The sequence below is a fragment of the Thamnophis elegans genome, chromosome 8 (genome assembly GCF_009769535.1).
Source record: "Thamnophis elegans isolate rThaEle1 chromosome 8, rThaEle1.pri, whole genome shotgun sequence".
NCBI lineage: Eukaryota > Metazoa > Chordata > Lepidosauria > Squamata > Colubridae > Thamnophis > Thamnophis elegans.
Window position 1 is genome coordinate 40,343,797 of NC_045548.1, and position 144,179 is coordinate 40,487,975.

Genomic DNA, 144,179 nt, shown 5'->3' on the forward strand with positions numbered 1-144,179 from the left:
TTATATTCTGAAAATATGGTATATGAAAGGACTGCAGCTCATTATGTTTTATATTCAAAATGTAACATTTAGTTCCTAACATTTCCAAATGCAGCTGAAGATTACAGCTTGGAACATGAGTGATCTCTGCCAGTCAGGGAGTTTGTTCGCACAAGATGCTCTCTGCATTAATTCATTTTTTAATATTTGAAAAGCACACCTCACTGCCACCTAGTGTCCTAGCCAATTACATTTTAACCTATGTAATTAATGGTCCAACCTATCATGCAAAGACTGTGAAAATAAACAACTGCAACAAAACCACTAAGTTTTTTCGCCCTGCATATTATTCTAATGACAATCTTGCATGGATTCTCTTCACCTGTACCTAGAAGCCAAAATGGATTTTAGATTATTGTATAAACCCACCCACTATGTTTATAAATCATGACACATTCTTCATCTGAATTCTAAAGCTTATTAAATAATTGTATTATTTAAACTGTGGCTTTGCATATTGTGGGAGTATAGCAAGCTCTTTCAGCCAAGACAGTACTATTGAATTAGAGCTTTGTACTGTGTGAAATGTATTAAAATTCAATGAGTCATATTCTTTATATACACCTATAGAATTTCAACCTTTTCTGGTGATCAGACATTAGAAAAATCTGATAATCTACACTAGCATACATTTACGTTTTAACACGCCTTAATATAACATCTACTGTGCAAATTACTTTGTACTGCCAGAACAATAGAAATTTACCAGATTTTTAGGAGTCTCTACTTGGCAAAAACACTCATTACTATTATGAGAATATGAGGTCAAATCCACTCATATTGCAAGGAAATATGCAATTTTCCCTATTAAATTACATGGTTATAAAAATATTTTGCATATGAATTTACATGCCAGTGTATTGCCTTTCTATAAATATACAATAGTGTATTGAATACAATATAGCTTATGCTGCAAATGAGCACTGAATGAGATCAACATTGTCAGCTGTTAACATCTAGAAAGGTTCCTGACAAAAGTTCAAATACAAAACAGCCAGTTAGTTAGAACAATCTGGTTTCCTCTTTTTAAAATTACAGTGGCTGCAATAATCCACTAGAGGGCATTAACAAAGGAATAAAAAAAATGAATCAATGCCCTAAAATCATTAGGCAAAAATATTTTTCATATTTAATGAGTAATGATTAACAAATATTACTGAAGCTACCAATCCTGTAAATTTTGACAATTTCAAATGTCCAATAGAATAAGCAAATTTTAGTTCAACCTCCATTGTTGCTTACTTCTAAGCTGTTTCTATAATCAGCTGCCATTAAGCTATTGCAAGCTTAAATTTAAAAAAATGCTTGTGCTTTACCCATTCATCATTGCCAAGGTTTTCCTAAATACTCAATCTACACAATTCTGTAACAGCGTAGGAGATATACCCATGACAAGTCCATTTCAGAATGTTGCTATTGAAATCAATTGTGATGTCCTTATAAATTGTATTCCTTTTTGAGAAATGTTTACCCACCAAAATGTGTATTTTTATTTGTAATGAACCTGCTTATGAAGATTTATGCAGTACTGACTTGTCTATTATTTGAAGGGAAACATCACTTTCTGTTCAAATACACTTTGCAAGGTATAATAAATGACTCTATTATTTAACTCCAAATCATTTGCAGCTAGTCTTCAACTTACAATTGAGTCCAAAATTTGCTGCTGAGCAAGAAAGTTAAGTGAGCTTTCCCCATTTTATGACCTTTTTGCTCCATTTTAGGACATTGCAATTGTGATACATGCCAGTTGCTAAATGCCCAAATTTTGATCATGTAATCATAGGGATGCTGCAACGGGTGAAAAAATCACAAGTCACTTTTTCAGTCTGTTGTAATTTTCAGCTGTTATTAGTTGCAAGTCAAAAAATGCCTGACTTAAAAGTGGAAAAAGTGACTTTATGACTTTTTCACACAACTGTTGCAACATCCATGATCAAGAGCCGAGGTGGCACAGTGGTTAAATGCAGCACTGCAGGTTACTTTAGCTGACTGCAGTTCGACTGTTCAAATCTCACCGGCTCAGGGTTGACTCAGCCTTCCATCCTTCCAAGGTGGGTAAAATGAGGACCTGGATTGTTGGGGGCAATATGCTGACTCTGTAAACCGCTTAGAGAGGGCTGAAAGCCCTATGAAGCGGTATATAAGTTTAACTGCTATTGCTATTGCTAAAGTACATACTGAACTTGTACTCTGGAGACTTCAGAAAAAATGCTCAAACAGCTGGACTCTCAGGATAGTTTAAAAATGAAAAATGGGTTTAGATTACAATGCACAACTGATCTAGTGCCCTTTTTAGAATTAAAACTGTCCATCATAGAAATTATTTCAGGACTGAAGAATTAAACACACAAGAATCAGATTATGGAGAGGAACTATTTTTTTTTATCCTTGTGTGTGTTATATTTAGTCTATTCAATTACACAAATCATTACAAATTTATAAACAAGAGAATTCTGTATTGAATCTTGATCACCACGTTCCTTTCTTAAAACTTGTAGACTTCTCAAAACTTCATGATAGTCACTACCACAACCAGCAATGATAAAAACTTAACAGCTTTTATTGATACATGTAACAATCAGTTAAGCATCGGCAATAGTAACTTCAACTTCCACCCCAGGCTCAATGCTGATAGAAGTTATCTGTTTGACAATCTCTGAAGGACTGTGTAAATCAATGAGGCGCTTATGTATGCGCATTTGGAAACGATCCCAAGTTTTGGAACCTTCACCACATGGTGTTTTTCTCGTAGTGATTCGCAGGGTCTAAAATGTAAGCAAAAAGATGTATTCAATAACCAAACTATTTCTAATACAATTTAATATTTGATATATAAGACAATAATAAACTTTCCACAAATTAGATACCTTAGTAGGCATGCGAACAGGCCCTTTCACTTTTAGATTTTTTTCTTTAGCACCTCTGATGAGATCTGCACAAACTGAAAAAAAAAAGCAAGAATTTTAACTAAACTTTACATACAGATGATTTTAGCATTGTTTGGGATGTTGGCTCAGAATAGCGTATAAATTTATCATAGTAATTCAATTAAGCCTTTGTCCTCATTGCCAACTATATAGTAATACTAATATAACCAATGTACATCATTTTATTTCTATATCAATAAAAATAGCCCAAGCACATTTATGCTGCTTTATATAGGATTCAATAATACAAAATATATGAATCAATAAAAAATATTCTGATACCCCTATGTCTTTGTAAGAACACACAAGCTTGGATAATACCATGTAAACTAATATAAAAATGTGTGTTCTGTTTTGTGACATACCCTTTTCAAGAGACTTCACATTGCGACTTGTCAAAGTAATTCTGATACGATGGATTGCTACTTCTTGTTCCACAGGGGCCTTTCCAGTATCTTTAAATGCCTATAACAAACCGCCAAAATGAAAATTAGCAACTCAGCTATTAGCAACAGCAAACTACTTCTGGATCCCACCCTCCCAAAAAATTGTGCAAGAAACTTCAATTCTTGGTTTGCTCACAATTAGGAACTGTAGAATATGCAGATCTTATTACCAAAGAAAGCTAGAAAAAGCTTTCAAAGAGAGTAATATTTTATCAGCTTTCCGTGATTGGTTGAGAAGTGGTAATGCTGCTTCACACAATAAGAGAATTGACATCTTAATAAATATTTTCCTGTGCTCTTTTGATGTCTGCATAAAACTTTTTCCAGATTATTCAGCAGTCTGTGCATTCCTTGGAGAACAGGTTGCCCTAATTCACTGAAGGATGTTCAGTTTGCTTCTAGTAAGAGGAAATCATAACTGTGGGACTGTTTTAATCAGGCACAATCAAAATTATGCAATTTTAACTAATTAAGCAATGTGAACTATCATTGGCTGCATAATGCACTTAATTACTTTTTAAACTATAATTTTAGCCAGAATTATGAAGTGGATTGAAATCCATCTATTAACTTATAACAAGATTCTATATTCTCAAATACAAAAATAACCTTTAAACTTTTAAATTAAGGAGCAATAATCTGACAGCATTATAATGAAGTGATACGATTTTCCTCAGGTTCTAATTATCAGTCTTCATACTAAAGAAAAATTAGTTTTTCCCAGTCTTTGAAAACTTCCTGGTTTTCGTGTTGCAAATGTAGAAATACAGCATTACTTATTATATCTGAACAGGAGAGAGACATAGGAAATACCTAGCTCGGTAGAATTCTAGTTTTAGTACCATGTCCAATTCGGGGTACATTTTAAGTCTTCTGAGAAATCGGAACACATCCAGGAAACTTGAAATAACATCCAATGAAAAGAGGTTGAGATCTAGGTCTCCTTCATACCCTGTCCTCCTTTCTCCGCTTAGTGATCCCCATACGATTAAGTATTTAGGTAGCCCATTCCCACGCATCTTTCTGGACTAGAGGTCTTCAAACTTGACAACTTTAAGACTTGTGGACTTCAACTCTATGTAAGGAAACTATGCTGGCTGGAGAATTCTGGGAATTGAAGTCCACAAGTCTTAAAGTTGCTAAGTTTGGGAACCCTGCACTGGACCATCTGCAGGGACCTTTCCGACCTGCGCGGGACTTCAAGCCCAGTGTCGAAAAAGTTGGACCACAAAAGACACGCATGGAAAGCGAACACAAGACTTCGCCCTTTCCCCTCTCCAACGAACAGGCTCGTCTTGTTCCAGTTTCTATTGAGTCAGGAAGCGCCTTTGAGCAGCCAGAGAAAAAGGCGCGCGCCGCCAGACAGCACAACGCAGGTGCTGGCGGGCAGGCAGGCGGCCTAAGAGTCTTCGCGCCGCTCGTACATCCTCCCCCCTCCCCAACCCTCGGCGCGGGCCTCCCCCCTTCCTCCTCTCACCATAGTTGCCGCGAAGCCTTCCTGACCGACTTAATCCCGGCCGAAGTGGGTACCAGAGGCCCGGGGAACAGCGGTGAGTCAGGAAACAAAAGAACGAGCCGCAGCACAGACAACCACCTAAAGGAAGCACTCGTTCAAGAGGCGGCCTTTATATAGTCTGAGGGAGAACCATTCCCCGCCTCTTGTCCTTTGTCCCGGAACTGATACTGTTACGCCCAGAAACGTAATGGGTAGTGGAAGATCTGCAGGCGTAGAGAGCGCGGGCGCTCCTATTGGTGCCAGGAAAGAGTGGAGTGGAGTGGAGTGGGTGGAGGGGAGTGTGTGTGTGTGGTCGGTCTCTCTGGGTGTGTGTGTGTGTGTGTGTGTGGGTGTGTGTGGGTGTGGTCTCTCTGGAGAAGGTGGCGTTCTCCCCTGTTACTTTTTAGAATTACTTTGGAGGAGAGTAAAATGACCCCTATTGCGTCCAAATAGGCTATGTTTAATATTAGCCGTTAGGAACATAAGGAATTTGTCTTTGGTGCACATGCTCTCAGTGCACATTAGGAGACTGAAATACATTCATCAAGAATAAAAAGATACAACACTTAGTGACAGTCAAGGTTATGACTGTCAAGCTATCAACTCGTATTAGGAAACAAAAACAATAATTGAAAGATACAAGCAACATGGTTATAGTCATAAGTTGGTAGTCATAAGTTGGAAGATATAGCTACTAGTAAGGAAAAGAGAAATAATAGTAGTAGTCTTAGTAAATTATTTGACAGTGTTGTGAGAATTAGTTGTTAAGCAGAGTGGTGGCATTCTGGAAAAAACTTCTTGTGTCTAGTTGTTCTGGTGTGCAGTGCCCTATAGCGTTGTTTTGCGGACAGAAATTGAAACAATTTTTTGTCCAGGATGTGAGGGGTCTGCCTGTGTAGATATTTTCACAGCCCTCTTTTTGACTTTTTGAGTATACAGGTCCTCAATGGAAGGCAGGTTGGTAGCAATTGTTTTTTTCTGCAGTTCTAATCTATTGAAGTCTGTGTTTGTCTTGTTTGTTTGCAGAGCCAAACCAGACAGTTATGGAGGTGCAGATGACAGACTCAGTAATTCCTCTGTAGAATTGAATCAGCAGCTCTTTGGGCAGTTTTAGCTTTCTGAGTTGATGCAGAAAGAACATTCTTCATTGTGCTTTTTTATGTTTTTGATGTTAGGTGTCCATTTTAAGTCTTGAGATATGATAGAATCTAGAAACTTGAAGGACTCTACTGTTGATACTGTGTTATCTAGTATTGTAAGTGGTGGTAGTAAAGCAGATTTTCTTCTGAATCCACCTTGATGAATATATTTTATTCTCCTTATGTACACTGAAAGCATATACACCAAAGACAAATTCCTTATGTGTCCAATCACACTTTGCCAATAAAGAATTCTATTCTATTCGAGTAATTGTGTCAAGTACCTCAGTGTTTCTCAATCTCAATCAAGTTTAAAGATGTGTGGACTTCAACCCACAAGACTTCAATCCTGGAAGTTGGAGTCCATTCATCTTAAACTTGACTGATGTTAAGAAACACCGATTAGACGTTACATAGACACACCAGAAATACACTTAGGCTAAGAAGGGTTTTTTAACTCTTAAAATCAAGCAGGTAAGGAATTTGGTATTTTGTTGGTTTATTATTACAAAGGAGCTGGGTAGACATCTCTCTAAATAACTGGTTATTTTTATTCTATGTAATTCAAATAATTGAATTCAGCCTTATTACACTTGGTTTAAATTACTACATTACTAAATTAGTAAAAGTCTCAGCAATCCTAGTTGGTGGGAGACATGCTGCCTGGAAATTTTGTGAAATATACTGGTAGTCCAAGCAGTTTCGAATGCATTGTATTGGAAAAGTTGCATTTAAATTTTAACAATGCTAAAATATCAGTATATTACTATTACTATTAAGTAATATTTATATTAAGTGTTTCAGATTCTTCAAGGACAGTTACAGTTACAAAATAATTTTAAACTTAATTAGAGTGATACCTTGGTACTCATCATTATTTAGTTCCAGGAGATGCGATGAGTACCAAAACTGGTAACTATCAATAATTTTTTTCCATAAGGAATAGTATAGTTTAGGTATAGTATAGGTTCTAGCTTGTGCATTAAATACCAAATAAACAATGAGTACTGGGACAAAAATTTTGCATAAAAAAAAAATGAGTATGAAATTTGTTGAGTACCACTTTATCTAAAAATTATTTCATAAGTTGAATCAGATCTGCAATTATTTTATATTTGATTTTTATTCACTTTACCAATTGAAAAACAGTATATTTTCATTAACTTTTATAAATCTATGGTGATGACATAATGGCTCCATAACAAAAACAAAATCTTACGATTCTTTTGGATATTAACAATTTCTCCTTAAATGTATAGTTAGCTTCAACTTTGTCAAAGGCTTCTCAATTTCAGTTGATGGAAAACTTTTGTTTTCATAATGTCATAGGTAATACTGAAGCAAAATTGATAACCAACAGTTCAACATTGTAAACTTAAATTTGTCGGAAATGGATTGCTCCAATAAGCCACTAGATGGCTAATGACAACAAAAAAGAGATATACAATCTCTGAACTAAATCACTATTTTTGCAAGCAATTTTGTCATATAATTTGGTGGCCTAGTGATGAAGATGCTTGCCTCCTACTTACAAGGTTGAGAGTAGGTAGCAGCAAATATTTCTTTCCTAGGGTTCAAAGAAAAAAAAATGTGAATTCCATGTTAACTATAATACAACCATGTGAACTATAAGAAATTGAACATTTGACTTTAAGCACAGCATGTGAAAAAGTACAATAGTGCTATCTCAGTGTAGAAGTGAAATGACACGACAGGGAGAAACAGAGTAGAATACTTGTTCAAGGAATAATATAAACAAAAAGTCTATAACCGAAAATAGAAACAGATTGCTTTTGCAAGACAACATTAAAAAAAAGGTTTGGTGTTTCAACAACCTTAGGCAACTAGCAAGAAATTAATATTATTTACCTAAATGAAAACATGTTGTAAAATATCATAGGAATATAGGAGAACATGATGTTTTCCTAGCCTGTACAATGACATTTTCCAAAAGGTGGCAATGGCAAATCAGTTCCACAGTGTTGCCAAGAAAATTTTATGGATGTGTCTGTGAAATCAACAAAAGTTGACCTAGGTTTAAAGACTTACCTTATAATACAGTGTATGCTTAGCAACTAAATTTACTGAAGTAACATGAAATATAGCTGAATGTCTTTTCTTTTCAGTTACTGAGCTGAGGTGGAAGAATTCTATTGTAGAGTTTACATAAGAGCAAAGATGCAGTGGAAATAATAGAAAATTAGTGAAATGATGAGAAACACTGAGTTGTGGATAAACTGTAATAAAATGGGGATTTAATTGCGAATTATGTCAACAAGAGCATAGTATGGTATTAAAATGTTCATGTAGTGTTCTATTAGAGAACATAGAAGCTTTTGGAGACATAACATCTAGTCATTCCATTTAGGTGTGGAAATAATTATAAAGAGAGTGTAAGGAAGATTATCTTGATAATCTATACAGAATACATTGCCTAAGTCAAAATAACACGTGGAAGCTGCTCAGGCAGCTGCTCTCTCATTGAAGAATGAAGATGAAGAGGAACAGCATAGTCAAACTTCCAATTTTTTTTAAATAGTCATTTTCTAACCTTCCTATGGAATTTCCTGGCCTGATCTACCTACCTGGATAACAATCAGATACAGCAATATTTTTCTTTGTGCTATTTATGTATTTATTTACAGATGCAAGTAGATGTCAGCTAAGGGATAATCACACTATAAGGTGGGAAAAAATCAGTTAAGGTGGAAGTCTTCTTTCAGTACTCAAAAACCTGTATTTTCATGTATTTATAGAACATCCTGCATAGCAAGTTATCCAATATTTTATTTTTCTAAAATTAATCATAGGACAATTTTACATATGGAAGGGGAGTAGTACTTTTTTCAGTAGATACTGAAGTGGAAAATTGTCAGCAAAAATTCAGGAGTGTCAGCTGTTCCCTGATTTTAAACCACTATTTAGTGATTAAACTGTAGCAGCTATTTAAAATCTCTTAAATACAGATTTCATAAAGCCATACTATTGTAAAGACTGTTCTTAATGTAACAACTGAAATTGTAACTATTCAATTCTATCAATTTTGTAAAAACACAATCTATAACATTAGATGTTGATGTACTATAGCAGTGATGGTGAACCTTTTCGTCACTTAGTGCCCAAATCAGAATGTGCATGCATGTGCGTGTGCCAGAATGTCGCAAACCCAAAGACCAACTGCCCAGCATGTGCATACCTGCTTTTTAGTCATTTTTCGGACTATTTTCAGGGTGTCTTTTTGGGCTGTTTTCAGGCCAAATATGGCCTGGAAAACAGCCTGAAAATGGCCCGAAAACAGCCTGAAAATGTCCCAAAAAACACCAGCGAAGACCAGCTAGCCAGTGCCCATGTGGACTGGAAACCAGCGGAACAGCTGGCGATAGAGCACGTGCCCACAGATAGGCTCTGCTTGCCACTGGCACCACAGCTTTGTATAGATATGCATCACAAACCAAACTCTCCTGTTTTATTTTTAACATTTTTACAAAATAATACAGACTCTCAGTATAAATTTATTTTTTTATTAAAAGTAGTTTCTACTAATTTCAGTGAATACTGAACAAGTATACATAGGATTAGATTAGAATTTGTTCTTTGAAATAAGCTACAATAAGTATGCTGCCTTTTAAGTATCTTTAGAATTGCAGATTTTCTTTTCAAATGAACAAAACCTTTTGTAACTTTTGTACGCTTGACAAATATTTTTTAGAAACTTTACAATTTATTTTGGCAGAAAGCATAGGAAGTAACTTCTTTTAAAAGATCAGTAAAATAATATACACTTGATTAATTAATGAGACCAATAATTTAACTATAATAACAAATGTTTGCATTTATTATATGGAAGATGGCATCGAAGGAAGAGAAATAACATAGGTGAACTAGGAATTTCTACAATAGCTTCCTTCTCAATTTACATGGTAGAAATGAATGAACACCTGAAGTTATTTTCTTATTGAAAAAAGTGTTTCAGAAAATATATACAAAAACTCTAGTTAAATATCTTTCTTATTTATGCTTTTCAATTAATACACTACCATGTTTAAAGTTACATATATATTCTTTACATAATTTGAATTGCAGTAATTCAAAAATAGTCAACATTTTATTGGTATTAATGTTTAATGGGCAGGGAGAATAGCACATCATAATTTGTCCAAAGGTTCACAGCACAAATTTTTGGATTCTTTGTTTTATTGTGGTGTTAAGAGATGAATGCATCTTTCAAAAATAAATAAATAATTGAGAAACTGAATACTGTGAATCCTAACAAGCAGAAAAAACTTGTCACTCTTTTAAATAACTTCATGTCTAGAATATATATATATATTTCTTGAAAGCATCAAAGTTAAGATCAATAACATACACTTTAGCTAGAACAAGTAGCAAAAAATAAGACAAAATCTGTTTACACTACTACAGGCAAGCAATGAAGATCGTGAAGGAGACATTCTGCACTAGGACGCTCGGCTACATCAGCTCTCCAACAGCTTTCAATTACTGTCTCAAGTTGTTGGCCAATAGCTGAACCTTTAAACACAGCTGCATTTAGAGAGGGGCGCAGATTACATGCTACCACAGAGTAAAGTATATACTGGCGTTCACCCAGATAAGGCTCTTGCTGGGTTACCATTTGCCACAGAGTAATAGCAAAAGAATAGATATCTGCCTTGGGTGTGATTTTCTCACCTTTAAGAAGTTCAGGAGCACGATGTGTGTATGTTCCCCCTTGATGACAAAGATATAGTCCTGAAGATTCACTATCTTCTAGCTTTTGGGAGCATCCAAAGTCTCCAATCTTACAAATATTATGGTCTGTTATGAATATGTTAGCAGGTTTTAAATCCAGATGCACAATTAACTGAGAATGGAGAAATATTAACCCTGCCACAATATCACAGGAGTAAATGACAGCCTGAGCTGTACTCAAAAACCCATGGTCACATTTAAGGCCATCGTTATTTCCTGTTAAATAATCAGTCCCATAGATAACATGATGTAGAGTGCAATTACCTGCATATTCCATAATTATGGTACCCAAACTATCCTGACTAGTAGGGGTACATGTGCTAGCAGCTACTATGTGTACCACATTGATATGGTCAAGACGTGCTACATTTAGTTCTGCCCAGAAGCTTTGCCGTGATGCCAAATGGTTCTTACTGCATCTCTTCACTTGTTTTACAGCCACTGTAGCTCCATGGTAAGTTGCCTTGTAAACAGAACCAAACCCACCAGAGCCCAGGAGATGCAGAAGACATAACTGATCCCAGTCAATTGAACACCAAGCTAAGTGGGGGGGTAGCCGACGAATCCTAGATGTGCTTCCCACCCCAAAGAACTTTTCTCCTTTGGCAGGACAGACCAAAGGGCTACTGCAGGGACGTGCATTCACAGATGGAGAGAATTCCAGATGGAGAAGACGATTAAGAGGAAGAGGGGATGGCATTATTATCTAAGGAAAAAATTAGGCAAAACTAGATTAACAAAGAGGGAAAATGTTTATAAAATAGAAAGTAAATGCAAATTCAATACTCTTCTGTTCTTTTGTACTATATACTTTTATAGTACAATATAGTATACCAAGTTACTATATTTTCCATAAAAGCTATTATCAGATATAAACGCCAATCAGTTTCAGATTATAGGTAAATTAAAGGTTTCCCTGCCTGGTTATGTCAGACTCCAGGGCGGACTTTGGTCATTTTTGTTTCTTCTTCAAGACAGCCAGTGTTGTCCAAAGAGATTTTCCATGGACATGTGACCAGCCAAAGGTATACGGAAGGTCTTCCCACCAAAGTGGTACCTATTAATCTACTTGCATTTGCATGCTTTTCAACCACTAGGTGGACAGGAGCTGAGGCAGGAATGGGAGCTCACTCCATTACATGGTGCTCGACATAATTCTCTGTCAGAATTTTCCTTATTTTAAACTGTATAGCAGGTAAACATCTGCAGGTATTTCATTCTTGTGAAAAAGAAATCAACTTTTTGCATTCTTGAGCAGCAGTTAAAAGCAAAAAGTCTCCTGGAAGTAATAATTTTATGGAGTTACATAACTAATTAACGAAGTATTAGCTGCAATTTTACAAAACAGATTGTTTATATACTATAATTCTGGGAATTTTAGGTATGTTTTTTAAACAAGTACTAAGGGTGAAATTAATAAAAGGAATTTTCACTTGTTACAATCACTTCATTAACAACTCCCTTTTATAAACCAAAGTGGTAACCGCTGGCACTAATAACAGTTTTCTTTCAGAGGTAAATTACTTCAGCGGGAATCTTGCTGAGATCAGAACAGCAGAGATCAAAGGGTTACTTCTTTCCTTGATTGGCCTTTCAATAGCTGCTGAATTGTAAATTACTGTACTGAGCCTCAGAGGGGCAATTTTAAGAATCAATAGTAGTCACTGACTGATATAATACATGTTTTACAAGTAAAATTGTAAAATCCAGGTAAGAACACATGAGGATGCATAAAAATATATGCTGTTAGGAGTCATAAAAAAGAGAAGCTCAAATTGGTTATAAAAACTCCCATAACTTGATAGTGTTTTTAACTGTTTAAAATAATATAGAACAAATTATTAAACTTTAAAATTTGAAATACTAGAATGTTTAAGACCTACTTATTTTAAGCTATTTTATCAAATTCTTTATTCAGGTGACAAATAGGTGCTAAATAGGTAGTTCTGTGATATAACAAAAAAAAATCCCATTAAAAAAAAAATCTTAGCTACATTTAATCCCTTAAGGGATTTTCATATTCAGTATGCTGTAGAATTCTGCTACTTGCCTTGTAGTGTTTGGATCCTTATCTCCAAGTAGATACTTATATAAGTTCAAATTTCAATAAGTATGCTATCTATTCAGCAACAATAATTTCTGATAGTCTATCTCTTCATGGGGACAATCTTTTGTTATAAAGGATCTTCTTATGTCAGCCCTCAAGGATTGTTGATGGGTGGCTATCAAAATAAACAAGAGTGAAAACTCTATGATACAATGGGAGAATACCAGTAGGTTATTTGAAAAACTTACTTCTGCAGTAAACTAAATAGCTATTACTTCAAAGAAATTATGTTTTGGTCTTCTTAACCTGGGCTGGATAGAGTCAAATACAGATAACTTGACTTCCTAACCCTAATTATATTCCATAGGGGGATTGGCCATGAAATGTTCAATGGTAGTTTGAATAGGTTATGTTTAACAGCATATCAAATTGAATCCTTTGTTCCAACAAGTCTGTAACCAATTTCCTTTCCTTAAAAGAGCTACTTAGTTAATATAGAATTATATTAATCCTTTTTTCTTTCCTTTGTACAATAGTTATACTTCATAGTAATAATAAAATAATTATACTTTCCTAGTTTCTGGTTGTAGATTAGTTTACTATTGATTCCAGTAGAGAATCTGTGGCTTTTATGTTATTTTGCATTCATTGAATTTAAACCAATGTTCTGTGTCTTGCAAAAACAAAGAAGAAAAAAATGCTATTAGTTTCATAGTGGAATCACTAGTGGTTATGTGATAGCATTTGTGATGCTATGTAACTTTTTCAATGTATAATTAAAAATAACAATAGAGGGAATAAAGGTTCTACAAAAACCAAACATGTTTAATTCTCCATCTCAGGAGAATTTCAATATCTTTTAAAAACAAACACACATTTTTCCTTGAAGAATTTCTCCCTCCCCTGTCTCCTTCCAATGCTTCAATAGGGCATAATGGATATGCACCGAACACTTTATTACCTGTTTCTATTTCTTCAGAATGTACATAATCTTCCATGTATAGAAAAAGGCAGAAGGTATGATGCTATTCCTAACTAAAGAATTCTTTCCTTTTGCTCAATTGTGCTCATGCAATTCACAGATTTCCAGGTGTTCATGATGATAAACATTTTGCAGTTATCTTAGGAAGCTGATGATGATATGATGTTCATGATGATAAACATTTTGCAGTTATCTTAGGAAGCTGATTTTGGATTGTAATTCTGCATTTTCCAGCTTTTATATATGTTCATTTTGGCTTGATCAGCTATTCTTTACATAGACCAATGTTGGGTAATTTATTTTCTACAAGCCAATGGAGAAGCATTGTCATCCATTAAAGTGAGAGGTGCTAGTTTCACTGAGAGAAACAAAACTTTTAACCATAACGCAGAACTTCCCTCCAAGCCCCATGTTCAGTTTTGGGCATACCTATTTCAAATCTGACACCTTCATTAGAGATTAATGCAGCAAGTATTGACTTTAAAAAATTAGTTTATAGAACCTCATTGGGAGGTTTAACAAATAGTCAACCTGTGTCACATACAAGATCTTGCCCTGTTCAAGAGTTTGACCTTAGACACTTTAATGCCTGCAGGAGTAAACTCTTCTGATACAGAAGAATCTTCTGATGTAGTTTATGTACATAAGAATGGGCTTTCCAGGATTGAGAGTTATGGACTATTGTCCTAAGGTATTTGATGACAGTGCTCCCTCTCATAACCACTCTAACATGAATTAAGGTTTAATTTATGAAGATCACAAAAATAGGTAATTAAATTTCAATGCTCTTCTGTACAAGCAGAGATCCAAACATTTGCAGGATCATTGACTAAACCTGAAGGTTTATTCCCAAGATTTTCAAAGGATCTATTGGGTCTTTGGAGTTGAGCCAATTAATGGGATACCATTAACACTAAAAGTCAACTAAGGATTTGGAGGTTGACTATGTTGCTAATGATTCTCAAAATGAGCAGACCAAAATGAGAAGGGAAAAAGCCCAGTTATGTCCATAACAGTTAGCTTTCTGACTTTATATTTGGGTGTAGAGATTGGGTGTATTGTAGGTAATGAACTGAATCTTTCTTAGGCAAAATAAATTTAGAAGCCATGTCTGCATTAGACATAGTTGATCTGTCTTTGGAGGATCATTGTTGTGTGTTTGAAAGTGCTCTACAACATATTTGGCTGATCCAGTCTCGGGTAAAGGGAATCTATCAATAGATATTTGAGTCATTTAAATGATATCAAATATTATCAAATATTCTTAAATCTTACCTTTGAATTTCCTGCAAAAATTCAGCCCTTGGAGCTTTAGCGCTTCTACTGTGGAATGTATGATTCAGATTTGCTTAACTTTAAGTCAGCTACTTCAAATTGGCTTCAAAAACAAGTCAAATCAATGTTTATTATAAAGGACTGTAAGCTTTTGCAGAATTGGTTCCTCTTTCTGATTATATTTGTCACCTGAAGCCTTGTTGTTTTTAATCATCAGTGGTCTGGTTGAAGAAATTACTCTGATAGATCATCAAAGCCAAGGAATTACCTATATAGAGAAGCTTACTTGGCCTTTGTAAACTCTGTTTGAACTAAAGAAATAATTTTTGTGCCATATATTTAGAGTTCTTATGCTGCCTTATACTTATACTTTAATAGCTACTCTTTTTCTAAAGCTTTTGAGGCTGCAATAGGTTATGATGCTGAAGTAGAAACTTAGAAATAGTAAATTCTAGTCCTCTTGTAGGAATGGAAGCTACAAGTAGTAGTGGATGTATATCATACATACAAATAGTAGTAATGAATAGCTACAAGTTGTTGTACTAAGTTTCTGAACTGGAGATAGAATTGGGTTGCAAGGTGTTTTCTGAATCTTATATTAACTAATCTGTCATTTAAATTTTATTGAACCTTTAGAATTAATATTACATTATGATGAAAAGCAATGATGACTTCAAACAACAGGGACGGCTTTTTAAAGAACTGCCATTTCCTATTATAATATGATTACAAATGTTAAGTAGAAAAGTACCAAATTAAATTCTACTCACATAAAGTGGCAAGTTGCTGAATTTAGAATTGGATAATGATCACAAATATCTGACCTGAAAATTTTACTTTAGAATTCTGGTACTGCCTTCCTGCTGTGATTTAAGGTTAACAAAATGTTTAATACAGTTTGTCTACACAAGAGGGCAATCTTATCTTTTATTTGGTATGAATGTAGCTAAAGAACAATTTTGAACAATACATTTAAAATAATTTCCTTAAATTGCTAGGATAGGAAAGAATCACATTAGATTTTTACCTTATAAATGGAAACAAAAATCCAATTATTACTTGTTTACCGACTTCACTCAACATTTCTATTTTCTCTATTATGTTCAATAGACTAAAGGCTGAGAATATAGGAGTTCATGCTGGGATAAGGAAATATTCCATATACTGAGATATGGATTGAAAGACTTAACTCAGTCATTCATACCATGGGAATGTTCTTGAAGTGTCCGGAAGCTTCAGCTGATGTCCAATTCAGCAGTAGGGGCCATTATATGTGACCCAAGCACATGTATGCATATCTTACCGTTCAGTTCCATAAGCTGCATTAGTTGCCAGTTTGATTCTGGATATAATTTAAGGCACTAGTTATAACCTTCAAAACCCTATATGGCAAGGAGTCAGGTTATTTGAAAGAAGTTCTCTCCCCAATTACATCTACTCATCCCATCAGGTCTGGCAGAAGAGGAATGTTCAAGGAGCCGTTTGATGAGACCCAGGAAGAGATGCTTTTCTGGCCTGGCACCCACCTTCTGGAACATCATCCCTATCCAAGGTAAGATTGGACCAAACCCTGTTGGACTTCTGAAAGTTCCTCAAATTTTGGGTTTTGCCATCAGCTTGGGGGGTGGGGGGTGGGTCCATAGAAGTGCAGAGTCCATTAATTGGCTGGTGTAAGTGTAGACTGCACTCTTTCCTGTTTTTTGTTTTTGTTTTAATGTTGAATTATGTTGGTAGTTTCTATTTTTAATCATGTAGGCTCCCAGAGCCATATCATTAAGATGGGTGGCTAAATAAATTCTAAATAAATGTTATTTGTGAGGGAATCACAAATCTTATATCTTCTTCAAATTTCCAATGCAAAGTGAAGAGGAAAAACCTAACCTATGAATCACCAACTATTTTATTGTTCCCATATCAAAAAAGGATTAGCAGGTTATTATCAATGAAGTGTACTCTTATGAAACAACCATTTTGCTAGATTCACTCACCTCATATTTCCTGTTTCCAATGTTGATATGAAATGGTGTCAATTAAAAAAACTGAGTGGATCTGAATAACTTGTGATAGACTCTATGAAGTATAAAGCTTTAGGAAAGAATTCCTATTTGCAATATAATTCAGTTACACTTTCAGAACACAAGTAGAGTACAATTCTCTGGATCTTGAGCTTCAATACTATTTTTCACCATTGACTTTACATAAGTGTTTCCTAACCTTGGCTGTGTGAACTCCCAGTATTCCATAACCAGCATGACCATTAAAAATTCTGGGAGACCTCCACATATCTGAAAATGGCCAATGTTGGGAAACATAGCTTTAGAGGATTTGGCTACTGGAAATTGTTCAACTCTTCAGCTTACTAGAATTGGTAATGTTGTGAGAAACCTGAATAAATTGAATCTTCCAATACTAGTCTAAACCTTGTATTTGCACAATGATTTATCCAGGTACTGTGTAACAGGGCATTTGTTTCACTATTGAAATTTAGAGGAAAATAGATTCACAGAGTAATTAACATAATACTTTCAAATTGCTAGCTTGACCACTAATATTAGAAATGGAAGCACTCATAGTACTATAAAATATCTATGACCATGGATTTCACATATTTCAATTTCACAGAAATATGAGCTTGCTCTTCAATCTAATCCTTTAAAAATATTGGGACCATTCTTTCTATAATAAGATTGTATTTGTTATCTATGTAATTTGCAAATATAAAGGTTAGTCTATTTTTATTTGAATTGATTTATACATAGATTGTACAAAGTTTGTTTCAGGTATATGTAGCATTTTGTGGGAAACAATTGATGGTTCCCTTCTCATATTCTTCTGTTTCCCATCTTTCAAAAGGAATACTTTTTAGTAGCCGACGTAGTGGCAATATTGTTTTAATTGGGATTTTTCACTGAAACATTTTCATTTAGGGCTGCACAGTTTAAGTAAGGGCTTTAGGCAGCACAAAGCAGCCAGTTTTCTTTCTGAACTCTCCTCCTCCTAAGCATGGATAAATCTTCCATTTTTTTATGGAGGAAACACTAAAAGTCGAAGTCTTTCAGAAACATGATACACATTTCATTAAGATTCTCAAGATACAAAAACAAATAATCCTGGACTGAGCTATTATAAATCTGGAACACCTCACAATGTTGTCCTCAACAGTAACTGCATATTCTTTTATAAGGTTTTATTAAATTTTGTGTTTTGGAATCATGGGAGAAAAGTGAAAGCATTTTGCGGTGGGCAAACAACAGCAGAGCCAGTTTGGTGTAGAGCAGTGGGTCTCAACCTTCCTAACACCGCGACCCTTTAATATAGTTCATGTTGTGGTGACCCCCAATCATAAAATTATTTTATGTTTTCTGTACTTTTTCGAAAATATGTGTTTTCCAATGGTCTTAGGTGACCCCTGTGAAAGGGTCGTTCGACCCCCAAAGAGGTCCTGACCCACAGGTTGAGAACCACTGGGGTAGAGGTTGAAACATCAAGCTAGGAACTCAGAGACTGTGAATTCCAGTTCCATCTTAGGTACAAGATGGTCATTTTCTCTCAGCCCTAGAAAGCAGCTGTGGCAAGCCATTTCTTAAAAACGTTGCTAACAAAACTGCAGCAACTAGTTGAGGCAATCTCTAGGAATTAAAAACTGATTCAAAGACACCCCCCCAAACCCCGCCCCCAAAACAAAATCCAGGATAATCTTTAAGGTGTTCTAAGATACAGTGTAATTAGTGGCAAACTATAAATTCCTCATTAGGAAAAACCTCTGGTGCCTTTTTTTCTCTCTCATGCAGAAATTTCTAATGTGGGGTATGCATTTTATCCAGCAGTTCTCCTTATTCTCAGGTCAAATGATGCAGTGATGCTATTTATCATTCTTCTTTCAAACAGTAAAACTGACAGTTATCCACAAATTTAAAAAGTAACTCAAAGACATTAGTAGTTACCGCAACAACAGATAAACAACATACAGCAGTTTAAATACAGGCATATTTTGTACATAACTAAAACCATTTGTAGTTTTATTGATATTTTGTGGAGTTCACATACTTTTTTGTACAGCAAACATAACACTGTAGGCTGCAAGAAGCTGCAGTACTATTGTTTAATAGCAGCAAGTTATATTTTTATCAGGGTATGTGGACAATAAATAGTCTGTTTCTTTGGATATGAATGTCTAAAATGAATTTTTGCTGCAGCTTCATAATGTGATAGCTATTTTACAGAGCTTATACACAAAAATATATATGCAATCTTTTGTCTATATTTTATACAAATACAACAGTAGTTTGTGAATACATTGTAAAGTACATATACATGATAAGCAACACAAGTTTCCATATCACAAGATAGTAATTTTAAATGAAATACACAAATTCAGTCTGGAATGCTTTTTTCTATCTTGACTCAAAATCTGTATCACTGAAACTTTTTAGCACACAAGTTCAAACATTTCTATCTAAAAATATAGTTTCAGCAATCCAAGCTTGTTTCAGATGTCATCCTTTTCATGTTAATTCCCAGTCTGTCAATATTTAAGAGCTTTTATAAACAAGTATGTTCTTCACTTCACACCATATTTAAAAGCCCCATTCTGTTTAGTTTGGGTGATAGGTTTATTTGGGCATATATGTCCCAAGTTTTTACCTTTTGCAAGTGTATATGAAAAAATTGTGGTATACAAAATTCATTAATGACAAATTAAGTCACAGTATAAAAATATACATCTATAAATCTAGTATAGGCCTTTCTCTATGAATAAAAATACATCAGTCTAAATGAGACAGGGAGATCTGTAGCACCATGAGAGGAGTTGTATCCCAAGTTATATTAGCAGCATGATCCACTATATTTGTAGGAGTGTTTCTGAGAAGATAAAACATTCATTCTGGTTCAATTGTACCACTGATGAGGATACTGAAGAATCTTTTGCATGCAGTTAACAATAGTTCTATGTTAATTAGGTTAAATACTTATTGAAAGTCAAGGACTTCCAACACGTGGGCACCTTTATAAAGGTGAAGGGTATGTTAATCAACATGACTTACTTTAAATGATCTCTAATTTCAAATGGGTGGTTAACTTACTGTATACTGGTATGATGTTGATAGGCAGCTGTCATTCATTTACATTTAATGTAAATGTAGAGATCTTTGTACTTAGAGGCACATTATTTTAACCTGATCAACCAGTGTATGAGACAAATAATTAAGAGCTTCATTCTTTTCTTTATATTAATAGGCATAAGATCAACGTATGTTGAATTTTAACAACAGCATTGCATGGCAGGATATCACACTTTGAAATTCTGTTTATTAATATTCTGAAGATTTCTCTTCTATGAACAATGCATAGAATACATTTCACTAAATTTAAAAGGTATTCCAAATAAAATGTACAGGGCGACCTGTTAGTCAAAACCCTATGCTTAATGTCATTCCCATTGAATTGTATGGGATTTCGTTAACAATTGTGGGCACATGACTGCAACCTCCAAGTTCTATGTATACACCTAAATATGGTTAACCACTCAATTATTGGACTGATATTAAATGGCAGTAAAAGACATGTTTAAACTTGTAAACCTAGGAGTCTACCATAAAACTCTTTAAAAAGACACTCTAGTTCTGTGCAATAGAGCAAATTGATAAAAAAGAATACTTTACGATGTACCTGTCAATAGTTACACTGTTTCCATATTGTACCCAAAGCATTTTACCAAAGGCCTGCATATGTCATCTAATGGCACTTGAAAAGTAATATTTTTTTAAAAAAGCAGAAAGCATAACCTGCAAGAAATTTTTATAAGATTTATATTTTTGTTTTGAAAGTGCTATATCTTGTATTATGTGTAATACAGAAATTGATCGAGGTTTAGTTTAAAACACACACACATGCACACACACAGCGTAAAATACATAAAGAGCTCACTAGGTAAAATCCTGAAAATATGTACTCTTAACATTCATTATTAGCTTAATAAAGCAATCAGGTCTGGCTCATGTTTTAGTCAGTATATGGTTTTTGGAAACCTCTACTGTCAAATGAATAAATCACTCTATTCCACAATTCACTACCAATAAAACATAAGCAAATTATATATATATATATATATATATATATATATATATATATATATATATATATATATATATATATATATATATATATATATATATATAATTATGTGTATATACACACACACACACATAATATTTTTAAATCCATAGCATACAAAGTGTGGTGCATGAGCAGCCAGTATACACACAACACTTCATTCTTAAGAGTTAACCTGGTGATTATAAAATAGGCTTTAAAATTGAAATTTTAAAATTGCCAAATGTCTCTGCTTAAATGGTAGTCATAAAGCACTAGTGTGTAAATAAAGCCCACACTGTCATTCTGCTTCCATATTTTCATACATCTTCAGTGACAGTCACACAAGGTGTAGCCATTTAGCAAAGTACTAACTGAATGAGGTTCAATATCTTGTCTGAAATTCTATTGCTAATTTGAAATGCACCTGTTCTCTAATTAATCCCATTTTAGAACCTGAAAGAGCTGCCATAACAATATGGACCTTTAACATGGATCAAGGATTACTGGAAAAACTAGTTCTTGTTTTTAAAAAAACAAGGTAACCAGCAACTAATACTGAAAACAGATAACATTGTTATAACATGATTTATACATACCAACCCTGTCAAAAATTATAAGTAATGTAGTGGTAAATATGAAAAACTGAAACTAAAATTGGTTTATTTCACTTCTTTAATGAGTGAAATTTTGTTTTAATTATCTGTCTAATGACAGTATTTTCTTAGGAACACAATTATGAGTAATGAAAAAAATCTGGGATAAAGACAATGAAGCTAAAGCCAATTCAGTTTTTAAGGGTTGAAAGTAATCCACTATCTACAAAAAAGGCACATAAGGACATTTCCATTTCTTGTAGAATATGAGTCCTTTGAAAAGACAAAGACTTTTCCTTTCTGAAATCCCCCAACCCCTGGGATTAAAATAATGGTGCTAAAAGCCTGAAAAGCAATATTGAACAAATCATTCCATTAAAGATACATTTTAGCAATCTGTTTCATAGAAACTAAAAGAAGCAATCATGCAGCAGAGCTAATGACTACTTTGAGAAAGTATTCTCACAGCATATTGGAGCAGCTTACAAAATTTGAAAAGGTGGTTTCCTTATTAATACATCCTTATTTTAATGCCTTTGGAACAAAACGCTTATAAAAAGTTACTATTCAGTAATAAAATTTAAATACATCAGTATAAAATAGTAAAATCATACCTGCATATTGTTCCTACGATAAAGTAGGAACTTATGATACAAATATTGGGAGCCAAAGCTCCTTAATGGGAGCAACTTTGTTTCTGTTAAATATATTTCCTTTAACTACTTAAAACTCATGTATTTAACCACACTAATGAATAGACATAATTATATGATTTAAAAGTCTAAAGGTATAAATGAATATGTTTCCAAATTACAGCAAAAGTACATTTTCCATTTTTATATCACAGTTTTTCTTTCTTTTGGTTATTGGGAATATAAGAATGTGTTTTGAAAAGAAATAGCAATTTGACACACAGCATGAATAGCTGTTTTGCTATTAGTTTTTCTAAATACCTTGAATATTAAGTAAAAGTGGCATAAGCAATATGCTTTTACTTCACTCCTCAGAGTCCTGTTTTAAATTCTTGGCATTGAAAAAAAATCACTAGCCAAATACCCAGGTGTGGTAAGGAAGATTACTATCAAAGGTCTTGCACAGGGGACATATATGTCATGAAATACAATTCAAAAGTGATTAGCTCCAATGTAATTATGGAAAAACGTATTTGTGGATTTACATTCATTTTCTAACTTCAAATTGAAATCAACATGTAAAACCTTTCGGTGGCTTTTGACTCATTTTTTAAATGAGAATAGCAAATGACAGCTATTTACAGAATGATGAAATAAAAATATTTATATTTCAAGGTAGGCTCTGAATTTTGTCTCTAGTTAGATTTGCCAATAAGGCATACTTTTTTTTTTTTTTGCCAAATCATACTTCTTTGTAATTGCACTTAAATGAAGCAATACATTTACACCCTTAATTGTGAAATTATTTAAGAAAAAATAATAGGTCCTTCAGACCTTCTTAGAAATCTATATGTAAAAAGCTTAACAATTTTTCATACTGGTAACAAATGTACTCATTTATAATTCATTGTTTCAATTGTTTTATAAATTTTTCATGAAACTGAATTTTTAATGTTTTTTTCTTTTTTAAAATTATCAGATTTTAAATTACTATAAAATTATCAAATCTCAATGAAGCTTTAAAATAAGAGATCCATAACATTCTGGAAATATCTTTTCCATAAGACTTTTTAAAAATTGTGGATCTATTGGCAGTGAGGATACAGATTGTTTTAACAACCAGAGTAAACAACTGTGAACAAACACATTCAAACTATTTTAAAAGTTAATTTGAATTTTATACTGGCTTAATGAGACTGGTACTGTACAAAAGTAGATTTACAAATGACATAGTAGGCACTAAAGTATTTAAAGTCATCTAAGGCTTTCTACAGATTTGTCACAAGGCCATTTTCGCATGTTATTGGAACGCTTGATGAAAACGTGGTAGAGTTGTGGTTGTGTTTAGACTGCTAGTGAAAGCTGCAGACAATGAGTGAAGAGACCCAAGATTAATACCAGGGTCTTGAAGGTCTTGTGCCTGTGGAGGAAGCTGAGTCATAGATGAGTGTGCCTCCTCTTGTGAGTAACTCATTCCAAGATTTCCCACAGAAACAGAAGGATTAAAAGGAGGTCCATTTACTGGTATAAAATTGAATAACTGAGAGAAGTCCAGTGATGGGGTATTTAGAGGTTCACTTATAGAAACAGAACTTTTGGAAAGAGAAACATCCCCAGATCCATCATCTAGTGGACCTACTTGAGGATCCAACCCTAACTTAGATGATGATCCTCGAGAATCTTGGGATGAAGAAGGCATACCACTTTGCAGTTCCATTAAGTAACTTTCCATTTCCCCTTTCAATGGCTGGTCTTTCTCAGTCATAGAAACTGTATATGAGGTAGAACTGAGTGGATATTTTAAAGAAAGTTGGTGAGAAGTGTGAATTGATTCCATATCTATTGGACAAGGCATTCCTAAAGGTAATGATGTGGCAACCATTTGGTGTGCAGATGTTGAACTCTGCATAGACTGAAGTTGTGTGTTGTATAGATTTAATTGTAGAGTGTTTGTAAATGGCTTTGATGTCAGTTCAGTGGAAGATAAAGACATCACTGGAAGCAGCTCATCCTTTATAGGCACAGAAACATTGCAAGTAAATGGGTCAAGAAGGTCCATTGGCTCTGTTTTGACCTTCAAAAGTTCTTGATTATGACTTTTCTTCATATGCCGTGTTAGATGATCCTTCCGGCCAAATCTCTGTGCACAATACTGACAGAGGAAGTCCTTTCTTCCAGTGTGTACTACCATGTGTCTTCGGACATCCTTTCGGGTGTAAAACCGTCGATCACAATGTTCACACTGGTGTTTTTTCTCCTTCACTCCACCTGATGATTTGCCTGCATGAGTTTTTAGGTGCTCCAGCAGTACGCCTGTGCTTTCAAATGTCTGCAAACATACTTTACAATTGAGATCACCACTTGTTGCAGCATGCAAAGCCAGGTGACGCTTAAATCCAAGCTTCGTATTGTAGTTCTTTCCACATTCTTCACACTTAAAGGCCTCTTTATTGGGATTATGTGTATGTAGGTGATTCTTTAGATGATCTTTTCGATGAAACATTTTCTCACAATAGTTACACTTGTGGGTTTTCTCAGGAGAATGAGTAGCCATATGCCTTTAAACACAGATATATTCTGTAAGTATTTATTTTCACCAGAAGCTACATATGCTCATTTTTAAGGTACCTAAATACTTAATATTTTTGAAAGAAATTTACATGAAATGTCACTACAGACAATACATATCATACTAAAATGTAGCAACACACATTATAAGCTAATTTATTCAACTGATACTTTAATTATTTTAAGTTACATTAACATTTTATTATGTAGTATTACTTATTATAGCCATACCCAAAGTGCTCAGTCTATTCACTTCTTTGTAACAACTTTATATAACTGAAAAGATTTAAACTTGTCTCTTCAAAAACAGACACACAATATTCAGATTTGTTTATAATATTAAGCACTGTAGTTTATAATTGTACAATTTGATGTCTAAATTAACATTTCCTCTGAGAAAAGTCAGCTGAGTGTACACAGATATATATTAAAATGGCCAACATATAATATAATCTGAAAAATAAATAGAGTTTAATACCTTAGTAATTTGTACTTAGAAACAAAGGCCTTGGTGCAGTCTTGTTGTGTGCACTTGTAGGGCCTCTCTCCTGTGTGAGAGTATGAGTGAACCTTTAATTTCTCAACACTGTTAAAGGCCTTGTCACACAGTTGGCAAGGAAAGTTTTTTCTTGGTTTGGATTCACCACGCTTACGTTTCCCTGAAGGGACTTTCTGGGTATCTCTTACTTCTGACAAATCACCAGGAATGACAGTGGCCATCGCAGCCTAAACCAGGCCTTCTTGTTGGACACTTGGGAACTGCCCAACTCCACTAAATGATTTAGCTTTAGATGGCTTCTCAAGTTTCATGTGGTCGTTAAAGAAAGCAAAAGGGGACTGGAAAAAAAAATAAGAAACAACTATTTGTAACTACACTTAATTTTGAAGTTTACTTGCTATGTGATGCTTTTGAATAAAGCATATATAAAATTAGGTTCAGCTGGTCTAATGTAATATATATAGGCGCTTTTTAGACTATTTATTACAGCTCAAAATTCACTGCTCAGGATGGACAGATCCACATGTACTCTGAAGTACCTCATACTGCTTTATAGGTTTTTGAACTAATTTATCTGTTTCATGAAAGTTTAGAATCAAACTTCAATTTGGCTAATATATACTTCCAAAGGATTGTTGTCTGAATCATAGCATTGTGAAAAATGAATGCTATAAGATACAGCAATAAGGAAGTAATACTACAGAATAGAAAGAAGGTCTGCATGTTTGAAGGGTCTCAAGTTTATATTATTAATTTTACTTTTTACATCTCTCTTCTTCATATAAAGTTGCAAGAGAATTAGAAGTCTTATATAAAAGCAACAATCTGTAAAAAATAGGAAAAAAACCCAAACTTTATATAAAAATAAAAGCATAACAGGCAATCCAAACCATTCTTATTATTTGCAAATCAGAAAATTTTTAACCAAGCTGTTTCTTTAACATCTTATCCTGAATAATTTTTTAAAAAAATATTATGAGAGTATTCACACATGCAGATCCTCCAGGTATATTCTGAAGTTATAAACTATTCAGTAAGTTTTTTTACATGCAATGTTTTAACTTATGAAAATGGCCTAATATTTATTAGCTAATTATTTAGATATCTTATATCCAAATTACCTAAACCTCAGTATTAGTACTATAGGTACTGTGCAATTGCTTTAATTTTAATCACCCTGATAGGTAAAATTAAAATGGGATCACAGATAGCAAGGCCACTGAAATAGATTGGAATAACTGACATACAGTTTCAAAAAAGACAAATATAAGCATAGAAGATGCCATATTAAGCTGAATAAAGCTTAGTTTGTTCACAGAATTTTGTACAGTCCTTCAAATTGGCAAATCTATTTTTAAAATGTCCAATATCTTAAAACAGGAGGTACAAACTGGTGGCCTGCAGGCAGGATGCGTCATGTGCAGGCCACACCCATCCCATCCCCGTAAATGGGAAAACATCACATTACAGCAAGGTGATGTGGTGAGTTTGACACCTGTGTCTTAAAACATATATTAAAAATGATAAAAAACTGTTTTACTTCCCTGAAAAAGGTAGTTTCTTGTAGAAAACACAAATTAACCTAACATTTTTCTTCCTGATTAACTTCAATTTTATTTTAGTTTTAAAAAATTGAATCTTCATTTTTCAGAGCTGATTTTTTTCTTTTCCTTTTCTCTCTCTTAAGGATGTATTTTATATATATTAAAATTGGTTATTTGCAGAATAAGCTAACTAATAAGTTACAATAGAAGAACCATTCTTCACTAAGATGTATTAAGAGCCAGAAAATAGATAGTAAAGATACTTCCTCTGGGTTAGATGGCTTAGTCAGGCAAGACGTTATCAGAGAAATCAAGAAACAAGTATGGCTGGTCCCTTCTTACCCCATGTTAGATTTGAAGCCTAAGAAACCTAGCAAAAAGGGTTGTGTAAATCCTGAGTTGGGGTTAAAGTGAAGTTAAAAACCAATCTCCCTGAGAGCAACCAACAGCAGTGTTTGCAGAGTGCATAAAGGTAGCTTTGAAAGAAGGACAGGTAGGGGTTGAAGGAGGCTGAGGGAGATTGCAAAGAAATCTGCTAAGAAAAAAACCTGATGAATTATCCTTATTAGGCCAGTAAAATTAAACTCTGCCCACCATGTGGATCAGCAAATTGTTTAGACAGACAAGAAAGTTGGTCCCTCAACTTGCAAATACTTAATCAGAGAAAAGGAAGGGAGCCAGGGAAAAGTAAGGAATTACATATATGCCCATAGTTTAAGCTGTAATGCTTACTAAGACTGTTGGGTAAGAGCAGTAAATCCAGCCTTGGACTTCTATTTACTTTCTTAGTTAGACATTTTATTTTGAATGTTACTTTGAATTTTGATTTGAATTGCTGATGTTCCAACAGTCAATTTTGTATTTTTAACCAGTGTTCCTGAATTTTGAGCAGCTGGTCAAAATAATTTCTCGATCTCTACATCTTTGAATAATCCAGTATTTGCTTTCTGTTAGTTGCTAGAAAGTTCCCCAACTTTTATGTCTATTTGGGTCTCTACTACAAACATAATATTGACTCCAATACTTCTGTAAACACAAATTTCAAGCAATGGAGTGTAATGGATTTTTTTCCGCTTTCTCTCTTTCCCTTCCCTTTTGACATCAAAATTTGTTCTGGAAATTTATGGAGCTTTCATTTGCATGGGCATGGTGCTACAGAGTTGAGATTACCATATTTTTCAGAGTATAAAACATACCCTTTTCCCTCAAAAAAGAGGCTGAAAATCTTGGTGTGTCTTATACACTGAATACAGCATTTTTTGTCTCCTGAAGCCCCACTTCCTTCACCAAAATTGCCGTGCAGAGCCTGTAGAAGGCTTTCAGAGAGCTCCTGGGGGCTGGGGAGGGCAGAAATGAGTGAAAAACAGGCCATTTTTTTGCTCAATTTTGCCCCCCCAGCCCCCAGAAGTACTCTATAAGCTTCCTAAAGGCTATGCATGCAATTTTTTTTTTTTACAAAAACCGGGCCCATTTTTGCAAAAAACAGGCCGTTTTTTGCTCGTTTTTTCAGGGGCCACCTCCCAGGAACGCTCTACAAGCCCCCTAAAAGCCTTTCATGCCTTTTCTGGGAGAAAAAAACCAGGCCCATTTTTCACAAAAAACCTCCCTTTTTGGGAGCTTTGCAGAGTGCGAACCCCCCCTTTTAATTTGCCTCTTCAAAACGTCTTATACTCCATTGCGTCTTATACTCCGAAAAATACGGTAAATATTTATGTCTCTTTTTGCCTCTCACTGATTTTGCAGTGGATAGAGTTTTGTTATACTCATGTATACCAATTCACAGGTTTAGATCCTACAATAAACTTGAGTTCAGTAAGTTCATCATTCTCACTTTTCTCCTTGCAAAGCAGGTTCCCTCTTGAACAAGTTAAGTGGACTGTTAAGGAAAATAAAATTATAACCCATCTCATATTGTTCAATAGGGTTTTCAAATATTCACAGAAATGTTTAGAGGAAAAGGTATGGCAGAAATAAAAGTGCAATGCTTTTTCATATAGTGACTTAATTAATTTACTATGTGATCCAAATGAAGTGTTTGCTAGCTGTTGCTACTGCTATGTAGCAAGTATATAATCAATGTAAAATATCTTCTTTTTGTATAATAGCCTTTGTTTAGTAATTGCAGTAATTCTTTTAAAATATACATGATTTTTAAAGGAAAAAGTGTTCTAAAGAATGCATATTTTAAAATCCAATGTTATAAAAATGAATTATTTTAGGTGTTCTCACAAACATCCAAATATTCAACACTTTAGCTAAATAGTTTAAGATATGAATAGCTAATTTTATTTGGTCTTAGGTAGGCAGATATTGACTTTTAAGTACATGAATATTTATTTATTTTATTTATTAATTAGACTTATATACAGCTTCATAGGGCTTTCAGCCCTCTCTAAGCGGTTTACAGATTTTTAGCAAATTGAGTCAGCAAATTGCCCCCACAGTCTTGGTCCTCATTTCACCCACCTCGGAAGGATGGAAGGCTGAGTCAACCTTGAGCCGGTGAGATTTGAACCGCTGAACTGCAGATAACAGTCAGCTGAAGTGGCCTGCAGTACTGCACCCTAACCACTGTGCCACCTCGGCTCCTAATACTCCTAATCTTTCAGATTTACTCTAATTGCAATTAAAGAGGTTATGGAAGTTTTATTTATCACTTTGCAAATATAACTGATGAATTCTTTATAAACGTGTTTTAATGCTATGACTCGTAAATCTGCAGCTATACAGTAATAATTATTTTTAACTCAAAAATGATGAGGAAGAAATGGCATTTAAGGAAGAAAAAATATCAGGTCCACAAGAGACTATTGATTGCTTAACAATTGGCCACCAGAAAAGTCTGAAATCATTCTAAAAACTGAAGTACAGGAGGATGGGGTTATTTATTGGTAAAAAAGTTTGATATACAATTTATATTTATCAAGCACAAATTTGTCATATCTTAAACAATTCAGTATTATAACTGATATGCTAAGGGAGGGAAGAACATTGAACATTTTCAACCATAAAAAGTAACTGATACCTGTCTTAAAGCAATAAAAGGCCTACATTCTAAGACAACTGAGTCTTAACCAAATTAATAATATTGGTATATATGTTGCTCTGTAAATTTCCATATTTAATTCAATTAGACTGAACTTTAGAATCTCATTTTTTAAATTATAATTCTACTCAAATTAGCAATACAATCATAATAAAAGTGATATTTTTAAAAAAGCTAGCCTTGTAACTATTCTTATTAACACTAATGCCTATTTAACTAATAAAGTATATAAAGATGTAGAACTAATAAGTAAAATTCTAGATTAACGAACACTAAAAAACCTGCCAGTAAGCGGAGAAAGAAAAACAATAAAATGCAAGAGATTTTACAGAATTGCATTATGGAGCAGGAAAGAATGGCTATCTTGTATTGCTCTCTATTTTCCCATTAGTTAATCTTCAAATTCTTAAAAATAAATGCATCTTAGATTGTGATGGCCAACAGAACCCTTGCCTCTCAGACTCTACATTCCCATTTTGTAAATTGGCTGCCCCCAACATATCTTTCCTGTCCATACTTAATATTGATCTTCAAGCCCATCTGAATTCAATTGAGTGTAATAAATTAAACTCTTCTTTCTTACTATCTCTCCTGTCCTTTATATTAGTTGGCTTCAACTAATGGTTCAGCAGAATTTTGTTGGAGAAAAAGGGACAGTGATTTTCACCAATCCATTCTTCCCACTATAGCATACCCTACAAAGGCTTAATAGGGAATTGACCCTATTGGTTTAAGTCTGCTTTCTTTTCCCCAGTGCACAGCATATACCAACAAATGTTCATTTTTTCAAGAATAACTACAAAAGTTCACAGGACACATATGTGTTACATACATTGCATCTAGGAACTACGAAGTATAGGTTCCATAATATTAATAATATGGTACATATAAGAGCCTCAGGTTCAGATGAAAAAGGAAGCATTTTACAGGTAGTCCTTAAGCTCCTGAAGCCTCCGGAGGGCATCCAGGGGGAGTGCTGTTTTCACCCTCCCCAGGCTTTTAGAAAGCCTCTGGAGCCTGGGGAGGGTGAAAAAACTGTGTCAAAAGCAGGGGGGGGCGCTTGCTAGTCGCTCAAGCACGTGCACTGGTTGCACACATGGCATTATTGGTGTGGCACGCCCATACACGATCCCCCTGCATACCCCCTGGTTTTGGCACGAGAGCCAAAAAAGGTTAGCCATCATTGGTCTGTGGGCTGGATGTGACTTACCATCTGAAATCATGCAGCCTGTGATCTCCAAAAGATATACATTTATTCAACCCATGAGAGAAAGGAAAATAGCGCTTGCTGCCTGCTGCTTTAAACTTAATTGATTATGAATGAATTAATTATGAATTAATTATGTGAATTCAAGTCATAATAAAATTCAGAATTATAGGTTCTTTTAAAAACAAAACAAAAGGATTTTGGTGGCCTGGATTGAAAGAGGTGTGCACATATGAATTATCTGAAGTGAAAACTGATCTTCCCTTAAAATTACATTATTGAATAATACCACAAAAAATGATTGGTTTTCAAAAGCAGTAGGGGGTGAGGTTTTTTTTGGTAGAGAGTGAGAAAATATATATGAGGAGCAGTGCAGAAAAAGATTATCAGGAAAGTTTTCATGTAAATGATGAACAATGTGCATAGTGTTTTGAAGCCCAGCTGCTTTTGATTCTGTTATCCCTAGGGTAAATTTCTAAATAATTTAAATACTAGCTTATTATTTGTAGTTGTCAAATATTGCTAATTCAATTGTGGATGTACAGGCTGAGCAATGCAGACAGTATTTAATATTGTTGCTCAAATATTACACTTCTCAAAGACCAGCTGAAAAAAAATTGAGCAATGTCTATTTTCAGCTTCAGTACACATTATTCACATTCGTTCTTTCACAACTGTAAAATGAATAATACAGTAGCAAATACTATTTAAAACTATATAACAAAACAATACTTTTATATATATATATTATACCATTTTAAAAGATGTTCATACTCAAAATAGTTTTATGGTAGCCTCTGTCAGTGCACACCTGGTGATGGGCAAACGAAGATAAAACTTCAGATTTTGGTCTTAACCAGTTCCACTGACATTTCTAGAAGTAAACCAGAATCTACTGCTTCCCATTTTTGTTGATCTGAAAAAAAAGAAACAAAAAGAAAGAGCTAGACATCATATGATCCAAGACAAATATTTAACACAATTTGTATTGAGTTTCTGTTATGGCAGCCTACACGATACCTTTATTTTATGAACATATAACTTGCCTTTCTATTTAAACAATTTTCAGGAAAATAGCTGAATAAACCAACCATGTAAACTGTTCACGCCAAAGCATCTTGAAGTTAGAAAAACATTATATAGCAACAGATATATGTATAATCACAACTCAGTGCATCAAATATTGCTATACAAAACATGACCCATTAATCTAAAAATCAAACTTGGAAATACAAACTTGGAAATAACTGATTAAAAAAAACCCAAGTTCCAGGATGGCATTGGACAAAACAAGAAAATATAGGACAGTGTTTTTAAAAATCCATTTTATGGCATATAGTAAGTATTAAAAGTGAAACAGATCCACGTTTCCGGGGCTGCGTTCATGATCATTAAATAGTCACTTTTCAGCTGACAGATATGGGATTATGTATACAAACTGCAGTTTTAGATGTATTTGTTCAGGAAAAGATATATGTACATCCATGATTAGAACAAAACGTTTTTCAGGAGTACAAAAAGTTTGATTGAAGAAACAAGTGCCTAGAAATGTAATACTGCATGAAAAAGCATACTCATTTTAAGCTCTGATATTCAGTAAAACTTTCACATGCTATACGCTGCATTTTACTTTGTATTATTCCTGCTTACAATTAAGTTCTATATCTCTGCATATGTTTTGGTCTGTCAGTCTCAATCTCTTTTCTCTGCAGGTTAAGTTAACAAACTACATCAAACCATACATAACAAATCAAGTAACATTACAACTACTATCTTTTCTCCACCACCCTCCCACATGACACATAAATTACTTTACTTAAAGAAGCCTGTGATAATGAGAGTCTCCTCTATGGTCTTCAATTTTCGATGCAACATCAAAGTTCTTCCCTAGGCTGCTTCTGGAAATTCTTGTTAAAGCATACTGTAGAAGCATGAAAAATGAACAAACATGATATATCACTCAAGCAATATATCGAAGCTTAAGGTACTGGTTTCAAAATAATGTTATGGTGACACACAAACTCATACATCCAATGTTATCATTTCCATGTATTAAAAAATATCTCCGTCTATTTCAAGTAAAACTTTCTATATATTCTGCATTTATTACTATTATTGGAATATGTAGAATTTGGTGCGCAGGAAAGGGAACGCTGGATGAAAACAAAATTATTCACTAAAACAATAGGACTTCATTTAAGTTCACAATGACAGATATAGTTGTCATAACTAAGGACAGATAAGGACAAATCTTCATATATTTCATACATCTATTTGATGTATTGGGATCAATAATTCTATGTCCATGTATGAATTCTAACAATTTTTATAATGTCTGTTCATTATATTTGATAGTATTAATGATGCAGCCATTGGTTTCCACAACTATGAAAACCTGACTGTCATCAAATTTAATTTCATGGTGTGCAGAACTTCTAAAATGTTAGTGTCATTCATTTATGGTAATTTTTAGCAAGCCAACCTGATTACTGGAATCACATAATATGCTAAGCAAAATGACCAAACATCCTATTATAGCTTAGCATTATGTGTGAATCCAGTCTTACATTATCACATCTCACTGTAAGAATATACTCCTGCTGCATGTGACAAGAACAATGATGTCTCTAGCTTGCTAATTATTTACGGGTATTGTCTGAATACAAAGTATTTCTGGTCTCCTGCAAACTTTAATATGTATTCATGACTTAGAGTTTAAAGTGTTTTATAGGTAACATAATCTAATGTTCAGATAATATGCTTAGTCATTTTGCAAACTAGTTTGCAAGAAGCATTACTTGGCTGTTTATGACATAGAAAGATAGTTGGCTAGACAACTATCTAGCTCCAAACACTTCTGGGCCATGGGTGGATGCAAGCTTCAGGTTGCCACTTCCAGACTGCAGTCTCTTTTACTCAATCCATCCAGCAAGTTGAAAAAAGACATTCTCATCTTTCCAATCATCCTGAATATCAATCTAAGTGCTGGGACTGCAGTGTAGAGAAAAAAAGAGCCTTTGCCTGGATTCACATAGCATGCTAAAATAGTTTGTCTGGTTTGCGCTGAAGATGAACAACCACTAACTTGCTCAGACACATTTTTATAAAAGTATCAATATTGTGATGTGTTTCTTATTTCTTTAAGCAATAGCAACAGTCCTTATAGGACACTTTCTTTTGCTATTATTCTGGAAAGTCATGGTGTTTGTAATATCTATCAATGTAGAAAGTGAAAATGGGATTGCTTTTGAAACCTGACAGTTTTTAAAGAAGCATTAATTTTCCTAAAGCAAACATTCTGCTAAAGCAATTTCTCTCAAAGCTATATTTTTAGTCGGCAACAAAACTAAAAATCTTCTGCAGCTAATTTAAACAAGTAAAAGGCATCCAACCATGCAGGTGGAGTTGTTCAGTGGCTTATTAAAAGACCTTTAATGACTATAATTCACTACAATAGACTTGGGGGGCAAAAAGTATGCAGTATTTCTGTACTGGATAAAAAATTGTTTTATTTATACATCTTTTTCAGCTATGGCAGATTCATTTTTGAGAAACATTCCAATATATTGCAGACACACAGAAGTAGCTTCTTCAACATAGAGTAAATTGTAATGCTTGAGTTCACATCTTCACTCTTGATACTAAACTAATACTTCTATTCTCTAATTTTGTGTTCACTGAACGTGTAAAATTGCATACCTAATAGCAACGTTTTTTAAAAGTTCCTGTTGATGCTATGGATTACAGCTGAGAAGGCAAGACCTAATGAAAACCCTACTGAAATTTTCTCCCACTTCAATATTAAGGCTTTTTTTTTAAAAAAAGTATCCTAATTATTCTTTCACCATACAGTAATATATGGTATACTTTTTATTTGTGGAGTTTTATTCCAGGTAACTCTTGGAGGCTTGTATTAAGATGGGATGGAAAGGGTTGCCTAAACTAGCAATTCCATTAACCACTGATAGGTAAAGTATGATTATGTTCCTCAAATTAATTCTTTGTTTTTATTTCTGTAGATTATGCACTTGTATATGGAAAAACAAATTGCTTCATATGGAAGCAGTCTTACCATATCAACGACTTCAAACTAAAATATCTCAGTGAGGCACACCCCCTTCTTTAACACTTATTTATGCAGGTGTTAAAAAATATAACTTCTCTTTCCTTTCATATTATCATTATTACATCAATGTTTATGAATTATTTAAGTAAAATTCTTCCAGGCAATGAAACAAGAGATTAAAATTATAATATTATCTCATGCTGTAAAATTCTTAAATAATATTTATTTGCAACAATCGTAGGATTCTTTGGACACCAACAATTTTTCAATCATATTGCAAATGTTTATTTTACTGTAATTCATCTTGAACTTCCATACTTGATAGTCAAGGAAAAGGTCCAGATCTTCAGGTTGAGAATTCTTTTGGAACTAGCATTGTCTGTGGAAGTGCTGGTTGTCCTGGACTTACAACTATTCGTTTAGTGATCATTCAAAGTTATAACAGCACTGAAAAAAGTGACTCATGACTGGTTTTCACCCTTACAACTGTTGCAACATTCCTATGATAATGTTATCAAAATAAAATAGTTTTTGAAAGAAATTACTAATTTATACTTTTATAAATGATATCAGTATATTTTTCCAGAAATACAATTATTCTGTTTTTTTGCATTAAAACTGATAAACATATCAGTTACAAAAGCTTTCAGGGAATGTCTTTCACATTTGATTTGACATTAATATTGCAAAAATGCAGAACTTTAAAATGGAATGTATATTTCAGTGTAGTACTGTATTAACTTTACCTAACACTATATTGCCTGTTCATTATTTTTGCAGTTTGCCACACTATCTTCTCAGTTGTTAAAAGGCAAAAAGACTGCAGAGTAAAGAAAAATGCCTTAGCATTTTAAAAAAAATAGCAAGGAAATTTTGGATTCAGTTCACTGGACTCATTTCTCAATTACATTTAATTCTTTAATTAAGACGCAAGATCAGAGTGCTCTTGTGTCTAGAAAACTACATACATATAGGACTGCTCACTGTCTTATGCAAAAACTAAAATCATATGAAATTGCACTTGTTTTTTGCATGTCAGACCTAAGCAATATATAATGTATATAGTTGAAAGATTGCTTTAATTTCTTGGATAGAGATGAGATTCCTAAAACTTTAATAAATTTTTTAACTTAATAGGTTTTGACCACTTTAGTAAATATGAAAACTATTTATTACACCCAATTTCCATTAATACTGTCTAGAATGTTACTTATCATATTAAGCAAGGGTAATGTTATTCAGAGTATCTGAAACAGTGATAATAACTAAATTCTTGTTATGTAATTTGCATTTTATTACTGGAAGATTTGTGGAATCTACCACAAATGCATTTACTCCCTTAGAAGCTGTCTGCCATCATACATATAACTAAGAAAAACAGTTATAAACAAATTGAACAAACTTTATGGTTTTGAGTATTTTCACATACTGCAATATTTAAGTAATTTTGTAGCCCTTTAAAAACTCAAATATTTTCTGGGCATAGGCTTTCATTAATTGTAGCCCAAAGCTTTTTTTTTTTTTTTTTTTGTCCATAACACATACATTTTACTAAATGTATTTTTAATATATGCAAAATTAACAAGCTTTATGGTTTTGAGTATTTTCACATACTGCAATATTTAAGTAATTTTGTAGCCCTTAGCTTTTTTTTTTGTCCATAACACATACATTTTACTAAATGTATTTTTTATATATGCAAAATTAACAAGATGTAGATCCAGTTTGTCAGATAGTTAAGTTTCAGAATTCAGTCCCCATTTCAATGTGGTTTATGGTTTGCTTCCAATTTCAACTTATTATTAAAAGCAACTTGTAGTATAATGAAATCATGGATACTGAAATATAAGTTTCTCTTCAAATGCACAGTTGTAACTTTATTACAATACCAAAGAAATGTCTATCATTTTTTAAAAACTAGAATTTGTATTAATATTCCCTGCAACTTTAGGATAATTAAGGGAATTCCCATGTTTGTACCATACTAAAACCATTGCAAACTAATTTCATTTATTATGAACTATTTTTTTAATATAAGAAAATACAAATTATTCCATTACAAATCTTTCTCAGAATCTTTATTTTAAGCATACATATAAACGGTGTTATGTACAGTATTTTAAACTTTGCTCAGTTTTGAGCAAAATCTAAAATACTGTGTTAATACACTTTATATACCTTACGCTGTAGGTTAGATTATTTCAACATGTTTTGTTTGATTATTAAAGAAAATAAATCATTTTATCTAAGAATCTGGAAAAACTAAAAAGAGAAAATCAATCATTTACAAGCCAAATTAACTAGTAAGAAGCAGGCATCAGCAAGCAAGCAAGCTAGCAAGCAAGCAAGCATATACAACAAGGATATATCCTTTAGTAAGAAAAATAATAATATTGCACTAGAACAGTGTTTGGAGAGACTTGTATGTAACTTCCACATTTGAAATGTCATTCATGACAAATAGTTTAACAATTGTTCCATACACTTAGGAGGGTGTAAGACAGGAAGGAAATGGACTTACAATATATGGTGTATGTATTTTAATCAGAATAAACAGTACATGAATAAGACTAGCAATATAATTTTAACATCTATGGGAAAAATTTGCAGTATTCCTAATCCAATTGTACATTTACTGGACCATTAATTCAATGTAATTTGAATTACATAATGGGACATTAGATTGAAACAGTATTTACCAAACATCCAATTCTATTTCTATGAAGCAAAATCAATTTTAATTTAATTTTAAATCATATATATATACCTGAACAAATGTTATTCTAGAATATAAATTGCAAAATTCCTTCCTTTGAAGTCTCAAACAAAAATATATAGTTTAAAATATAGCATCAATAAGAAAATACTGTATCTTAGCATGTTATACAAATAATTGTGAAAATGTTAAGAATTGATTTGTCAAATAATTAAATTTAGCTAAAAGTATTCCTATTATTTTAAAACAAAAGTATACAATATTTCTACGATTATTTTCATCTATGTATCTTTTTTTGAGCCAATTACAATTCCTCTCTTAGTCATCAATTGTTGTGCTGATATTTTTTAAAAATTGTTTTTACAACAGCATTCTGAATTCCATAGATAAATGTATATCCACTTAATGTAACATAAAAGATACCCTTTTCAATTTCTCAAAAAAGATGAAAAAAACACAGATTCCATTTATTAAAATGGAAAGTGATCCAGTTTATCCCATCATTACATGGATCATAATAATCATTATTAATTAATAAATTATTAATTTTAGCTGACAACTGCCTAAAAACTAATGTCTGCTAAAACTTTTAATCTGATTTCCAGGGATATTCTACATATACACACCACAAATGTGATTACAATAGTTTTTCCAAATATATTTTCTTTTCATTTTTTTTCATTTTCCCCCTTCAAACTATGCTTCCATTATCTTTCTTCATGTTCCTATTTCTTTTTCTCCCAAGTCTCTTGGCTCACTTAGGTCCAATAGAATAGCATATCCCTAACCTTTCAGAGAGATATGAAATGAAGTTGATTCTCATTTTATATACATCTTGCTCCACATTTTTGTTTTGAAAAATTACAACAGATGTCACACTTTAAATTATATCTCTTAACTGTTTGGGTATTTAGTGGTCTGGAGCAAAAATATACAAATACATGGTAAGAAGTTCATTTGGGAATAGATTAAGAAAGCTTTTTAATTTAATAAACCTTTTATTCCACTTATAGTACTAAGTTTTATAATTTCTACAAAATACGAAAAAACTGCCCAATTTCTACACATTCACGAACTCTGGGTATTTTTTGCAGTAATACACAGGATTAAGCAATTGTTAAAATAGATAAGAATTGTAATTTTTAACAAATATATGCATACTAGTTGTTTGAAGATAAAGGTCTTTCAAAAATTTATACCGTTAACTGAAAGTACTAACTTATATCATGGTTACCTTAGTACTGTAGTTTTGGTTATCTAATTGATGTGCAGACACAACAGACACACACAGATTATATGAATGCATTATACATATAATTGTACTATTCAATACCAACTAAAAGACACATAAAATTAAGACAAATTAGTTTTACTGTTTTTCAGAAAAACACTCTTCTGTTTCATCCTCAAAAATCTGCATTATTACAAAGAAAGAAGTACTTTATAACCGCTTTTTTTTCTTTAAATATAGACTTTTTTGTTTCTTGCATCATTTACGTAAAGCAGTAGCTGTCTGTAAATTTTTAAACATTCTATTTCAGACAAGTACAAATTATATTTGCATAGTTCATTTATTTTCATAGTTCTCTAAAACTTTTTAAATTGGTTAAAAGTGATCAGCATGTCATTCAGATATTTACTAGATCCTTCTGCTAAAATCTACTGGAATCTCTATCTTCTTTCAGAAGGATATTGTCATCACTTAAGACATTTTAGCATTTTAGTGTGACTCACTGAAGATTTGGATACTATAAACCTTTAACACATAATTATTCAGTATCCCTTTAAAGTTTAACATGTGTGAAAACCATTACAATTAAACTTATCAAATACAAATGATAATCTCTAAGTGTAAAGTACATAATTTAAAGCAGTTTTCGAAGACTTTTCTAAGTGTAAAACAAATTTACATAAATGACTGAGATAATGCATTAAACTGAGCAACTTACACCTCTATATCAAAAGAGTAAAATTACAGTGGAAAGATATTAGTAATAGGTTGAATATCATAATTTAATTATTCATGCAACAAGCATGAATATCTAACTAAAATTTAAAAGATTTTGTGGAACAAGGTTGAATTATAAAGTAGCATGGAGAATAAAATGCTCCGAAGAACTATGAAATTTCTAACATTATAGCATAATAGAAGGTGGGATTTTATATTAATTCAAGAATTTTATAATCAATATAACTTCTTAAAACATTGTTTTAACTTTTTAAAAAGAATTGTATATTTTCAGTAATAAAAGAACTATATTCTTGGAGATCTATCCAATTTTTAAAAGATTAAAAATTTTAAATGATGAAAAGAATCTAGAAATTCACCTGTTGTTAAAAAAATAAAATATATTCTAGGAGCACTTTTCTCAATATTTTACCTTTAAATATATTTAGGGATAAACAACAGTCTAATTTAATTTCATTAAACTTTTCTATAAATGGAGAACATTCATAAAACAGCAAGAAAATAAAATTCAGATTGTATTTTTCAGAACAATTCATTTTTTAACAATGAATTTATTATGATTTCAGTATACCGCATAAAACTATATCAAATACTAGTTCTGTAAATCTATTTTAGACCATTTCTATTATGAAAGGCAGATAAAATTTATTTGTTCTTCTGTGAAATACAATTTAATGTGAACTCTAGAGTAATCAAGATTCATGCTCAAAACTCAGCATTACGGTTAATGGCAATGTTGAAAATTTCTATTCATGGTCCACAAATGCCAGTGTATCATGTATTTAGGGTAAGAATGGAAGACTACATGTCTATTTCCTATTTATTCCTCTATATATACTTATGAATATAGTGACTTTACTTGGTGTTTCAAAATTGCTTATGTACTGCAAATCTCAGTCACTCGTGACATTCTTAAAACACATGGCATGCATCAGTTATTCGAAAGATTGTTTTTCTTAAAAGTTTTTTATTGTATTTGAAATATTACATTATATAGCAAACATAGGTGAATCTTCATTAGTTTAAAAATAATCTAATCCTTTCCCAAATGAACTAATATATTCTTTAAAAATAATTGCAATGATTTTTTTTAAAGAGATAACTTGAAAATTTGGTGTTTTTGTGCAAAGGTATTAAGCCACAGGATTTTTCAGTCAATACATTTATCCAAGGAAGTGACAAAACATGTATGATCACAAGGCTATAATCTTTCAGTTGCTCACGTAAAAGACACTAAAACAGAGACACAAAATAAACAGTGATAACTTTCATCTCAACATTCAGTTCACCTTTTGGGTAGAATACTTATCTGAATTCACTTTATAATTTACACTGTGTAAAAGCAAGTGTGTTAGATGTGTGTGCATGAGAGGTGTTACAATATTTTTTCAGGTATATTGCTATAAGCTTTTAAAACATGTATGGTGAATTCTATATCACAAAGACTAATATTAAAAGGCACTGGAACTTCAAATTATTAGGTGACTATTACCCACGGATTCTAAAAATGTCACCTGCTTTCATTTTATATTGTATTTCAATGAAAACAACGTAGACATCATAAGCATATGTAAGGATTTCATACAAATTAGGTCTCCTAAGTGATCTAGCCATATATTTTGACCAGGTTTGAATATCATAAAAAGACATACTTTACTTCATTTCAACCCCCATATTGTGTAATTATCAGCTCCCTCATGCCTTCAATTGAATTTATGTTAATATAAAGGAAACTTTGTTATTCTAAGAAATTATAATGCTATAACTTGCAGAAACTATTTCAGTTTCTACACATAACATTACAAAAACAATTTTCAAAGCACAATTTAATTTAAATTCAGCCACTGTACAATATAGCCTTATGGCATCACAGCATGTAAATACATAGATCCAATCAATATCCTTAGAAATCACACTGGAACTAGTCCAACTCTGTCAGCTTAAGGGGTCAGTCTCCTTCTGAGTTTAATATATGGATTTACATTTTAGCAAATACAGGACAACTGCGTTGCCTTAGCTAGAGTGACATAGGTAAGGATAGCTAAAAGAGGAGCTGTCTCTTTAAGATACCCTGCTCTGTCTCTGATCCCACGTGGAAATCAACATCAGCAGCACTTTCACATCAACTTTAATATGATGCAAAGAACACATCGTTTTTATCTGGAGAAAACTATAGATTGCATGCTTTGTAAAATACAAACCAAGTGAAGTAATTATGCTAGACTAAGCCACCGGTTCTCTGCCAGAACCTCATATGTATTTTCTGCCAGTTCATTCTAAGGAACGCTGCTGCTTTAACTCCGCATTGTACAAACAGAATGCACTTTACAAAGAGGAATCTCAAACACTTGAGATCCATAATCAGCCTAAACATATTCCATAGACAGGACAGGTTTACATTTTTTACACTGCATTATATCATAACTGGGAGAGAGACAGAAAGACAATCTCGAGGCAATTCATTTCGCGCCACCTCCCCTTTCTTCCATCTATGCTTCTACCACCACCACCCAGACAAAGAAAAGGAAGGCACAAAGTTTGGCAAATGTACCAGTTACCTTCTTTGCAATCAGCTCCACATTGCCCAAAAGCTGTGCAACTCGTGCATTCCCACCTCCCGCCACCATTCAAGGAAGAAAGGGGTTTTTCACGTTCTCGCAGTGTCGGGAATGAGCTGTAAAAGGGCTTTTGCCTTTCTAAAGCGACCATCAACAACAAAAATAGGCATCGATTTTAACTCCTTGCTCTCCGAGAGTATTAAAAACTCAACACGAAAGTGTGCTAGTTCAGTGTGATCTTTTCAGGGCCAATTCGGAAGCTCGGGCGACTTGGGGATTTTTTTAAGGAATTTTCAAGCTATTTTTAATTTTGTTATATGCCTCAGTTCTCCCTCCATTTTGGTTGTTTATGATACTGACAACAAGCTGTCCCTGCTCTCTCTCTCCGGATCTCTCCTGCTTTCAGTTAACGAACCCCGCCGCTCCCTATACTGCCCACCCTCAACCTTGCTCGCCTTCCTAAGCTTCTCTTCCAAACCCACAGTAGAAAAGGGAAAGAAAGCACCCGGATCCGCCGAAGTCAAAAAGGAGGCAAATTCGTTTCTTTATGCTGCGGGAGGGGGGAAGCGAAAAAAAAAAACTTTTGTCCAATGAAAGGAAGGAGAAGGGCGCTGGATGTCCCAAAGTGACTCCAGAGATACCCCAAAGCTTCATCTGCGGGCTCCCTGGGACTCCGTCCGGGAAGAGCAATCCCCTAGCAACGTTTTCTGCGCAAAGTGTGTCCGATTCGGCGACACCGCTGAATTTTCATTAATTTTCTCTCATTTTGGGGCACCGCGGACTCTAATGTCTTCCGCTCCTTCCTCGCTGCTGCTGCTGCTGCTGCTACCGCGGCTGTCACTAGATTCACCGCACAGACGCTGGAGCTCAGGGGAAGGAGGGGGTGGAGAAGACATACATACAGAGAGACGAAGTGTGTGTGCGAGGGGGGGGAGGACTTTTCTCCCAAGTTTCTGCAAACTCCCCACTTACTGAAACAAGCGCGCGCGGGCGGGGGGGGCACTTCTTCACCGTTGCAAGAAACCCGGACCGAGGCAAAGGGGAGGGGGGAAGAGAGAGAGAGCAAGCTGGGAAGTAGTCCCAACCAAGTCTGGAGAAAGCGAGGCTTACTTTTAGGGTGTCTTCCCGGCTGGATTCAGGGATCCCCAAGAAGCCCAGAAGGGCTAAAAAGAGAGATGGAGCCGCGCAAACCTTCCCCATCCCTGCTCCGGCTGCTGTTGCTTCGCTCTTCGCGTCCCTCCTCCTCCCCCTTCAGAATTTAAATAACCCTAATATTTGCCTGCTGAACCCCGGCTGCAGAACCCCCAACCCACAGCAGACTCACCCCGGGAGCCTCAGCATCCCTTCAGCGCCCGCTTCCCGCCTTTTACAGGGTTCTCCGATTTTTCTGTAATTTTTTCCCCATATTTCGGGCTGGACGCGGCGGGCCTGGAAATTGTTTGCTTTCCCCTCTTTCCAGCAGCCATTGTAGTGTATGCGCTGCGGTGCAGCTCAGCCTGCCGCACACGCCGCGCCCACACCGCCAGCCGCCCACACGCGCCGCGGGTTGGACACCTCCCCCTGTCACTCAGCTTCCTAGCCGCGCCCAGTCGGTGGCGCCTTTCGCGCTCACAGCTTGCCCCGTTGGTGGGAGTAAACGCCGCTCGGGATAGGCCGGGGAGGAACCGAGCAAAGATTGGCCAGTCTGCAGCGGCTTGCCGCTGCCTTTCAAAGAGCTTCGGCCGCCTCCATTGGCTCAAGGAGCTATCATTTTCCGCCGGGCTGCGGGACCAGAAATGGGTAGGCTGCGCCAGTTATAAGGTCGTTGCCCAAGCCGCTGACGTCTTTCGAATTCGAGACGAGCCTTCGGGCCGCGGGCTGAGTTTCCTCGTGGTAGCCGAGGTGAGTATCTGCTCCGGAGCGGCGTCGTGAGAGCGCGGTAGCTCGCCTGTGCTGTGTGGGCGCTTTTGCCCACGTAGGTAGTCCTCGCTAGAGCTACCTTTCTCGGGGCACCGCGGCGTCCGAGACAGACGCTGCCGACCGGCTCTGAAGAGTGAAGAATGTGGGGGAAAGAGCTTTGAAGAAAAAGGTGGCCGAAGCGGGCCTCGCCCTCTTTACTCCCGGTCCGTTTCAGGCGCTTGAAAGCTTTTGTCTCTTGTCGCGGTGATCCCGACTATCTTAGATTCGCTTTTCTTTCGTGTGTGGTCCACAAACAGGCCGGAGTGACTTTAGGGGGGTCATTATCGCCATTCACCAAGATGCTACAGATTCCAGTCGGCTAAATTATATGGGAGGCCCCGGGAGCAGTTCAGTCTACGGAGGCTCAATCTTCCGTCTACATTTTCTCCTGATTTGGGGTTCGGAATTAGCCTTTCTACACACGCTCTTTTTCCTTCTTCAGTCGGTTTCTGTTGAGAATGGCGGTGTGTACGGAAAGTTGGATTCCGAAGCTCAGAGACAGCTGTTTCCTTGTGTTTGTAGACTTCTCGAAAGCTTTTCATTGAAATGTATGCTACGGAAGGAACGTATTCATTTACTACATTTATGTTCCGCCCATTTTACTATCCAAGAAACTCTGGAGGCTTATAATAAAAGCAAAGATGTAAAAGATATTAGAAACTATTAATAATTAACACGGGTGAATGAAACTAGGAACCAGTTTCTTCCATAACTGCTATCATAGAAGAATACACAGGAATGTATACAACGATGGGAAGGGTTTTTTAAATACATCTTTACAACACAGTTGACCTTGTCAGATAGTGTTTGGTACCATTGACATGTACCTCAACTAATCTTGAAAACATTAAACAAGGTTGGATCTATAAGTATATATACCTAGATTAGTGACTAATAGAAAATTCCAGGGCTGTAAATCCTAGAATAAGACCACTTCAATATACTGTTGTCTAGAACAGTGTTTTTCAACCTTTTTTGTGCAAAGGCACACTTTTTTCATGAAAAAATCACGAGGCACACCACCATTAGAAAATGTTAAAATTTTTTAACTCTGTGCCTATATTGACTATATATAAAGTAATTTTCCCACGGCACACCTTACACTATGTCAGTGTGCCGCGGCACAGTGGTTGAAAAACACTGGTCTAGAAAATAACAGAAGTTTTGTTCACTCATTAGGGTTAAAGTAGACTCAATGAATCTGTATTGTATTCTTAAATAGTATTTGCCTTTGTCAAGTCTAACCAAAAGGTCAGTGCCGAAACATATATAGACCTGAAAGAAAAGTGTTTTGGGGACTTTATTTTCAGTGTTTGGACCACTTTGTTAGCTTACCAACTATTCACTTTTGCAACAGTTTTTGGAGGAATATGTTGCTATTTGCTATTACCATTTTTAAATCATTGGGAATATAGGCATTTCTCCTGTCTGCCCAGAAATTTAATAGAATGGGCATCCATTTCACAGAACTCAGTCTGTATATATTCCACCAAGGAGGAAACATTTAATAAAGGATTCATTTCTAATATAAGATGTAGGAATGGAATACAAAGTGCTTTAGCCTGAGTCTGACACAAAAAGAAAAACTATTTTGTGGTGGTAGAAACACTGTAAACGTAATATATCTTATATTTTAAAAAAAAGAAGTTACAGATATTTAGAGTTCACAAGGCTATCATTTAGTTGTTAGTATATTTAGTAGTTCTATTTTGTAACATTTAAAGAAAATACAGAGATTTAAAAACAAGCTGTAAGTATTTCAGCAATCTGTCAGTAAGCCATCTTGAATTTAGGATTAGCCTGCAAATTTAACATAAATTGTTAACTGAATAAGTAAAAGTCTAGTTTGTATAGCTATACTGTATACTGCTTTATCATAAAAAATTCTTTAAAAGCACAATTTGTTTTTTTAAAAAAACCATAACCAGTGTCCAAAATACATGAATGTCTCCTTATTTTGAAATGAAGATATGACCAATCAGCAGTTAAATGTTATAAGAATCATAAGGATTGAGGTAGTAGATCCCTAAAGTCAACTTCCAGATGGTTTTTTTTGGAGGGTGGACAATATTAAGTGGTTGCCAGTACTCTGTTACTTGGTTTGTTATGTTGAGTTGAATTATATTATGTTATCTGAGTTGTCAAGTTGTTATATATGTTGTCCCATTTCAAGAGTGCTGTATTGTCAGGCTCAAGCAAGCAGGTCCATATGTGAAAGTTCAAAACTACTGATTTATTTCTCAAGCCTATGCACTCTCAAACAAAAGGTTTGCACCTGGATAAAATTAGATAAGAGGCAACTGCATTCAAGGGGGTAGGACTTTGTCCTCTTGTGACTATGTAAAACTCTATAAACTGATACCCTGTGTAATTCCTCCCTTGACTCTGCTTATACCATGTATAGGAATCTGGTAATAGATGTTCAGATTAACAAATTTTATTGAAAATTATAATCTTTTGTGTATTTCTGAATTTGGCTGCTAACATGGCTCTCCTGCAACATGCATGTACAAAATTTTCAAAAAGTGTAATTTATAGCAATAGCAATAGCAGTAGACTTATATACCGCTTCATAGGCCTTTCAGGCCTCTCTAAGCGGTTTACAGAGAGTCAGCATATTGCCCCCAACAATCTGGGTCCTCATTTTACCCCTCGGAAGGATGGAAGGCTGAGTCAACCCTGAGCCGGTGAGATTTGAACCGCTGACCTGCTGATCTAGCAGTAGCCTGCAGTGCTGCATTTAACCACTGCGCCACCTTGGCTCTTAGTATTTAGTATTTAGATACTAAAGCTTGGCAAATTTCTTACTGCTTTGCATTTCAATGATCAATTATAATTTGCTGCATTTAGTTAAGCCAGTAATATATACAGCAGAAGAAAAGCCAGCCACAATTGATTTGATCTGGAAATTATCCTCATTGTGCTTTGCCTTTCCTTTAATTGTCACTGAAAAACCATTCTGTAAGAATAGTAGATAGAGTGACAGGAAACATCAGCTAAGAAAGTTTGCTCTTTTTAAAATTAATTCTCGGGGATTATAATAAGAAATCCAGAATTTTTTTGATAATATCTATTACAATAGATATTTTTATTTCATAGCTTTTAAGACTATTAGCTAAAGATCCCAATTAATGCTATGTAGAAACAATAGGCCTTGTATTGCGCCTTCCATGCCATGGTTATACAAATATATTCAAATGACCTGAACCCCCAAAAGACCTAGCTCCAACATCTTGCCACACTCTGATACCCATATTCTGTGGAAAATTGTAAATTCCTAACTTTAGGATGGGAAAAATATATATTTCTTCTTTATATTTCTTTCAGAAATATACCAGTGCAAATTTTCTGAATCAGATCTGTCTGTGAAATATGCTTGACTTCAGTCAACTTTGGCAGTTTCAAAGTTATATCATATTTGCTTTACAATATTTTTTTTAAAAAATGTCACCTATTGCCATTCTTTTCCAATTTTTAGGTAAAAAGGTATTTTCAGAACTTTGTGCTTTTTTTCCAAAGTAATGTTAAACCTCATAAAACCAGAATCTAAAATAATAATATTGAACATACTAATACATAATATGCTTAATGAACATGATGTTGATGTTAATTTTCATACTTATTTGCAAGCAAAAAAAATTCTTATTCAAAATTTTCTACAAAACCTTTACTTTCTTTCCTTAAAATATTATTTACAAATCCCTAGGGAAAAGTATTAAATTTTTGTCAGACAAAAGCTGTCCTGACACGTTGAAATTGTCTTTTTTTTAGCTGCTGCCTTAAAAGAAAAAAAACACACACAGAAAAAACAATACAATACTGACTTTATGTCCCCAAAAACGCCGATTGCAGGATCATGACATTAATCCATGTTTAGTGGTAAGTTGAGTTCTTATAAATGGACATTATGAGTTTTTAATTTATTTTTCTGAAGTAGCTTTACATAAGAATGTACAAAATACTGCAAACATAACAGTTGACTCTGGATAGTTTGTGTCCAAACAGAGACATATATTCTAGAAATCTTAGTTTATACGTAGAATGAAATTGGGCTGTGTTCTTTATTAAGATTGGTCTAGCTAAGCATGATTCAGAGAAGGGCTGAGAGTTTTTTTTAAAATAGTCTGAAGCAGAGATGGATTGCTGCTGGTTGAGCCAAACCGGTAGTGTCCCAGAGCAGCTGAGAGCGAACCTGTACAGTGGCTATTTGGGCCCTTATGGCAAAAGGCGAATTGCACCTGCGCGCACAGCATGCAGCGCCTGCACAAACCCTGGCAATCATCTGGTTGTCACAGGGGTGGTGGATTGCGCACTCATGCACAGCATGAGTCAGACACGCACACAAACAGAACACGTGTACACACGATCAGCGAACCACTAGTGAAGGTGAGTGCAGCCTACCACTGGTCTGAAGGGATTTTCTTGGCAACAGCTTGTGAAGACCTAATCAGGTGGCAGTTGAAGAGATGCCAGAATGGAAAGGATAAGTTGTACTGAGAAATCAAGGATAGCAGGAAAAGGAAGGTAAAAAGTTGGAAGATTGGAATGGTAGGCAGGTGGGATATAAACCACACTATATTATGCATTGGGATAGCAGACAGACCAGAACATTGATGGCTGATATTGAGGGGATCTTGTAACTACTAATAAGTTTTGGGTTTACTTCTGTTGAATTGCAAATCATAATGGTTTGGAAAACCTCTGAACTTTAGTAGTTTGAAGCAAAACATTTCTTATTGTTGACTTGCCCTCCTGAACAGCATTTTCTCAGAGATACTTACAGTGCACACACTCTTTGTATTCTAGATTTGGCTCTGTTCTGATGCCTATAGTACAAGTGCAAATACCTTAATAACTATTATTATACCTTAATAACTATTATTAATTCCTTAATAACATTAACTACTATTATTATAATCTAATAATAACTAATATCTGAATTCTATAATGTTTTGTTACTTGTAATGCAACCATAAAACAACTATAAAGGAGTGGACAGCAATAATTAATTAAATTAAAATTTAATATTTTTTTAAAAAATTGTGCTGATGTAAGGCTTTTTTGAAGTTTTCATTTGCTACTAAACTAGTTTTGAAGTCAGGATTTGTTTTGAAATGTTTAAGAAATATTTCTGAATTCAAAAATTTCTAACTTTTGAAAAAAATAAACATTTAATATAAGAAACATCCTGCTGAATACAGATATAATTCAAAATCTATGTTTGAATGCTTATCTACTCGTTATAATTTGTATTGTATTTTATTATAGATGTTCTTTGGTTTAAGTCTTATATTCATTGTTTTTTCTGTCACACATAGATTGTATATAGCAGTTCTACTACTATTGGCTATTTTACCTGGATTATGACTAATAAACTGATTTTATATAATATAATTCAAGATCCATTATTTTCCTTTGATTTAGTTTTTCAAGATACATTAGCACAAAGATTAACCCTTTGCAGAACAAGTAAAAAATATAATTATCCATACATACCTGTTGTGACTCAGCAGAAGTCTCCTGTGAGTCTTTTCGGGATGCAAGATTAACAATGCAGCTGGGGCTCATTAGTGGCATCTAGGATGGATGGTGCCACGCCCTGGTTGCAGGAGTCAACGTTCATTCATTGTTCATCATTCATTGGTCATGGTTTGTGAGAGACACTTGGAGAAGTGATTTGCTTTCTGTAACCCTGATTCAAGGAGACACTTGAGAAGTGAATTGTTTTGTAAGAGTTTTGTTTGTATTCTGTTATCCTCTGGTCAGAGACTTGATTTATGTTTATTTTTGGCTCGCAGGCAGTCTGAGCTGAGAACTGATAAAGTTCTTCCCTTTTACGTTTGTCTGCCTGTCATCTGTTAACGAGCGAAGGAGGGACTGAACACTACCTACCTATAAAGAACTTATTTCTTGATAATAGAATATTGATTACATCTAACAACCTTAAATATCATTCTATATCTTTTAAAGAATAGTTTTATTAAATTTTTTGAAGTTATGAATATAATGTTTTTATTGGCTATTGTAATCTATAATTTAACAACTTAAAATCTTTTAAAATATTTATACAAAACTTGAACTGTCTTGTATATATCCAAATAAAACATGGGTTCTTCAGTGCTATTATGGTTCTGTTTTTCAGCAACAAGTATTCTGGTGTTTCTTTCCTTTCTCTTCTAATAATCTCTATGACAGAAGCTTTGCTGATGCTTTTGCTTGGTTTGCAAAGAAGTACCATTCCTGAATTCACCTTGCCTTATTTTCTCTCTCTCTCACTCCTTCTATGAACTGAGAAGTAATTCAGTTGAAGATGTAGTTTCTTTCTATATTTTAATTGTGATTTGTTATAGGTGATATTGTATGATATTACAAAACCTTTGAGCAAGCTGTTAAAACTCTGTAGTCAGATAAGAAAACTATTTCCTTGCATATTTCTTGGATTCTAGTATATCTTTTAGTTATCAGTATATTTTAGTTTTAAAAAGCCTGCATCCTTATCAACTTTGGTTACATTTCTTGGTAATAATATTTTTTTGTTGGAAGAATTTTAAGATACCTATTATCTTAATAGTTACAAAACTAGATTTAACTTTTTACCCTAAACGTAGTTTTAAAGTCTTAGAGTAATACTTTGAGAAACAGATAGTAACACTATTTTTAAGTAGGATTTTATTCTAACATAATTATTTGTAAGATCACAGCCTTATTGTTAGTTGCCTTTCAATGAATGAAGATGGCAAATTGTGCCATCTTCGAAACTGAGGAAATCAACTATTAGATTTTTAATATTTTATTTCCTTCATATTCAGGAAAGCGATGCTTCCAGAAAGTGTTTGGAAGTGAATCAATCCGATAAGGATATGTGTGCAATTATTTTTTAAAGTACAAAAGTTGCCGAAAATTTTGGGTAAGTAGATTTGAAAGGCTTTTAAATAAACTTTTTCAGGGAAGCAACAGAAATAAAGCTTTAACCTGTCTCTTATCTATTTCTGTTTCTATTTTTTTTTAAAAAAGCTGGCAATATTAAAGGGTCAGATTATTTATTGCATTATTATATGAATTTATATTACATCTCTGAGCCCTTCATAGCCACAGAATCTAACAAAATATCAGTTCAGATTAAAATTTAAATAGTAAAAATTAAGATAAATTAAATACACATTCATTATACACAACAAATTAAAATAACCAAGTAAACAATTTCCAAGTATTCAGGAGAAAATGAATAGTTTTCACTGTCATACTAAATGTGACATCGTTTGGTTCTTTGAACCTCCGGGCAAACTAGTCTATAGACACAGGGTACTTTTAATAAGACTTATCTCCATGCTCAATTCTCATTGTCACTGGAATCTGAAGTATCTCATTCGGGGTTGAATATGCATCAGAACGGGCATATTCTGTTGGAAAAGGTGGCCTGGAAGATAAGAACTATAGAGTAAACCATCAATTAGAACAAATTGCCAACCAATGCACTGCCTGCAATATATCTGAGATGCTGCTGACCTGGCTTTCAAAAATCAGTAAGTGAATTACTACATTCCGTACCAATGAACATTTCCAGGAAGCTTTTAAAAGAAAGCTTATAGAATGTGCTGCAACAATTCAATCTAAATTGGTAAGTAGTGTGTGTAACTGTTGCTTGTGCTGGCTGATCCCAAAAGGGCTGCAGTTTCTCCATTAGATGAAACTGGACAGGGGCTCTCCTTACCCATCCTTTATTTACCAAGCAACCAGATTGATTTATTAATTTTTTGATTTGATTTGATTTAAACAGCCATCCATTCACAACAGTGAATCAGATTCATGTAAACATGAGAAAATCTGGAAGTTGCAGCTGCTTTATCATGTAAAAGGAGAAGAGTTGATGTAGGGGGATAGTTTTGAATGAACAGTATTTAATATTTTACTCATATTTAACTTTATATTATTTTATGCCACCCAGTCTCCAGATACAGTTAATGATACCGACCACATTTCAGCTTTGCCCATGTAATTGTAAATATGTAATATATGTAAATGCAATCAATTTCATTGTATAAATGTTGTACAATTACAGCTATACTATACTCTAATTAGATATTTATCTTAATACCTCACCTAATCAATGAATCACCTGCTTAGTGATTTCTTATAGAAGTTAAATCACATGGGGAAAATGCACAGCTTATGGTATCCTATAAAAAAGACTAGAGATTTGACTGCTTACCACTACCACCCATTTCTCATAGAGGATGGATCAGAACAAACACATTCTTTATATCCAGGTCTTAAAAGATAATGATGGGTAGGAGTATCCCAGTGCTTTAAAATATGCATACCTACTAAAAAACAACAACCAAAGGAAGTGAGAGAATCTCATTAATTTTAGTTCTGGTGAATTAATGCTTTGAGACCATTCTTGAATATGTCCATCACATGCTCTCAGAAGTCCAAATATGGCCACTTGTCCAGGGAGGTTGTCTTTCCTCACTTAATATTACGGGTGAAAGCATTCATTTATTCCCATGTGAAAAACTAGTTGTGCATACTGTGATGATATACCAATCTGTTCAATTAAAATCTACCAAACTATATCCCTTTTTATAAAAAAAAATGACTCTTCTGGTAGATTATTGACATTGAGCCTCTAGGCCTAACCACATTGTGGCTTCATTCTAGTAGTGTCCATGTATATAGATCAGTGTCTATGCATATAAAAGAGAGTCAAGCATGATGTTCTCTGTATAGTTCTATCATGTGCAAACTCTCCTGACTCACATTTCTATGAATGGCCACGTTCCATCTCCAAACTATTGAGTGATGACTGTATCTTAAACAGAGTGATTTATCTCATACTAATGTTGAAACAGTATTTCAAAAATAAGTACTCTAAATGACAGTGTTAACATTTATTTAATGGAGCAAGACTTTTCCAACTATAGCAAGTAGTTTGATTTGCTACTAAATATGTAAATTTAATTAAATATTTGTTGATGCAAAATGGATTTAATCATAGTGTGTTATTTGTTTTTATTTCTAGCATGGGATTATGATGCAGAGAAAACAAGATGGAATAAAACCAAATATGCCTGTAGAAGAAGAAGAAAGAGAATCCTAGCTTCGTTGGGAAGAGCACCATATTGACCATACAGTTTTATTAATATAGAATGTAATGCTTTTACGATAAAGTGTGCTTTATTATATTTTAAAAGGTAGTTTCTGGATAGCTTGCATTGCCACTCCTTGTACTGTATTTTTACAAAAAACAAAAGAACCATGAAACTTTAAATGTCTAACGAATGAAGTGCATTCTTACATGGGAAAAACTTGCAGAAATAAAAAAGGTTTTGATTTGATAAATTTGTGTTTTTTTTATATTTATTGTACTACATAATGTCATATACATGGATAAAGGATTTCAAAGGAATTACAGATAATATAAAACTAGTTTTTAAATAAAATAGTTGAAAATATATTCTCATAGATTTTATTTCTCAAGAAAAGGCAAAAGGTGACTCATTTTAGAGCAGTGTATCAGTTTAAGTAAACTTAATAGCCTGTTATCTTAAAATTGTTACTTTAATGATATTCTTCACTGTAATGCTGATGGTTATCAATCTATAGATATTTTACCTTTACCTCAAGTTTGCCAAATTCAGTGGTATTAACTACATTTTTATTAATATATTAAGTTTGGTATAACATCAGGAGTTTCCTAGAAAAGGTGCTGTGTAGTATTTTCAAAAAGTTCAGTAAGAACTGGGACACTTTCCCATGTCCAGCAGACAATCAGCTTGTAATTTATATATATAAATAAATTTACATATATAAATAATTTACATATATAAATTTACATATATAGATATATAAATAAATTTACATACATATATATATATATATAAATGTACATACATATATATATATAAATTTACATATATATACATATATATATAAATTTACATATATATATATATATATATATAATATATATATATATATCTAATATAAATTACATATATATATAAATTTACATATATATATATATATATAATATATATATATATATCTATAGTATTATATATTATATTATATATATATTACACATACATACATACATACATACATACATACATAACATATACATACATACATATATATATATATATTTAAAGTCACAACCCTGGTATGCCAAATATGGGAGGAAGGTCACACTTCCATTCTCTGTCTTCGGCTCGTCACAAGAGACCATCCAGACAGAACCCAATATTTTTTACTGTTGCCTTTTTGTTACATTTGTTATATATATATATTTCAGTATTGATGAAATCAAGAAAAATTAATTTATATGAAGCATATTAGGGTCAAGATATCACAGCATTCATAGTTTTATATCTGTTGCATGAGACCTTTAAAAATAGCTCACTAAATGTATTAATTTTGGCAATAATTTCTTCCTTCAAATGTTATTTATGAACCTCTGGCCTTTATTTTTTAATAAAATATTTTAATTACCGTTTAATTTTTAAAAAAAAAAAAAATGTTCAACTGAATAGTATTTACATGTATTTGATATACTTGTAAAGTTCTTGAGAAACATTTCAACTTGCTGGTTAAACTCCCTTGTTCATCTCTTGCTTATAGGATATTTTTGAACATTATGAGGAAAGTCTGCAAAGAACAGCCAGGTCAGCTGGGACGTACTTGTTAAAGGGTATGTTGTATAGAAGACTTAAATCAAACACTGTCAGAGTTACACAAAATTAAAATGAATAGATTTATACATATCCTTCTGTATAAACCTTTTTATCTGAACCATATTTAATTTTTTGAAAGGAAAGGGTGTTCCAGCAGATTTAATCTTGTGAATTATTTCAGCTGATGTTTTCATTCCTACTTTTATTTGTACTGCACTTGTGTTGAAACAAGAATTTTAAGTGTGATACATATGTCTTATGATTCTTTTTAAAAATGTTTTTTTGATGCTGAGTAGACACAGTTCTCCATTATTTCCTAGGCAGCTATACTGAAATTAGAATGTGAAAAATTACAGCAACATTTCAGACAATATTGAAACTTTTCCCATATTTAGTAAAATTATTAAATAAACAATTGTTTATTACTGTATCTTAATCCTGAACTCAACTAATGTGGGTCATGTGTTCAACACAAAAGTTTGGATTTTACATTTATGTTTTCTGCCCCTGTTTAACTGTTGAATCTTCAATTTTTCAAAATGGCATTATATAGAATTGGATTACAGAGAATTAAGGATGAAAAGTGACTAGAGGGCAGTGACAAGTTATCAACTATTCTTAGAATGTCTGCAAAATAAGTACTGATGTGAAATTGTTGGTTGGCTTGATCTTTTAAAATACTCCATTGCGGATTTTTCAGAATCCACAAATATTCATAAATAGTTTAATTGTTTTTTTACGATATCCTTCACTCCCAAGATAGTATTTTTTCAGGTCTGGTGGATGAAATGGGTCTATTAGTTTTATGAATATACTGGAGATATGAAGCGTTAAGATTACAGATAGAGAAGATATGAGATTTTCAAAACCTGAGGATGTCATTTACAAAAGATCAAGATTTGTTCTCTTACTATATTACAGACATACGCTATTGTGAAATGAATTTAAGATACAGAAAAACAAAAACTGACAATCTTGGAAAATAATGCATTTTAATCAATTAACTAAAGTAGCTGATATACATCTCTTCAGATATAGAAACAAACTAGATGGATTTATTTGAAATACTGTAATTTGAATTTCTGCATGAGTAGGGAGATTTATGACACAATTATTATATCAATGTATTATTAATATAAATATATTATTTGCCTGTTCATGATCTTAGAAAGAATTTGGATTGATTAAGTCTTTCAAGTACAAAAACATGGCTCGATTCTTTTTTCTAGAATAAATCGTTATTGGTAATTATATTTGTCTTCTAGATAATTAAGGTAATTTCAGATACTATTAGAAATATGACTGTTATATTGATGTATGTAATACATTGGGAAAAATAGTAAGGCGTGTACACAGCATTGTTGATGTTTAAATACTAAACTAAAAAGCATTTATAAAGTTTACTACAACTCAAGTTGCTTTGATGCCCGTTTAACAACTAGGTAATATTCCTAAATGCTAAATAAGATTGGCCTGGTTGTAATTGATGGAAGGTCTCTATGGAATACAAAGGCTGTAGAATTGAGATTGGTAGGAAAAAATAGAATAGATCCCCCCCCCCCCCCCAATTTCTATATTTTGTAAAGAAAACTGCATGAGTTTTCTGGAATTGACCTTAACAGAAAACACTGTTTTTTACTTGATGACTATCCTAGATGCAACAATTGTTTATAGAGAAAGACCTGAAAAGGTCTATTAATCTATTTGTGTACTATACATTAAAATATATTATTTATTTATCAAGCCATTAGTCATGAAGTTACACTTTTACAGTGTACAGTGAGGTAAATTATTCTAAAATTATTGAAAATTTGTAGGTGAGGATGTGGATGAAATTGTCTTTTTAATGTACATAATCCCAAGTCATTGTGAATTGGACAGCCTATATAAATTGTTTTAATAAAACAAAGTCTCAGTAGCTCCTATTTCCTGGCAAGTTTTAAGATTAAAACAATTTAGAAAATAAGAAATGTCATTAGACTTATGAATACACACACACACACACATTCTTTTCATTCTTCCATCTTTTCCTGGTTTCTGAAGCTGCAATTACTTCCTTTTATTGCCAATCACATGCTTCTAATTAAAGGAGTTTAGATTTTTGTTCTCTAGTAGTAGTAACATGCATTTAGTAAACTAGAGAAACTTAAAATTGTCAATAACTCCACTGCCTCCAGTGGGCCAGGTCACATTTACAGTGGTCATTTCAGAAAAAAAATATTGCAAAATATATTTTTTTCAAAACAATTGATTTATTGCTAATAATCTTATTTCTTTTACTAATGTGCTTCCCTGTAGCAAATCAACTATGTTACCTAGTGAAATTCCACATCTGAGAATAGACTTGAATCTATTATCACTTCATTCTAGAGCAGGGCTGTCAAACTCCTAGCCCATGGATTGGATGTGTTATGCTCTGGCCATGCCCATGTCTGGATTAGGAAAGGAGAAAAATGCCCCAATATGTCACATGGCGTAGTCACTCTTCACTGTGTGTGGGTCCTCGCTTGCACATGCGCAGTCTCTACTCTAAGTTGCCTGCTTAAGCTGCCTTCCCATGCGATGCATGTCTGTGTGCCCCAACTGAGTGGCCCTGATCTGGCTTCTCCTGCCTACAGGTAAGCCTGCGACTTGTGCTAATCCCCCCATTGTCCTCGGAGCTTGCCGCCCCTCCTCCCCAGCATCCCTGGGCTCGCCCTGGGGCCTCTGCCTGCTCACCTTGCTTGGGTTGGGGAATGCGCCATTCCCCGGCTCTGGCCTTTCCCCAGAGCCTCCACCAATAGCCTAGTGACACCAATTCCCTAGTGTTTTGGATTTAGCTTTGTTTAGGATGTTCAGTTTCCCAGTGAGAAGTCTTGTGTCTGTGTGTCCTACATAAACATTGTCTGTACAATGTTTACACTGTATATTGTAGATGACTCCTATTTTGTTGCCTCGGGCTGTTGTCTCTTTTGCTTTATTTAAGATGTTTGAAAGGTTTTAGTTACTTTGTGTGCTACTATGATGCCATGTTGTTGTAACAGTGTGTTAATTGTAAGATGTGAATTCCTGAAAGCTTGGAATTAAAACAGATCAGCCACCAATTGATACATAGAAATAAATCTATTTACACAATATGCAAAAGAGACAATAAAAACTTAAACAAAAGACCAGAACACATTCATTCTCAACAGCCAACACCGAAATAAGTAGGAGTTAAGACCCAGCAAATAATTAATAAACCTAACTGGTTTCTTGGCATAAATTGATCATGTGATGGTCATTTTTACTATGTATTTATATGAAATAACTTTACAGCTACGGCAGCGATGGTAAATTTGCAGCCCACGGGCCAGATGCATCACACTCTGGCCACCATCCAGACCCAGTTTAGCAAAGGAAAAAAGTCACAATGCGTCATGTGGCGACACGAGTTTGACACCCCTGAGCTAAGGTATCTAAAGTTACTGATTAAGTGAAAGAGATTATATATGCTCTGTATTAGGGCTATGTAGTGAATTGGAGGCCTAATCTCTGATAATTATTTGATCTTTTCCCAGATCAGAAGCCGAATTCAGAAAGAGATCTATTCTAGTGAAGTTTCAGGCCTATGAATCCTGCCCTAACCTTAACAAGGTTGCTACGTTAGAGTTGCATAGATTTATCAAATACTCAAGATAAAACTTTATCATGGACTAACTCAAGCTGCATAAAACAGTAAACAGGCTTCTGGAAATATACGGTAATTCACTGTTATATTTTATGGCAATTTAAACATTTGGGTATGGTGATGGTAGTGGGTTTCTCTCTCTCCCTGCATTTTTCATTAGACTCTGCCCCTATACTTCATAGATTTGAAGTCAATCAGTTGACCCAACTGACATCTATTACCTGATCTCTCATACATAATCTGGAATAGAATAAACAAAACTATGGTACCAACTTCATTTTTGGCTGGGATGCAATAAAATTAGAGGTATAAGACAAAGCATTTTATATTTCACAAGAACAGGTGCAATAATTTTCATGTGAAGCATTTGCATCAGGATGGATCCTATAATATAATTTTAATAATTATAAACAACATTTTAATGAAAGAAAGCACGTTAAGAAACTTTTGCAAGAGAAGTGAATCAAAACGTTCATAAACTGTTTCCAAGAAAAACAGTTTCACATCGAAATAGATGGTCCTTGAAGTGCAGAGTGTAATAAAAAAATGTTGATTGGAGACTGCTCATTACACAATTTAAAATTTGCTAATATTAAAATAGTGTTTTTAGTAATTGTATTTTAAAATAGCTAATTTAATTAGATAAAGGCCTGTGATTCTTACCAGAGTATATCCAAGCAGAGGTATAAATATTGTGAAAAATCTGAGCGATAATTGAACTCAAAAATTTTGCTAGTGCTGTAAGCCTCTTAATTTTGTATCTAAATGCCAAGTTAGCTGATACAATATTGTTATGGCTGGGTACTTTGAAGCTAACATTTTTCTACTGCAAGGTCTGGAAAGCCCATGAGATGTTCCCATTCAACTTCTAGGTGGGCAGTTGTAGTCAGTCTGGATTAGGATACAGAACATAACTATGAAATAATACCTGGGCATTTTGGGGGAGATAACAAGAACTTCTTCCTCTTCTCATCTAAAGTGAAAAACCACAATCTCCTGAGCCAAATGGGGGGTAATTAGACAACTAGGTCTTGAGCATCTTCACCTTATATCATTAGTTTACATTTTCCTTGTTTCGCTAACAGTCCACCAAAAGTAATTTGTTCCCTATAACTAAATAATTTTTATTAAAATAAAGCACCACTATTAAGTTATATTTAGGTAATTGTAAAAACATTTGTAGTTAAAATTATTCATATTCTTTTCCCATTATTAACTTGTTGCTAGTAAGCTATTCCAGATTTGTTGTTTTAAGTGTACCCTTTCAGCAACAAAATGAAATTGGAAGTTCTATATATTGGCTTTTCAATTTATAATTAGTCAAGGGAACCTGGAGGTTTTATTGATTTTGTCTGATATTTGTGATCATCCATCTTCTTTGTCCGACCTTGAATCTATTCATAACTTTTAAAATTCCAAAATAGTCATAAAGGATATCAAGTGCTTTTGCAGGAACAGTGCTAAAAGAAGAAAGAAGAACATAAGCCACCCTATACTGTATTAAACTTTGAGTTGCTCTCAGTTTTACGTTACGCTATGTTTATGCTACGTTTATGCCAATTTTACACATTGTTTAAGAAGCTAAACAGAATTAGGTGAGATGGACAGTATAGAAATTTAATAAATATTAAATGCAAAAGAAACAACATAAAATTAAATTTTATAACATAGCAAAAAAACTAAAATTGTAGACAGCAGATAATAAATAAAAGTCTCTCTTAGTCATATTAAAAAGATGACAGCAAATAAGAGAACCAATTTGATTCTCTTTGGAAGAGACGTATATAACTCGGGTAAGGGCATACACACATATCAACCTTAAATATCCTATAATCTTTGATCTGCTATTGATCAAATAGAAATGTCTTTATTTGCATTTACCAATTTTCTTCGAGATGTAGAAATGCAGAGTATATATAGTAAAACCATCTAACCACTTTTAGTACTGTTTTTATCCACTGGTATGTAATAATTGTTCTCTGATTCATGCCACCACTAGCTGTTTACACTTCTGCAAACTACTGCCTCTCTGGCTAACTATTCCATCTCTCATCTGGGGGGTAAAATTATACGCCCCTCAGAGAGGGTTCGCAATTTGGAAGTCCTCCTGGACCCACAGCTGACTTTAGATCACCATTTGTCGGCTGTGACCAGGGGGGGGTCTTTGCCCAGGTCCGCCTGGTGCACCAATTGCGACCCTATCTGGACCGGGAGGCACTTCAGATAGTCACTCACGCCCTCGTCACCTCAAGACTGGATTACTGTAACGCGCTCTACATGGGCTGCCCTTGAAAAGTGTTCGAAGACTTCAGCTAGTCCAGAATGCAGCTGCGCGAGCGATTGTGGGTGCACCTAGATACACCACGTTACACCTATCCTCCGCGAGCTGCACTGGCTGCCCATTGGTCTCCAAACACGCTTCAAGGTGCTAGTCGTTACTTATAAAGCCCTGCATGGCATCAGACCTGGGTGCCTGAGAGACTGCCTCCTGCCAACTACCTCCCAAAGACCGATTCGATCGCACATGCTTGGCCTCTCCGGGTCTCATCTGCCAGCCAATGTCAGCTGGCGAGCTCCCGGGGGAGAGCCTTCCTCTGTTGCTGCTCCGGCCCTCTGGAACGAGCTCCCCGTGGAGATTCGGACCCTTACTACCCTCCCGGCCTTCCGTAAAGCTACTAGGTCCTGGCTGTTCTGACAGGCTTGAAATATCCAGCCCCGCTTCAATTGTGAATGTTGTGTATTTTTAAATTTTTTGTATCGTCTTATTTATTTCCCCTTTCCCTGTTTTATTGTGAGCCGCCCGGAGTCCTTGGGGAGTGGGCGGCATACAAAACTAATCAAACAAACAAACAAACATTATGAGGCATCCCTGCTCACAATTTGAAGCAAATAAAACCTTTCTATTTCTTATTCTTCAATTAATGTGATTGTTCTTTTTGTCCCCAGCTTTTGCATATAGGAATACAATGGTAGTTGAATTGTGGGCTTTCTTTCCTTGGGTCCATTTTATCCAGAATTGTTAACTCTTCCAGGGCTGGATTTATAGTAAAATCCATTCAGGTTCTGTCTCAAACAAAAAACAGCCTTTCTGAGTACAAAACTAGAAAGACTAATCAATATGTTAACTCTGTAAATCCCTTCGCGAGGTCTGTAAGGCATTGTGAAGTGGTATATAAATCTAAGTGCTATTGCTAACAATATCTTGTCCTTTGCTGGGCTATCACCGAAGCAAAGGTTATTTTGCAGATTTTAAATTTCTGCAAGTAACTTCACCCCAAGGGTCAGCTCCTTCTGATGGAGAAAACTTACAGTATCAGGCTCTAGGCAATACCTGAAGATGACCACATTCAATTTTGCTCTAAGTGTGACTCCAGGAAAGCACTGAAGACAAGCTATATCTGTTCTGCATTGTGTATACTATTTATTTTATGCTGGCTGCAAGCAGTAAAATGTGCCTTCAACAATATCCTAACTACAAAGTGATATCCGAACTTGATATTCTCTCTAGAAATGGTTCTATTGTAAAGATGCTTGCCATACTTTTAATTTTTTGTACCCACCAGGTTTATTGCCCCCTATTTTTAAATTGAAATCAATTAAAATTTAATAGTAAACTGCAAAGAAAAATACCTATTTTTAACAACATATGCATTTCCAACTATGGCTCTGTGCCCTTAACTTTTTATATTATTGGTAAAGAAAAATGAATGGTTGCAAACTAGTGCTTAATCTTCCAACCAGAAGGGGAAAAGATAAAGGAAGTAGCATGGTGAATTCTGCAGCGAGACAGAAGGTAGAAGAGAGGAAGACAACATGTAAAACCAGGACAACCCTTTTGTAAAATAATTCCCAGTATGTTCTCAGAATTCCAAATATGCTCACTAATCATTGGTGGTCTCTGTTGTTACACATTCCAATATTCTTTCATATCCCCCTGGATATGATTCAATTTTCTTTTCTAAACCAACAACAAAAACAAAAAAGAACACTGATGGTGCCTGACTTTAGTGCATAGGTGCAGCTGGTCTGAGGTATGTGACATGTGACAAAGCTTCCGCTTGATCTTTTCAAAAGAAAGATTAGTGGGTATCACTTCAAGTTAAAGGAAATAAATCTTCCCAAGGACTGATGGCACACTCAAAGAATATACATCAGGAATTTGATGCTCTATCTGCTACACTGTTCTTTGCCATTTTTCTGTGAAGTACCATTCTGCTACATTTCTTCACTCAGCATGTTCTTTATTTGTGCTATTGGATGAAAATGTATGACACTAATTTCTCATTACTTTTTTTAAAAAATATTAACTATAGGGGAATCCATTTTTTTTGTATTTTTATATGAAACTGAATATCATCTTTAGAATCTGTTCTAAAAGAAAAATGTCATTTAAGTAGTTTAGCCTGGTGTCTTCTGACTAATTCAGTTTTTCAATTAAAAATAACAATTGAATTGGAATGCTTGCCATACTTTTAATCTTTTGTACCCACAAGGCTTATTGCCCTCTACTTTTTAAATTAAAATCAATTAAAATATTATAATAAACTGCAAAGCAAAATACCTATTTTTAACAATATATGCATTTCCAACTATGACTCTGTGCCTATAACATTTTATATTATTGGTAAAGAAAATGAATGGTTGCAAACTAGTGTTTAATCTTCCACCCAAAATGGGAAAATTAACCTGAGTAAGATTTGCCTATTTACATAGGGCTAAAACAGTGGTGGGTTCTGGATTCTGTTCCAACTGGTATGGTTGGATTGGGCCCGGCAGCGTCCACATGGATGTGCGCAGTGAGCGCATGCTTCTTAGTGCCTCTCTGACGCTCCAGCTGCTCCGCGGAGTGTGGTGCAGGCGCTGTATGCGCTGTGCGCAGAAGCACGGAACCTTAAAAGACAGGTAAGGAGCTTGGGTGGGCGGGCCCTCCAGAGCACCAGAACGGATCGGTATCCGGTGCTCTTGGCGGGCTCCGGTACACCCAGACCGGGGCATACCACCTGCAACCCACCACTGGCCTAAGAACTCTTTCAATAGAGCACACAATTTGGGTGTTACCACCTTGTTTTTGTTGGTGTTCAGTGGTCCTTTCTTGACACACATTTTCAATTAGTTCTAGCAGAATAATCTTACCTTTTATCATGTTAAACAACTGTAGCCTTCGTGGTATAAAGATATATCGTTCATTCGGAGTATCCCAGACACAATTCTTTCAACAGCATATTCTGGATCTATAATGGGCAGCAAGTTAGACCACCTGATGGAATAAAACACCACCACTTTGAATTACATTTTTTTGTCATATTTTGTCTGTAATAATAGCAGTTGAAGCTTAAAGCAATCATCAATTCACTTGGAACCAGCACCAACCAACCAATATTGTCTCCCATTCTTTCTCAGTAACCCCAACATCTTCTCTTGCTCATTCCCTTTTTCTTAGGTGTTATATGTAATACATATATTACATACTATTAAAATACTACAATAATTCAAATTACAATAATATAACTTATTACAATAAATAGTAATACACAAAAGTAAAACACAAACATAGATACACATACAGAGAGAGAGAGAGAGAGATTACATATTTGAATTAACAATGGATAAAATCTGCATTTAATTTTTCCTATTTTATCATCAATTTGTCATCTGTATTTTACTCAGTTCTTCATATGCCTTCTTTATAAAAGGCTTTTAAGCAAGATAATTTATATAAATAATCCCTCAGTTTAATTTTTTAACCTTTGTTAAAAATTGATTTTAGATCTGGTATTTTATCAATCCAGTAAATTCTTCCTTTAATATTTTAAGGCATTATCATTTGTGTACCTATGTATCTATCCATATTTCTCATTTGGCTTATACTGTTTTATCAGAATCTGAACTCTTTATTTTTTAGGACAACATTTCAACTTTTTATAGGTAGTTTTCTTAATTTTAATGGGGTAATTTGCAAATATTCCATTAATAAGCATTCAGAAACCAAAACCAGTTTTTACCAATAAAGGAAAATATTTATTGTTCAGGGTTGAAATAGCAAATATTATATACCACTTCAAAGTACTTTACAGCACTCTAAGCAATTTACAGAGTCAGTATTTACTCCAACAATCTGGGTCCTCATTTTATTGATCTCAGAAGAATGGAAGACTGAGTCAACCTTGAGCCAGTCAGGATTAAACTGGCAGTGGGCAGGGGTGGCCTGCAAATACTGCATTCTAACCACTATGCCACCACAGCTGAGAGGTCCTTGGTGTTCTCTGAGCTTGGTTGTTTTCTATAGACATTTCACTATTGAAATTAGGTAATATCGTTGCTAGAAAGGACTGGGGTTTGCTCTTAGTTTATATACCAGTATCTTGCCCTGTCAGTGTTGGTATGTGTGTCTGGAGCGGGGGGATGTTTTGGAGGTTTTTTAGTTGGGCTGTTTACTGTTAACTTGCCTGGCTGTTCCTTGATTAGGGTATTGTTTACTTCTTGAATTTATTGGCCAGATTTTCTGAAAGGTCTGGTAGGCTGAATAAAGCAGTGGAACTTGAAACAAAGGAAATCCTGATACCTTATGAACCTTGTCCTCCAATTCTGTCAATAAAGAGAAAGGATTTGATTTGTCCTTTGAGCCAGTCACCATATTGACTGCATGATTCAATTGAACATGCAATTTCTTTAACAAAGCATGTTCTCTTGTTGCCTTTCCTTTTGGGGAAAGTACAAGATAGCTGAAACAGAACCAGTACTGAATACCTCATATTACTAAAAGTATTGTGAGCAGGACCTCATGACCAGAAGGGTTTCTCCAAAAGAATACTTCCATGTATGTGACTTCAATATACAACAGCAGATGTGTGGACTTCAACTGTAGAAATATCAGAAATGAATTCTGATAGAGAAACTGTAGAAATTCATATACACAATTGTTAATAAAGTTACAAAATGTTGCAGAAGACCAAGTTCTGTTATATTTAAAATTGTCATCACTATTTTTATTCAAACCTGTCATTATTTTATGTAATCATTTAAGGCCACATATGAAATGTAAACAACTCACTTTGTTTCACAGCCTTCAAACATTCCAGTATTCACTAGATATGGACAGACAATTGTAGATTTAACACCATTCTTTTTCATTGCCAACATCTCTAAAGCTAGAGATTCAGCAAAACCCAGAACTGCAAATTTACTTGTACAGTAATCTGAAAAATGAGAAATAGAATAATATGTGCATGAAGAATAGTCTTCCTATAAAAATATTTTGGATATCACACATAAGCATAACTAACTGAATAAAAATCAATAGTAATTGGCATCTTTTGTTTGTACTTTCAGAGGTCTATTTTCTATGTTTACAACATTGCTGCTAAAGAGTCTGGGAATTTTGAGGGTAAAGAAGGCAGTCTTTCCCTACCATCCAGATGTGTGAAAATGCAACTTTCTTAATTAGTATGCATACGTGTTATACTTAATAGCAACAGTAATTATTTGTTATTGGCTCCTGTCCCACATTTATGATAAAATGTTCTGTACTTAAAATATTATGAAATGTGAAAGAAGGAATAATTAAATAAATGGACAACCATCATATTCACAGGATTTAATTCAATTACCAGACTATAATAAGACACCCCCCCCAAAGTGGGGTGGAAATGTTGTGTGTCTTATAGACCAAATGCAGCCCTGTTTTTGGCCTCCTGAAACCCACCCAACCTCACTTTTGGCAAAAACGGGATGTGTGAAGGGTTTGGGAGGCATGCAGAGTGCTCCTGGAGACCAGGGAGGGCAAAAACGGGCACGTGGGGGGTTCAGGCCAAAAAAACAGGACACGCAGAGGGTTTGGGAGGCCTGCAGTGTTCCTGGGGGCTAGGGAGGGCAAAAACTGGACCTGTTTTTGGCAAAAACAAGACACGCAGAGGGTTTGGAAGGCCTGACAGTGCTCCTGTAGGTCAGGGAGAGTAAAAACTGGATGCAGGGAGGCCAAAAACTATTTTTTCTTGTTTTCTTCTTTGAAATCTAGGTATGTCTTATACTCAGGTGCGTCCGAAAAATACAGTACATGAAATGCCTAATACTTCTATAAATCTGATTACCTTTCTTTCATATTTCTTCTTTTTTCCTACAGTCTTTTATTTCTTGTTCAAAGGAAACACTGACTTGTAACAAAAGTTGCTAACTCTTTGGCCTACCTCAACTGTCAAATTAAACTATTAAGATTAAAAGTTATTTTTAATCTGTTCTGCAGCACTTTTGCCATATACTAACCTGCCATTTTGTTGACACCATAAAAACCAGCTGCACTTGAAATAGTCACCACATGTCCATGATTAGAAGCTACCATGGCTGGAACAAATGCTTTGACAGTCTATGAAGAAGAGGTAAAAACAAATACATTTTAGCAAATGAATATATAAAAAATAAATATTTTTTTAAAATTGAAAATTTTACTTCAAAAATGACCTGATCGGGTAGATACAACAATATTTCAGAGCTTCTGAAAAGTCTTAGTCTTTTAATGCAGCTATCTTTCACTTTGGTCTCTTCTGGAATGTTAAAGCAATCTGGAAGTGACCAAGGATGGGTCTAAGTGGTGGTATCAATCTCTTTGAAAGAGGAAAGGGTACATTCTCTCCAGAGGTCACTACTAGATCCCTCTTTTTGGGATAATAATCATCCAGTCTCCAGACTTCTTTTTGTAGAAAATGTGGAAAAGATGATTGGATTTTAGCTACAAAGAGTATTAGAGAAAACAGATTATCTGGACTTGTTTCAGTTGGATTGAGATACAGTATGGAGAAAGGGTTGGTTGTGCTTGTTGATAATCTTTGTTGGGGACAGGATGTGGTATGGCACCTCCATCCTTGGGCACTTTGATCTCTCAATGGCTTTCAATACCACTGACCATGTTATCCTTGTATCCTTCTAGACTAGCTATGGTAGATGGAAGTGAGAGGAACTGACTTTTACTGGTTGACCTCCTTCCTCAGATGTCAGTATCAGTCAATGTTGGCAGAAAAAACCCCAATGTGTGCGCCTCATGACTATAACAAATTTAAATAATAATAACAGTATATGCAGGGCCATTTATTGAAGTAACATTTATGTAAATACTAAGTACTATATTATAAGGCAGTATGTTAGATTTTGCTTAGCCACACTCCTTATATAATACAATACAGCAGTGGTAGTCAACCTGGTCCCTACCGCCCACTAGTGGGCGTTCCAGCTTTCATGGTGGGCAGTAGGGGTTTGCTGTAACTCTGCTTTATAAATTTTATAAAGTAAAGTTACTTTCCTACTTTATAAATCACCATTACTGTGGAACTGGTGGGCGGTTAGAAAATTTTACTACTAACAGAGATACAAAAGTGGGCGGTAGATATAAAAAGGTTGACTACCCCTGCAATACAGAATATATTCAGGAGAAATAAATGTTTATTTCACTATGTAAATCAGGGGTAGTCAACTTTTTTATACCTACCGCCCACTTTTGTATGTCTTAGTAGTAAAATTTTCTAACCGCCCACCGGTTCCACAGTAATGGTGATTTTATGAAAACCTAATGAAAATGTTTTTAAATAATGCTATGAATTTTTTTTTTAAAGTCAATTAAATTTTAAAAAAGGAAAGTATTTCAGTATTGGACAAAACCCTTACCGCCCACCATGAAAGCTGGAACGCCCACTAGTGGGCGGTAGGGACCAGGTTGACTACCACTGATGTAAATAAATAATAATCATTTATGAAAGTCTACCATAGATTGAAAGTTTTATTTCTTTACAATTAACCCAATTTAACATTGTCATTGGCATAATAAACATAATTGTAAGCCATTTTTAAAATTTTGCACATTTTACATGTCACTAGGGCTGTTACATTTAGCAATGGTTTTAGTTTTCAGTTAGTTTTGTTATTTGTCCGTATTGTATTGTATTGTATTGTATTGTATTATACTGTGTTGTACTGTATATTACATACCATTTTATCTACAGTATTTGTTTAAAGTGATATAATTGCTGGTTCTATAAATAAATATGTTCATTTATTTTGCAAGAAATCTTCCCATCAGGACCAATGAAAAAAATATGCCTTTTGCATTATAATACCCTTGTAAAATCTGAAATCTTGATAAATGCTAATACATCTAATCTAGCCCAATTCCAGAAGTTCAACAGTACTTTGTTGTTCGACAAGTAGTCCAAACTTGGAGCCAACTGCCAGTGGAGGTAGTGGATCAATTCTAAGTAACTGGATTTAAATATGGTTGGTATAAACACATGTCTATCAACTTACAAAATAAAATAAAAATAATAAATTACAAATAAAACCTCTCAAAGGGCAGATTCGATGGACTACTGGCTTTTTTCTGCTATACCTTTCTATGTTATTACTGTGATATGTTGAAATTTAGTATTTCATATATACAGCTAACCACAGCTATGATTCTTTTTTTTACCGACCACTAGAGGGCATCAATAGCAAAAATGCAGACTTTAAAACTGCATAGAATTGCCAGGAATCAAGACTGAAGTCAAAGGTAGTAACAAAGAAAAACAACATTTTTGAAACGCTTTGCAGTGAAGACAGAAGAATTTTTATTGTTTCTTGAGAAATACAATGTTTAGAGAGGCATGACTTAAAGGGTTTTAAAAACTTCTAGGGTTGAACCTGTGATTGCCAAGAGCACTAGCTGATAGTGTGAATCTTCGTCAAAATCAATATCAATAACTACTTAAACAATTGGTAGCATTCCAGATTTTGGGTCTTTTCTCTTTCCAAAATTTGTTGGATACTGGCTTACATCTTATATCTGCCTGGCCAATAATCAAGACAGTTAGATAGTATCCTGCACATTTTATGTATGTTCAGCCAAACGTTCAATTTGTTCCACTACAGTAAAACTTGGTTCAGCTTTCTATCACTTTTACAATTATAGTATTCATTTCTTTTATAGCAGGACAAAATCCATAAATGAATATCAACATTAGAAGTGGGGAACTTTTTTCATTATTTTTAGCTTCTCAAGTTGAGTGACCATAGTTGAGTAGAGAAGGGTTAAGGGATGTGCTTTAGATAAAATTGTAGAGCTTTTTTTTTAAATAGAGAATCAAATTACTAAAAATATAATCTTTTGTTGATCAGGGACAGTGGGCTACAAGCCCTCTGCAGGTTGAAAATGATAAGGGATTTATTAATGGTAAGGAGCTCACTATATGGCTGCATCTTAGAGATCACCATACAGTCCTTTTGTGAAAGAACATGATCCTATTGTAGAATTACTGCTTTGAAATTATTGAATCGTCTTCTAAGAGAACCTTTGTGCAATTCTAATAGCTTCTTCAGTAGGATAGAAAAGTATTATGTGGTGGTAGAATTGATTGGGGGCTGAGGACAATGTTATGCATAGCTTTGAAATTGCTTATGAGAAACAGGGTTTATAGTTATGATTTTCTCTCTTGCCCTTATCATCTTTCTTGGATTCTGTTTTATTTGTTTGCTCTTTAGAAATTTGATCAGAAGCTAGTGAGAGAAGATATTCTACTGTGAAATCATTTCTCTTATTGGTCATCAGGTGATGAGAAAAGACAAAGGACTTTCCATGGGAGTTCTATCTGTAAAGCAATTTTTGCTAATTAAAAAAAAAAGAATTCAAGTTAACATTGGATATACTTTCACAATTAATCAAAAATTTGTTACCCAGAAGTGTGCCATTGTGTTCACTTGAATACTCTTCTCTAGAAGCATATCCGGGGTGTCCAAAAACATCCTTCCTGTTATGATGCCAGCATTATTAATCAGGATACTAACATCGCCAACTTCCTTTTTCACCTAGAACAGCCACAGAGCAGCCCAAGTTAAAACAATTGTAGTAAATTTACATTTACAATTCAAAAGAAAGCATAGCTACCAAAAATCTTCATATAGAGATTTTCATACGTTTGCATTAAACATGCCATCGGACATTATAGTACATGAAATGGAGGCTCATGCTTATTTCATCTGACACTTATAGTTACACTTCACTGTTCAGCAAAGTAGACTTCTTTAAAGTTTCACAGAAGAGAAAAAACACTGGGACAAGTTGCAAAATAAAACATTTTTTCTCTGATTTAAATTTCACCTTCATTCCCTTCTATTCAATTTGTCATTCAGCATTAAGGATCTGGTAAACTTAGGGGCTTCACTGCTGTTTGAAAAGACATCACTAAGAATTGAGATGCATGTGTTTTATGACAAAATGCTATCCCAGAAGTCTCCGTGAAAAAGACCGTTCTCTGAATAACTCAAAGACCACAGGTAGTATTAAAATGACATAATGGTGTCATATACACACAAGTAATTTGGAATGCCATGTACAGTCCTCAGATATGTTTGCATTTCAGCCAGCAGAATATTTCACTATTGTTCATGTTGGCTAGAACTACTGGGGATTCTGTTCAACGTCTTGAGGACTACATATTATTCACTTAACAACTGGGTTCACACATGCAAACCTATAATATGATTTTGAATTTACATGTTGTAATAAAAACAGAGTGCTTTATAAATCACAATCTATTGCCTAACATGCTGGGTCAATCCAGTTTTAGTTTAATGCAACATAGGATTCCAGTGATTTACAGATGCCATGTTAGCAGATGGAACAAATGTTTGATGGTTAAATAAAATATTACATGTTGTACAAAATCTATAACAATATATAATTACCTGGCCTGCCACTTGATAGACATCTTGCCTTTTGCTGCAATCACAAATGTAGTCATGTACTCTCACAGCCCCAATTTTACGGGCTAATCTAGCTGTTTCTTTGATTCCTTCCAGATTAATATCCCAAAGAACTAAAGTAGCTCCAAGTTGAGCAAATTTTAAAGCCATCAGCCTTCCCATTCCACTTCCAGCTCCAGTTATAAGCACTATTTCACCAGCAACATTTTTCTTCCGTGCATAGATAAACGATAAAAAAAAATCCATCAGATAATATATACACAGAAAAATAGTTTTCAGTGTTTCCAGGAAGAAATTCATTTTGGAGACCACGTTTAAGATTACCTGTTGAATAAATTGAAAGATCAGTTAAATCCATTGCCAAACATTTATGTCTTGTTTTCAACTCCTTTCAGCTGGGATTCTTTTCTTATTTCTTGAGATCCTCCAGAGGGGTAGATCAAAACTGATAGGGTTAATCGGTGAGAAAGAGGCATGTGTATATCATACCTGTGGGCAATGTGACTGATGAAGCTAAAGCAACAAAGTCCTCTAAATAATTTTTGACTGTTTAACATTTTCAAAATCTTTAATGCATAGAAAAAATAATGAGCAACATTTTTACATTCTGATAAATGTATTACAAACATTTCAAAATTCAACATGATTTCATAGAGAAACCTATATAGTTATTATATTTACCTTATATTGTGACACAAAATATCTCTGAAATTATAGAATATCACTGAACAGGAAAGTTATAAAATCATAATAGTTTACTCCCAAAAATGTCCACTCCTAAATACCATTCCCTTTTTATTTGCTTTCTTGGTTGCTTCTAATTCTACCCACTTGGTCAAATTACTGATTTCTCTTTTCTCCATTTGAATATATTTAATGATTAAGAAAGATCAGGAAAAAATAAGTAAATAATCATTATTTAGGCATAAGTTGTGGGTTTGTGTTGAATGCAATGGCTGTCAATTTAATTCCAGTTTCTTCCCTTGAAACGGAACTGAACTGAACAAAAGCGTCTGAGCTGAGAAATTAAGAAAGTAATGGAGGTATATAGAATTTCCCATTCCCAGGATACTTTTTGTTGCTGTGGAAAAGGAAGCCCTTAGGGAGTGAGGACATTACTTAAAGGATAAGAACAATGTTCACATAGGAGGGACTCAATTGTTAAATAACAAATCCATACCTTATCACACTGAAAATATTCCTTTTGGGGAAGGAGACTTTGGGTCATTAGTTATGAAGTAGTTATATTAATAGGGAAATGGAAGCTTATTTTGATTGTCTGGTGTCTTGATTGCCTAGTGCAGACCTGGGCATTTTATGGCCCACAGGCCACCTCTGGCCAGTTGGTTGTCTTGTCTGAACCATGGCAACAGCAGGAGGGGGTAATGATGTCAGAAGGGGGCAGTGATGGTGGAAGGTGGTGCTGTCAATGGCCCTCCAAAACAGGCTGTTTCTCAAGTGGCCCCTTGGGAAAATTAATTTGCATAGTGTGAAGGCATTGATCTATATAAACTGTTGGACAGTGCTAGCTAGGAAATAGAAATTGTGGTCCTTGGCATCATCAATGATAATAGCAAATGTAGTGACCTATCTAGGAAGCCAAATACTAGGTAGGAAGGTGAATTATTGAAGATTTGAAAGCCATAATAAGAGATTTCTTCCTTGAGCTTGATCATGGTGATACATGGACATATCCATATTTTCATCTTGGCAATAGAACAGAGGTGCTATACTGTTAATTTCACTCGCTTAAACTTCTCAATTCTATCTAAAACCTTGGAATATCTGTGTGGACAAGTATTAACCAAATCTTAGTTTTCACTCACATTATGTACAGAACACATATTTACCGTATTTTTTGGAGTATAAGATGCACCCTTTTCCCTCAAAAAAAAAAGGGGGTGAAAATCTGGGTTCGTCTTATATACTGAATACAGCATTTTCTGCCTCCCGAAACCCTGCCCCTTCACCAAAATGGCTGTGGATAGCCTTTAGGAGGCTTACAGAGTGCTTCTGAGGGCTGGGAGGGCAGAAATGAGTGAAAAGGGGGGCGTTTTTGCTCATTTTTCCCCATCTCCTGAGCACTATACAAGCCTCCTAAAGGCTAGTCATGCTCTTTTAAAAAAAAAAACGGGCCTGTTTTCACAAAAAACGAGTCATTTTTGGGAGGTCTGAAGAGTGCAAAAACTTTTTTTTAAAAATTGCCTTTTCAAAATATTGGTCTGTCTTATACTCCAAAAATACGGTAAGTGCAGTTGCTGATGATACCTTAGAATCTCTTTAGAATACATTTTTTTGAGGAAGATTCTGGGCTTTCAATCAGTATATCTACAGCTTTCTTCCTGGCAGAATTCAGTCTCATTGTCGTTAGAATATATCTGTATTATCTAAAATTCCGGCACATTATGAATAGCGTAGATAATGCCTTCCTCCCCCACCAATTGGATGGAATGATAGAGATGGGGTTTGGTTATGAAGTGCTACATTCTTATAAAAGCAATATACAACCTTAGCATGGGAGACGTTTGAACAGATGATTATTAACTTACCTAGCAGAACTAACTTATGATTATTATGGAGGTGAAAATGGGACTGTGACTTCTAGTTTTCATTTAAATAGATACTTTAATTGTTATTATTCAAGGAGAAATAAATTAGAACATTGTATCCATTTCCATTTTGTCTTAAAATATGCAGGCTTTAACTGAATGGAATTCTAGCAGTTTTCTCAGTTTATTTAATGAGAGGACTTTATAATATTTCTTTGGAAGAAAAGCTTTGCAGTGTTAATTTCAATGTATAGAAGATATCATTCCTTCTATATGGATTTATTTTAAAGCGGTCCTGGGACAAATCTCCCAAAGATTAAACAAAGATGCTTAAGTGATTATTTTCCAAAGGTTTCCTTTGGTAGGAAACTTCATAGGTAAATATATTAAATAATTAAATAATTTCAGAGATTACATTTGCAATTAATGTTTATCCTAGACGCATATATTGTGGCATTTGGCCAAATGCAAATAAAAGTACAAGATACAAGACAGTAAATTGTATTGTAGCACATGAAGAATGGGTTTATCTATCTTTGAATAGAGATTACAAAATCCATGTGAATTTGGGTGCAAAAGTGGCAGAAAATTTGTTATGCCCTCTTTGTAGACAGTTTATGTGTACATTATCCTGAAGTGCAGTAAATATATAAGTTGGTTGTACATATTCACCCCTTGACTGACTTTTTAAATGCCCTGTCATGTAACTACAGACATGTATTCTAGGAATTTTCAGAATTTTTGTCACCAACATAATTGAATTATTTACTGGCAACTGATAAATTACAGGAGCTCATCAACACTGACTCAATGACACAAAATAAATAATTAAACTATCCACAGCTTATACTAAGAAATAAAAAGGGTCACAATAATGCTATAATGGGGCACCCAAAGCTCTACCTTTTGTTCACAGACATTGCAAAGGCAAGCAGAACTTTGACTGCAATATCACTGCCATCACCTTGTTGCAGATACCATACCATTACCATACCTTGCTTTGAAGACAGACCTCCTTGTTACTTGCATATCAATTTTTTTTTACATACAATTCTTTATTAAGGGTTAAGAATAGCTTTATTATATCCTGGCTTAAATCCTATTGAATTTAGTAGGAATACTGAGCAAACTGAGTAAAAGGATTTCTTACTCTGCCCATGGTTTATTGTACTTCTATCCATCCTTCTAAAGATATTAAATTCTGTATATATTTCTGTTTGAAGTTTGCCTTTTTTATGCCTGTCAAATAATAAAACTGGCTAAGTTACAACAGAAAGAAGTTAGTTATGAACAATTTTTCACACTTATGATCAGTGGTGGGTTGCTACCAGCGTTACTACCAGTTTGCTGAGCATGCATGTGCGCAGTGGAATGAAAGTTACTGAGAAGAAAGGAAAACAGCGGAGGAGCGGCAATTCAAGCTGCCAGCCTGGATCAGCTGAGCTTCAGAAGTTGGAATAAAGGTAAGTATAACCCACTGTAAAAAAAAAAAAACCAGAGAACCAGTTCGCTCTCTGTTTGAAGCTAGCATTATTGGTTTGGGAGAACCGGTTCGAACTGGTAGGAACCCACCACTGCTTATGACCATTTTAGCATTCCCGTAGTCAACATTCAGAAGCTTGGCAACTGATTCATATTTATGACCTTGCAATGTCCTGGAGTCATGTGATCCCCCTTTTTTGACTTTCTGACAAGCAAAGTCAATGGGGAAGCCAGATTCGCTTAACAACCATATTACTAATTTAACAACTGCAGCGATTCATTTAACAAATGTGCTAAGAAAAGTCGTAAAATGGAGCAAAACTCACTTAACAAATTTCTCACTTAGCCTCAGAAATTTTGGGCCTAATTGTGGTTGTATGTTGAGGATTACCTGTACAGAATTGTAAAATCACCAGCCTCCGATTAACTACAGATTTTTTTTTATTACTATAGACAATCTATGTTAGTAGTCCTCAAATTAAAACTGAACCTGCCAATTATGGTTGTTAGTTTGTGACAGTCATAAAGTGTGTCATCATGTGACTGACTCAAATTCCTGACCTTTTTTGTAGTGGTCATTAAGTGAATGTCATGGTTATTAAGTGAACCATTTCTTTGCTATGGGGCATTCTCGCATATCAATTTAAGTTTAGAACCTCCTTTTGAGCTGAGAATTATGTTGAAAGACTTTCCTTGTTTTTAACATGTCTGTTTCCATCTTCAATGTTTTTACTGTAATACTGCTTATTGTTTCTTCTAACTGTGCTCTTAAATTCTTTGACAAACTGCTGGGAATTTTATCTTTGTTGGCTTGATTTCTCTTCTCTCGAGAATCTCCACAGTTTGTTCTAATATCCTATTTGTTTTCTTCCTTTTCTTCATTTTTGGCAAACTTCTTTTACATTCTTAATAATTTCTTTTGAGTTATTATTCATAATTCATATTTCTCTATCAACAAGGTGATTCTTGGTATTCTCCCTTGAAAATGATAGATATATGTTCAAGATCACATACAAATTGCCTGGCTTTCTTCTTTTTAGCTTAACTCGGAACAATTCATGTCAGCCCTCCCAGCTAAACCACATGGGAAACATGAGTAGTTGAACTAGTTCTACTTTATTTTAAGAATCTTGCAAGTCTAAAAGTATGCATTTACTACCACCACTTTTAATTGCTTGATATATTAGGGTGGCTCCTTCCTAAAGCTTCTTTCTCTGATCATTATGCCACTCGGAATGCCTGCCTCTTCAATCCATTTTATTTCTATATACTCGACCTGGTGATGTTCATATGTAGAGGTGTTGTCTTGATTGTTGAAGATAATTCAGCACTTTCATTAGTCTTATGCACCTTTAATTACAAGACGGGGGGAGGGAGAGTGAGAGAGAAAGAGAGAACTTTTCTAGACTGTCAACAGATAAACTACAGCTAATGTTTACTACATTTCAGCTCAATAGCCAGTTTTGTACTCAGATCACACAACACCTTCTTTTACCAGTTTCAGAACATTGTCTAATACTTCTAGATAAATCCAGTTTCTGAAATCACAACAGTACAGTATATAAAACTGCTCAAAACAGGAAATCTTGACTTTGGGATTTCCTGATTTGTTTGTTGTTATAAAAATGTCAGGAGTCCTATCCAGTTAGGTGTGACTCTACGTTCCTTAGCTGAGGGAATCAATGTTTTCCGAAGACAATTTCCGTGGTCATGTGGCCAGCATAGCTATACTCCAAAGGTGCACGGAACACGGTTACCTTTCCACTTAAGTGGCACTTATTAATCCACTCGCTTTTGCAGGCTTTCAAACGCTAGATGGGCATGAGCTGGGACAAGTAAAGGGAGCTCACCCCATCGATTGGCTCCATATGTAAAAGTGAATAGACAAGGCTATAATTTTACTTTGTATTTGACAACACTGAAAAAAATGGACCTGTAAGCTTTCTCCCCCACCATCCTACATTTCTATCTCTTTCTTTTCGTTTTCCATATCCCCACTACCTTTATTTGCATATGTATTATATATTATGATAGTCTTAATACAACAGTACAATATACTAAATATACAATATACACTGCATATGCATTGTATTTTTTTCAATATGTTGAATAGGTTTGGTTTGTTACCCATCTGATGTTATACTGTATAAAAAGGAAGGGCCTTATACACCCTTCAATTAAAATAAATCAACAGCCCAACATATGGATTAGGCAAAAAGTTTAACATTGCCTATGCTAATTTCGACAAGATATGGGCCTGACCTAGGGTGACCAGACGTCCCGCATTTGGCAGGACAAGGACGCATTTTCATCATTTTTCCCGCGTCCCGCCCGCTTCTCAAAAACCCCCGCTTTATTTTGGCGCTCGCTGGCTCCCCCGCCCATCATCAGCTGCCGCTAGCTCGTTCGTTCCGTTTCCCCATCTATTCTATCTACACTAAAAATCTAAGCCAGCCCAGCCTGCCGCTCACTGATTGGCCTGGACTCCAGCCAATCAGTGAGCTGGCTGGGATGGAAAACTTTAAGCACGCAGTTTTCCATCCCAGCCAGCTCACTGATTGGCTGGAGTCCGCTTAGCTTACCGCGCGAGTCTCCATTTCATTTCGTCTTTTGCTTGCTGCAGCTTAACTGGTGAGTAACGGTACCGGTGGGAATTGGGAGGCGCTGGGGGGAGGAGACGGCCCTCCTCTCCTTCTCCCCCTTTGCGGAGTTTCCCTGTGTCTCCCAGGTCGCGCCCGTCCCCTCTCAAAAGGATTCGGCTCGGCCACCGCTTCCTCCTCTTCTTCCCTGTCTGCGGTTCCGATTGCAGTTGCAAGGAGTGGGAAGGAGAGGAAGGAAGGAGGGAGGGGGGAAGGAAAAGAAGAAGGGAGGGGAGGAGAAGATGGAAGGAGAAAAGATGGAAGGAAGGAGAAATAATGGAAGGAGAAGGAGGAAGATGGAAAAAGAAAGGAAGAAAAAGAAGAAGGGAGGGAGAAAAGAGGGAAGGAGGTAGGAAGAAAAGGGGTCGCCCGAGCTTTGATGCTGGCGAAAGAAAAGTCCTTTCCTTTGCCTGAATCCCGCCCGAGCTCTGATGCGGGAATCAGTGGGATGCCTGCAGGGAGGAGAAGAGAGATTCCTCCCAGCACGCACCCCACTGACTAAAGCGCTTTCACGTGCAGGGAGGAATCTCCTGTCCTCCCAGCTCCCTTTCGCCTGCAGCAGAGATCGGGCGGGCCAGAGGAAGCACTTTAATCAGTGGATGCGTGAAGGGAGGAGGGGATATATTTGTCCCTGCACGCAGCCCACTGATTAAAATACTTGCTTTTGCTCGCCCGAGCTCTGATGCCGGCAAAAGAAAAGTCATTTCCTTCGCCTGAATCACGCCCGAGCTCTGATGCGGGAATCAGTGGGGTGCCTGCAGGGAGGAGAAGAGAGATTCCTCCCAGCACGCACCCCACTGACTAAAGCGCTTTCACGTGCAGGGAGGAATCTCCTGTCCTCCCAGCTCCCTTTCGCCCGCAGCAGAGATCGGGCGGGCCAGAGGAAGCACTTTAATCAGTGGATTCGTGCAGGGAGGAGGGGATATATTCGTCCCTGCACGTAGCCCACTGATTAAAATACTTGCTTTTGCTCGCCCGAGCTCTGATGCCGGCAAAAGAAAAGTCATTTCCTTCGCCTGAATCACGCCTGAGCTCTGATGCAGGAATCCGTGGGGTGCCTGCAGGGAGGAGAAGAGAGATTCCTCCCAGCACGCACCCCACTGACTAAAGCGCTTTCACGTGCAGGGAGGAATCTCCTGTCCTCCCAGCTCCCTTTCGCCCGCAGCAGAGATCGGGCGGGCCAGAGGAAGCACTTTAATCAGTGGATGCGTGAAGGGAGGAGGGGATATATTTGTCCCTGCACGCAGCCCACTGATTAAAATACTTGCTTTTGCTCGCCCGAGCTTTGATGCCGGCAAAAGAAAAGTCATTTCCTTCGCCTGAATCACGCCCGAGCTCTGATGCGGGAATCAGTGGGGTGCCTGCAGGGAGGAGAAGAGAGATTCCTCCCAGCACGCACCCCCACTGACTAAAGTGCTTTCACGTGCAGGGAGGAATCTCCTGTCCTCCCAGCTCCCTTTCGCCCGCAGCAGAGATCGGGCGGGCCAGAGGAAGCACTTTAATCAGTGGATTCGTGCAGGGAGGAGGGGATATATTCGTCCCTGCACGTAGCCCACTGATTAAAATACTTGCTTTTGCTCGCCCGAGCTCTGATGCCGGCAAAAGAAAAGTCATTTCCTTCGCCTGAATCACGCCTGAGCTCTGATGCGGGAATCCGTGGGGTGCCTGCAGGGAGGAGAAGAGAGATTCCTCCCAGCACGCACCCCACTGACTAAAGCGCTTTCACGTGCAGGGAGGAATCTCCTGTCCTCCCAGCTCCCTTTTGCCCGCAGCAGAGATCGGGCGGGCCAGAGGAAGTACTTTAATCAGTGGATGCGTGCAGGGAGGAGGGGATATATTCGTCCCTGCGCGCAGCCCACCGATTAAAATACTTGCTTTTGCTCGCCCGAGCTCTGATGCCGGCAAAAGAAAAGTCCTTTCCTTCACCTGAATCCTGCCCGAGCTCTGATGCAGGCACCGTGGGGTCCGTGTAGGGAGAAGAGAGATTCCTCCCAGCACGCACCCCACTTCCCCAAAGCAATTTTTCCATATTCCGGGAAAGGGAGGGTGTTTTGTTTGTAGCGAAGAATAAACTGACAGTTGGTCGGAGGGAAGGTGGGGGTGGGGGTGGAGGCTGAGTGTCCAAGGAAGCCAACCCAGACAGGCATCGCAGGGCGCAAAGGAATCCAGCAGACGGGAGACCGGGGGGGAGAGGGAGGAAGAGATCCCGTCCAGGATAGGCTCTCTGCCTTTCCCTCTTTTTACCCTGGACGGGATCTCTTCCTTCCCCCCTCCCCCAGTCTCCCGTCTGTCTGCTGGGTTCCTCTGCGCCCTGCAATGCCCGGTGCCTCATGAACATGGGTAGCGGCGATGTGACGTATTGAGGTTGGCATGTTTCCAGTGGTGCCTAGAGCGGAGCCAAAAGAGGTCCGTGACGGAGGCTCGGAGCCGAACGGGAAGAAAAGGCGCTGCAGGCCTGGGGAGTGGGGGAGCGGGAGGAGCGCTGGTGGTTTGTTTTTGGGGTGGGGGGGCGTAACGGGGAATGGGAAAGGGCGGCGTGTGGCGGACCGTGTAAGCTCCCTTTCCCAGCGCACGCCCCTCTCACCACCGTCCCCACCGACTGCCAGGCGTATCCGCCTCTGACCCTCCGTTTTGTTCCGAGAACAGGCTGCTCGGTGAGAGGAAAGGGAGCTCCCTGGGAAGCGAGAGCAGCGAAGAGGTGTTGCAGTCGCAGAATTCCCCGACACTCGCTTTTTTTTTAACCCAGCCTACCTCATAGGGTTGTTGTTACGGGGCTAGACTAGGAAAGGCAGCCTCTCTCCCAATTTCGAGAAAAAGTAAGGATGTCCATCTGGTAGAACAACCACCTGTGCAATTTGGTGGCGATCCGCGAGCGTTCAAGCCATGTAATGCGTGGGAAAGCATAGAATAAAGTTAGCATACTTGAAGTGAAATAGGCTTTGGTTATGTTTAGGTTGCATTAGCTAAAATATGCCAATACCGTCCTTGTTGGTAAGAATTGTTGTCATGTTAGAAGAATGACTAAGGCTGACAGCCTAATCTACTCTGTGTTAAATAAATAAAATGGATGGAAGGAAATGAAAGAATACAGAAAAGGTTGGTGAGGCATTTAGTGGCCTATGGATGAGAATGGTGGCTGTTTAGTAAGAAAATCTGTTTGGAATGTGCATATATATTCATATGTGGCCATAGCAAAATAATAAATAGAAATAAAAAAGCATGATTGATTTTTACTGTTTTTGATGAAAGTGAGAGGATTAGTGAAGGCTTGGTGCAGCAAGGATCCCATTATGTTACTATTTTATTTTTCTTTATGTACACTGAGAGCATATTCACCAAAGACAAATTCCTTGTGTGTCCAATCACACTTGGCTAATAAACTATTCTATTCTATTTTACTCTACTCTATTCATTTCTATTTCAATTCTAACAAGGAGTTTAGCTTCTCTCTCTTGAAAATGTAAGCTGGCATAAGGCATTATAATGCAAGCTAGCCTTAACTTTCAAACAGTTCATTTATTGACCAAAGTTACAATGGCATTGAAAAAAGTGACTGATGACCATTTTCACACTTAGCGACCATTTTCACACTTAGCGACTGTTGCAGCATCCTCATGGTCACGTGATCAAAATTTTGATGTTTGGCAACTGATATTTGTATTTATGATGGTTTCAGTGTCCTGGGGTCATGTTTGACAAAATATAAATTTTTTAATCAAGCCGCCCCCCCCCCCCCCGCGTCAATGGTGTGCCTCTTTACCAATCTGAAAATCTGGTCACCTTAGCCTGACCAAACTTGTGCAAAAATGAGAGGAAATTCCCTGTCGCTAAAAAGGAGCTGCTCTTGTATTCAGGCCACGTAACTCTGAACTTTGGATTAAAGGAAGCAGTTGACATAAACCCGCAGATAGCAGCAGTTTCTATTCTTCCACCACCCTGTGTGTGTGCGCGTACACACGAAGTGAAATCTATTCTACAGCGTCCCTCGGGTCCCAGCCCTGAGCATGAAACAACCACAATCCTCAGCGCCCCAGAGCCATGCCGTAGCAGCTTTCCACCTAGTTATCGGCCCCGCGCACCGACTTACTCAGCTATTTTACTCCTCCGGTCCGAGACCTCTCTGAAGAGGAAAAGATTACGCCCGTACTGCGAACAAGAAGGCCGCCACGAAATAGCCCCGTCAGCGCAGATGGCTCTAGATGGCGGTCCAGAAGAAGACCCGCCCATCCACCCCAAAGGCGGTCCTACCACCTGCGCTCCGTTCGGAGGACTGCTTAGTCTAATTGTATTCTAATCTGCAGTTCCAGGAGCGAGTTCACCTTCCCCACTGTTCAGCCAATACTGTGGAAAGGAGAAGTTGACGGACAGGGGTCGGTTTCTCCAGGGGAAGCAGGAAATTCTCCACCGCTCAGCACAGTTATCCCGCTGCCGAGAGGGCGGGAGGACGGACTAGAAAACTGAGCGCCCTTTGGCACCGCGGTGGGTGGCGTTAACCCACTTAAGCATCCCTTAAAGAGGGAGGGAAATGCTTGGCACCACTTGTGCCTCTCGTTCCGCCTGGCACAGCTGAAAGCTAGCAATATCCCTGCTGCAATTGGATCCCTGCCAACTCTGGGCGCAGTAGTTATTAGTTCTTTCCGCCCTTAAGCGATCCAGATTTTAATAATCTTCACCTGAAACTGTGATAGACCGGCATATTCTGTTTTGATTAGCTGATTGTGCTTGAGGCAGTTTACTCGGGGCCGCCGCCTTTTGGCACTTTTTCATTGTTGATCGTGAGGTTCGGTGAAGGAAGGACGTTCGTCTCGGGAAACAGAAAAGACACACTAAGCAGTGAGAATCAGGAGTGTGGCCAGGGAAAGACAGCTCGTGAAACTAATCCCCACTATCCCACCTCCAAAATTTGAAAGCATGGGGTTTTAAAAATTTGCCTCATAACAGCGATACAACTTAGCAGTTTATGATCATTTGGAATTCAATTAGCTTAATTAAACTCTTCCCAAACTTTAATTATTAAACTGAATTATGTGCCATGTGATGAAGTTAGTGAAAATGTGGAATGAATTTCAAAAAAAGCCAAGTATTGAAAGTCATGAAGGTGTGTGTGTGTGTGTGTGTGTGTGTGTGTGTGTGTGTGTTAGCAAAGATGATTGATTTTAGGTGGTGCAACTCAACAGTTAAGCTAAATTATACCAAAAGATTGGAGAAGGTGGAGCTGTCAAATTGTGAAGCTTCAATTTCTTTTCAGCAAGCTTGACATTATTGAATTAGATTATATAAATAGAATAATACTATTTACATAATCTAATCACTTGTGCAATTTCTTCTTAGAGTTTATGAAATAGAAGTATTGTTTTCTCCGAGCACCAGAAAGCTACTTATTGCTGTATGCTGTGTAATATTTGTTTTAGCACACCTTGCAGATTTTTTTCCTAATGCACTCAATATAAAGCAATAAGCTTCATAACTAATTAGTAAATGTATATGTTAAGCTGCTGTAAAAAGCTGCATGATTTTTAGTTAAAGCAGGGTAACATCTTTGAATATGAGTATACAGGTTAAACTACTCTCTTGGGAAGGACAGTCTTTGGGGAAGTTAAAAGGAGAAATCATTATTAAAATGTGGATGACAAGTCACACATATGCTAGACAAATTTCCATTCAGTACTTTTTCCATATTACATAATTGTACCTCTTAAGAAAAATGTAATCAATAATCCTGAGCATCTGCCTACTATCCAAAGATCCAATCAAGTAATTAATATGGTGTAAAGGCTGAGAACTAGCAATTTTCAAGCCATAAATAATCATCATGAAAACATGAAACAAATATTTCAAACTCTGATGGCCAAAAAATAAACCTAAAAGTTGTTTATTTGAAATGGCAAGAGGAAAGGATTTAAGACTCAAAATGTGAAGCTGACATTGATACACAAACACATACTCAAGACTTGACTTCTTTAGTAGCTAGCTTTCTATGTATATAGCAATAATATATGTATACAGCAATAATACATACATTGTGATATACCCATGTAGCCATTAGATAGTTATGGAACATGGAGTAGTATTTCTAGAGAGTTAAGACATATTGCTCTAAGAATTCATATAAATTCTTATACCTAATGCTATTCACTTGATATAATATAAAGGTTAGAACATTGGTTATAATGTTAATAATAATATATGTTATAAATGTTATAAATATAATGTAATATAATAATATAAAGTTATAATCTTGTCCAATGCTATCCAATTTACAAGGTTCAACTATTGTACTATTCCCAACTGATGGCCATTCATCCTGTATAAATACTCAGAGAAAGAGAGTCCATCAATTTCTGACACATTAATTTACATTATTGAAAAGCTCTTATCTTTTATGGGTTTTTTCCTGAAGGATAATTGAAATATTTCTCTAAACCCACTGTTTCTTGTCTTGATTTTTGAATAGTTCTGAACTATTCTGCCCTGCTCCTACATAAGAAAGAGCCTTTGAGATATTTGAAGACAACTATTATGCATTTCTGCAATCTTTCCCCTAATAATTCAGTGACTTGAGCTGTTCATCTTCATCCTAGCATTTCCCATGTGCAGGATCTGCTTTTTGGATTAACAAATGTCATTTCATGTGATCAATGCAGCAACCAGAATCAAACTGTTGATCCATTAGTTATGATAAAAATTTACTGACAAGCTTGTTGTTCAAACCTGACACTGGTTGGCCTATATTCAGCTGGGCATTACTCTTGTGAGAGGATAATTGAAATATTTCTCTAAACTCACTGTTTCCAGAGAAAATTATCCAGCACAACCAACAAGGACAAATAAGACTCCCCACCACTCATGTCTCAAATTGTTTATCATATGATTTTCCTCTCAGAATCTTTGTCCAGTTTGCTTTCCCCTAGACATATTCTACTTTGTCAATGTCCTTCTTAAAAGCAGGGCAGGGCATAATATTTCAGTTGCAGTTTGATCAATGTAGAATTCAGAAGAATAATGTATTATCTCGACCTTGATGTTGTAAATTTGTTTATGTAGCTTAGGACTGTTTTTGCTTTTTAAAAAAATCTTCAACATCCTGTTCACACATGTTCAGTTGTGATCCACTAAACCCTTTACACAGTAGTCAGAATTTCTGTATGTTGAAATTCATCTTAATGAGTTTTGCCTAATGTTCAAATATGTCATGATCCTTCTGTGCCTTAAGACTTTTCTCTAAGGCATTTGCTATGCCTTACTATTTTTATGTCACCTAAAAATTTGATAATATTTTTAAAATCTTTTTCTAAGCTATTTATAAGTATGTTGAATAACTGTTAGGGTTGGGAAAAAAGCCCCACACTATTTATTTATATCCTGCCTTTATTATTTTTCTAAATAACTCAAGGCAGTGAACACATACTTCTATTTTCCCAATAGCAACAATCCTGTGAGATGAGTTGGTGAGAGAGAGTGACTAGCTCAAAGTTACTTGACTTTGGCTTTCATGCCTAAGGTGGGACTAGAACTCACAGTCTCCTGCTTCTAGTCTGGTGCATTAACTATAGACCAAACTGAATCTTATTTCTACTATATCTTCTGATGTATACTCATTGATGTAATTGTTCACCCAGCTCTGTATTCATCTAATGGGAGCATCAACTACTATTCCATAAGATACTAACCTTCTCCCTAACTTTGTGTTATAATATCAAATCACAATTTCCAAACCCACATTCAAATCAAAAAAGGAAATGTAATTGCATAACTTTTATAGATGAAAAGATAACAGTGAAAGGTAAAGGTGAAGGAGCAAGTCACCCATTTACTCCAAATTTCTCAGAAGAGAGAGGAAAAAAATGGTTAAAATGAGCAGAAAACTTCAGCCACCCTTCAATGACCCAAAAGGAATGAGGGAAAGAAAAGGGGGGGGGGGGGAATGCACAGAGCCATTCACAGGTATCTCTGGGGGCATTTCATACACACGTTCACTATAAAAATGAGCAGACACACACACTCCCCACCTTTCCTGCTTCCCTCCAAAGAATGACCCAGAGGGGAAAAAAAGGGGGGGGGGTTCACGCAGGCAATCACAGGTCTTTGGATCTCTTCAGTTATCACTTTCTGGGGCATTGGGGACATATACATTCATACTGCAATCATGCTTGCTCATGATTGCTCATGCCAACCAATCATAACTATTTCAGGAAGCTTTTTCACAAGTCACCAAGCTTCATTTTATTTATTAGAGGATCTCACCCTCCCTTCAGGTTTGGAAATGATGACACACAAGCATACACACACATACCATTAAACAACCTTGCAACTTACTGTTTCTTTATATGAAAGGAATTAAAGTACATTCATACCAACTTTTACCATCGACATACATTTGCACTGCAATCAGACTGCTTGTGTAAATTAATTTCACATACAAAAATATCCCATTTCATTCTTTTTTCATACAAAGCAATTATTACAATTATTTCAGGGAGCTGTACAATGAGCTCCATTTTCTATTATTAAGGGATCTCAACTTCCCTCCAGGCCTGAAAATGATTACTGCTGATCCACATAGTATTCCAGCATACCTATGCATGCCTACACTTATGTTACAACATATTTTGAAAGTAATAGATTAGACTTTTAGCATACGTTTCTGGCGTACGTTTTCATTGATAGCCATTGGGAATCATGTAATCTTTCACTTAATTATTAGAGAAGCCATGGCAGTACAGGGATTATAATGCTGTATTGCAGCCTAATTCTGCCAACTGCCAACAGTTCGATTCTGACACCCTCAAGGTTGACTCAACCTTCCATCTTTCTGCGGCTGGTAGAATGAGGACCCAGATTGTTGAGGGCAATATGCTACAAAGCACTGTGAAGTGGTAGTGCTATTGCTATTAAACTGCCATCTTGCTTTTCTTTACCACTTACATGTTGCTTTTGTCAGAAGAAAATAAAATGAACTACCTATTGCTGTCCTGCATTATCTTTGAAAACATTTTGTTCTAACTGCACTTCAGACTGCCTTATTTGTACATGTAACCATACACTCTGAAAGGAAAGAAAAGTTGAAATCTGACTGTTTCATTCTCCTCTCCATCTATATCAGGGACACTGAACATTTTATTCTTGACAAAACATTTCATGTAAGGAAACATAGTCGCTCTCAAACTACAAATCCTGGAATCAATCACACAAGAATATTCTGCAACAAATTGATCATGGTTTCAGAAATATTTCACAATACAGACCCTTGTAGCTATGATATATTTTTCCTGTATATATTTTCAAACATAACTTGAACAATTCAGTTATTATTCTTTTTCTGTCCTGTTAGTAGAATTATTGATTAGCAGGTTCCTTTTTACTCTCCATGCTTAGGATCTAATAGCAATTCAGCTACTGGTGGAAGAATGTGATGCCCTGAAGTCAAATTTAAAAAAAAGGTTATATATCATTTTCAAGATCAAATATTTTCCAGTAGTTTGACTGGCAGGTGCTTAAATATGTAGCCAGCTATGGGAAGGGCAAAAAAAGTTACAACTCCAAGCTAGTACATAGATTTCAAAAGAAAGAAGAATTAGCGTCTTGTGTAAAACCAGGGTGGAATAGAAAGCATCCTCACTTATTGCATCACAGCATGGCACAGTTTGACAGCCACGGATAGAAAGAACATTGCAGAGGGCAGTGAGCACAGCACAGAACATTGTGGGCTGTCTCCTGATACCACTAAATGAGATTGCTAGGGCTCGTGGCCTTAGAAGAGTAAGGAAAATACTCAGGGACAACTCACACCCTGGACAGCACTTCTTTACCCTCCTACCATCGGGAAGGAGATATAGAAACATAGCCAGCCCCACAAACAGGCTGAATAACAGTTTCTATCTGTGGGCTGTCAAGACTCCTGAACGCGAAATAACATCATAACGAAGTATGATGGACTTGCAGGGCAGGCACATGTTCACACTGATGCAATAGGACAGGGTATTTGTTAATATGATTTATTGGGTTAGGGATTTTCTGTCTTCACTGTGAGTTGTATTGTGTTGGATGCGTGTGCATGAGAGAGCTCAACCAATCTCCTTGTACATATGTTGTACACTGACGAATAATTCAATTCAGTATTAAATATGTCAGAGAAGATAGATGTTGGGTGGGTTGGGCTTGGAGTAGATTCTGCTAGAGTGAAAGGGGACTGGATGGGTTGTGGAGTAGAGGAAGTAGCTGCTAAATAACAGAATAACAATTAAAAGAGATATTGGAGATCTTTTGCATGAACAAGGAAATATGGCAGTATTATTAAAGATGTTACTGAATACATATGTTTCCAGATTTTGTCATGCTACCCATTTTAGATTTTTTTAACCTACGTTGTCTATTTCAGCATGCTCAAATGGAAATATATGTATCATAAAGAAGATAGAAAAAGTAATGAAGAAATATATGAAAAAGCTACATTTTAAAGCCCTCTGATAATATTCCACAAATTAAATAAGGGCACTGAATTGTGAAAATAATAATAATCAGGAAGTATTTAGAGTTCCACTAAAAGTGGTGGCTTGTATTCAAGATTATATACAAGATTGCCTTTAAAATAAATATCTTTAATACATTGCACTACATAGAACAAATATTGCAAGAAATTAATTCTATATGACAAAAGCTAGAGCCCAAATTCTACCACTGCCTTCACCTTTTATAATTTCTAATTCTTTGGTGCTCTCTCAGCTTGATTGTTTTCTTGAAGATGTTTCATTGCCAAACTAGATAACATCATCAATGCTAGAAGGGAATGGGCTTTTCTGTCTTTATATATACTGGTAGCTTGATCTGTCAGTGGAGGTTCATGGTGGTTCCTTGATTAGGCTGTTGTATTATTTTACTGTGATTTGTTACTTAATTTGGGAGATGTTTTCTATTATCTGATGTATACAGAATGTAATAATGGGCTTTACTATTCATTTAATATCAATGAAAAAAAGTAATATGGAAGTTAACTTAAATGCCAACTACAATTTTTAAATAATTTGCATTTATGTATTCATAATATAATCTATTAACTTCATTTTATATTTTATTAAGACACAAAGCTTGAAATAACTGAATGGAGTTAATTTTAGGAACTGGAACTGCTTTGTATTCTTATACGTAGGCTGATAACATTGATTTGATGCCTGTTCTTCCAGTCCAAATGTGGTAGTGCGGTCAGGTGAGTTGCCATTAATTCCACATTCTGTCAGACACCTCTGCCAAGTCACTTACATAATTCATGTTGTAAAATTGCACCTTATACTTTTGCAACTGCTTATATTTTGGAAGATTTAACACCTTAAGATATTGTGGAAAAACTTAAGCAGCTTTTCCCATTCCACTTTTTTCTGTTGTCAATTTCATTTTTTTTTTTAGTACTATTGTGTCTACATGAGAAATAACATCAAATCCATAAATGGTTTAAGGAAAAGATTGGGCTTAAGGATAAGACAATCTAAATTAAGCACCCACATAATTTTAATTAAACTGCATCAGTTATGCATGTGAAGCAAAATATGCATTTATTTCCTGTGAAGTACCGTATATACTCGAGTATAGGCCGACCCGAATATAAGCCGAGGCACCTAATTTTACCACAAAAAACTGGAAAAGTTATTGACTCGAGTATAAGCCTAGGGTGGGAAACGCAGCAGCTACCGGTAAATTTCAAAAATAAAAATAGATACCAATAATGTTTTTGAATATTTATTTCAAAGAAAAACAGTAAACTAGCGGTGTATTCAATGAAATACTTCACTCACCTCATGATGCTGATGTCCCGCTGTGATGATGATGTCCCGTGCAGCCGCGGGAGCGATGTCCCGCCTCCTATGACACACGGCACAGTGATTCCTATCATTGGATCACTGTACCAGAGGAGGTGGGACATCGCTATGTGGCTGCTTGCCATAACAAGGAGGAGGTGGGACATCGTTGCAGAGCGGCAGGAGGGGGAGGAAGGGGAATCGTAAGACAGCCCTGCATTACATTAGAACGTGAGGAGGGGGGATGGTGCGGTGCGCGCTGCGCGGCAAACTGACACAGAGGGAGGGGAAACTCACAGGGGCACTGGGCCATTCACGAGTGTCACCCAGCGGCATGGCCCCGCCCCTTTTTCTCCTCCATTTCGGGCAAATTTTTCACTGACTCGAGTATAAGCCGAGGCGGCTTTTTTCAGCCGAAAAAGTGGGCTGAAAAACTAGGCTTATACTCGAGTATATACAGTAATAGGATGAAGAGGGAGATGCTGACATGTGGAGCCAAGTTTCATATGTATTTCTTTTTCCAGGCAGTATAAAAAGACTCAAGAAAAAGAATTGGCCGAGGAGACTAGACTGTCCTAGGTTGAGGAACTGAGGCAGATCCAGGAGGGACATAAGCCAACTTCCATTGATAAAGTATTTTTATTATAAAAGGAAGGTACATTTTTTTTTTTTGCTTTTAATCAAACAAAGTTGGGATTTCTTAGTACAGTAATTCTATATTCAATTCATAAAAATCCTTATGTCCTATATCAGTGATGGCTAACCTTTTTGTCATCTTGTGTCGAAAGCTTGTGTGCGCAACAGCCTGCACCCGCGGCCATAATGCAATGTGTGCAGAACCCCCCCCCCCGGTCTCATTTTGGGCCTAGTAGGCATCCCTGTAGCCTCCTGGGACAAAAATGGGAGATGGGGTGGGGTGCTGCATATTGCATTATTGATGCACCCCCCGCGCATGCATGGCAGAGACCTGAAAATCAGCTGGCTGGCAGGACGTGTGTGCCCATACGTGGTGGAGCTGAGCTGGGGCAACGGCTCATGTGCCCACAGAGAGGGCTCTGTATGCCACAGTCCTATGTAGAGTTCTACACTGTTCACGTTCATAATTTGTATAGTCCTTATACAAAATAGCCCCTACTATAGTTTTTATATGCTATTTATAGTTGCTGTCAAGCCAGCCTCCCCCAGCAACCAAGAAAGAAACCACTTAACTCCATTTCGCAGAATTAAGAGTACTTTTACTGGTTATGAAAAGATAGCAGCTAAGCAAAGCAAGATCTAAGGCAAAAGAAATCATGACCCAAGTCCCTTCCCCTGGTAACCCCATCCCACAGTCCAATCTGCAAATCCCTTAGGTATCATGTGAGTTCCATCTTCAAAGAGCATCATCAGGTTGGTATGCAGGACGGTTGGTCTTGGCCACCCCAATCACTATCTCCAGCATGCGCAGTAGATGGTGAGAACAAAACTCCCTTTTTACAATCTCTCCTGTACTTAAAACTTCCTTTCCCAAATACCAGCCCCTCCCCCTCCCCATTTCAATAGCAGCCGAAAGCAAATAGCGAAACAGAGGCTGACAGTTACTGACTTTATTTTTTATACATATTGCCAATTACTTACTTTTCTAATTCTAGCTTATAAAATTTTGCTACATTAACTGTATTTTGTCTCTCTTGTCTTTTTTGGAATGGGTCTTTATTATAGCCCCCTGCTGGCAGTTACTAAGGGATTAACTGGTTTTGGCTATTCTCCCAACTGTAGAATAGAGAGAAACTAATTATTTCCCCACAACTGAACTTCTGTTTTCTCTAACTCTGCGCTGCCACTGGGGTCTACATAAGGTTTTGCTGGTGCTGCTAATCCAAGTGTTCCACCCTAGTGTTTGGTCTAATGGTTAAGGTATCAGGCCACAAAGCAAGAGGCTGGAGTTCAGGTCCAGACCTGATTATGAAAACCAGCTGGGTGACCTTGGGTCAGTCCTTCTCTCTCAACCCATGTCATCTCACAGGGTTGTTGTTGTGGGGAAAATAGGAGAGGACGGTATGTTGGGTATGTTTGCCAACTTGAGTAATTTGTAAAAACAATAGAGGGGATATAAATAAATAACAGATAACCTGTGGGGTTGCTGCTGCCTATGCTTCACTCACCCATGACCTCACTTGTCCCGGCTCTGCTAGCATGACTCTTGGCTTCTCCTTCACTACTGAAAAATCTTTGGCTTCTTCAGTTAGGGTGCTATATATTGTTTACTTAGTGCCATAGAACTGTGTGCCAAGTCCCCTTCTCGTTCCTTGCAGAAGACATTCTCATCTCCGAAACAGATGCTGGGAGACTATGATGAGGAAAACTTTTGCTGCTTCCTCCCGCTTACTTAGTATGGGTTTTGCTCGGTCTTGTAGATTTATAGTCTAACATGTACATGTCCCTGATTACTTACAAAACTAAATTGTCCAGGCTGCTTTTCTTGTTAAACATTCTTGTTCTTTAAAAAAATATCATTGATCCATGTGTAAGAAGGGGATTCTAAGTACTATGCAGAGTAAATGACTGAGTGATAATTGAAGCATCCAGAACAGGAATGGCAGCATTAGAGAAGAGTAGTAATAGTGTACAAGAAACCAGTATGGCAGCATTTAACAGTATTAGGCAGTGAGTGGTGGTGCAGTAACAATACAAATGTCAATGGATTACTACACATTTAGAAATAGCATGCATTCAGTGGCATGAAACAAAATGGAGGGCACAAAGTTTTCAATGTGTGAAGGAATTGACCAAGGTATTAGCAAGCCTGGTCAGTAGGATTTTTTTCAAGATCAAGTCACAAACCTCTACTCTCAAGCAACCTCTACTCTCTATTTGCAGTCTACGCTGACAATAGAAATCAACAGAAGAGTGCCAAGAATAGAGAATGTAACTATAGGTTAAAATATATAATAAATTATAGAATAAAATAAAAGATAATCCAAAGGATTGATCATAGACTTTTCACGATGGGTAAATTGATACAAATTAGGATATGCAGAAATAAATAGAAAATAATAATTTACCACAGTAAAGAAATCAGACTTCAGACTACTTACATACCCCAAATCAAATTAGCACACATCATTACTTTTTATAATAAAATCAACTTTCGTTGCAAGGGATAGATAATCTGTATATAAACTAGTCTGTGCTACTGCTGAATCTACACTTCACGTGAAGAACTGGTTCCTTTCCTTTCTCAGCTGACTTCTTTAAAGTAAGGATGGGAGTGTTTTTAGTGCCTTGACCATTGTCTCACAAGAATTATGTGTAGAAGCAAAGAACAAATGGGATACCTAGTGTAATGTTAATCCTAGACAACTCACAGCATCATTTTTATGCTTGATACAGACAGCATGTACCATTTAAAACCTTCATTTGTATCTTCTCAATACAGAATGATGAAGATTTTTTCTCCAAAGTTTAGATGAAGTGGGCCAAAAGTCCTTTTGATATAGTGCATGATATATAAAATTGTTTAGCTCTCTCCCAATATGTTCAACAAAGTACACTTTATTAAATGTCTTTCTGTAAAGATAATAAGCTGTAGAAAATGTGGCAGGCCTGAAGTCCCAAAGGTGGCTTTCAGGTCTGACATAAGCATTTTCTTAAATATGCCATACCTAGGTTAGAAGAGAAGAATGCTGCAATTTTGCATTTCAGGATATATAATTCTTCTATTCCTAGTTGCAATGCAACCAGGGGTGGGATTCAGCCAGTTTGGACCGGTTCCGACGAAATGGATGCTAATTTTGCATCTGGTTGCAACAAGGACTGGCTGGCTCTGCCCTCCATCCCTACCCTCCACAGAGTCTCCACATGGCCCATTCATCATGCCGTGTAGGTACAGGGCCCGCGTAGAGGGTCTGGGAGGGCAAAAAGGGCCTTCCTGAAGTTCTGGAAGTCTGGAAACAGGACTGTTTCTGGTTTCTGGAGGGCCTCTGGAGCCCAGGGAAGGCTGTTTTTGCTCTCCCACAGGCTTGGAGAAGCCTCTGGAGGGTAAAAAATGAACATTCCAGAAGTCCGGAAACGGTCCTGTTCATAAATTTAGTGACCACAAAAATTGCTTCAGGATATTTTATGCAGTTAAAATGAATAATTTATTATATATACAGTTAAACAATTACATTCTTTAAAGAAATGGATATGGTAATTAAAATACAGTAGATTTAGCATGAAGGTACAACTAGACAAATTAGACTAAAACAGAAATTATTTTTAACTTAAAAGAGCACAAAACCTGAAATAAAACACAATAAGTTGCATTATTTACCAGGACAGTAAAAAACTGTACAGTACAAGCAACACATTACAATAAATTATGGTCAATGAGGCAGTCTTTGATTTGGGATCAAAAGAACAAAATAAGGAAAGCTAAAATCTCATAAATCCACCATATCTCTTTTCCATCTCTGGAGCCTCTTTGGAATAATTTTCTCCATCATCATCTGAAGGAAGAAGCGTATCAGCAAGCCGCTTGAGAAATCCACCATATCTTTTCTGGTAGTCCAACCACCATTCTGGCCTTCCCACTCGTCTCATAAATCCACCATATCTCTTTTGTAACTCTTTGGCATCACCTTCCAGCTCAGGACTGCGCTTTATGCTTCTCATGAAACCACCATATCTCTTGAGGATCTCACTATCACTATCACTCAAGTCCTGATAGCGTCCTACTTCAGCATTTTCCTCTGTTGCAAGAAGCTCCTTCAGAAGATCAGACGAATTAGCTAAACCATCATCATCTGAATCTTTCTTCATAAACCCTCCGTATCTTTTAGCAAGAATTTCTCCAACATTGGGTTCCTCCTCTGGTTCTACATGATAGAGCTCATCCATCTTTTTCATAAAGCCACCATACCTTTTCATGAAGCCACCATATTTTTTGGCTAGCAAATGGCTTTCATCTTCTTTTGGGCTGTCCATTGGGATGCTGCTGCTTTCTTGGGGAATGCCCAGTTTAGTAATCTGAAGAAGTTCCTTGCAGGTTTCCCAGGCTTTGGCAGAAGGCAATTTTCCTTCACATTCTAGTGTACATGCCTGAAAAATAGTTTGATTTATAAAGTTATTTAGAGGTAGAAATAACATTTGAAATATTGTCTTATGTTTCAGAATTTTAAATTCTGAATATGGCCAATTATGCTATCTTTCTGAACTGATGATCTAAGTAATTTGATCAAAGTTGATCAACTTCTAAGCATAGGAATAAAAAAGATGGAATTAAAAAGATGTACTCAAAATAGTAATCTGGCAATAGTGATAAAGATTTTGCATGATTTGAGAAATACAGGATTGCTGTGTTTATGGATAGAAGAAAGTACTCTTGAAAAAATAATGTCTCAGAAGTTCTATACATGACTATCAATCCTTATACACCAATACCTTCATGACTTACTACAAACATATCTTCAGAACAATGTACATGTGAAGAGATTTTGCTGCCTTAGCACATATCCATATAGTGTGAAAGCGAATATAGTCAGATTGCCCCTGTCTTTCCAATTGCTGAAAAATAAAAATTCTGCAAAAAATATTTGGGGATAACTAAGTGTAGAAGAAAAGTAGATGAAACCAAGAGCAGTGGCAGAAAAGTGACTGAAACCATGATCAGATTATATAAGTACGATGCAAATAAATATATATCTATTGTACACAACTGTTTTCAAAGGAGATTATTATAATAATAATTATATAAAGGAGATTATTATAATAATTTTTTGAAATAAGTATTTTGCATGTTGTATCAATAAAACCGCTACAAAATCACTTCATAAAAAATAACTTAGATTAGCTAAATTGTTAAGAATAATGCAGAATAATTTTATTAGAATTAATCTCCAAAGCCTTCCTAAGTAAACCTTTACTAAGTTTACTAACAACTTTAAAGTGTAAATAATGAATATATGGTCTTTCTTCTTTATGTTCATGGAGACCCTAGGAGATTTTCCACTTAAGGGAGGAAATAACAGAGTATTTTTCATCAAATGCATATTGCATTTCATTTTCCCAGCCTTTGAAAAAATATACAGAACTTCAGGATAGAAAAGAATAATGACCATTATTTCCTGCCCCTTTTCTATAGCATGAAAAGGACTACACTAAATTATGCTTAGATCCCTTGAAATCAACAAGGCATGTCAGTTTTTATTAATTAAAATTACACTGTTTTAATGAGTCTATGACTAAACACAAATCTGTCTAAACAGTGTTATGATTTGAGCAGTTGATGCCAATAAGACATATTCATTTTTAAACGAAGGGTTATGCTTAAAATGATCTAGTTGGATCAGTAAACTGATTCCAGAATTATTTCACTGCATAGTTTGTAGAAACACTAAGATTCAGACCAGAGGTGGTATTCAGCCAGTTCTGAGTAGTTCAGAGAACCAGCAAATATGCTGGCTCTGCCCCTGCTGCCTCCCAGCGGATCTTCTTTTGTTCCCCTGAATAGGAGAATGGAACTGGAAAGCAGGTTAATAGGGAAGGGGAAGGAATGAGGATTTTGCAGTAACCTTCCCCTGCCATGCCCACAAAGACCATTGGTATGATCTCTGGATTTAGTTTTTAGGATTATATGCATGTTGACACATATTTAGTAGATAGTTGCATGTTCAATTATTGATTGTTCTGATGGCACCCAAAGTAAAGCTCTCATGCAAGGTTTTGCGGCTATCCAAACAGATTACTGGTGTTGCCTAAGCTAACTACCTTTGTTTTGTATTGCACAATTAGGTTAAAGAGAAGTATGCCAGCAATGTTGCATAAGTAGTTTAGTATTTACATAATTCTTATTTGAGCAACAGTCTGTAAATCTCTCATCATGTATTGTATTTGAATACTTTGAATCACATATAAACTATAAATCCCCTGTTTGTCCTTCATTTAAGAGATTGAAAACAATTTTGAATAAAGACAACATATACAAATACACATAGCTATGGTCTCTCCATTTAAATAATTATATATGTCCATGAAGTTTAAGGACATAAACTGATAAAAGCAAAGCAAAACGAAAAGCATGTATTAGTTGGCAGTTCAGCTAGCTTTAAAACTAGTAAGGTTTTCTCCAGATATTCTATATTGTCCTTGGGATTGGGTCTTACCAAAAATTTCTTATTGTGTGTTATTCTCAGAAACAGGGATGTTATCAATTTTGGTATATGGAATCCTGTATAATTAAAAATTCTACTCAAATGCTGCTTTCAAGGAAATTGGTTTAAGAAACCTCAGAATTATTTCAGACTTATAAATAGATAGATAGATAGGTAGATAGGGAGGCAGGCAACATAAAGACAGACAGACTAATATGCATACATGCATACAAATAAAATACTTTAAAACAATTTTGCTGGCTTGATTCAATGAATAGTTGTTGAGTTATATGAAAGATGATTTCAAGCACAGGTTGAAGAAAGAAATGCATTTTATAATTTATATTCTATTAGTTACTATCCTAAATAAAGATTAAATTGTATAAAAATTGTACAAATAATATTAAACATTTTGGACCTCCATTCATTTGGAGTAACCAAGTGGAACAAAGATAAATACATATACTGAACCAACTCCTAATTTCTTCACTTTCAGTGATCGAGCACCCACAATTTCTGGAGGCAAGTTATTCCACTAATTAATTGTTCTCACTGTCAGGAAATTTCTCCTTAGTTCTAACTTGGATCTTTATTTAAGGATCTTCCACATATTACTTCTTGTCCTTCTCTCAGGTTCTTTGGAGAATAGGTTGACTCCTGTTCTCCGTGAGAGCCCTTAGGTACTGGAAAACTGCTATCATATCACCAGTAGTCCTTCTCTTCTTTGACTAGACATACCGAGTTCTCAAGTGTTCATCATATGGATCAGACTCCAGACCCCTTTATTGCTCTTCTCTGTACTTTTATAGGGTCTCTTTTTTGTATTGTAGGGACTATGATAACTTTTTTCCCCAAAAATTGGTCTATTCTTGGTCATGTCATTAAGATCTGCAAAATGTAATACTAAAATGATGGTCATTTAGACTAATCATTTACATTCATAGCTTTCAGAAAGCAATTTTTGGTTTTATTAGGTCTCTGACATTCATTGTCTTCTTCCGTATGTCAATCTAACTAAAATAATTTAGTTTTTCAAAAGTAGAATAATTGTTTTGAATTCATCACGACTGGAAGCAAATAAGTCACATTCTTGCAAGATGAAATATATAATTTCCTTCCTAGACTGACTTTTTCTCCAATTTCTGATTACTAAAAGGATGTTAGGAACTTCAGAAACTAGAATAAAGGAGTAATTCATGCTATTGAAGTTGGTCATTAGCTTTCTTTATAATAAATGCTTCTTGTTCAAACGGAGCTATTGTTTTATTTAATCATTTGTTTCTTTTGCTTTTGTTTTTCATGCTTGGAATTGCACTAGGTTGATTTACCAGTTATGACTGCAGTTATGACTTCTACCATTTTACTTCTTACAGCTCAGTTTTGATGAATTTATATTCATAAGGGATCTTTCGAGAACCCATAGGGAATCATGACTTTCCTCTGAAGCAAGAAAATCATGCATACTTGGATATGAATATTTGGCTATAAATTATACTCAGTATACTTCAATAAAATCGTGATGCAATTATCATCAGCATAAATCTGTATGTGAACATTATTATACAGAAACATTTGAAAATTTCTTGGTTTTTGAAGTCTAACAGAACAGAACATTTAGCTCTTGCTTCTTCTTTTTTTTTTTGCTCCCGCTAGTGTTAAATCTCATATCCAAAACATTTTTAACTTTTACAGGCGGATTCAATTAGTATATCATATTGTGATTATCAACCATTGATTGATAACCCTAACTTAATAGATTTGATGGGGAAAAAAGAATGAAACAGCAGAATTAAGTGAATGTAATAGATTAGCGTTAAAGAACAGCCAAAAACATTTTAGAAAGCTAAAAGGAACAAGAGCCAAATATATAATTATTGAATTTATGCAATCTTCAGTATATGATTTTACTTTATGACAAATCTTTCATTCTTTATGGGAATAATACCTATTTTTTTGGTTTTTTACTTCTGCTATTCTAAACTAAGAAGGAAAACCAAACAAGATAGTTATGGAAAGGACTTGTTATTCAGGATGTGATTAAACAAAAGGAAAAATAAATGGCTAGCTTGCTCAAATTTAAACAAGATATTTATGAACTAAGAAATCAAATGATTAATTTCAGTTTATTTTGCTTTCTCATCTGATGTAAACTTATGCTCAGAAGTATGTCCATCTTTACTGATTGGGAAGTCTATGTAGACCTATTCACCAGATTCTATTCAATTATGCTGGAGTATAACTCCCATTTTTAACCAATACAACCATTTCTGAAGTTCTTCAAAACTTTATTGTAACGAAGCCTTTGGTGGCCATAGTTCTATCTTGTACTATCTTTCTCTATCTTCAGAGGGCTGTTATTCATTTTTCACATTGAAGGTCTGATAAAGGAAGATACGCTTAATCATTTGGCTCTGCTGTTTACTTTTCTTTTGCCTCCATTTTCTTTATTGTACTTGTACTTGTACTTGACGCCTCTTCACCCATCGTGGGTATAGGCGACTTCCATGGAAATTTGACGCCACTGTTTTCGGTCCTGGGCTAGGGTTGTCAGGTGGTGCAGCCAGTCGCTATTTGACATTTTCTTTATAATAATTAATAACTGATTTTATGGTTAATATTATATTTTAAATGAATATATTTATTGGAATAATAATGAAACTAATGATGCTAATTATTTAACAGATATGATTGAATCCAAGCCCAAACTCTTTCTCTTGCTTTTCATGTGCATGCTGAAGAATGAGTATAAAACTTGAAAAACAATACTTTTTTTCTCAAAAATATATTTTGGAAAAAGGTCTGGGAGCTTATTAAAATGTAGTGTCAGATGCTGCTTTGCTTTTGTGTCGAAAGGGCATTGGCAGCTAAGAATATAGGCAGACACATGTTTTTCTCTATGACAATCTTATTAGTTTCAATTGTCTTACTTAATTATTAACCAAGGAGATTATATAAAAGAATGCACATTCTCTTATGGACCTGATAAGATTTTGAAAACAAATTCACAGAAGAAGAAATAGAAAGACAGAGGAAGGAGGGGAAAGAAAAGACCTATATTAATATATTGTGTTTTTGAAATTTATATTGTTTTGGATCAGATTAGACCCCAAAAGGTAAAATGCAAATCAGGTCATGACCGATTTTTAGGCTTGACAGACGAAAACAAATAAATATAGGAGTATCTTTTTTAAAAAATTGCTTCAAAGAAGAGAAGAACATTATTTGAACAATAAAAGCTCAATTTCCTCTGCATATCAGTGTAGCTACGTACTTATAAAAAAGTAAGAAAGCAGACACTAATTGGATAAAACCTGTCCTATGGCACATATACATACAATCAAGAATACCCAGATAAAAACTGGATCTCCAAAAGTAGAAAAAGTATTCTATACTTCCCCAAATTTAAATAGAAATTTCAGTCTTTCGTGGATCATATTATTCTCACTTAAGAGTTCATGTGAGACATAATTGATCCAGCTTGATAAAATGAGATGATTGACAGTGTCTTCATCAAACTGACTAAAAGGAGGGGCTACAGAAACCAATAATGGCAATAATTATGGCATCATTATAGTAATATAAGATTAGGGAGACAATAATAAACCATATCTTAGGCATTGTTGTTTGTACTAATTCTAAAACTCATAGCTTCCATTAAGTCTGCAACATCATGAACTGAACTATGGGAAAGGCATTCCATCCCTTTTGTCCTATTTGCTATTACATCCATTCTTTAGAGGTTACAGCAAGAGCAAGCATTTTCCAATACAGTGCTTTAAAGAGGACTTAGTGAACTCAGTGATCTGGCTGTGATGAAGTATAGGAATATAGCCAATGAATTTAATGCATATTCAGTATTAGTCAATGAAGTATATATACCTTGAATATTTAATGTATAATAATATTAAGACTGAGATACACTTTGTGTTGTGTTTTAAGGCAATGGGCCAGAACTGGGAGACCATGTGTTCCAGTTTTAGGTAGGTGCCCAGATGGGTCAGTCCTGCCAGTCACTCTCCCTGACCCTGAGGAAGAAAACAGTGGCAAACTACTTAGGAAAAAAAAAGAAACACGGGCAATAAAAATGCAGGGACTTGTTCAGGCTAATGCCAAAAGTCAACATTAACTTGAAAATAAAAAATTAAAATAAAATAATAACATAAAACAAAAAAGCACATCAATTTTCAAGCAATAATTTACTAATGAATGAAGTTATAACATTTAAACACATTGGGGAGAAAAATCAAATAAATAATGCTTTATGTTCTATTGTAATTTTGTTGATGAAGAACATCTTGGCGTAATACTTCTATCTGTAGTTGACATATATTAGATTCAATGCACTGTGTGAAAATATACATGGACAACAAACCATAAAGTAAATTCTTTTAGTGATAATTCAAATCCATCGTTGACTGGCTAATCTAAGTTAGTGATCTATTTAATTTTGAGTTTGTAATCTACTTGTGCAACTCTGAAGTATCAAGCTAAGCTGGGAGAAAGAATCTCAAGATAACAGTGAGTAAATTCTGCTTACCAAGGGGTTGATATCAGCATGATATGCCAATTGATGGGCACAGGATGCACAATCTTTTGTACATTCTGCCTGAATGGTAAGGATAAGGTATGCATTAAGAGCCAAAAGCAAGAAATAACACCTCAGAAGCAATGTCATGGTCTGCAAAAAGAAGAAGAATTAAACTCAGTCACAGTATTTTCTTTTTTTATACCAGCAATAGATTGCATTAAGAAATACATATGGAAAAAGAATCTAAGGTGTTTTTAGTTGAATTACGCCAGCAATAATGTCTACCATGAATGAAGGTGAATATACATGTACCAGGATAATGTTGCAGGATCCAATTTGGGTCAGTCACTGGGACCAGACATTTAGACTTCCAAGCTTTTGGATACGTGCTGGAGCCCATCCTCCGGGAAAGAGCCGAGGTAGCGCAGTGGTTAAATGCAGCACTGTAGGCTACTTCAGCTGACTGCAGTTCTACAGTTCGGCTGTTCAAATCTCACCGACTCAGGGTTGACTCAGCCTTCCATCCTTCCGAGGTGGGTAAAATGAGGACCCGGATTGTTGTTGGGGGCAATATGCTGACTCTGTAAACCGCTTAGAGAGGGCTGAAAGCCCTATGAAGCGGTATATAAGTCTAACTGCTATTGCTATTGCTAACTTCTCTCTCACAGAGTGTGTGCTTTGGACTATTCTGTGTGCTGTACTTATAAGGTGGCTGTCAACACCTAAAACCCCAATCAGTATCTAAAAAGACACACACAATAGCGGCTATATAACCACACATAGAATAGTCCAAAGGACACACTATGAGAGAGAAGTTCCCGGAGGATGGGCTTCAACACCAAAGCTCAGAAGACCTCTGATCCTGCTGGCCAACCTAGGCTGGATCCAATGAAAACATACAATTAGAATCCATTCTTTGAAATCGAATGTATTTTTTTCCCTTTATCAGATCCCAAATAGCAACAGTCCTTTTTATAAATGTTGACTTTTATCCAAAGTTTCAGTATAACTTTGGAAAAAAAGAGGGGGAAAATATCTTAGTAACAAACTAAGTAAACCATAAAATACTTAACATTCTTTCACGGGATTATTTAACCTTGAACAATGAACAGTTCCAGATGCTGTAATAGAACCAGCGACGAACGAATTTCATCCCGTTCGCCGCGTAATCTGATTCCTTTTGCATCTCCGCCGGCAATGAGCCACGGGAGATGCGCGAGTGAAATCCAGGCTAAGAAAAAACTGGTTAAGGCTAGAGCTGGAGCTCAACTGTCCCCTCCTTCCCCCCCACGTCCAGACTTACATTTCTCCTCTGCTCCGCAATATACGGTGCGCTTCTTAAAGTGAGCGGCGAAGTCTCTCGATCAGAACCTCTCGGCGAAGATCCCACGGAAGAACTTCGCGGGGGCTTTTCTCCAAGATGCTAACTAACGAAGATGCAGAACAAAGAAGGGAAAGAAAGAAATGAATAACGGAAGAGGAGAGAGGAAAGGAGTGGCAGATGGGGGAAGAACGGTCCGCTGCAATAATACAAATCAATCTTACCAAAGAGAAGCGACGGCGGCGCTGGTGGGTTGACTTCCTTTGCTTCCAAGAAAGGTTCTCTCTTCTGGGCTTCGGAACTCTTCAGGAAAATCAGGAGCAAAGAAGTGGGGAAGGCGACTTTATAATAAGTCAAAAAGGGAGACGCGGGCAGCATTCTCCCAATCGCCTACTGCCCTCCGTGTGACGCAAGAGCTACGACAGCCAGTAGGAGTGAAGCATCTGGTATGGGGGGGGGAGAGTGGGGAGAGACGCATCAGCGTGCCTAGGGCCAAAGCAAGACTCACGATTCTGTTGTTCCCTTGAGTGAGTGGGTGGATGTGGTAGTCATCCCCCACCTTTTCAGGATGATATTTCACTCCAGGATAGCTTTTCCCCACCATCCCAAGTGGGGCCTTCCATGTTGACCTTTGGGTCCAATCAACTTTGGCTACAGGGGTTTTTCAAAAGTTCTCCTTTTCTGCTGGAGGGTTCTGATCCAGACCCCCATCTCAGGGAAAGCTGGAGTGGGGTTTAGTTCTTTCTGACAGAAGCTTGTCAGAAAGAAACTTGCGGCATCCAGAAATTTGCCAGAAATATTTTGTCTTGATTTGGGTCCTAAATTGCATTGTGAGTAGAATCTGCAGAGTTTCAGTTCTTCCCTAGCTGGAGGAAGCATTAGGAGAGCACTAGGTAGGGAAAACCTAGTCTATATCATTTATTCCTAATCTTTCTCCTCACTTGTTTTTCAGAGGCTCTAGGAGATGTTACTTAGGATTTTGTTGTTTGTGTTGTCCAAAGTTTAAAGGTCTGTTGCTCATAATGAAATCCAATTTTAAGTACACACTATGGGCTTGGCTGCCTGAATGTACTTTGATTGCTATGTAGAGATCCATCAGGAAAACAATTTACTGCACACATGTGGTAGTAAACAATTAACACTATGTTAGGAAGTGCAGCTTTAGGTAACACGCAACTGTTACATAATTTTTTTGAAAAAATGGTATCCACGCAGTAAATCCCCATAAGAAAATTCGGGTCTTTTCCCGTGTAAGATTCTTGCATTCTTAAAAATCTTACACGAGAAAAGACCCGGATAAAACAAGACCAGCATACCTACACAATATGTGTGTGTATGTGTCTGTGTGTGTGTGTGTGTCAACATTAGACAGACACACACATGTGTGTGTCTGTATTTGTGTGTGTGTGTGTCTGTCTAATGTCTTAGAAACAAAACTTTTTAACATACAATTTTTGTGATGTTAGATGATTTTTAATCATTTTGATTTTTAATGCACTTCTAGATATCTTCAAAACAATTATCTTTTAAAAAATGATAAACATTTCCTGTATATAAAGTATTGGCTGACTCTATTTACTACTTTACTCTGGAATAAACTTTATGCCATTTTTAAAAGATACATAAACAAGAAAAAATATACAAGTTCGGATAGCTGCTTTTTACATTTTTGATTAACTTTTAGGTGAAATTCTAACTATTTCTAACTAGGACACTATTCTGTACATCATGGGAAGCATCCCTGAGAAGAGAAGCAATTAATTCAGTTATGTCTGAAAGAGCACTGATTAATCAGTTAAATGACTCTTTATGTCAAGGGTAGATACTAGAAGAAAGGCTTGAAGGCAAGAAACTGTCTTAATTAACTATATTGAAATATATCTTTCTTTATTTTAATACCTTGGTACAACTTCCATAAATCCCATTAGTGGATTATAAGGAAATAGGTTTCAATTGGTTGTCCTATTATTGGTGAAATGAATGAATGGCCATGTGCTTATTTTGTACATGAACTCCAAATAGAAACTCACAAAGTATTAGAACATAAAGTTCCCTGAGCCTGATTGCTGATGATGACATGGACATTTACATCTTATTTTACTGATATTCATATATCATCCAGATTTTTTTTTAGTTTTTTTAAAAAAATCTAGTGTAGCCTGACTATTTAACTGGTTCTACTTACGTTCCTCTCAGCTGAATATGAGATATTTAGTAATTCATATCCTCTTATTTTGTTGTCCTTATATTCATGCATTTTTTCCAGATCCCAGAAGACCATTTTTTGTGTTATTTCTGTTCATACTATGTATAAAAAGCATCCCCACGAAATCACTGCTTCTGATTGCTTCATACATTACTAGAATTCATAAAAATAGAATGGATAGCTGTTAAAACAATTCTAAACTCAGAGAAAAACTGAAATGAAGATTAGATATACAGATGTTGTGAAAAGATACAGAAAATATACTTGGGGGAAAAAAGTTGAAGAAGCATAGCAAAGAAAGAAAAGAAGATGGTTCACTGGATATTGTTTCAACTGAGAAACAATATCCATTGTATTCATCTATTTGGCAACACGGTGGCCAAAAAGAGGAAGAAGATGTTCAAAATACTGCTGGGGACCCGGACTGGACTACTCAGTCTTCATGTCTGCAAGATCGTTTTGCTTTATATTTTTTTAAATAGAATCCTGAGATTTGAGGAGTCCAAGATTCTTAAAGTAATTCTTTAAGTAATCCTAGCAACACATAGTTGTTCCAGATGAAAATCCACTTCTGGCTGCCCTAAACCTTTTTATTTCATTCATATTAGGGAAGAGATGTTGCCATTATTGTTTGCAAATTACAAATGATACAGAAAACAGTCTAATTTTGATGTAATAATTTAACAAGAAATAGGAAAATGTGAGACAAGGGGAAAATAGAATTCATTGTGGGAGTGATTTGGAGACATCACGTGAGTGTATCAACATTATGTTTCTGTAATTCCACAAATAATTGCCACAAGACATTGTCTATTTTAAATTTTTGCAACACTTTCCTTATCTGTATCCTCCTGTGATCACTCTTTCATCTTTTATTTACAGAGTAAGAACCCAGGTGAAAGCAAAAGAAAGGAGCTATCTTGCGCATTCTTTGGACTTCATCATCACATTTACTCCTCCCTGCATCTTTTTCAGCCAGTTTTTTACACTAGAGGGCACTCATTGCCTTGTAGCAGATTTTCAATCACAGACTTTTTTAACAGCAAAGAAAGTTCATTCAATACTGATGTTGACTGAAAATCATATGTTAAAGCACAACAAGCACAGCATGTTTGGCCATTGTAATAGTGATGTGAGGGTATGGCTGTGTGACTGTGTAGTCACATACTCTATAGAGTGAAGCTTTAAGTCAATTGTAAACCTAGAGGGAAGAAAACAAGTGAGTAAGGTTTATGTTTGTATGTACTATACAGAAATGTTGGAACAGATTGACTGATGGTCTCAAAGTAATCAGAGAGATGCCAGGGCTGGAAGTATTTGATTTAGTGTGCTGTCTGAATATGCGGTAAGGTGGGTGAATGAAAGCTAGGTAAATCCTTAAATCTACATCAGTATTTATAGGAAAACAAAACAGCGTTCTATGGTGAATTACGCAACTGACTCATATAAGCTTCTGTTAGATAGTCTGATAATAGTCATAGGATTTTGTCCCTTTTATCTTCCAATGATTGCAGATTTGCCTTCATTGACTTTACAAATTGCCAGCATTTTTGCTTAGAAGTTTGTCCAGAGTTTGGTACATACATTCACAAAATACTGTAAGTCATAATCACCAGTATTTAATACATTTAGCATGGATTACATTCAACCTTTCATTTGTATAGTGCATAATGTCTTTTTTTAAAAAACAGACACCATAACTTCTACAATTTAACCTAAAATAAATTATCCAAGAAAAAAGATGTCACAGGCATGTCTGGGAGGAAAATCTGATTATCAGTCCAGAACATAACTATGTCATAGGTTTTGGTTTTTCAGTTAATTTTTTACAGACAAGAAATTCATTTTGTTTCATTTCCATTGTTGTATAGGTCAATTATTCAGATATATTTTTTTGCATTTTGCAAAGCAATGAAAAATGAGAAAACAAAAATGCAAAGTGTCTCTAGCAAATAGACAATGAGCTTTCTTTTGTTACTTAGCTTATAGTAATAAGTAATAGTTTTGTAAGCACCTTGTATCTGGAAGATGCTTAGAATATAACTTGAGCACACAGCAAATATGAAGGTTTCTGTAGAATTCAAATGCTTATCCTTTTGTGTATTTTTCCATCAACAAGGAAGTAAATGTTTAGAAATGTTTTATTAGACATTGGTATTGGCAGTTCAGTTTTGATAACTTGAGAGTTTAAAGTAATGAAAATATCTTCAGTTTTCCTATAACTGTAGGGATGATTTTCTAAACTCACTGAAGTAATCATTTGTTAAATATTTTGAACAGTGAACAGTACACCTGTGAGAGAGAGACTGATTAGCTTTTATAATATAATACATATTTTCCTGAACCTTCAGGAAATTATTGACTAGTTTTTGTGAAATTGCTGTGAATGAGACAGAATCTCCTCAACTCCTGTAAAATTCTAACAATTGCAACTGTTTAAATAGTAAACATAATTAAATATTGAAAAAGGAAAAAAGTGCAAAACTACAACACTTGAAGTAGAATTCTATGGTCATAAGAATTCTCTCATTTTCTTTTTCTTGAAATGATTTTCTTCTAGTATATTGAGAACTAAACAAAGTTGACTATAACATTATTTTCTTTATTACACTTATAATCATGGTAATTAATAGGGTCATCTAATGCTAACAGCTAGTAAAACTCATTGCTCTAAAAGGTGACTACCTACGTAAATTAACAGATGAATCATTTGCAGCTCAGCATCTGAAAACAATCTAGACAGAGCCATGTACCAAGCGTAGCAGCATTGCAGAACTGCTATGCTTTTGGCTTCTTCTGGGGTGTTTTATGACTTCCCAGTTCAGTCTAGAGCCTGATGAGCTCTCATATTTTGTAATTAAATAAATTGAGTTGAATTGAGCTACTTAAATTGAGGTACTTGCTGACTATTGGATAAGTATCACATGCCGTCATTTGCATTATGCTTTCCCATACCTTAACCTAACCATGAATTCTGCAAATGCTATGATTTCCTAAGGTTGTATAAGATACTGACCCATAGATTAATAGCTCTGGCTAGATTTGCTTGAAACAAAGGAATAATAGCTGGATAGTTTTCCACATAAACAAACTTATAAACAAGACTTATTTTTGTGGTTTAAGTGGGTTCTAATCAAACAGTGAACTGTAATCTACAGAAAAGAACCTGGAATTTGTTTCCCAGCCAAATGGTCCTTTACAAAAGCCAGAATAGTTAAAAAGGGTAAGCTAGCATTAATCTTATCTAAAATGGAAATGGAACAATCATAATGGTTAAAAGATAATGTTTCCTTTTAGAGTGGAAAATTTAATCTGAAATTCACTCAAATTATGTAATGCTCATTGATACTTAAAAGAAAAAAATGAAATAATTGTATATTTTATAGTTCAGCTAATTTAAATGTCACAGTCAAGTATATTTCCTAGACACAAATAGTTCTTATTTTAGTTATAATACTAACTAAATCTTGAGATAATGTATATAAATATTAATTATTTCAAGCCTAAGTTCAGATGGTGGGGAAAGAACAGTATGTAAGCACATTAAAAGCCATACTTTTCAAAAGAAAAAGGATCAAAAGTAATCCTTAAAATAAATTACTTTGACTAATGCAGGAACTGTGGGATTATGAAAAAGTTAAGACAGTTATGGCTGTGGACAGACCACAATTTAAAACCCTGTTGAAAAGCATAAGCAATTATATTACAGAGTCAACTGGGATTTTAATCAGCTTACAACTGATGGATCACACATATTGTGATGCATGGCTACACTACATAATAGTATCTTGTTTCAAACTAGATAGAATGCAATGGTGCCGGTTAGTACACAGTTTACATATAACCCATTCTATTGTTATCAGTCAGATTTAGGGACATATTTACATTTATTCCAATTCCTTAAATATTAATTATTAGATGAAAGATTTACTTAATGAAATTTTTAAAGCTATAGTACCATTGAGTAGAATGTTGAAACAACTTAAAGACCAGCTGGAATCTGATTTGTCAAGTTCAAATCACCAGGACCAGATGGATTACACCCCAAGGTTCTGAAGGAATTGGCAGAGGAGATCTCAGAACCACTGAACTATATCTTTCAGAGATCCTGGAGCACCGGGGAACTGCCAGAGGACTGGAAAAGAGCTGATCTGGTTCCCGTTTTAAAAAAAGGGGAAAAAACAGATCCAGGAAACTATAGACCTATCAGCCTGACTTCAATATCAGGAAAGATTCTGGAAAAGATAATCAAGCAACGAATTAGTGAACACCTAGAAGTAAACCAAGTAATAGCCAAAAGCCAACATGGATTTGTCAAAAACAGATCATGCCAGACTAATCTTACTGCATTCTTTGACAAAGTGACAAAATTAGTGGACCAGAGGAATGCCGTTGATATAGTTTACTTGGACTTCAGTAAGGCATTTGATAAGGTAGACCATAACCTACTAGATAAAGTAGAAGAATGTGGGTTAGACAGCATCATCACCAGATGGATTCGTAACTGGCTGACCAGCCACACTCAACGTGTAGTCCTCAATGGAACTGCATCTACATGGAGGGAAGTATGCAGTGGAGTACCCCAAGGCTCTGTTTTAGCCCCAATACTTTTCAACATCTTCATCAATGATTTGGATGAGGGAATAAATGGGGAACTCATCAAATTTGCAGATGACACCAAGTTGGCAGGAATAGCCAACACTCCAGAAGATAGGCCTAAGATACAGAAGGATCTTGACAAACTTGAACATTGGGCACTATCTAATAAAATGAAATTCAAGAATAAGGTTCTACATTTAGGCAAGAAAAACAAAATGCACTGGTACAGTATAGGTGGTACCTTGTTCAACATTAGTAACTGTGAGAGGGATCTTGGAGTCCTAGTGGACAACCGTTTAAATATGAGCCAGCAGTGTGCAGCAGCTGCCCAAAAAGCCAACAAAAGTTCTAGGCTATATAAACAGAGGGATAGAATCAAGATCATGTGAAGTGTTCATGCCACTTTATAATATCTTGGTAAGGCCATGCTTGGAATACTGCATTCAGTTTTGGTCGCCATGATGAAGAAAAGATGTGGAGACTCTAGAAAGAGTTCAGAGAAGAGCAACAAAGATGATTAGGGGACTGGCGACTAAAAAATATGAAGAACGATTGCAGGAACTGGGTATGTCTAGTTCAGTGATGGGCAACCTTTTTGGCGTGGTGTGTCAAAAATAGGCAAAAAATTGAGCATAACTCACATTGTGTGTCACTTCGACAAAAACATAATTTTGCGCAATTTATAGTTTAAACTACAAAAATGTATAATTGCAATATATAATTGTATTTAATAAACCAAAAACAAATTATTTAACATACCTGCTTAGTAACTTCTTTGTTCATCAGTCGATTTCGTATGTTGCCCTTGATATTATTGAACTTGTTTGGGGTGCCGTGAACCAGGGCTGTGGAGTCGGCTGCTTCCAGCTCCACGTCCTCATCAACATGCCGGTCCAGCCCGCCCCTGCTATGAATATTCCTAGTGACGCGAGGGCGAAGAATATGAATATTAAGTGTGGTGCGGTCGTAACCGACAGTCCCAGGAGTAGACTCTCTGTGCCGGCCTGACTGGAGAGAGGTGCGCACTGTTCCCGCACTCCTCTCCTGCGGGTCCTCCCTCGCCGCGCTGATGACGTGTGTGCGCACGGCACGCACACCTTACCAGCAGCCCCTGCGCTCAGAAAGGGGCGGCGGCGATACAGTAAGTGAGTGTGGGCAGGGGAGATCACACGTCCCACCCCCCGTTCCTCCAGCACAGATTCTTTCATCCTCGGCGGCCGTGCAGGAGCCGAGGATGAATCGCATGAAATCCTGTGCGTGTCACCCCAAATGGCTACGTGTGTCAGCACTGACACGCGTGTCATAGGTTCGCCATCACTGGTCTAGTTTAATGAAAAGAAAGATTAGGGGAGACATGATTCCAATATCTCAGGGGTTGCCACAAAGAAGAGGGAGTCAAACTATTCTCCAAGGCACCTGAGTGTAGAACAAGAAGCAATGGGTGGAAACTAATCAAGAAGCAACTTAGAACTGAGGAGAAATTTCATGACAGAACAATTAATCAGTGGAACAGCTTGCCTCCAGACATTGTGAATGCCCCAACACTGGAAGTCTTTAAGAAGCTGTTGGATAGTCATTTGTCTGGAACGGTATAGGATTTCCTGCCTAGGCAGGGGGTTGACTAGAAGATCTCCAAGGTCCCTTCCAACTCTGCTATTGTATTGTATTGTATGGTATGGTATGGTATGGTATGGTATGGTATGGTATGGTATGGTATGGTATTGTATTGTCTGCTATTTTCCTGTATCAAAACTCCTATATCAAAGAAATACAAATGCAATTCCAAAGGGAACAAATTATAATCACGTAAATGAATTCTCAGTGATAAACAATTTGAAATTTGGAGTTTTAATAGTATAGAGAGAGACCTTTTCATAATCAACATTCATACAAAACAAATAAGTCCTAAAATGTGCTTAACTGATTTGAGAAATGCAATGCTGAAGAATTATTGTTATAGATGAATATTGCAAATCATAAATTGATAAGTGATTCCAATTGCTTTCATCAGTAATGTGATTTGCTGTCTCTTGTGCAGAGTGAATAATTAGCATTTCTCTGCTTCAGGCCTCATGAAGTGGTTTGTTTCAATTTTATTTTTTATATTATCATCCAAAGTATTTCTCTTTCTTATTTTCTTCAAAAGAGAAATCTTAATATTATCTGCTTTTTCTAAGAGTTGAACTACAGTTAAAGAATTGAAGATTGGAAGGATTTTAAATTATCATCTTCCTTATGAAGGCTGATGAGCCACAGCAGGAATGTTCAAATATCAGATATACCCCATTCTCTTTAATAATTAAGAGAGTAGATTAATGAATAAATGTAAGAGGAATAAAAAGAATTACAGTTTGATTTTCAGATATTTTTACACAATGCTATGTGGCTTTATGTCATATAGTTCTGTTGCACATTTTATGGCTGTAATCATAAAATCTTGATATCAAGAAGAAAATCACATATCCATACAAATCCCGAAACAGGGGTGTCAAACTCATGGCAACACATTGTCATGTGATGTATTGCAACTTTTTTCCCCTTTGCTAAACTGGGGGTGGATGGGTGGGTGTAGCTGGTGTGTGATGCATCTGGGCTGCGAGTTTGACACTCCTGTCCTAGAGCCTTGCAAAGTAGCAACAGTAATAGCACTTAGACTTATATACTGCTTTGTTGAGCTTTACAGCCCGTTCTCAGCAGTTTACAAAGGCAGCAAATTGCCCCCAACAATCTGGATTCTCATTTTGCCGACCTTAGAGGGATAGAAGGCTGAATCAATTTTGAATCAGTGAGAATTGAACTGCTGGCTGTGAACAGGATTAGGTTGCAATACTGCATTCTAATCACTGCACCACCACAGCTGTTGTAGGTATATGTTTCTTTGTTGGATTACTTTTTTGTTATTGTTTAGGGTGACACCACATTGTGCCGAGGTGGCGCAGTGGTTAGGGTGCAGTACTGCAGCCACTTCAGCTGACTGCTAGTTCTGCAGTTCGGCGGTTCAAATCTCAACGGCTCAGGGTTGACTCAGCCTTCCATCCTTCCGAGGTGGGTAAAATGAGGACCCAGATTGTGGGGGCAATATGCCGATTCTGTAAACGGCTTAGAGAGGGCTGAAAGCCCTATGAAGCGGTATATAAGTCTAACTGCTATTGCTATTGCTATTGCTGCAATCGTTAAAGGAGAAACAAACAGCAATTTACTTTTAGAAGCACTTGGGAGCATTTTGCTTTGTGAAACTGCTTCAGAGAAATTCATCACCTCTTCAAAACTTTGCGCTCTCTTAAGAATGCCAATCTTGTCAGAACTAGAGCCAGAGTCTGGCACTTTGGGTACCTATGCAGTAAGGGGTCATTTTCAATGCTTCTGCCCTTGCTACCTTTATTTATTTATTTATTTATTTATTTATTTATTTATTTATGTATGTATGTATGTATGTATGTATGTATTTATTTATTTATTTATTTATTTATTTATGTTAAATTATAAGGTGCCAATCTCACTATCCAAAACCATTTGGGCATCTTACAATGCAATAAAAATATAAGCATTAAAAAAAATTAGAAATATAAAATCACTTTTAAATTCGAAAAATTAAATATAGGCTAAAGAAACCAAGGGCTTGTATGGCGTGAGCCTGGTGCCTTGTCTGTCAATGCACCACCCACCTCCAGCTTAGTATATCTCCCTTGCGACCTCAACTTTCTGCCTTGATGATGTTCTCTGTTTGCCACATTTTTATTATTATTTTATTATTTATTTTTTATTACACAGACAACAATGGGAAAGGGAGAAGATGGAAAAAAAAGGGGGGGAGGGGAAACCCATCTTCACATACAATATGTTGTTTGATCACAGGTGCATCCCTACTAAGTTTATACATCCCGTATCTCTCTGTTGTATATTTAATAAACACCACAATAAGCTAGGGTTTAAAAAACAAAACAAAAAACAAAACAAAATAAAACAAGAAAAAAAGGGTGGGGGGAGGAGGGGGAGGCCAAAAAGGACAAAAAAAAGTCCAAAAAGGAAAAAAAAAACCCATCATCACATGCAGCATGTCGTTTGGTTACGGTTGTTTTAACATCTACATCTTCAAATAATATTTACCATCTCAGATATTTCCTCTAATGTAACTAAAGGCCTCATTTTCATTCTACAATATATATTCAGTTAACATTAGCATTATTATTCCCCAGAAAGTATACTTCTATTCATTGTTAACCTTGCATTTCATACCTTCAAACAGAGATCTTATTCCTTCATTGTTCAACAAGGCATCGCTGCCTATATATACCAGTTTTCATTTGTTCCCCTATTAGAATTGCCTTATCAGCAGCGAAATATCATTATAGTAAGTTCTTAACCTTATACATTATATCACCAGACCTTATATTAGTACTTCCTTATATCATTGTTGAATTATTTCACAGCATAATTATATCATCATTTACTTTTTCCAACTAAGGCATAAGTGTATCATTTTTCATTTCCAAAATTTTGTTTTTTTTCCCTTAGCCATTGATAAAACAAGTCCCATATCTTATAAAATTGTTCATCCTCTTGCTCTCTAATTTCAAATGTCAATTTACTCATTTCGGCACAGTCCATTATTTTTCGAATAACTTCTTCCTCTTTTGGTATTGTTTCATTTTTCCAGTTTTTTGCAAATACAATTCTGGCTGCTGTTAACACATATACAATCAAATATTTTAAGTCTTTGTTGTAGGTTTCTGGTAAAATTCCCAATAAAAAGACCTCTAGTTTAAAGTCTATTTGTTTGTGTATCATTTTCTCCAACCACATGTGGATTTTAGTCCAGTATCTTTTGGCTTCAGTGCAAGTCCACCACATGTGGTAGTATGAGCCAGGTATCTGGTGACATTTCCAACACTTTTCTGATTTATTCTTGAACATTCTTGCGATTCTGGTCGGGGGTAGATGCCACCTGTAAAACATCTTATACAAGTTTTCTCTATATGCAGTAGACATTGTCATTTTTTTAATTTTGAGACCACAATTTCTGCCAATTCTCTAAATCAATCCCATACTTAAAATTTTTTCCCCAAGCAATCATAGTTTCTTTAACTTGTTCTTCATGCAATTTAAACTCCAATAAATATCCATATAGTTTATTAATTACTTTTTCATCAGTACCTGTTAGAATTTTGTCTAGCTCAGTCATTTTTTTATAGAGACCTTTAGTTTTTCTATCTTCATTATATCTAGATTGTATCTGTACATATGAATACCAGTTCATTTCCATCCCTTCTTGCTTCAACTCTTGACTAGATTTGAGCTCACCCTCTGTATTCAATAATTCTGTATATCTAACTGTTTGTTCCTTTTTATGTATTATCGGATACGAAAATGCTTCAATTGTTGATGTCCAGACTGGAATTTTTAAATAATGTAATTTTTTAATCTTTTCCCAATTTAACAACAACGCCTCCCTTATATAATGTCTTCTAAAATAACCATGTGGTTTAGTTCCCTTATACCATAAGAAAGCATGCCATCCCAACAGCAAATCGTGACCTTCTACGTTCAATAATCTAGAGTTTTTTAATGATATCCACTCCTTAATCCACATCAGGTTTGCTGCCTGATAGTATAGCTCCCAATCGGGTAACCCAAAACCTCCTCTTGATCTAACATCTTGTAGTAATTTAAGTTTTATTCTAGCTTTTTTCCCTTGCCAAATAAATTTCAAAACTATTTTATTTAAATCTAGAAAAAAATCCTTACCCAGTCTGATTGGGATTGTCTGAAACAGATATAGAATTCTAGGTAAAATGTTCATTTTAATTGTAGAAATTCTTCCCATCATTGATAAATGCAAGTTTTCCCATTTCTCCAAATCGATTGCTATTTGTCGTTTTAATCTGGTATAATTATCCTCTTTAAGAGTGCTACATCTAGGTGATAAATGTATCCCCAAATATTTAATCTTCCTTGTGTTTTGAATCTGCAACATTTCTGACAACTGTTCCTTTTGTGTAGCTGGGATATTCTTTGTCATGATCTTTGTTTTATCTTTGTTTATTTTCAAGCCTGCTACTTCTCCATATTCCTCTATTCTTTCTAACAATTTGAGTGCGGTTTCTAATGAATCTTCAAGAATAAAAACTAAGTCGTCTGCGAACGCTTGCAATTTATACTCTTCTCTCTTAATTTTCATTCCTCTTATTTCTTCTTCTTCTCTGATCTTTCTATTTAAGACCTCTAGTGTTAGGACAAAGAGTAGCGGTGATAGTGGGCAGCCTTGTCTTGTACCTCTCTTTATTTCAATCGGTTCTGTTAGTTCTCCATTTACCATTATCTTTGCTGCTTGTTTCTGGTATATCGTTCGTATAGTTTGAGTGAATTTCTTGCCAAAGTTCATCTGCTCCAGTTGCAAAAACATAAACTGCCAATTCACATTATCAAAGGCCTTCTGCGCATCGAGGAACATCAGTGCCAGTTGTTTTTCTGGGTGGGCCTCATAGTATTCCAAGGTATTCAAAATTATTCTCATATTGTCTTTGATTTGTCTTTTAGGTAAAAAGCCATTTTGATCTGAATGGATGAAGCCATTTAAATATTTTTTAAGTCTCTCAGCTAGTATAGATGCAAATAGCTTGTAGTCTGAATTTAATAAAGAAATTGGTCTATAATTCTTGATTTGTGTTAAATCAGTCTCTTCCTTGGGTAGTAATGTGATATACGCTTCTGACCATGACTTCGGTATTTGGTTCTCAGTCATCACTTCATTCATAACTTGTAGGAGTGGGAGGGTCAATATTTCTTCAAATGTTCTGTAGAATTCCACGGGTAGGCCATCTGGTCCTGGGGCTTTCCCATTATTTTGTTTTTTAAGTGCCTCTGTTAGCTCCATCATTGTTATTTTACTTTCTAACATTGTTCTAGTTTCATCTGGTACCTGGGGGAGATTGGCATCTTGTAGATACTTTTTGACTCGTCCCTCCTCCACCTTCTCTTGTTCATAGAGTTTAACATAGTAGTCGTGTATAATATTTTTTTTTCGGTATTTCCATACTGAATTTCTCCTTGTTTATCTCTTAGTTGAAGTATTTTCTTTGTTTCTCTCTCTTTTTTCATCTTATATGCCAACCACCTGCCTGGTTTGTTCGCATTTTCAAAATAATTCTGTTTGGCACCTCTAATTTTTTGTGCCAGTTCTTCCTTTTCTAATAGGTCCATTTTGTGTTTAATTATGTCCATTTTTATTTTAACATCTTTTTTTTGTGGTGCTCTCTGTAGATCTCTTTCAAGTATTTTATAGTCATTGTCTAGAGCTTTATGCATTTGTCTTTTCTTTGAGTTTCTCTTCCTTGTGTAATCTATTGTCAAACCTCTGATAACAGCCTTCATTGTATCCCAGAGATTCTGCAACGACGTATCTTCTTTCCTATTTTCTTTAAGGAAAAGGACTAGCTCTTTTTCCATTTTTTGTACAAACTCTTTTTCTTTCAATATAGTGTTATTTAGTGTCCATCTAGATCTTGCCCTTTGGCCTTTCCATTTAGTTAAAATTGGATTGTGGTCCACCCAGGTACTTGCTTCAATCTCAATTTCTTTTATGTTGGAGCTCAACTCCGCTGAGGCCCATATCATATCTATTCTAGAGAATGAAGAATGTCTATTTGAGTAGAAGGTATATTGTTCTTTTTTAGCATTTCTTTCTCTCCATATATCTTTTAGATTTAGTTCATCTGTCATCCTAAAAAAAGATTTCGGCAGAAGCTTCCTATTTAATTTTTTTGTTTTATGTGTTTTATAGTCCATATTTTGATTCACAATGCCATTAAAGTCTCCCATCATACAAATATCAGCATAGTCTAGTTCCAAAACTTTTTGTGTAGTTTTTTGTAAAATTCATCTTGTTTTTCATTGGGGGCGTAGATTCCAATTAGGAGTGTCTTTTTGGTATCCATAATTTCCACCATCAAAATTCTTCCCTCTTCCTCTGCGTAGACTACTTTTGTTGGGATGTTGCCTTTAATATAAAAGACCACTCCTCTTTTCTTGCAATTTGCCAATGATGAAAACATTTTCCCAAGCTTTGGTTGAGTTAGTAAATGTTCATATTTCTTTTGAATATGTACTTCTTGCAGACAGATTATGTCAAGTTGTAATTTCTCTAATTTATGGAATACTTTCTTCCTTTTAGTTGCCGAATTAAGTCCATTAATGTTAATTGTAATCATTTTTCTTTCTTCCATGTTTATACTTTATATACAGGATTTATCGCTCTAGTAGATCTAGGTTCTCGTTTTTCTTTGTGGCTCCCATTCCCTGTCTCCCCTTCTTTCTCACTTCCACCTACTGCTCCTTCTATTTTTTCGGTCGCGGTTGCAGGTGGTTCCAGTATTTGTATCACTGCATCGTCTTTCCCAGCTTTCTCCGCCGTTTCTCTAAAGTATTCTTCGTAGAAAGCTTCTGCCTTCTCAGTTGTATCTATCCTGTGTCTTTGTCCTTGCCAAGTACATAGTAAACCTTCCGGTATGAGCCATCTGTAGTTAACACCTTTTTTTATCAATACTTTAGTCAGAAATTGATATTCTCTTCTCCTCTCTCTCACCTCTCTTGGAATTTGTTTGAGTACTACAATCTCCTTACCTTTATATTCTAATTTTCTATCTCTCAATTTCTGTAAGATTTGTGATTTAATTGTTTTCTTAGTAAATCTTACATGCACTTCCCTTGGAAGAGCATTTCTCATTGCATATCTTGTGTATACTCTAAAAGTCTCATCAATTGTTTCTTTTATTTGGTCCTGGAACATCCCCAGAACATCTATCAAAATATTTGAAATTATCTGAACTAAGTCCTCTCCTTTTTCTTCTTCTATGTTTTGAAATCTTAAGAAAAATTCAGACCTGTCCATCTCCCATCTTAATATTCCACTGCTCTCTCTTTCTACATCACTTAGTCTGATCTCTAGCTTTTCAGTTTTCTTCTCTCCTTCTTGAATCTTATTTTCAATTTTTTGAATCCTATTTTCGTATTTCAGCATCCAGTTGTGTATACTTTCTACTTTTCCTTCCATATTATCAACTTTTTGCACTATGCTTTGGTTTTGTTGTTCCATTGCCTCCATTTTTCAAGCAGGCAACCAAGAAATTGTTATTTCATTTCCTGAGCAGCTATGAAGTTGGGTTGTAACCAATGCTGGAGGTCAAACAAATTAGCATTGGCTGCAGCAATAAGAAAAATGACCTAGGAAAGGCCACACTATTTATGCAGTCCACAAAAAAGGAACCAGAATGAATATATGCCAATAGCACAGGCTGTATAACTCTTCCCTTCCTCTCTTTCCCCACATTTGTAACAGACTCATTAAGAACATTTATAAGTGCAGTCTTAGCAGAATTAATATTGACTTTTATAAAGCTTCTTCCTAATTTAGAATTGCATCCAAAATAATTCTTATTCAGCAACATGCTTGAAACATAAAAAGGCAATTAATGTCAGTATTGAAATTAGGGCTGAAAGTTGGGAAAAGAAAAGCCAGTTATGAAACATTATGCAAATGTAACATATATATATGTATGTATGTATGTATGTATGTATGTATGTATGTATATGTGTGTATGTATGTATATGTATACATATACATACTTACACACATATAACACATACATACATGCATAGATACATACAAACATACATATGCTTACATACACACATATATCATATACATACACAGATTTACATAAACAGACTCTTTAGCTTAATGGAAGCTGCTCTTATTTTACGTAGGCTAAGAATATGTATTCAGATGAATTTTGGATTTTGTTGTGTACACCAAGGTCCAGAGATAATTATTGCAGGTATATGAGGGAACACTGATAATTAAACAAAACCTGTTAACTATTATCTTGATTGCAGTTAAGATTCTTAAAACTAATCAAACAATAAAAAATACAAAAAAAATAATAATATCTGAATTCAAACATCATCCAACGATTTCAGACAATCATGAAAAATATATAAAAGATGGCACTGTAGAAAATTCTCGGTTTATTTCCTAACTTTCAAGTTACATTTTTACCACTCTGAGCCTCATTAGCTATAGCTGTATGTAGAAGATCAATGGCATTCTGAAATTTACTGTCATATGGCTTATGATAAGATATACACTGGATAAATGACATCATGGGTATGCTGTCAAAATGCTTTTATTTTCCTGTCTCTCACACAGCACCAAGGATTAATGTTATCATGATAATGCACAAATAACAGGGTAGGAAAGGGAAAAATAGCCACTGAGAAATTCTCCATTACCACTGGAAGTAATTTTCTAAAGTATAGAAATAGGTTAGTGGAAGATTGTTTAGCTAGGTATGTTATATTCATTAAGTAGTACTTACAGGCCTTAAGAAGGAAGGAAGGAAGGGAGGAAGAGTGGAAGACATGGAGGGGAAAATACTACCAAAGGTGAAGTGATTCATTTTTTAAAAATCATTTAAGCAATAATTATGTATCTAGTCTAAAAAGAATTGGAGAGATTATAATGCAATTGGGATGTGGAGTATGTGGAGACTTTTACGTTACTGTGATCCATTGTAGGACATTATGTCCTTCTCTATACAAAAAGGCAATTATTTCACTGAAATGTAGTGAGTCAGTTACAATTTGGCAACATGAATAATTCCAGCTCTTCTGTTAAGTCTCCAAGTTTGAATGGCAGGGAGAAAAGTACAATAACAGCCTCATATAAACTAAGAAGCAGATTGTCCTTAGATCATATCCACTGCATGCTGGGTAGCAAGCAATTAGGTTGACTATAGGCATGAAATATTCAGCTAAAACATGGAAGGAGTTCTGAAACTTGTTTGGTATTGTAAGCTGGTAAAAAAGGAATCATATTTCTTTTCATCGCAAATATTCATTCTGGTAATGTAGAATGCCATGCTTGGATTACAATCTAAACATCCTCAGAATTTATTTTTAAAAATTTGTATTACAAATTACTTCATTGAGATTCAATATTGTGACTGTGTATTCACACCTTGACAGAGAAAGAAACTGCTCCCTGACTTCAAAAACTTTGTGAGAATTATGGCATTTGAGATAGTCTACCAACTTGGTGAATGGTGAATGAACAGACAAGCTTCTGCTTGAAATTAACTGACAGCTAAACATGTGACTCTTCCAATGAACTTTTAAGCTGACAGAGGTAAGGCTTGGGATTTTATAGGCAGGGAGATCCATTATAAATCTACTCCTCTTAAAAATGAAGACAATAGCTAGGAACTGAGGTTAAGAAGAGGAACAGGATTGTTTCATTTTCCCAGCAGCCTTCTCCCTGCTGCAGTTCCCAAGATCCTGGAAGGGCAGCCAAGACACAATTGAGATAGAAAAAAATTGTTATCTCTGAATAGTGATATAAAAATGCTTAAGTACAAATATTGTGTATGTTTTTTAACTTTTTATTTTGAATGTAAATAAGTCTAATATTTTGTTTCTGTTTTAATTTTTTTGGAAAAAGCTCAGTAATTCGGTGGGTTTTTTTGTTTTTTTTTTTCAACTTGGAATGTCTTTACAACATAGTTGTCTATCCACAGTTTTATATTTTGATAGACCAAATCTACCTCTTGGTAAGATTGAAAAATGTGGATAGACAGCATCACCACCAGATGGATTTGTGACTGGATGATCAATTCCACTCACTATGTAGTTCTCAATGGAACTATATTTACAGGGAGGGAAGCATGCAGTGGGGTACTTGAAGGTTTTGTCTTAGGCCCATGACTTTTCAAAATCTTCATAAATGATTTAGATGAAGGATAAAAAAGGAATTCATCAAATTTTCAGACAACATCAAGTTGGGGAAAAGAGCCAAAACTTTAGGCTTAAGATTCAAAAGAACTTGGACACTGGGCTTATCAAAATGCAATTCAGTGGTGACAAAAATAAAGTTTTACACGTAAGCAATAAAAAGCAAATGTACAGGTATAAAATAGGTGGTACCTGTCTCAACATCATTGACTGTGAGAGGGATCTAGGAATCTTAATAGACAACCTCTTAAATAAGAGCCATCTGTTTTTTCAAACTATCAATGTATGTGTGTGTGTGTGTGTGTGTGTGTACTGTGTTACAACCCCTGGTATGCCCAAATATGGAAGGAAGCATACTGCTTCCTTTCTCTATCTATCGGCTCACCCTAGGAGACCATCCAGACAGGAAGCCATTTTTTTTAATGTTGCCTTTGTTACACTTGTGTTGCATTTGTGCTGATAAATAAATAAAGGGAGAGTAGTATAGATCTATTTCAAGCTATTTAGCTCTCATCAGCTAGCCATACCCTTACTGAGATTTGAACCTGTGCTGTTTTACATATTAGGCAGTTGTGTTAGCCACTAAGCCACAGGCTCCCCTCCTTTATCAACTAAGTCAGGTTGAAATAGATATATACTAGTCTCCCTTTATTTATTTATTTAAAAGCACAAATACAACACACACACACACATATATATATTTAAAGTCATATTATATATATATATATATATATATATATATATATATATATGTATGTATGTATGTATGTATGTATGTATGTATGTATGTATATATGTATGTATGTATGTATTAGATTTTTTTAGCTATTAGATGGCTAAGATTTCTGCCTAGTATGTAATATAGCCCAGGTTCAAATCCCAGTAAGGGTAAGGCTAGCTGATGAGAGCTAAATAGCTTGAAATAGATCTATACTAGTCTCCCTTTACTAGGTCACACTTCCACTCTCTGTCTTCGGCTCGTCACAAGAGACCATACAGACAGAAACCTTTAAATATATACCTCTCACCCTGGCTGGCTGATAAGGAATCAAGCTCTGTAGCTCAATGGTTAACACATCTGCCTGAGAGGCAATAGAGCACAGGTTCGATTCCCAACATAGGGTATGGCTAGCTGATGAGAGCTAAATAGCTTGAAATAGATCTATACTAGTCTCCCTTTATTTATTTATCAGCATAAATATAACAAATATATATATATATATATATATATATATATATATATATATATATATATATATATATATATATATATATGTAGGTCTCTAGTTGTTCGGGTTTTCTCCCGCGTAGAATTGGAGATGTCTTGGCGACGTTTCGACGAAGTCTCCTTCGTCATCTTCAGGCGGCTTCAGACTACTTCAGGTTTGGTGTTTCCTACTCCTGGAAACACCAAACCTGAAGTAGTCTGAAGCCGCCTGAAGATGACGAATGAGACTTCGTCGAAACATCGCCAAGACATCTCCAATTCTACGCGGGAGAAAACCCGAACAACTAGAGACCTACATACTAACACCCGCGAAAACCTCAGAAAACATATATATATAAAGTCATATTTATATATGTTTTTTATTTGTGCTGATAAATAAATAAAGGGAGACTAGTATAGATCTATTTCAAGCTATTTAGTTCTCATCAGCTAGCCATACCTTTACTGGGATTCGAACTGGGCTATATTACATATTAGGCAGACGTCTTAGCCATTAGGCCACAGGCTCTGATCCATTATCAGCTGAGCCAGGGAGAAAGATATATATTTAAAGTCACAACCCCTGGTATGCCCCAATTATGGGAGGAAGCTAACTGCTTCCATTCTCTGTCAATCGGCTCGTTACAAGAGTCCATCACAACAGAAACCCAATATTTTTACTGTTGCCTTTGTTATATTTGTGTTTTTTATTTGTGCTGATAAATAAATAAAGGGAGACTAGTATAGATCTATTTCAAGCTATTTAGCTCTCATCAGCTAGCCATACCCTTACTGGGATTCGAACCTGGGCTATATTACATATTAGGCAGTTTAAACTCCCTGGCTCAGTTGATAAGGAGAAGAACCTTGTGGCTTAATGGTTAACACATCTGCCTAAGATGGTTAACACATCTGCCTAAAATGCAATACAGCCCAGGTTCAAATCCCAGTAAGGGTAAGGCTAGCTGATGAGAGCTAAATAGCTTGAAATAGATCTATACTAGTCTCCCTTTATTTATTTATCAGCACAAATACAACACACACAAACACACACACATGTATATGTATATGTATATGTATATACATATACAAATAGATATAGATATATAGATATACATATAGATATATTGATAGTTTATATAATCAGAGAGATATATCAAGGTCATGTGTAGTGTTAGTATCACTTTATACAGGTTCGGTAAGACCACATTTCAAAACTGCATCCAGTTTTGCTCACCGCAATACAAAAAAGATGCTGAGATTCTAGAAAGTGCAGAAAAGAGCAACAAAGATGATTAGGGGACTGGAAGCTAAAACATATGATGAGGAAAGACTAAGGGTAGCATAATAGCAGTCTTTCAATATTTGAGGGGATCAACCTATTCTCCAAAGCACTTGCAGGCAGAACAAGAAGTAACAGATGGAAAGTTATCAAGGAGAGAGCCAGTCTGGAACTAAGGAGAAATTTCCTGACAGTGAGAACAATTAAGCGATGGAACAGCTTTCCTGCAGAAGTTGGGGATGCTCCATCATTTATGAAAAGATTGAGCAGTCATTTATCCAGTACTTTCACAAGAATGGCACAAATGAGCATGGGGTTGGACTAGAAGACCTCCAAGATTCCTTCTAACTCTGTTATTCTGTATTCTGATTATTCTATATGTTACCTATTCATATGTTACCCTTTGTTTTCTGTAATTTTTCCATTGAAGATTTTGCATGCAATAATTTAAATTTTTGTAAACGGCATTCTTTCTATGTTTCTTCTCCTTCATAAAATAAAATTTATTTTCTCTCTTAAGAATTTGGTTCATCTTATAATGAGGCAGGTGGGAAGAAACTGCTGATGATGCTAATTGCTCATTTGAATGTTACAAGGCCAAAAAAGCAATGTAGGTTGTAATACCCCTATCTCTCGCCTGCTAGTCTTATGGGGAGTTTAAAAAGTAAGGTGCCCTCCTGGAAGGGAGATTGTCACATCAATAATTACAAAGCATCACACCAAGGCAGAAAGTAGAGCTAGGGTTTGCAGACATAAGGAGCTTCTGGGAGAGGAAGTTTTAACCTTCAATCTGTTACTGTATGGAGTCAGCCCTGGGAGCACAATATAGAAGTATTGACATTGAAAGTATTTATATTTTACTGATAATTATTTTTTGAGAGTCACTTCCATTCTTGGAACTATAGTTAATAAGATTTCTTGACAGATAATGCACACACATACAGAAACACACACACATACACATGAATTCCAGGTGATATATTGCAGGCATATTATTTTAAAATATATAAATAAGTAAAATGTAGCTAATACTAACTGATCATTGATAATTTGGATATTTTACTTCATTATTTCTTGTCTTTACAATTATACATTGATCATCTTTTATCTCTGGCTAACATGCTTGGAGAAATGTCAGACTTGGAGGAAGTGCAATCTCCCATTGCTAATTATATCTATGTTTGTTCTAAGACTGAATCATTTATGTATGTATTGATTAGAAGGGTTATAAAACAAAGATTTCAACCATAGGAACTGAGATAAAAATGTCAAGGTGGCAACTTTTACCCTGTGATGAAAGCCCCATCTCTTTTCTCCATGCATCATACCATATATTTTATATAAATAATTTTTTCATTTCATTTCATTTCATTTTAATTTATTTGTATGCCGCCCTTTTCCCTAAGGGGACTCAGGGCGGCTCACAACTCAAAGGGAGGGAAAAACAAACAAAGTTACAGAAAACATAAAACCATACATAGTTAAAAAAAGCACAACAGTCATACCATTCGAAGTGGGGCAGCGAGTCTTTAGCCCCAGGCCTGTCGGAACAGCCAGGTTTTAAGGGCTGTGCGGAAGGCCTGGAGGGTGGTGAGGGTACGAATCTCCACGGGGAGTTCGTTCCAGAGGGTCGGAGCAGCCACAGAGAAGGCCCTCCTCCAGGTAGTCGCCAGTCGACACTGGCCGGCTGATGGAATTCGGAGGAGGCCTAGTCTGTGGGATCTAATTGGTCTAGTGGAGGTAATTGGCAGTAGGCGGTCTCTCAAGTACCCAGATCCAATACCATGAAGGGCTTTGTAGGTGACAACTAGCACCTTGAAGCGTACCCGGAGATCAACAGGCAGCCAGTGCAGCTTGCGGAGGATAGGTGTTACGTGGGTGAACCGAGGCGCACCCACGATCGCTCGCGCGGCTGCATTCTGGACAAGCTGAAGTCGCCGAATACTCTTCAAGGGCAGCCCCATGTAGAGCACGTTGCAGTATTCCAGTCTAGAGGTCACAAGGGCACGAGTGACTGTTGTGAGAGCCTCCCGGTTCAGGTAGGGACGCAACAGGTGCACCAGGCGAATGCCCCCCCTGGTCACAGCTGACAAATGGTGTTCAAAAGTCAGCTGTGGGTCCAGGAGGACTCCCAAGTTGTGGACCCTATCTGAGGGGCGTACTGTTTGACCCCACAGCCTGAGAGGTGGAACACTTGGCCAATTAGTAGGAGGGAAGCACAGCAGCCACTCGGTCTTATCTGGATTGAGTACAAGCTTGTTAACTCCCATCCAGCCCCTAACAGCCTCGAGGCCCTTGCACATCACGTCCATCGCTTCATTGAGTTGGCACGGGGCGGACAGATACAACTGGGTATCGTCCGCATACTGGTGGTATTTTATCCCGTGCCATCGAATGATCTCACCCAGCAGTTTCATGTAGATATTAAAGAGGAGGGGGGACAGGACCGAACCCTGCGGCACCCCATACGTTAGGGGCCTAGGGGTCGATCTCTGCCCTCCGACCAACACTGACTGCGACCTGTCCGAGAGGTAAGAGGAGAACCACCGTAAGACAGTGCCTCCCACCCCCACCTCCTGCAGTCGTCGCAGAAGGATACCATGGTCGATGGTATCGAAAGCCGCAGAGAGGTCAAGGAGTACCAGGATGGAGGCATGACCTCCATCCCTGGCTCTCCAGAGATCATCGATCAATGCGACCAAAGCGGTTTCCGTGTTGTAGCCAGGCCTGAAACCCGACTGGAAGGGATTTAGATAACTGGTTTCCTCCAAGGACTGCTGGAGCTGAAAGGCCACCACCTTCTCAACAACCTTCCCCACAAAGGGGAGGTTGGAGACTGGACGATAGTTGTTAAGGACGGCTGGATCCAAAGATGGTTTCTTCAGGAGGGGTCTCACCACCGCTGCCTTTAATGCGGGGGGAAAGACCCCCTCCTGAAGGGAGGCGGTAACAACCGCTTGGATCCAGCCCTGTGTCACCTCCCTGCTGTTTACAACCAGCCAGGAGGGGCACGGGTCCAGTACACATGTGGAGGCACTTACAGCTTTCATGGCCTTGTCCATGTCCTCAGGGGTAACAGCTTGAAAATCAATCCAGTGATGTCCTACCAGATTATCCCTTGGTGCCTCAGCTGGTTCTGCAGGATTGGAGTCCAGGTCCGCCCGAAACCGAGCAACTTTATCTGCGAGGAATTGGACGTAGTCCTCAGCTCTGCCCTGCAAAGGATCGCTCGTATCCCTCCTATTTAGGAGGGAACGGGTTATCCTGAACAAGGTGGCTGGACGCGACTCAGCGGAAGCAATCAGAGAGGCAATGTATGTTCTTTTTGACGTCCTAATTGCCCGGATGTAGACTCTGATGCTGGATGTTAAAAGTGCTCGGTCCGACTCGTACTTAGTGGATCTCCATCGGTGCTCTAGGTGTCTCTTTCGGTGCTTCATCTCCCAGAGTTCCTCAGTAAACCAAGGGACCCTCCTGGATCCACTGCCTCGGATCGGCCGTAAAGGCGCAATCCGGTTAAGAGCCTCCGTCGCTGCTGAATTCCAAGCAGCAACCAGAGTCTCCGTCGGACTGCGGGTGAGAGTATCAGGAATAACCCCAAGCTCCATCTGAAAACCCAACGGGTCCATAAGTCGCCTGGGGCAGAACCACCTGGTCGGTTCCTCCTCCCTACAGTGGGGGTTTGGTCTCCGAAAGTCAAGCCTCAGTAGGTAGTGGTCCGACCATGACAGGGGTAAGATCTCACTACCCCTCAGACCAAGGTCACAACTCCACTGCTCCGAGAGAAATACGAGGTCCAGCATGTGACCCGCCGAGTGAGTTGGGCCCCGGATTACTTTTTTGGCATGAGTTGAATATTTTCTAGTTAAACACTCTCTAGAAAAAATATAAATTTAACATTAATAAAATCAGTACTTAAAATAGGATTCACGCACTGAAAAATAATTTGTCTTCTGTGAGTTACTGAAACATTGCAAGTGTTTCCTTTTTCTACAAGGCAAAAAACCCCGAAATAATAAGTCTATAAAATGGATAGACTTTTCTTTACAAATCAAATCTTATTAAATCATGGATGAAATGGAGAGTACATAACTTAGATGGCCTAAGGTAGTAAAATATTAAACTGCAGAAGTCAGAATTCAGTTTTGTAATTTTTAGGGGGGAAAACAGCTATGATATTTATTTGAAGTTCTTAATAATTCTGTGTAAATACATTAAAGTTACTCAGTTTAGACATGTTCTTTGAAAGTATCCACATGAAAATGAGTAAAAACTGCCAATATTAAATATTGGCAAGTTTATCTAATGATAAATACTTGAAAAGATATCTTGTCATAATTTCATGGAAAATAAATTATAAAGAGAAAAATAATAGTTGAAGTGATATTAAAAATAGCGGAGCCACCTCATCCATTCCCAGGGGTCCCTAGCATGCTGACATAACCAGGTCTTTGGACCTCCAGAGTCTCAATAGTGATGTGGCCAACCTTATCTAAGGAGGGAGAAGAATCCACAGTGTGGGCACCATAGCAGTAAAGGCCTGCCACTTAGGCTTGGATATACAAATAAAGAGGTGGTACAGTTATTGAATCAAGTAAATGAAATATACATATACTCTTTCTGTTTTATCCATAGTATATAAAGTACACACACAGTACAAAAAGAACGGTGAAAGTTGGACTTCTACTGGGAATGATTGAAAAAGGTGTGAAGAAGGTTCTCCCAACCTCTTTTGACAAGTGGGCTTTATAAAATCTCAGATTGTTTTCATTTAGAAACCTAACATTGATCAAAACAATAATGGGGTTTGGTTTTCAACAATGGAGCTTCTGATACATTTGTTTAAGAGGAAAGAAAAAGAGAACATATACATAAACATGCTAATATTTTGTATATTAATACTCCATTTTAATGCTCTAATTTCAATCCCCTTCCTTCCCCTTCACCTTAAGTCATGTAAAAGAGCATGATACTGGAACATGTATAACTAACATTTCCATTTGGAAGAGTGGGATTTGAAAGTGCTGGGTTTTCTAGTAATTATTTCCTACTAATAGTTATAGTGAGTTATCTTCTATTAATTAAAAATTCATATAAATGGCTTCCTGGGCGGGACTTGCTGATGGAAGCAGCTTAACATAGCTGCTCCCGAGTTCCTGGTCGCATTATCTGTTCAGATGATCGTCTATCAGACATCTGACAGGTACCTTATCCTTCAGGCAAGAAGGGAAGGAGAGAGGTCCAGCTGGGCAAAGTGCCCTTTTGATCTTTGCAGCTTTTATGTCTGCGAAGAGAGGGGGGCCAGCCAAAGGCGGAACCGTCTCCGTGCTGGAATCTCCAGCTGCTTCTTGCAGCACGAAGTAAGAATCCTCCCACTTAGAACAACATTTGAACTATTTGATTTTAATACAAGCAGAGCTCGTATGCGAGAACCTCATTTGTTTATTTAAATCCTAGCTTCATTTTTACAAGATCTTCCTTCGTTAATTTGGCTATTTAAAAAAGCTTTTAAAATGGCGACGATGAATTCTCCGTAACAATGTTTACCTTCTTAATCTTCTTGTAAAGAACAGCTATAAAACCTCAAAGGAAGGGAGTGACTCATCACTTTGCCTCATAGCCGGCCAGCAGATTTTTACTAATTAGTTTCACTTTTACAAGACTCTCTTTTATCAATCTTGCTAATATATATTTCTAATACAGAGACGCTTAAAATGGCGATGAATATGCTGAGCTGTTTCATTACAATGCTCTTTTTCTGAAACCTTTTGCAAAGTCCTACGGAGTTAATAAAGGGGTGATTTAATACCTCTTTCCATAGCTGCATAGCGGGCCAGTAGAGTTTGATTAATTGCTTGAAGATAAAACTTGGAATGGCCTCAAAATTAAATCCTAATCTGAAACCCGCTCCAGCCCCCAGAAGCACATCGCCAATACCTGCTACAAAGTCGCAGCCTCCACCCTCTATGCCCCCTACTGGAGACTCTCTAACGAAAGAATTCTTCTTGGAAACTTTTAACAGCTTGACTATCAAAGTCGAAGATAAACTTAAAGATTTTAAAGAGGAGATAAAAGAGGAAATAAAAGAACTTAAGCAGGACTTGTATGATAAAATTGATGCCAAGGTTGCTAAAATTAAAGATGATATGCTGTGGCTTGTAACTGTGCTGACAGAACATGTTTCTGGAATTGAAGATAGTCTAGAGGATCTTAACGAAGCTAATACCAACTTGACATCGTAAACAGAGGTGGTGGAACAAAAAGTTGAAAATGCTGAAAAAGAAATTATTATGATACAGTACAGGCAAATGGAGCTGGCATTAAGAGTAAGTGGGCTGCGTGAGGATAAACAAGAGAACCTGAAACAGATTCTTTCAGAAGCTTTTGATTGTCTGGTGGGAAGACCGGGGTCTAAGTTTGACTGGCAAATCGATAAAGTTTATCGCGTTAACTCTTGGGTGGCAAAGCAGAAGCAGCTTCCTCGAGATATAGTTATATATTTCACCACAAGAGAGCTAAGAAACACGATATTACAAGAGTCTTATAACACTAAGCTCCAAATTGGGGGTCAGGATTTGACTGTTTTGAAAGAGATACCACCTCAAATGCTAAGAGCCAGGAGAGGCTATGCTTTTTTAGTGGAAGAACTCAGAAACCGTCAGATACAGTACAGATGGGATGCACCATTTGGTATTATACTTACATTTGACAGGCAAAGATATTGTCTCAACTCCGTATGGAAAGCACAAGATTTTTATTACAATATTTTGAAGGCTGGACACCATGCATCATCTGGACCTGGAGAAAGACCACAAGAAGGACAAGACAGACAGCAAACCGCACAACTACCAGATAAGATGGACCATATCTCCCCCCTAGAAGTGCAAGGTGTCATGGAACAAAGACCTAGCCGTATGACTACTAGACGAATGGAGAAACAAGCTAAAAGGCAACAACCTTAACAATCACCATCGATCAAAGAGTTACAGTAACAAGTCCAGAAGCTGTGGGAGGAGCTAGGCTAAAGGTTAAACAGGTCATGCAGGAGGCTCTAAAAAAGCTTCAGGTAACCAAAGATGACAACTAAGATTTTAACATGGAATGTCAATGGACTGAATTCTCCACAGAAGAGAAAGAAAATATTTCACTATCTTAAACAGTTTAAGAACGACATAATTTGTTTGCAAGAAACTCATATAAATCAACCGATCAAAAATATCTGATCAACCCAAAACTTGGTCAACATTTTGTAACTTCTGCTACGGAAAAGAAAAATGGTATAGTTGTATACCTAAGAAAAGATATGAAAGCTGAATTAATTGAAGCAGATCCCGATGGAAGATACATCGTGTTAAATCTAATCCTAGAAGGGAAAAAGACATTGCTTCTGGGAATTTATGCTCCTAATCAACAGCAAGATGGATTCTATAGAAATCTTCATGCTAAATTAGTACAGTGGGATTATAGGTCTTGTATACTACTGGGTGACTGGAATGGCGTTATAGATACCAAGAGAGACAAGAAGATTTCTCGTCCAAACATCAAGATGCGAGCAAAGCTACCCAAATCCTTTTCTGATATGATGGATGACTTTGAACTGAGAGATATCTGGCAAGAAAGAAATGCAGAGGAATATGAGTTTAACTTTTTTTCTGATAGGCATCATCCTTCTCTAGGATTGATTTCATATTAACCACTAATGATTTGCTTTCTAGGGTGAAGAAGACAAAGATTGCGGCTAGGGTCCTTTCGGATCATAACCCAGTCTGGATGGAATTGGGAGAGATGGTGCAGACAAGAAGGTCTTGGAGATTGAATGAAAACTTATTCAGATATGAAAAGTATATCAATGATTGTAAAAAATTGCTAAATGAATACTTTGTTTTTAACATGAATAAGGGTACACCTATGGAATTTGTATGGGATGCAAGCAAAGCATATATGAGAGGAGTATTGATAAATATAAATAAATCACATAGACATAAACAAGGGGTAAAACGAACAGAGTTGAGGAGGAAATTAAGAGGAAAGAGCTGGAGTTAACAATGAATCCAGGTGACACAAAGGTCAAGGAAGCAATTACCATATTAAAATCCAAATTTGATATGTTGATCTCTGACCAGGTAGCTACCAGTTTGTTATACGCAAAACATAATACTTTTTGTAATGCAAATAAACCTGGCAGGTAGTTAGCTTATCAGATTAGGAAAAAAAGAAAACTCGAAATATATCTAAATTGATCTACAAAGGGAAGGAGGTGTTTCAACAGGATGAGATTCAAAAGGCATTTCGGGAATTTTTTACAGAATTGTATAAGGGGGATAAAATTAATGGTTTAGATATAGACAAATACTTAGATAAAGAAAAAATACCCTTAGTTAAAGAAGAACACAGGCAAAATTGAATCAACCAATAACCTCGGGAGAATCTTACAGGTAATTAAACAGTTGAAGTCAGGGAAGGCACCAGGCACAGATGGCTTGACAGCAGCTTACTATAAAAACTTACAGTTGGAAATGGTAGAACCCTCTTAGAGAATTATTTAATAAGATTCAAATGGAAGGTAAGGTACCTCCTTCATGGAAGACAGCCTTCATATCCTTGATACCCAAAGAAGATCAAGATACTACCCAACCAAAAAACTATAGACCTATTTCACTACTTAATGTAGACTACAAAATTTTTACTAAAATACTTGCAAATAGGTTAATGTTGGTTATCCACAACTGTACACGCTGATCAAACAGGTTTTATACAAGGGAGACAGGTGAAAAGTAATGTAGATTAATTATTAATGCATTAAAATACATGGGAAAGAACAATCAAATCCCTGCTGCGTTTATATTCTGGATGCTGAGAAAGCCTTTGATCGAGTTAATTGGCAATTTCTGCTGAAGATACTGCAAAAGATGCAGATAGGAGATAGTTTTTTACAATCAATCAAAGCAATATATCAACAGCAAACAGCTCAAATTATAGTCAATGGAAGTCTAACAGACTCTTTTCAAATTGGAAAGGGTACAAGACTGGGCTGTCCTTTGTCTCCACTATTGTTTATTATAACTTTGGAAATATTATTGAATAAAATACGGGGCTTGGAGGGCTTAAAAGGAATTAAGGTTAGACAGCAAGAATATAGAGTCTGGGCTTTTGCGGATGATTTGGTCATAATAATGGAACAACCGCAGGAATCCAGTATGGTTTTAATGAATACGATTAATCAATATGGTCAAGTGTCTGGTTTTAAAATAAACTTAGGGAAAACAAAAATATTAGCCATAAATATGAATACTAAACAAAAGGAGGAATTAGGAGGAATGTTAGGATGTGAGGTAGTCAAAAAGGTTAAATATCTTGGAGTTAATATCTCAATCTCAAATGGGAAATTATACCAAATAATTATGAACCACTCTGGCATAGTATACAGATAGAGATGAAAAAATGGGGGAAGTTACACTTATCTTTGCTGGGAAGAATCGCGGCAAGTGAAAATGAATATCTTACCAAAATGTTTATTTCTTTTCCAAATGTTACCTATACTTAAAAAAGATGCAAATCTGTTAGAATGGCAGAAGGTATCAACAAATTTTAGGGCAGGAAAGAAGCTGAGAGTAAAGCTGTAAATAATGCAAGATATATGCAGAGGGGAGGCTTGAAACTACCCAATTTAAAATTATATTATGATGCAGTGGTATTGTCTATAATTAGTGATTGGATCAATTTAACTAATGATAGGATACTGAACCTTGAGGGATATGATCTGGTATATGGTTGGCATGCTTACCTGTTATTTAACAAAAAACTGGACAAAAACTTTAAAAGTCATATTTTAAGAAATGCTTTACTGCGGGTCTGGAAAAAATAGCAAACATAAATTAAATGATAAGATACCTATGTGGGCAATTCCCAGACATGCAATTGACAATATAAATATAGCACAAAAAACAGGATAGAATTACTTATAGACAGCTTCTTATTTTGGAAGGAGGGCACCACAATTAAAATCCTTAGAGGTACTAAAAGAGGAGAAGGCAGTTCAAACATGGTTCCAGTATGGGCAATTACAGGCAGGTGGAGAATAGATCAAAAAATTGGTTTTGGCCAAGTTGAGGATAACTTATTAAACAAATAAGAGATCAAAGTTTAATGCATATAAAGAGGATATATAATGTATTAATACAGATGATTTGGAAACAGAGTTAGTTAAAGATTGTATGGTAAAAGGTGGCTCAAAATATTGAAGAACCATAATGTTTGGATACATTAAAAAAAATTTGGGTAAGAAATGTGAAATTTACACAAGCTCAAAACCTGAGAGAAAACTTTTACAAGATGTTCTATAGATGGCATTTAGATCCTAAAAAGCTGGCTTCTATGTATCCGAATTTACAACCCAAATGTTGGAGATGTGGTTCTCTCGATGCTACATATTTCCATATATGGTGGACTTGCCAAAGGTTAAGGCATTTTGGATAAAAATATGGTGGATTATGCAAAATATCTTCGAAAGAAGGATAAAATTTACTCCCCAGTTATTTTTGCTAGGTATAGGACTGACTTTACAGCGGTAGAGACTAACTTGATTCTGCACTTAATAACGGTAGCAAGACTGTTGGTGGCGCAATACTGGAAGAAGGAAGACCTGCCTACAACTCAAGAATGGACATCGAAAGTTACAAATTTAGCCGAGATGGCTTAAAATATCGGCATATCTTAAAGATCACCTCAAATGAGAATTATAACGAGACTGGAAAAAATGGATTGACTATATACAAAATAAATACAGGACTAAGAAATTTCAGTTAGCCTATGCTTAAGATCAGGAATGATTTAAATTGTTTAAAGTTAGCTTAGCAAGAAGAAGCTAAGATCATTGTAGAGATGTTATTAATTTTTTATTTCTTTTTCTCAATAGATTTTAGATTGTGTTTGTTAAAAATCTATACCGTGGACGGGTTCTGGGAAGTCGGGGGGAAGGAGGTGGGGGGTCGGGGGGGGTCGGGTGGGGGTCAGGAGCGACATATATTAGGTTAGACACGAGGTGTTAGATCTTAATGTAATGTGACTCCACATGTATACTGTTTTTTCTTTAATTTCTCTTTAAAAAACCAAGAACATAAGCCAAGTACATTAACATACAGTGGAAATACACCAAGGGGAGGAGGACTAGGAAAGAAGAAAGATGGGTAGAGAGGGATGGGAGTGAGGGTGGGGGGGAAGGCGGAGAAGGAAGGGGGGGAGTGGATCTGGAGAGAGGAGTGGTAGAGGCGAGGGGAAGTAGGGTAGAGGGGGGTGATGGAGGGAAGATAGAAAGTTGGAGGGTGGTGGAAGAAAGAGAGGTGTATGGGGAATAGAAGAGGTATATTGGGCTTGTCATTTTCTGGGGCATTGTTGACAAGAGGAATTGATGCAATTATTGTTTAATACTGTATGGTGTATACATGTGAGTATGAAAACGAAAATGAAAATAAAAATATTGAAAGGGGAAAAATTCATATAAATGGAATAATTCTTGAGTATGACTGTACACTATGGGGATTCTTACAGTTTCATAATGAGTCATAAGTATTCACATTGCATGTGGGTTACCACTCCTGCTGTACAGAGAAGACCATATTGGACACTTCTGAATGAATAGTGGGTTGAAAGGCAGCCCAGTGTGGTTCATTACCTCCTTGTTTACATTGTGTACACAACAACGCACAAACACCTCTCCTTCCTTGTGTTCATGTTGTATAAATGCTCCTTGTATATTGCTAATCCAAAAGGCTGTTATAATGACTGTTGTGACTCGGCTGGAGCCTTGGTAGCTGTTATCAGACTCTGACAGCGAGGGGCTTATGAGTCATGCTTGGAAGAGGAGGAGGTTCTGGACAGGGGTCTGCCTCTGAGCAGGGCTCAGAGAGACTAGTTGGCCCCAGGTAATGACTGAGCCTTGGGTCAGTGGGGAGGACACAAGAGAGACTAAGCCTTGGAGAGGGGGGAGGAGACAGAAGAGGCTGAGCAAGAACCCTTCTGTGAGTCTTTCGGGATGCCGTAGGAGAAGAGCTGACTGACGTAAGGCACAACGGAGGACTCCTAGGAGGTGATTGCACCCAGATGTGCCTCGTTAGAGCTTCCCGTATGGATAAAGGACTGGTGGTGCCCGCCCTGGTGGTAGAAGTCAACGTTCCTTGATCCTTGATCGTGGTTTCTTTGATGTACACTTGGAAAAGTGATTTGACTTCTGTACCCTGATTCGTAGAGACTTGGAAGAAGTGCTTTGCTTTCGGTGTGTGTGGTTTCACCTTGTGTTCCATAGAGAAAGATTTGTTTTCAGTCCGTTATCTTCTGGCAGAGGCTTAATTAGGTTTATTTTGGCTCGCAGCCAGTTTGAACTGAGAACTGATAAAGAGATTCCCTTTCATTTTGTTTGCCTGTCGTCTGTCACAAGCGAAGGAGGGGGGAACGAACATAAGACTGTCGTACAAGGGTTTAAAATATGGCCATTTGGTCTTTTCAGCAGCCCCAGAAAAGATTTGAAATGGATGCAGAGCAACAATTGAAAGATTGCGAACTCTTAAATTACTCATCATGGTTAGGTTATTGCGAGGAGTAAGTTTTACTCTAATTCGCATACCAGGAAATGAGTATTTGGTTGGGTTTTGTCTCAGTTCCAGAAATCCTTTCTGATGGTACTAAAGTATTGTTTTGACAGAGTCTGAAATGTTTTAGGTTGAAGATGAAGTGTTTTCAGTTTGTATGCATGTATTTGATGGTTTCTAGATTGCAAAATATGTGTTTTATGTACTCTATGCCTGCTGCATTAGACATTCTCCTGTAAAAAATAATCTATATGCAAGGACAGGAGCTGGTTTTGTATATGTATATGTTTATGTACTAATTAAAAAGCTTATTATTTTGGATTCATCTTAATGGATAAAACAGCTGCAGCAAAATTGCCTGATGGGTGATATCATCAGACACCAATTATCTGTGGCCTTTTCAGTATATTCTATTCCATTCGTTCTATCACCATCTGTTAATTTCCATCCTTCTCCTTCACAGTAAGTTTTATAAGTCTTAAACTGGCCTTTCTGCTTCCTCTTGCTTTGTTTTATCCTTAAAGACAATTTGAACTTTGGAAAACCTGAAACTGTGTGTGGGTGGTTTACCTGAAGATAAGATATAGTTCAGACCCTAAGATTCTGCTATTAACATATACTTGAAATTGAAACTGTGATCCTATAATTACAAAGACTGCAAGCCCCAACAGAGAGATGAGTATCTAATTACCTCATGATCAACTTACTTGCAGGAAGCAGTCCAGCAGCCATTCAAGCAAACAAACAATAAAAAACATCGTTGAGGTACTTCCAACTCTGTTGGGCTCTTAATCATCCTAGACTAGAGGATCTATGAGTGAATATCAGATGTATATTATATATATCCATCTATTTCTATTTTATTTTTCCTTCTCTTCATCCAAAATACAACAATATAGCAATGATAATAATGCACACCTTTGAAGTAACCATTTACATCACGTGAATTTGTTAGTCTTTAAGGGGCCATTTAGAAATTTTCACATCATACCTTCATTTTTACACATGCTTCCAGATTCAGCTTAATACTATCCCATTGATCCTAGCAAGTGGAACTCAAAATTCCTGTGTAGTCATGCCATTCGACAAACACAACCTGGAAGCTATGGTGTCAGACTGACTAGATGATGCTTCAGCAAAACCACCAATTTATAGCCCAGGAGAAAATAAACTTTTTTTCTCCACCTTTTCTCCACCTATTTTAACTCAGTGTAATCCCTTTTATATTATATGTTGTAACTTTTTAAATTTCTGTGGGGGTTTGAGTGAGTGAGCGCTTGGGTGTGTAAGTGAGGATTGGGATTGGAAACTGTGTTCCCCCACACTGAGTGCTCTGGGCAGCAAGTGTTGGGGGGATCTGGGCCGATTCCCAATCTCAGGATGATTGATTCAAAAGGGCCTGCCGGGGAACGCGGGGGCTATGGGGGGGGTGGAGGGACCAACGGACACGGGAGTGGGCCAGAACATTACGGTCTTAACAGGGAGGGGCAGATATGGCGGGGACTTAGGGGCTAGCCATTACCGGGGAAGGAGGGTTCGCTACGTGACAGAGATCCCTCCTTCCGCCCTATTAGTCCCACTCCAAGGCCAGATGGCGTGAGTAATCAGGACCCTGTCTCAGGCTGCTGTTGCTAAATGCCAGGGTCTGTAGTTCACAAGGCTCCCCTCATCCGTGAAAAAACCTAATTTTAGATGAGGGGGCAGACCGTGGCATTGTTATTACTGAACCCTGGCTGGGCTCGGAGGGAGGAGTCCCCCTCACTGAGATGTGCCCAGAAGGTTTTCAGGGTGCTTCATGCAGCTGCGACCCCAGGGAAGGGGTGGCTATTGTTATCCGAGAGTCTCTAGCTCCTCGTAGGATCCCTGCTCCAAGCTTGTCGGGGTGTGAGTCAGTGCTGGTGAAGTTGGACCTCGAGGGTCAAGTGGGCTTGCTGTTAACAACCTGCCTCCCAACAGCGTTGCAGCAGCCCTCCCCTCGCTCCTCGAGTCAGTAGCCGAGCTGGCAATGAGTTCCCCAGGCTTATGGTTCTGGGGGGACTGCATTTGCCTTCGCTCAGTGAGCACTCTGATGGAGCGCAGGAGTTCATGGCTTCCATGACAGCCATGGGCTTGGCCCAAGTAATCCGGGGCCCGACTCATTTGGCGGGTCACACGCTCGACCTCGTATTCCTCTCGAGCAGTGGAGTTGTGATCTTGGTTTGAGGGGTAAGTGAGACCTTACCCCTGTCATGTGTCGGACCACTACCTACTGAGGCTTGACTTACTGGAGGCCAAACCCCCACTGAGGGAGGAGGAAACCCGGATTAGGTGGGTCCACCCAAGGGGGGGCGGCGCCTTATGGACCCTTGGGCCTTTCAGACGGCGCTTGTGGTTGTTCCTGATACCTTCCGCCCACAGTCCCGGCAAGATACCCCTGGTTGCTGCTTGGAACTCAGTGAGTGTCAGAGGCGCTCAACCGGATTGCTCCTTTAACGGCCGATCCGAGGCAATGGATCCAGGAGGGCTCCTTGGTTACCTGACGAAATTCCAGGGAGATGAAGCGCCAAAAGAGACGCCTAGAGCAACGCTGGAGATCCAGTAAGTCCGAGTCAGACCGAGCACTATTAAGATCCTGCATCAGAGTTTACCTTCTGGCAATTAGGACATCAAAAAGAACTCATATTGCCACTCTGATAGCTTCTGCTGAGTCGCGCCCAGCCGCCTTGTTCAGGATAACCGGTTCCCTCCTGAATAGGGGGATATGAGCGATCCTTTGCAAGGCAGAGCTGAGGAATACATCCAATTTCTCACGGATAAAGTTGCTCGGCTTCGGGCGGACCTGGACTCCAATTGCGCAGAGCCAGCCGAAGCACCAGGGTAAGAATCTGGAGCGACATCTCTGGATTGATTTCCAACTTGTTACCCCTGATGAAGTGGACAAGGCCATGGGAGCTGTGAGTGCCTCCAAATGTGTGCAGGACCCGTGCCCCTCCTGGCTGGTTGCTAACAGCAGGGAGGTGACACGGGGCTGGATCCAGGCGGTAGTTATCGCCTCCCTTCAGGAGGGGTTACTTTTGCCCCCGCTTTAAAAAGGCGTGCGGTGTGGAGACCCTCCTGAAGAAGGCCTCTTTGGATCCAGCCGTTTAAAGACTACCGTCCAGTCTCCCAACCTCCCCTTTGTGGGGAAGGTTGTTGAGAAAGTGGTTGGCCTCCTCAGCTCTGGCGGTCCTTGAGGAAACCGATTATCTAGATCCCTTTCAGTCGGGATTTGAGGCCTGGCTACAGCACGGAAAACCGCTTTGGTTGCACTGACCGATGATCTCTGAGAGCCGGGATGGGGTCATGCCTGCCGTCCTAGTGCTCCTTGACCTCTCAGCGGCCTTCAATACCAGTCGACCATGGTAATCCTTCTGCGATGACTGCGAGAGATGTGGGTGGGATGCACTGTTGTCTACGTGGTATATCTCCTCTTACCTCTCGGACAGGTCGCAGTCGGTGTTGGTCGGAGGGCAGAGATCGACCCCTAGCCCTGAATTATGGGGTGCCGCAGGGTTCGGTCCTGTCCCCCTCCTGTTTATATCTACATGAGCCGCTGGGTGAGATCATTCGACGGCACGGGATAAAATATCATCAGTATGCGGACGATACACAATTGTATCTGTCCGCCCCGTGCCAACTCAGTGAAGTGGTTGACGTGATGTGTCAGTGCCTCGAGGCTATTAGGGGTCTGGATGGGGGTTAACAAGCTTGCACTCAATCTGGATAAGACCGAGTGGCTGGTGGTGTTTCCCTCCCACCAATTGGCCAAGTATTCCATCTCTCAGGCTGGGGGGGGGGGGGTCAAACAGTATGCCCCTCAGACAGGGTTCACAATTTGGGAGTCCTCCTGGACTCACAGCTGACTTTGAACATTGGCTGTGACCAGGGGGGGCATTTGCCCAGGTTCGCCTGGTGCACCAATTGCGTCCCTACCTGAACTGGGAGGGCCCTCACAACAGTCACTTGTGCCCTTGGTGACCATCAAGACTGGACTACTGCAATGTGCTCTACATGGGGCAGCCCTTGAAGAGCATTCGGAGACTTCAGCTTGTCCAGAATGGCAGCCGCGCGAGCGATTGTGGGTGTACCTCGTTACACCCACGTTACACCTATCCTCCGCGAGCTGCACTGGCTGCCTATTGGTCTTCGGATACGCTTCAAGCGCTAGTCGTCACTTATAAAGCCCTTCATGGTATTGGACCTGGGTACTTGAGAGACCGCCTGCTGCCAATTACCTCCAACAGACCGATTAGATCCCACAGATTAGCCTCCTCTGAATTCCATCCACTGGCCATGCCGACGGTGACCACCCGGAGGAGGGCCTTCTCTGTGGCTGCTCCGGCCCTTTGGAACGAGCTCCTCGTGGAGATTCGGACCCTCACCACCCTCAGGCTTTCCGCAAAGCCCTTAAAACCTGGCTGTTCCGACAGGCCCTGGGGCTAATGAGTTCTTGTTCCCGCTCGAATGGTATGGTTGTTTGAGTGTTTAAATTGTGGTATTGTTTTGTCCATGTTCTTTTTTTCCTATTTGTATCCCCGCCCTGACTTGGTTGTGAGCCACCCTGAGTCCCTTCTGGGAATAGGGCGGCATAGAAATATAATAAATTCAATCAATTCAATTCAATTCAATCTTGCAATAAAACTGTAATAATGATTCCCCCCCCACTTTTATAACACAAAGCATCTTACCCAAGAAGCCAACACTTTTCAGCCAAAGGCTGCACTTTAACTAATTTAGAGGTGGACTTTGAAGGGAAGTCATTTTGTTTCCTTTTTGAATATGCCAAGAATATGAAGAATGCTGAAATGTACTCTATCTAGTCTATGCATCTTTTTGTTTGTTACAGATCTATTTTGTTTGTGAAAAAAAGAGAAAAACTTATGTCAAATTCCATATTTGGAAAGCTCTGGTATGGACAAAGAAGAATTTAAGGATACATATGGCTTCAGGTTGCCCATCCCAAGTCCAGATAACAATGATTTACAATAATTTTAGTTCATTTTGAGTTTGACACCCTGATATAGACCAGGCTGACTTTCTGAAGAGACTACTGGACTATAAGATGCTTCTGACTGAGTACAACTGTTGATTGTTTCCTGAATGCTGCTGATTTCCATTGCCAATTTTCTGTAATCAGAGTATTAGTTGCCATTGTCCAGATTGAGAGAGTTTCAGGAGATTTATAAGGAAGTCAGATCCCCACATAATCACTTCACTAAGTAAGCAAATAGAAAGTCCAACAAATAGTGTGTCAACACTTTGTGCGCGAAAATGGGAGATATTTTTGTTTAATCAGAGGAACACAAAAGGGAACAGAATTTCTCCTCTTACCTGTGCCATGATTGTTTACATCTTTGAAGAAAACAACAACCATACATGCTACAAGTGCAAGATGAATGGTCTGCTTGAAGAGAAGGAGTAGGAGTTAGAGCAAAAGCTCATCAGGATGATAGATTTTTTTAAATTGGGCAAAGGAAGTATTTGCAGTGACTAACAGTTTCCACAATGGACAAAAATCCTCAGTTTAGGGGGAATGTAAGAAATGTTAAGGTAAAGATAAAGGTTCCCTTTGCACATACTGTATGTGCTAGTCGTTCCCAACTCTCAATTTCAAAGCCGAAGAGCCAGCACTGTCCGAAGACATCTCCATGGTCATGTGGTTCCTATTTTTCTACTTGCATTTTTACATGCTTTCGAACTACTAGGTTGGCAGAAGCTGGGACATGTAATGGTAGCTCATTCTGTTATGTGATGCTAGTGATTCGAACCACCGAACTGCTGACCTTTCTGATCGACAAGCTCAGCATTTTAACCAGTGAGCCACTGCGTTCCTTCTTTAGGAAATGTGGGAACCTCTTAAGAACAAGATACTGAAAATATAATTGCATGTTATTCCAATAAGAAAAAAAAGTTTAAAAGAAGCACCCTAGGAACTCATTATGGATGCACAGAGCGCTTTTGACTGAGCAAAGAATTAAAAGAAATATAAAGGAAATTGATTCATCACCAAGGAGATGTACCATCAAAGCAGCTAATATCTGCAGACAGGAAGAAAGGTTTAAATGGAAAAGGAACTTAACTTACAAAGCAAGCTAAAAATAACAACAATCTTAAAAAAAAATGTCAGTAGTAAAAGGAATAAAAAAAGAAAGGGCCAGGCTTTTGGTAGGAAAAAAAAGATAGGGTAGGGGTATCTAAGAGTTCTGCTAAGACAAACTATGTTCAAATGAATCTAAACTGAATAATGACAAAAGAGGTAAAGTTACTGTGTTTTCCCCAAAATAAGACAGGTTTTTTTTCTTTTGATCCCCAAAATAAGGACTTGGCCTTATTTTCAGGGTGGTCTTATTTTTGGCGTGCCGGAGGTGGCGAGCATAATCACCTCATGGCTGCTGCTGTGTTGAAATATTTTCGGGGAGGGCTTATTTTTGGGGAGAGGGCTATTTTAGCGCATGTGCTCAAACACTTGAATTGGGTTTATTATTCAGGGAGGTCTTATTTCAGGGAAAAAGGGGTAAGCCAAGATAAATAATGAGATCATTAGCAAACATCTGGCTAAGAAAAATAGTTAGCAAGTATTTGAATGAGCTTAAATCCCTAGTACTAGAACAATTACATTTCAGAATCTTGAAGGAGTGATCTACAGCTGGCTAAAAAAGCTATAGCAAACAATTCTATCTCATTGGTTTTATCTCTTCGTAGAGGTAAATTTCAGGTGGCATAATACAGGGATTTGTGATAGGATCTGTGCTGTTCAAAATATTTGAAAGGGACTTGGGTGTGTGTTTTGAAATTTGATTATCAAATTTGCAGCTAAAAGAAAGTAGGGGACATAGCAAACATCTTTATAAGAACGAGATTGGGATTTAGAAGGAGCCTGATAACTGGAACAAATGGGCAAAGACAAATATGTTGAATCCAACAGGGAAATTCTATTTTTCAGGTAAGACATTCAAAGGAATGGTTTACAGGATGAAGGGAGTAGGTTAGGAGCAAATGTGGGGGAAAAAAATCATTTAGGAGGATCAAAAGGAGCCGTAGTGGCTCAGTGGTTAGAATGCAGAATTGCAGGCTGACTCTGCCCACTACTAGGAGTTCCAAATCTTCACCGGCTTGAGGAGGACTCGCCTTCTGAGCCTTCTGAGGATGGCGATATGAACACCCAGATGGTTGGGAACAATATGCTGACTTCTGTAAACTTCTTAGGGAATGCTGTAAAGAACTCTGAATCACTATATAAGACTAAGTGCTATTGCTATTATAAGCTGAACATGACACAATGCAGTTGCAACAAAAGCTAATGCAGTCTAGGTTACATTAGTAGCAGTATTTTTTTAAAAATAATTCTTTTGCCTTCTGCATTGATCAGACCATACCTAAAATAAGGGGTTCAGTTTTGGACACCATATTTAGGAAGACTATTGAGAAATTGGAATGTTTCCAAAGGGGATATCCACAATAATGAGGAAGCTTGGGAAAAAATATGAATAGTGTTTGGAG

At 36.5% G+C, this 144,179-nt stretch overlaps 6 protein-coding genes, 1 long non-coding RNA gene and 1 other non-coding gene across 12 annotated transcripts; 2 read left to right on the top strand and 6 right to left on the bottom strand.

Annotated features, from left to right (window-relative positions):
* Positions 1–2,579: 2,579 nt before the first annotated feature.
* On the bottom strand, positions 2,580–5,033 carry RPS20 (ribosomal protein S20). Its single transcript, XM_032223395.1, has 4 exons — positions 4,893–5,033; positions 3,335–3,434; positions 2,910–2,983; positions 2,580–2,807 (listed from the first exon to the last, which is right to left on the bottom strand). Exons 1-4 carry the CDS (start codon positions 4,893–4,895, stop codon positions 2,625–2,627), a joined length of 360 nt encoding a protein of 119 aa, XP_032079286.1. The 5' UTR covers positions 4,896–5,033; the 3' UTR covers positions 2,580–2,624.
* LOC116512837 lies at positions 3,049–3,113 on the bottom strand. Its single transcript, XR_004255940.1, has one exon. It is a non-coding gene; the product is annotated as a small nucleolar RNA U54 (small nucleolar RNA).
* Positions 5,034–10,457: 5,424 nt separating the features above from the next.
* MOS (MOS proto-oncogene, serine/threonine kinase) lies at positions 10,458–11,498 on the bottom strand. Its single transcript, XM_032222269.1, has one exon. It carries the CDS (start codon positions 11,496–11,498, stop codon positions 10,458–10,460), a length of 1,041 nt encoding a protein of 346 aa, XP_032078160.1.
* A 10,135-nt stretch (positions 11,499–21,633) lies between these two features.
* Positions 21,634–44,139, bottom strand: PLAG1 (PLAG1 zinc finger). Of its 5 annotated transcripts, none has more exons than XM_032222813.1 (4): positions 43,921–44,139; positions 32,099–32,203; positions 25,470–25,828; positions 21,634–24,981 (listed from the first exon to the last, which is right to left on the bottom strand). In XM_032222813.1, the coding sequence occupies exons 3-4, from the start codon at positions 25,709–25,711 to the stop codon at positions 23,724–23,726; spliced, it is 1,500 nt and encodes a 499-aa protein (XP_032078704.1). In that variant the 5' UTR covers positions 25,712–25,828; positions 32,099–32,203; positions 43,921–44,139; the 3' UTR covers positions 21,634–23,723. The 5 variants fall into 5 exon arrangements, with proteins under 5 accessions (XP_032078704.1, XP_032078703.1, XP_032078707.1 ...); XM_032222812.1 differs by having other exon boundaries at positions 32,041–32,203; XM_032222816.1 differs by lacking the exon at positions 25,470–25,828.
* LOC116511999 lies at positions 40,766–53,876 on the top strand. The gene is made up of 3 exons (XM_032222271.1): positions 40,766–40,825; positions 43,896–44,477; positions 53,557–53,876. Exons 1-3 carry the CDS (start codon positions 40,766–40,768, stop codon positions 53,632–53,634), a joined length of 720 nt encoding a protein of 239 aa, XP_032078162.1. The 3' UTR covers positions 53,635–53,876.
* A 1,549-nt stretch (positions 53,877–55,425) lies between these two features.
* SDR16C5 (short chain dehydrogenase/reductase family 16C member 5) lies at positions 55,426–82,695 on the bottom strand. The gene is given in 9 exon segments (XM_032222817.1): positions 55,426–60,249; positions 60,252–60,321; positions 63,994–64,049; positions 64,052–64,116; positions 65,911–66,055; positions 67,119–67,218; positions 70,551–70,682; positions 71,562–71,903; positions 82,337–82,695. Coding segments are annotated over 8 exon segments (960 nt in total). The 5' UTR covers positions 71,880–71,903; positions 82,337–82,695; the 3' UTR covers positions 55,426–60,175.
* An 11,490-nt stretch (positions 82,696–94,185) lies between these two features.
* On the bottom strand, positions 94,186–103,431 carry PENK (proenkephalin). The gene is made up of 4 exons (XM_032222390.1): positions 103,224–103,431; positions 102,982–103,105; positions 101,688–101,828; positions 94,186–95,099 (listed from the first exon to the last, which is right to left on the bottom strand). Exons 3-4 carry the CDS (start codon positions 101,823–101,825, stop codon positions 94,434–94,436), a joined length of 804 nt encoding a protein of 267 aa, XP_032078281.1. The 5' UTR covers positions 101,826–101,828; positions 102,982–103,105; positions 103,224–103,431; the 3' UTR covers positions 94,186–94,433.
* On the top strand, positions 103,116–107,354 carry LOC116512113. Its single transcript, XR_004255814.1, has 2 exons — positions 103,116–103,247; positions 106,088–107,354. It is a non-coding gene; the product is annotated as an uncharacterized LOC116512113 (long non-coding RNA).
* Positions 107,355–144,179: the final 36,825 nt, after the last annotated feature.

What these genes read in the sequence shown, in the direction of transcription:
- MOS (XM_032222269.1), bottom strand. Translation starts at nt 11,498, where the DNA reads ATGCCATCCCCTCTTCCTCTTAATCGTCTTCTCCATCTGGAATTCTCT.
- PENK (XM_032222390.1), bottom strand. Translation starts at nt 101,825, where the DNA reads ATGACATTGCTTCTGAGGTGTTATTTCTTGCTTTTGGCTCTTAATGCA. An exon ending in ATGCTGATATCAACCCCTTG is followed by an intron (nt 95,100 to 101,687) that starts GTAAGCAGAATT and finishes ACTATTTTTCAG; the next exon opens with GCATGTACACTAGAATGTGA.
- RPS20 (XM_032223395.1), bottom strand. An exon ending in TGTGAAGTCTCTTGAAAAGG is followed by an intron (nt 2,984 to 3,334) that starts GTATGTCACAAA and finishes TTTTTTTTTCAG; the next exon opens with TTTGTGCAGATCTCATCAGA. An exon ending in CTGTTCGCATGCCTACTAAG is followed by an intron (nt 2,808 to 2,909) that starts GTATCTAATTTG and finishes CTTACATTTTAG; the next exon opens with ACCCTGCGAATCACTACGAG.
- LOC116511999 (XM_032222271.1), top strand. Translation starts at nt 40,766, where the DNA reads ATGGCAATGTTGAAAATTTCTATTCATGGTCCACAAATGCCAGTGTAT. An exon ending in CAGTGTATCATGTATTTAGG is followed by an intron (nt 40,826 to 43,895) that starts GTAAGAATGGAA and finishes CCCCGGCTGCAG; the next exon opens with AACCCCCAACCCACAGCAGA. An exon ending in GTTTCCTCGTGGTAGCCGAG is followed by an intron (nt 44,478 to 53,556) that starts GTGAGTATCTGC and finishes TTTTATTTCTAG; the next exon opens with CATGGGATTATGATGCAGAG.
- PLAG1 (XM_032222813.1), bottom strand. Translation starts at nt 25,711, where the DNA reads ATGGCCACTGTCATTCCTGGTGATTTGTCAGAAGTAAGAGATACCCAG. An exon ending in TCTAAGTACAAATTACTAAG is followed by an intron (nt 24,982 to 25,469) that starts GTATTAAACTCT and finishes CTGTGTTTAAAG; the next exon opens with GCATATGGCTACTCATTCTC.